Source organism: Bactrocera neohumeralis, chromosome 3 (assembly GCF_024586455.1).
Source record: "Bactrocera neohumeralis isolate Rockhampton chromosome 3, APGP_CSIRO_Bneo_wtdbg2-racon-allhic-juicebox.fasta_v2, whole genome shotgun sequence".
NCBI lineage: Eukaryota > Metazoa > Arthropoda > Insecta > Diptera > Tephritidae > Bactrocera > Bactrocera neohumeralis.
In genome coordinates this window covers 36,770,495-36,875,395 of record NC_065920.1, presented here as the reverse complement: position 1 = coordinate 36,875,395, position 104,901 = coordinate 36,770,495, and the positions used below count along the sequence as shown (strand labels likewise).

Below are 104,901 nucleotides of genomic sequence, written 5' to 3'. Positions count from 1 at the left end.
ACCATGACCACGCCTACATCCCATATAACACGATTTTAAACTCTATTTGGTTTTTTCACTTTCCAGTACACAAATCAAAAAGCAATTGATAAAACGGGCTATAACTTGCACTTATAATTCCTTTAAAGCCACCTTATGCCTAAAAATTGCCCAAATCCAACCTAAACTCTTCAAGCCCCTAGGTACCAATAATGGGGACCCCAGTACCTATAGTTGACTTTTGACCGAAAATATCGTGCAATGTGTGAGGTATACAATTGAAATTCAGACAGAAATCTTTCCTGACAATAGTGTTTCTGTGTATCAAAAATGGGCTGAATCGGATAAATACTTTCCTGAGCCCCTATATACAAAAAATTTTGAACTTCCAGATGACTTTATGCAGCATATATCGGCCAATATTTGAGTGAAAATTACAGAACAAGTTTTATTCATAACAGTATATCGTTGTGCCTAAAATAGATACAATTGGGCGAAAACTTGACCTATCTCCCATATACTTACATAATTATTTTTTTCGAACATCCAGCTGACCTTGCTTCATATGATTGGTGATTGTATATGAGGTACCTTACTAAAGCACATGTATTTTTTTAGTATGTGGTATGATAATTGTTAATAGATAAAATCAGGAAAATAACATAAAATGATTTTCGTTTTTCTGACAAATCTTATGCCGAATTTGTCGATCAGTGTATGAGTTATATAGAGTATATGTATATATCTTCTTCTTCTTAATTGGCGTAGACACCGCTTACGCGATTATAGCCGAGTTAACAACAGCGCGCCAGTCGTTTCTCCTTTTCGCTACGTGGCGCCAATTGGATATTCCAAGCGTAGCCAGGTCCTTCTCCACTTGGTCCTTCCAACGGAGTGGAGGTCTTCCTCTTCCTCTGCTTCCCCCGGCGGGTACAGCGTCGAATACTTTCAGAGCTGGAGTGTTTTCGTCCATTCGGACAACATGACCTAGCCAGCGTAGCCGCTGTCTTTTAATTCGCTGAACTATGTCAATGTCGTCGTATATCTCGTACAGCTCATCGTTCCATCGAATGCGATATTCGCCGTGGCCAACGCGCAAAGGACCATAAATCTTTCGCAGAACTTTTCTCTCGAAAACTCGCAACGTCGACTCATCAGTTGTTGACAACGTCCAAGCCTCTGCACCATATAGCAGGACGGGAATTATGAGCGACTTATAGAGTTTGGCTTTTGTTCGTCGAGAGAGGACTTTACTTTTCAATTGCCTACTCAGTCCGAAGTAGCACCTGTTGGCAAGAGTTATCCTGCGTTGGATTTCTAGGCTGACATTGTTGGTGGTGTTTACGCTGGTTCCAAGATAGACCAAATTATCTACGACTTCAAAGTTATGACTGTCAACAGTGACGTGAGAGCCAAGTCGCGAGTGCGACGACTGTTTGTTTGATGACAGGAGATATTTCGTCTTGCCCTCGTTCACTGCCAGACCCATTTTCTGTGCTTACTTGTCCAGCCTGGAGAAAGCAGAACTAACGGCGCGGGTGTTGAGGCCGATGATATCAATATCGTCGGCATACGCCAGCAGCTGTACACTCTTATAGAAGATGGTACCTTCTCTGTTTAGTTCTGCAGCTCGTACTATTTTCTCCAGAACCAGGTTGAAGAAGTCGCACGATAGGGAGTCGCCTTGTCTGAAACCTCGTTTGGTATCGAACGGCTCGGAGAGGTCCTTCCCGATCCTGACGGAGCTTTTCGTGTTGCTCAACGTCAGTTTAAACAGCCGTATTAGTTTTGCGGGGATACCAAATTCAGACATCGCGGCATAAAGGCAGGATGGGGTCATGTGTAGAAGTTCACGCAAGTGAGGAAAGTTCACGCAAGTGAGGAAAGTTCTCTGATCGCCATTCACTTGGGAGTGGCCAGAAACGATTCTTTTACATATGACTCAAGCATTTCACGACTTCCGGTCTTTGACCAAGTATCCTCTGGGTAGCCTAAGAACATCCGTTCGAAGGTGAGCTAAAGTGAGAAGGCGAAACACCCCTGCATAGGGTTGTGCGCTGGGTTTGGGACCCGCCACGTAAAAAGCTGACCCCAATGAAAAACCAACAGCAGCCTCGGATATGTATATATGTATGTACAAAATTGGTTAGATTCCGATCTTCTGTTAGGTTGCACTCGAACCTAGCGGTTTCTTACTTGGAACAAATTTGTTTGGTACGATTTTGAAAATCCCCATGTATAAATCAATTCAAACTTTCAGTCAAAACTATTTTTTCAGATTATATCGAAATTTATAAATTTAGAGAGAACAAGATTTAACAGTTAATGAGAAGACAAAAACATCTCGTTTGAACATTTATTTATTGACTTTATTAAAGTCAGTTTAAAATCCTTTAATCCTCCAATATTTGGAACTTAGAAGTAAACTTTTCGAGCTTTGTAGGCATCGAATACATACATAGATATTAGTCTGAAATCCAACTTAATGGCTACTTCTTGTTTCATTCCAGTGTGGCTGAAAATTTCATGAATACGATAATATTTTGACAGCAATACAATTTACTAAAAAGTTTGCATAGCATTCTGAAAACATTTATGACTCTGAAGGCGCTAAAGTAGATGGAAGTTTTCTGAAAAAGGGGAGCAAGCAAATAGCTGCACTGTTTTTTTCTGCAGACATTCAAAAGGAATGTTGGTACCACTAAACTTTTAGAGACTCCGCCAATCGATGCAATATTTCACACAGAGTTGAATATGCAGATGAAGGATTTCGACGTAAGTGACCATTCGTAAAGATACTCGAGGAATTTAAAGACCTGAATCTCGATCAAAAAACAGTAAAAAACCGAGTTATGGTATGATGTAATTGAAACTCAAGGTCAACCCGTCACAACTCGTGCTCGGGCGTGTGCCGCCCACCGAATAGCAACTGGACTAGTCCGCAAAACAGTCCGCCATTGACGATGATGTGATGATTACCGTGCGATCAATAAAATCAACATTCCTGCGAGAAAAGTAGTTTTCAGAAATAAACTTCTTCAACCACATCATAATACAAAAAGGTATTCGCCCGCTATCAAAAAAGTGGAACCTATTAAGTTATTATTAAAATCACAGGACCTGCAGAAGCCATCGAATGCAAAAAAGTCAAGTTGTTTTGCAAAAACTAATTAACGGAAGCAAACGCAACCATAAAACTCGTATCGAATGGACAGATGATGCAATCAACGCTTTTGAATATTGTAAACGAAATATGACCGATGCTGCAACCTTGACAAAAATACGGAAGTTCGAACAAGCAAATAACTGCAGCAATATTGCGACACTGTTGCTTTTCTGCAGATACTCAACTAATACTTACTACTTATATACTACTGCGTCAAATATGATGCCTACTACGGTAGGCAAAATAGTGTAAGACTTTTTTATTTAGATTTCGCACTAAAATCCCTTTCGTGGAAATATTTTTTTCTATGTTGGTATGACTGTCAGTAATATCTGAGACAAATTTCACATCAAAATAAACATTGATGTTTAGTATACGCTTGTCTTTCTAAAGTACATAAAGTGCATTCGGGGATTTTTACGGTAAGTGAAATTATTTAGAAGAAGTATCATTAAATTTTGTGTGCGGAATCCAATTTCTGAACGCTGAAACGAACAAGTGTTTTTGATTGGTATAAATTATTCAAAGAGTGTCGAGAACAACATCAACTGATGATCAACACGTCAATAAAATAAAGGAATTGGCTTGAGAATCGACCATTAACGATCAAAGATCTTACTGGCATCGGGAGTATAGGAATGAGTGAAAATCATTTTGATATTATATAGTATTATTACTGGCGATGTTTATTGATGAAATAATGGACAAAACACTTTATTGGAACATTATTAAAGAAAATTTAAAAATGCGCTTCAAAGCTTAGAATTGAGAACATTTTTTAATTGTTCGATTGTGAGTATTTTACAACACTCGTCATATCTTGAAAACCTCAATTTAGTCAGAGAAACGTTTACAAGTTAAACATAACGCTAAGCATACATCATATTACAATATATTTATTTCGCCTATATCGAAATTTAACGGTGTTCATAAGAAATACTTACTTGTTATATTTCGGGATTATAGAAAAAAACAAATTTCAATCATCGAATCGCTATCACCACTTTTCAAAGCACTTTGACAATTTAATTGAGGTATCCTCAAAATATGCCTTCTGAACGCAGCAACCGTCACATCAGGTGTCGAAAAACGTTGACGTCTTACTCATAAAATCTATGTTTGAGTGCTCAAAAATTCAGTTGTTTCAGTCGATGTGCGAGAGACAGGATTGTCGTCGTGAAGAATGATCCGTCTTCGGCGGTTGCTTTTCCCCGATTTCTTGGAAGACGGTTTTTTTTTGGAAATGTAGTAAACAATGGTAACACTACTCATTTGAAAATTTATATTTTCAGACATAAAAATACGCGAAGTAGAAATATTCTTTATTAATGCTCTCACAGACGAGTTAGATATCCTATAAAACAAAAATAAGGCAAACATATTAAAGTTATATTTAACGTAAATAACATTTTAGCTAGCAGTTGGTTTTGGAGTAGTAAATTAATGTGTAACTTGGCAAAACATTAAATTTCGGTGCGTCAGCAAAAAAAAATCAAATGAGAAAATAACGGGCACCCTAATCTACGCGTATAGTGTTGTAAAGAAAATAATAACACGATGGTGACAACAAAAAAAAGCAACTTTGGAAATACCGACACACTAACTAAGTGCCTAACTATAATATGCATACGCTGCCGTATGTTACTGTCAAAAAATTAACGAAAAGCCTGTCAAATGCATAGGGAACGGAGAGTAGACTTTTGAATGACTACAATGTTCTTACATGCAGAAGAGAAAAGTGTCAATAAACAATTTATGTTTTGATTTTATATTTCGTTTGATTATGAATAGAAAATTTAAATATTTACAAACAATTAAAATGCTTACTTCTGTTTTGGACTGAATATGCACATTAACAAACATTAGAGAAATTAAAAAAAAAAAAAGAGTTCGGTCATATTCATTGAGGGAAATAAACAGAAAGAGGAAGGATGGTTTTTTTGTACGATTCCTAGAAATTCCTTTTCTCGTTTGTCGTACAAACATTTATTTCGATTAAATTTTATATAAATATGGCTATGTTCGTAAATGCATCATGACTTGCAGCATAAGCAACAGTAGCAACACTGCAAGTTTGACGTTTGATACTTCTTATACAATTTTTGACAATTTGCAGATACATTTGTTTGCATTTTTGAGCGCGTATAGTACTAAAATGGAAATTTTGCTGAATCTAACACTAGATGAAATTTGTGAGCAAAGAAATGATAGATTTTCTTTAAATTTAAGAAAAAGAAGGGTATTGAAGTCAAAAAGAAAAATTTGTAGGTACAAATGTTTGTCTTTAAAAAGAAAAATACCTAAAAACAAATCATTTATTAAAACAATAAAGTCGTTTCCCGAGGACATATTCAACCGTACTCTCAGCAATAACTGCGTCTCCGCATTACTGAGATTTTCACTAAAAATTTAAAAATAATAATTTATACAATTATTATTAACATAATTTAACTAAATTCCAATACAAAAATTAAAATAAAACCGTTTTGCACTTTTCGTCAGACATCGTAGTTAAATGCAGTAAACAATTTTTTGTTAGAAATTATGTATGACAGTTGATAGATTAATTATTTTTATAATTTAATACAGCAGCCTTACATTTCGCGCTACTAAATTTAAAATAACCGAAATGAAACAGCCTCTGATATACAGTATTGGACAAAACTAAAGCATCCCCTACTGTCTTTTTTTTTATGTCTAAATTTTTGAAAAATATAACAATACCAGTTGGACAATTATTATACTTATGTAACAATTATGCACACTTTTAATTCATAAAAAATACAACATAAGTTAGATATTTTTTCGAGATACAAAATTTTAAACAAAAAACTTTTCAAAAGTATAAATCTGAGTGGACAAAATTAAAGCACCCCCTAATATTTATTATAAAAAATAGTACCACGCTAGTGTCAAAGTACGTTATTCGTTGAAGACGTTAACAATAAACCGATTCAAATATTGTTGAGACATTTTGTAAAGAGATTTTTGCCGTCGTCACTGTTCAGTTGCGATTTAGAATCAAAATTTAAATTTTTAAAAATTTTAAGAATCAAAATTGGCGGAAAATACTTATTCAACCGACTTTACAAATAAAATAATAAGTGGTTGGCAAGTTTATCTCAACATAAAATTAGTTAAAAATATTCGGTGAATAGGTCAGTGGTGCCTCCGATTAATAAATTTAAGCAAACTGGCAATGTACTTTCTCGGCACAGCTGAGGAAGACAGCAAAAAACTACATAAGGAGACGATTCATTGATCAAAAAGATTACCCAAATTTATCCCACAGTCTTTTCCAATTAAATATAGAAGCACTTTTGTTTACTAATTAATGCACGAACAATTAGAAGACGAGCTGTTGAGGGCTTCAGCAAAAAATGTAAAAGCCAAACTCATATTTGAGACAGCTCATCTCGATTGGAACATTCAGAAATTGTATACCATTTTATTCTCAGACGAATATTAAAAAATCGAATGGCATAAGATGGCTGAAAAGGCCGAAAGGACAAGGACTCAAACCTAAGTATTATATTGCGACCATTAAATATGGCGGTGTTAATGTTATGGTCTGGAGCTCTTTCCCTGGGCACGGGACTGGAGCTATTCATATAATGGAATAAGGGACCGGTTTGTTTACACCGATATTTTAACAAACGGGAGGCTACCGTATGCTGAAAAGGATATGCCACTATAACAGAGGTTCCAGTAGGACAGTGATCCTAAGCATAACTCTAGGCATTGAAAAACTTGGTTGCGAAGTTACAGAGTTGATGTTTTAGATTTGCAGGTGTAATCACTCGATGTTAAATCCATCGAGAACTTATGAGAGATCATTAATTCGAAAATAAATAGAGAAAATTGTAAAACCAAGGATCAACTTTAAGAACCTGAAAAAATTGCTTGGAATGGCAGACCATATGATATATTCTAATACATAAAATTCTCTTGTCACGGTGTACGTTATTGAACTCCTCTGAAACCGCTCGACCAATTTTCGTGAATCTTAGCGTGCATATCGGCTAGGGTGGAGAATCGGACAACATCTATTTTTCATCCTCCTAAATGTTAAGGGAAATTGGAAAATTCCCAAAAAGTAACATTTTTCCATACAAATTTTTTTTTTTCAATTTTTGTTTGTTTTGTTTTTCAATATTTTTATTAGTCAACTATTTGAATCATTCAATTTCGGTCGCATGCTTTTTTTATTCAGGCTATTCAAAAGAAAAATTATTGAAAATTATTCAGTGAAAACGTTATTTTTCACATAAAGTGATCAATTACAGATTAAATTTCTTACGAAGCCACGAAGAGGTCGCTCTAATATCGGTCGGCGTTCCGTTTGCCATCAACGTATTGCAGCCCAAGACACATGAACGACTACTCCCAGGATTCGATGACATACATGTGGAATTATGGAACGCGGTCAATCAGCAAGCGATCGTCACGATGTCACAGCACGACTTTTCAAACAGCAGCGATGTTTGATGGACTTTATCTTGAAGCAACATATGGTACATACATATATATGGTGCTGTTAGATGCTGGATGTATTCTGTTGAGTAGCAAAGAAAAGTTACCCGCACGCACACATTCTTCTTTGGATGGTGGTTACACCAGATCAAACTGATGAACTCATTTATGCGGAAATTCCTGATGCAGAGAAAGATATGTACAGTATTATACCAAATGGTGAAAACCAATATGGTTCATCTACCTTGCGGACACCACAATCCCACTTCGGGTTGTATTTCTGACAATAAATGCACGAAACACTCTCCAAGTGCTTTTCTTTCGGAAACTCAAACTTGAAATGATTGATATCCACTGTATAGGCGTGGCTCACCAGACGACAATGGCAGAACATTCAGCATTCAATTTAGAAGAATGAATATTGAAGTTGACAACACATGGATCGTATCATATTCGCCATTATTGTGTAATTCACATTCAAAACTCATATCAATGTTGAGTATAGCAGTTTGGTGTAATCGATAAAATACGTTTGTAATTACGTCACCAAAGGAAGCAACATGGCGGTTATTGGTCTTGAACGATACGGTCGATACGTGAACTGCAATAAAGCGCTTTGTAGGATATTTACTTTTGCAATTCACGAACGTTTTCCGACTGTTGTGCGTCTCGCAGTTAATTTGGAGAACGGTTAAAGAGCGTGTTTCTACCCAGAGAATATAGTGCAGCCAGTGAAACACCGCCAGCAACAAAATTAACATTTACGAGTTTTTGCTCAACTTTCGTCAGTGATCCGTTTGCGAGAACATTGGTCTATTCGAAAATGCCTTTATATTAGACATGGAATGCATCGTCAAAGAAATGGTTACTCAGAAAGCGACGTCAATCAGAAGATGGACATCCAGGTGTGTTATCAACTAATGCATTAGGACAAATTTACACAATCCACCCGATAAACGACGATTGTTTCTACCTTAGGTTGCTATTGATTGATGTACGCGGTTCAACTTTATTTGAGTCATTGCGTACTGTGAATGGTACGGTGTGTGCAAATTTTGGAGAAGTGAGCCAGCAATTACAATTTCTGGAACATGTTACATCACTGGAATGAAAATGAAGTACGCACACTTTTCGCTATAAACATTTAGACAAATCAGCCTTCAAATCCGCGTCTAAAAATTGGAAATGGATCAATTCCGGTGGTTCGATATCAATTCCATCTGTCGTTTATCAATTCACGAAAGATGAACTCATCACGAATGTTCGGACATAGGCCAAATTATCGTAAGTACGATTCCTTAAGTGCACGCGCAATGTTAGCTGCCAAAAATACCGATGTTGTTGACTTAAACTGAAAGGTTTAAAGTCAAATTCCGGGAGACTTGCGCTCATACAAATCGATCGATCGTCTTGACAATGAGACGAAGCCGCGAATTATCAAGTGGAATTTCTAAGTGCTTTGGAGAGGCTTGGTATGACACCGCATTATTTGCGTCTCAAAGTTGGATCTGTCGTTATTATGTTTCGCAATCTTCAAGCACCGAAACTGTGTAATGCAACCCGACTGATTGTAACGTAGCATCTTATAGAATGGGGCAGAATGCTTGACTCTACGAATTCCTCTGAGCTCCAACGATTTGCCATTTCAATTCAAGCCTTTTCAGTTTTCAAAGAGTTCTACAATTTTCCATATCAGTTCCAACGCATTCCGTTTCAAGTGAAAATTGCATTTGAGATGAGAATCAATAGGACACAAGGATAGTCGCTAGAAGTGTGTGGCATAAATTTGGAAATGCCACGTATATCCGTGGCGTGCTCACGAGTTGGAAAACCATCTGCTCTGTAGATTTACGCACCGAAACCAAAAAATATTGTTTATCAAGCTTCGTTAAAATTGAAAATATTTGGAATAATCGAAAATAAAAGATTTTCAACACAATATAAATTCAACTTTCTTTTCATTTCAAAACACATAATTTCAGGCAGGACAACGGCTGCCGGGTCAGCTAGTAGTAAATAATTTAATTTCTTCTATGCCTAAAATATGAGTTTTAGTCACACAAAATAAAGGATTTGCTATGTTTTTTTGATTTTCAGATATTACTTTCAAACCGAAGAGAGGGGTGCTTTAGTTTTGTTCAGTTAATTTTTAAACCATAAATGTTTTTGTTGTTTTAACTTATTTAATATTGAAAACTGAAAATGAAGTTATATTTTAATAAAAATTAATAGGCAATCCATTGAAAAACGTCAAAATGTAACATTTATTTATTTTTATTGGCTGAGTTCGAGCTGAACCATAGTAGGGGTGCTTTAGTTTTGTCCAATACTGTATGTAAATGTGTTGCCTCTTCGAAATTTTCATAGGAATAAAAACTGATCTGTCACACTGCTGAAGTGACAGTTCAGTACATGCAATAATTAGCATTCACATTTGTATGTCACATATTGTATTCTATAAGCGAAATGGAGTCTTCACAGGCAATAAGTACAGCAATACAGTTAGTATACCATAAACAAAAACAGGCAATAAGTACAGCAATACAGTTAGTATACCATAAAATTTCGCCTGTCGAGATATCCCGTTGTGGAAATGGGTAATATCATTGCTTAAAGGAATACTGATACAACTGCTGACATAGTCTCAAAAATTAGCACACAGACATTTTGTTTTGTTATCAAAATTCATTTATTTCGTCTTGTACTTTCTGTTTTTTATATAAACAAAATATTATATATAAATTCATGTAATAGAAGTAAAAATTATAAACTGCTAAAATAATTTGCAGGAGAGGAAAAATCAATTAAGTTCAAAGTAAATGAAACTCTTACGAATGAAGCGCGTAATAAAACGTTCAATAATCAAGGAATCTTGCATGTTCAATGTGTCCTCTCTTAATCCCAATTTTCTTCTTCTTCCAATGGACCAGGACCAGCCGAAGTGATGAAATTGTCATCGGACTGAAAAAAAAGAATTATATTACAGCATCTACATACACTTATACATATGTACATATTTAACGCAAATGTGTACGCGTATGTATATTTCTCGAAGAAAATCAAATAATATCTTCAGAGTATAAACAAAAAAAAGGATAAACAACCAAATTCTAAATACTTCGTCTAACTTGAATGAAATCTTGAGTTAGATCACTGAATTGTTAAATAAAAGCCCCTATTTAACCCAGCAGTGGTTGCACGGGTTACATATATAAACTAGAGGACCCGTGCACGCTTCATTGTGGCTGATACATGGATAATACTACTACTAAGGAGGCTGCTATATATATTTCTGGCCTAGGCAACACTAAGTGCCAGGTGCAATTTGACATTTCCATTGGAAAGTTTGACATTTTTTAGCATAACATCACTCAGAACGTTTTGTCATTTAATCGTGAATTGTTTTATTTACAGGGAATTAAAAAATTCATCTCGGCCAAAAAATGGAATTAACTCGTGAACATTTTCGTGCGATCATTTTTCACAACTTTCGACGTGGATTATCACGACAAGAGTGCAAGATGAACTAAAATCTTTGTATGGCTATGAAGCCATCCTATAGCACTGTGAAAAACTGGTACAACGAATTCAATCGTGGCCGACGCTCGCTCAAAGACGAATTCCGTGAAGGTCGTCCAAAAACAGCCGTTGTGCCAGAAAACATCGATGCCGTACGTGAACTGATAATGCAAGACCGTCATGTAACATACCTTCAGATATAGGCATGCCTATGCATTTCTCCCACCAGCATACATTCGATACTCGTATTGCATGAACACTTGGCCGTAAAAAAGGTTTGTTCTCGTTGGATCCCGCACAATTTGACAATCGCTCAAAAAAAGGCTCGTGTGGATTGGTGTAAAGAAATGTTGAAACAAGTAAGGAGGGGCTAAGTTCGGGTGTCACCGAACATTTTATACTCTCGCATGGTAAAGTGATAATCGAGATTTCATAATACGTCATTTACATATTTTTCAAATACCGTATTTTTGTAAAGTTTTATTCCGCTATCATCATTGGTTCCTAATGTTTATACTCGTATTATACAGAGAAGGCATCAGATGGAATTCAAAATAGCTTTATATTGGAAGAAGGCGTGGTTGCGAACCGATTTCACCCATATTTCGTACATGTCATCAGGGTGTTAAGAAAATATTATATACCGAATTTCATTGAAATCGGTCTAGTAGCTTCTGAGATATGGTTCTTGGTCCATAAGTGGGCGGCGCCACGCCCATTTTCAATTTTTAAAAAAAGCCTGGGTGCAGCTTCCTTCTGCCACTTCTTCCGTAAAATTTAGTGTTTCTGACGTTTTTTGTTAGTCGGTTATCGCACTTTTAGTGATTTTGAACATAACCTTTGTATGGGAGGTGGGCGTGGTTATTATCCGATTTCTTCCATTTTTGAACTGTACATGGAAATGCCTGAAGGAAACGACTCTGTAGACTTTGGTTGACATAGCTATAGTAGTTTCCGAGATATGTACAAAAAACTTAGTAGGGGGCGGGGCCACGCCCACTTTTCCAAAACAATTGCGTCCAAATATGCCCCTCCCTAATGCGATCCTTTGTGCCAAATTTCACTTTAATATCTTTATTTATGGCTTAGTTATGACACTTTATAGGTTTTCGGTTTCCGCCATTTTGTGGGCGTGGCAGTGGGCCGATTTTGCCCATCTTCGAACTTAACCTTCTTATGGAGCCAAGGAATACGTGTACCAAGTTTCATCATGATATCTCAATTTTTACTCAAGTTACAGCTTGCACGGACGGACAGACGGACGGACAGACAGACATCCGGATTTCGACTCTACTCGTCGCCCTGATCACTTTGGTATATATAACCCTATATCTGACTCTTTTAGTTTTAGGACTTACAAACAACCGTTATGTGAACAAAACTATAATACTCTCGTTAGCAACATTGTTGCGAGAGTATAAAAATACGATCGCGGTGCTTCAAAAGACGTTTATAAGATCGTCACAGGTGACGAACCATGGATCTATCTGTATGAGCCCGAAACAAAACAGCAATCGACCGTGTAGGTCTTCCAACACGAGCCAAATCCAACGAAAGTTGTTCGTGGAAGAAGCACTTCGAAGCAAATGGTCGCCTGTTTCTTCGGCAAAACTGGTCATGTGGCGACTGTTCCGCTTGAGCAACGAAGGCCGGTCAATTCTGAGTGGTACACCACCATTTGTTTGCCTGAAGTCTTCGGAGAAATTCGAAAAACGAACAAGAGAAGACGAATCATTGTGCACCATGACAATGCGAGCTCTCACACATCGGCCCAAACCAGCGCCTTTTTGACCGGCCAAAACGTCGAATTGATGGGTCATCCGCCGTACAGCCCTGACTTGGCACCCAATGACTTCTTTTTATTCCCACACATCAAGAAAAGAATGCGTGGTCAACGATTTTCGTCGCCAGAAGATGCTGTTGAAGCATTCAAAAACCATGTTTTGGAAGTGTCTCAATCGGAGTGGGAAAAAGTGCTTCGAAAATTGGTTTGAGCGCATGCAAAAGTGTATAAATCTTGATGGAGAATATTTTGAAAAACAATAAAACCATTTTCGTTGATAAATATTCCTATTTTCATTATTAGGCCAGAAATATACATATATAGCAGCCCTCGTACCATCTATGTATGTATATGATTTCTATTAATTGGATTATAACTATTAGTTATTGCGATATAGCATTTCGTGTGTTATAAAAGCATTGCTTTTTGGGGGGAAAATACTGTTGAATTTGGGCTGTGCACAGGGGAAATCCACCAGAGGCGAAAGCTCTATGAAAAGTGGTTGCCTCGCAAGTTCATAATCCAACAAAAACAGTTTGAGTGCTCTTTAATCGTAATAAAACAGAATTTTTGCGTCGTTGAGTGACAATAGATACATAGCTCCATCATTTCCCACTGGAGTCCAATCGACAGTGAACCGGTTCTCAAGTGTGGAAAGACGAAAAAGTCGGCTGGAAAGGTAATAACATCAGTCTTTTGGAATGCACGTCAACGACTGATTACTGAGCCAGATATAATCTATTTCACTGCGTATTTGGTTGCAGTTTTTTTATACAATTCCAAATACTTAGCAATTGTATTGTTTTTGAGGAAGAACCCTTTAAAAATTGTACGCATATACATATTCAAATGATTCCTACAAACATTAACCCTGGTCGAGACCAATGGTGCTTGGCTGGGCCAAGTGGTGTTTACATACATTTGTATGGAAATATGTGTTGTATTTACGCTCATACATATATGTACAATATAGATACATTTTTGAAATTTCTTACCTCTCGATTTGGTTGAAATCAAATTGACTGCCTTGTTCACGCTTGGCGTGACAATAGCGTTCACAAAAAATGTAACATTTTGAGAAAAATTACATTTCTTCTTAACCTTTTAAAACGCTCTAGCGGTTAAAGTATTTGACCTAGATAAACATACAAACCAATTTGGACATGTAACGAACATGGAAACAGATAAATCAACCGTGCGAAGTGATAGAAACATACCAAAGTTCATATATTTTCATACAAAATATACATATCTAGCCAAGCACCATTGGTGCACTAAGGTGTAATATTATAATATCCTTTTTTCGTCCTTTTCGATACGATATCCTTGAATTTTTTTTCTGAATTCTATAGACAATAAAATTCTAGGATGCTACCTGGAAGCGCAAGTCGTTTGCTACACTCTAAATATATTTAAATAACATTTAAAAACAAAATATGCCTGGCCAGACCCGAGGGTCTAGATGAGGGATAATTTTGAACAAATGCCTATGATTTTAAATATAATTTTTGTATTTATGAATTGTATTAAATTTTGACATAAAGAGATGAAAGGCATCCTACTATGTCCTTACCCTGGTTCTAAACTACCTCCCCACCAATTTTCAACCAAATCGGTTCAGCCGTTCTTGAGTTATAAATAGTGTAACTAACTTTCTTTTATATATGTACAGTGTCGGACAAAACATATTGGACTCATACTTACGAATTACATTATCGTTCCCTATTCTCGCAATTATCATTTTAAATATAGACAAATCACTCATATATGAAGAATAACTATTTATTTTATGAAAACATACAAAACCGTAGAAATTATTTGACTCCATGCCATTTTATACGAAAAAAATTAAACATATTCAATATTCAGTGCGACAAAACATATTGGAATAATTATTGTTATTTAATATTTTGTAGCATAACCATTATTTTTAATTACTTCTCTGAATCTATTTGGCATAGAAGCTATTAGATTGTTAATAACTTCTTGTGGAGTGCTTAACCAGGCTTGTTTTGCAACTTCGAAGAATTTGTTTATATCTCCATTCACTCCTTCTCTGTCTATCCTTCTATTTATTATCTCCCAAAGATTCTCAATGGGATTGAGATCCGGCGATTGAGCTGGCCACTTTAGGACATTAATATTTTGAGCTACGGTCCAATTTCCCACTAGTTTCTACGTGTGCTTTGGGTCTTTGTCGTGTTGAAACGACCATGAAAGTGGCATATTCCAATCGGCATGGGGAAGCATCACGTTCTCAAGGATATCCTTGTACATGAATCGATCCATAATACCATTGATTCGCTGAAGAGGTCCAATACCAAACCCGGAAAAACATCCCCATACCATAATGCCACCTCCTCCATGCTTAACCGTGCCTTGGCAGTATCGGGGATCCAGCCTCTTATTTTTTGGTCGGCGAACTCTTCTCATTCCGTTTGAATATTTCATATTAAATTTTGATTCATCTGAGAAAAGTATTGTTTTCCATCGTTTCACTGACCATTTTATGTGTTCCCGAGCAAATTGTAATCGTTTTATTCGATTTTTTTTGATATAAAAGGTTTTTTAGCTGCCCTATAACTTGTCAGCCCACCTGCACACGCTCTTCTTTGTACTGTACGGCTGCTAACTTTCAAATTTAAAGCCTTAAACCACACTCGCTGCCGACTTATCAGGAAACTTTTTTAGTTCTCTAAGTATTCTAGAATCGTCATATCGTGTTGTAGCTTTGGGTCGTCCTCCACGATTGGAAGTTTTCACAGATCCACTGTCCCTAAATTTCTTTGTAATAAAGCTCACTGTTGATTTATTCACATCAAATTTGTTACAAATGTTTTTTTGTGATAATCCATTCTTGTAGTCTTTAATAATTAATTGTTTTAATTGAATTGAATGTTATATCCAGCCATGGCCACTTTTTGTTATTAATTTCTTCGAAGAAAGTAAAATTTTTATCGCGTCACAACCTTTTATGTGAAGATACTTGGTGCAACTAAAATGATGTTGAATTTTTATGTCGTTGTTTAATTTGCGCAAAGAATGCAAAATCGTCAGAAAATAACGGGATTTTCGACAGTTATCACGAAAAACTGCGACTAGTCCAATATGTTTTGTCGCGGTGAATATTGGGTACTTGTAATTTTTTTCGTATAAAATTAAAAATATTAAAAAAATTTACAAGGTTTTTCATGGTTTCACTAAATAAACAATATCCCTTTATATTTAAGTACTTTTTTTTATATCTAAAATTGTAATTTGGAGTATACGTCAAGTTTTAAGCAATAATAGCCATCAGTCCAATATGTTTTGTCCGACACTGTATATATATGTAGATATAATGAGAAAATAGACGAGTTTTTGTTAATAATTTTAGTGAAATGAAATATATTAATTTTGTAACTAGAACTGTGTATGCTGCACAATTCGGCAGAACTTTAAACAAGCACTTTTGTCATTCTTATTGAGGTGTTTAAAAAACATGCGTTCTGAACGCATCAACTGCATCTCTTCACGAGCCGAAAAACGATGACCTCTTAGTTTATTTCTTCCGCACGGGAATAAAAAGAAGTCATTCGGTGCTAAGTCAGGACTATATTATAGGTCGATGTTTTGCACACTCAAAATTGCAGTTGTTTCAGTCGATGTGCTTGAAACTGCTTCGTACGCGAACAACTTTTGTTGTTTAGCTCATCTAGAAACACCCATGAAGCCAATTAATGTAACTTTTGGGTTCATACACGTTAATCCACGATTAACCACTTATCACGATGTCATAAACGTGTTTCGAAGCATCACTATTGTATTTTTTTTTACATTTCTTTCGAACAATCCATACAAGCGCTTCCACCTCGATTTCCAAGAATTGAAGGCGTCACAGAAGGCATTTTCCGGAAGAGCCTTGAGAGCCGAGGTACGTGCTGCTTGGATCACCTCTGTCATCCCAGAATGCTTGCCTTTCATCTGCTTTTTCAGGCAAGGAAACAAAAAAAAGTCCGGGGGGCCACATCTGGGCTGTAGGGTGGCTGCGACTGCGGAAGCGTTGGGATGTCGGCTTTGGTTAAGTAGCTGTTCACAAGAAAGGCGGTGTGAGCCGAGGCTTTGTCGTGGTGAAACTTCCAATCGGCAGCGATGTCTTATCGGACCTGATTCACTCTACGTTTAGAGTCAATGGAAATGGATGACGAATTTATTTTTTTTCCCGATAACGACCCCAAGCATAAAGCTATCGTGCCCATATATCACTTTCAAAATAATTTCTAGCTGATTATTAAATTTCTAGAATACTAGATGTTTAGGTTAACGTATAACTTTTCTAGCTGCTATATAGGAAATATGAATTTGTATATTTGTTTTAATCTTACTAGCAATTAGTTGTATGTGCCTACAGTGTCGGACAAAACATATTGGACTCATACCACAGAATTACATTATCATCTCCTATTCTCGCAATTATCATTTTAAATATAAGCAAATCAGTCAGATTTGAAGAATAACTACTTGGTTTATGAAAACATACAAAACCGTATAAATTATTTGATTAAACATATTCAATACTTGTGGAATTCTTAATCATGGTTGTTTTGCAGCTTCGAACAATTTGTTTTTATCTCCATTCACTCCTTCTCTGTCTAACCTTCTATTTGTTATATACCAAAAGTTCTCAATAGAATTGAGATCCGGCGATTGAGCTTGCCACTTTAGGACATTAATATTTTGAGCTACGAACCGATTTGGCACTGGTTTCGACGTATGCTTTAGGTCCTTGTTGTATTGAAGCGACCAAGAAAGTTGCATATTCCACACTGCATGGGGAAGCATCACGTTCTCAAGGATATTCTTGGATATGAATCGAACTTCTTATTTTCTTCTCATTCCGTCTGAATATTTCAAAATAAATTTTGATTTATCAGATAAAAGTATTATTTTCCATTGTTTCACCAGTTGATGTGTTCCCGAGCAAATTGTAACGGCTTTAGTCCTTTTTTTATATAGAAGGCCTTTATATTTAAGTAATTTTTTTATAGCCTAAATTGTAATCTGGAGTATACGACACGTTTTTAGCAGCGTTTAAAAAACTGCGGCAAGTTTCAGATCATATGATCTTGCTTCTGCTACTGCTTCTGAAAAAATCAGAAGTCGCATGCTTTGACTGGCGCAAAAATCAAACAGCTACGAAAATCAGAAATCAGCATAAGTCGCCGTTATTCGTTTATCTGCTTTCTGCTTTGCTGTAGCTTTCGATCGTATACATAAGTTGCCGCAGCAGCTATCGACAATTTTCGACAGTCGTCGGCAGTCACAGTCGCGAAAAGTAATGCATTCGACTTTTTGCTACTTTTGATTTTTGTCACTGTTGCTTTCGATCACCAGCGTAAGTCGAAAAAAGCAAGAAGCGTCCGATTCGTGGAAGTCGGCCGTTGCGACCGTTTTTGATTAGCTACGACTTTAAAGAAATGTTTGGCAATTACTTATTAAATTAGGATTAAATTTTAACAAATTTTATTATAATGGGCGTGACAAGCAAGCATAAATTCCAAATCCACGCATTTAACCATGTCTTCATGCCCATGAGCAGCTCCCCGAGAGTTTTCAGACTGGTATTTGCAATAATTCAGTGTGCAGAGATAAACCTCCAGCGTAACTATCGGTATGCTATGATCAGCGAGAGTCAAGCAGTACTCAAAACGATCTTGTCATATAGACATTGCTGGTAATGAAAAGGCGGATGAACTTCCCCGATCTGCAGTGGCTATCACAGCAGGCATAAGATCTACCTATATAATAATTTCATAGTCGATTGTGTTGATTCAAGGAACTGGATTGCGAAGCAATCTGTAGAGACAGAAATAAAGCCTCGGGAGTCCAAACAGAGAGCACACACAACGATTTTTGAATTTACTTTTAAAGGGGCAGGGCCCATATGAGCCTTTGTGGTAGAAGAGAGAGCACAAAGGACCATTGGTGACAGTTCATACCTCCATCACTACTTATTTAATAATAATATTTCCTAAAATTAGTGTAGATTAAATTAAACATACCTGCTGCACATTTTTTCGTACGTCGCGACCACCGAATTTGCTTTGTGTATTACTAAATCCACCACCGCCCCCACCCGAGCATGATCGAAGAAATTGGGGCACTTCTTGTGAGGCGCCTTCCAGTATTTTCACCAAATCGCTTGCTATGGCCGTGTCCTGATCTGGATCAAAGAAGCTAGTAGCGCGTCCGTTATTACCGACGCGACCTGTGCGCCCGATACGATGAACATATTCATCGACGGAATTCGGAAGATCGTAGTTGATGACATGTTTAACATTTTTTATATCTAACGCAAAAAATGCAACTTGTAACAGCCGGAAACAAAATCGGATAATCAAAGCTTGCATACTTACCGAGACCACGAGCGGCGACTGAAGTCGCTATTAGGACCTTCATTTTCCCGGACTTGAAGTCAGCTAAAGCCATTTCTCGTTGACGCTGCAATCTGTCGCCATGAATTGAAGTCGTAGGAAACTCAGTTTCGGAAAGTAAAGAAGCTAGAAAATCTGCACCGCGCTTTGTCTCAACAAAGACAATGGTTCCATCGCTGCTTTCACTCAGTAATTCCTAATCAAATGAATAATCGTAGTTCATTTTACAAAATGTCTGTACAAATACAAACAGTAATACAATTTACCATTAGTTTGGAACGTTTTTGAAACTTTTTAACTTCAAAAATCTCTTGTGTAACATCAGAGCATGCCCCACCTACCACACCAATGGTGATGAATATATAGTTTGATAAATAAGCACCAGCTAAACGTTGTATTTCCTCAGGGAATGTTGCAGAAAACATTAAATTCTGACGTTCATCCATGGGGCGCATTGTCGGATGATTCATAAGGGTATTAACATTGTCTTTAAAACCCATATCCATCATACGATCGGCTTCGTCCAGCACAACGTAGCGTGTCTCTTCAAATGTAATAAAACCCTTTTCGACAAAGTCTAACAAACGACCAGGAGTGCATATCAAGATATGGCAGCCTTTGGCAATGTTTTCGCCTTGATATTTGCTTGAGGTGCCACCATAGACTATGCTGATTTTCAAATAAGAACCTAATGCAAACTTTCGAGCTTCGGAAAAAATCTGGATCGCCAATTCACGAGTTGGAGAAACAATAACCGCCTGCGGTTTTCCGATTGACAAATCACAACTCTCTCCTAAGATACCATTAATGATAGGAAGCAAAAATGCAGCCTGTGATTAGAAATAAAAAAAATATATGTGAAAACCAATAATAGTAAATATATTGTAGACATGCAGTCTTGAAGAGTGCTATTTCTGCACACTTTAAAAACAAATTATTCAAATCAGTTTTTAGTTTTATCGAATAAGTGCATGGCAATAATTTCCTACGTTAGTTAATGTCTGTCTTGACTTCCACAACTTATAACAGTAATGCTAAATAGTTCCATAAATTTTGTTAAAAGTGATCCTAATTTTCTGAAATAAAAAAAATCTGCAAAGTTTCTGCACCACTTAACAACATGCATGCTGGAAGAGCTATCATGAGAAAAAGCACCTAATCCTTTAAAATATCCCGAGATATAATGGCTGAAATAAATAAGAAATTTGGGTTCAGCGCATCTAGTAGACGAAAGAATTGAAAAAAAAACTATTTCTGTCCAAAAGAAACACAAGAACACGGCTGAACTTTGGTAATGAATATTTAATTTGGACAATGATCCAAAACACGCATATAATAATTGGCTCACTACTCACGGTTCCACTAAGTATGTGTCACATTAGTGTATAATTTGCCACGACAATGTCAAGCATTTTCGAAAAATTGTAAAGACAGAACAAAGTATTAAAGTTGTGAGTGCTGGAAAGCTATAACACTTACAGGGTTTGTCCGGAAAGTAATAGGACTGATTTTCTTCTGACTGGATTCAGTAGTGCGCGTTCCTAGCTAACGAACAAGCAGTTTCTGTGAGTGTTACAAGCCGAAAATGCAGCGTTCGTTAGAGCAGAGGTACGCGACTAAATTCTGTGTGAAACTCGGTAAATCTGCGACAGAGACGATTGGTACGATCAAGCAGGCTTACCCAGATGCTGCTATAGCAAGAAGTGCTGTGTTTCGGTGGCACCAGGCCTTTTTGAAGGACCGGGAAGATGTTGCCGATGAAGACCGTGCTGGGAGACCTGCGACTTCGACAAACACCGACAATCTGACTCGTGAGCGCAAAGTTTTGAACTCAGGCCGTTGACTAAATATTCGTTTAATCGCCCAGATGTTAAATTTATCAAAATGTGTGGTTCATGACATTGTGGCGGAGCACTTGAAAATGGTGTGCGCGAAGATGGTCCCAAAAAAAGCTCACTGACGACCAAAAATTGCGGCAAGTGGGAGTGTGCCAAGAAAATTTTAACATGTGTAAAAGTGACCGCCAATTTTTGAATAACGTAATCACTGGTGACGAGTTATGTAAATCGCATTGGCAGCGCTCCATCGACACAGAAGGAGCCTATTTTGAAAATTTTTAAAGAATTGTAACGATTGGTTCAATATATTTTTTTTTTTAAATCGACCCAGTGTTATTACTTTCCTGACAAACCCTAAAACAAATCTAATAAATTTTCTTAACTATTGAAAAAACTATTTTAATTGTTTGTACATAACTTACGCATTCCTCATTTTTATCTATTTCAATAATAAACATAGTTTTATTACATGCTCAAAGACTACTATTTCTCTGACCATGACTGCATATGCAAATTGTACAATTCCATTTACACTCACCGTTTTTCCCGATCCTGTTTGGGCACATGCCATTAAATCTCGACCATCCATTACTACCGGTATAGCGGTTTTCTGAATAGGCGTCGGTATAGTATAACCCGACTTTCGCACGTTATTCATGATTATGTCTCGCAAGCCTGCATTTTCAAACGTCAGTAAAGGTGGTGGAGCGTTTTCGCCCGAAACCTAAGCAGAGAAGAAAATGTTCAAATGTCATTAATACAAGTATATTTAGTGCTCAAAGAAATTAGTTGCTTACCCTAACTGGAATGTTGTCATATTTGGAGAAATTTATTCCCGATGAAATTCCACTATTAAATATTTCATCTTCATTGTCGGTGGGTTCCGGAGGTATGTAGAACTCTCGTTGTTTCTGCTCGCCTTCATTCTCTCCCTTATTATTGTTGAAACCAGTATCGTTGTAATCTCTATCGCCATTGAAACCATTACGATCGCCACCAAAACCATTTCGTCCACGGCCGCCACGTCCACCGAAACCACGACCGCCGCGACCACCACGAAAACCGCCACCAACGCGATTTCCATTTTCTTTAAACACGAGTGTTAGGTATTTTTAAATATAAAATAAAACTAAGGTCCTAAGGACAATAAATAAAAAAAAAATCGATTCTAAAAAGCTTGTTGGCTTTAAGTATATGTATTATCGAACTAAAACTTTGCTCCGAAGTTAGAATAACCAACATTGAAATTCAGCAATTATATTATCAGACGTACAGAAAAAAACCACCGTTTTCTTATAGGCAAATTGATTGAGTCAACAGTTACCAAATCTTGGTTCTTTATAAGTACAATGCTTATTGTTCGTGAGTGGCAAGGGTCATTTGCGAAAGTGTTGCCTTTTGCTTTTCATTCGAAAAAATGCTCAGGCTCGTCAAAAGATTGTAGAAACTTATGGTGAACGTTGTATTAGTCAAGGAACGTGTCGAGAATAGTTCACAAATGGCTAATATAACATGGAAGGCAAGGAACGTGCGCACCCGTAAAAAGCTTGATCGGTTCGGCGTAGAGGACTATGAACTCTTGCAACCAGTCGAAACCATTACAGGAGTCCTCTATCGGACACAACTATTAGGTTTGAGTCTGCAATACTCGGAAAAACTCGACAAGACAACGCTCGGCTACATGTTGCCAAGGTCGTGAAAACATATAATACCTGGAAACTTTGACGCATAACCTGGCCGAATAGCACTTTCGTTCTTAAGAAGAAGCCAAAAATTGGATCGCGTCAAAAGAAAAAAAATTCAGAAGTAGTCACAAATATGGGAAAAAATTGTGGCTAGCGATGGAAAATATTCCGAATCATATATAATGTACACATTCATTTAGTACATATATATTAACAGACTTCAACATAGTTAAATAAAATAAATAAGGCAAAATTTTAATAGTGGACGCATATTATTGAACGCATATTCAACTCTACTTGCGACACAGATACGTGTATACTGCGATATTTCATTAGTTTCTAAGTGATGAAGTTATATATTGTTATAAACTAACAAACCAATTAATTTAAACTTTTGATATTAAGAACGATATAACAATAGCGGAAAAGGAAATTATGTTGTCAATAATACGAAGCTATTAATCCTAAAATACCCATACAGATGCTGCAATGGGACCCATTTTATCCAACTGCAGCAAAAATACAACGACCTAAAGAGTCAACAGTTCAAAAAGTTCGGATGAACATTTTATATTCGGAAATCGCATATTGATACCAAAAATGCTTTCATTTATTGACCTAATATTGATTGTTTAATTGTACGAATATGAGTCAGCAGCGATATCTAAGATCGATTAGACTCATAAGAGATCAAGTTAAAGCTAGTGGATTCACTTAAGATAAAATATAACCCAGACCGATGGTTTTAAACTACGCACGTACACCGCATGGATAAAGAGATCTACAAACACATTTTTATATTCGTGTGAATTTGGATATTACCACTCAAATAGATTGTCTGGCGATTTTTATCTATTGCGTCAATGGACTCATGGTGCGTTCCCCCAAAGAGGATTTTTCAGCTTCGCAGACAGAAAGACACATCAACGAAACATTCTCCTAGCCGTAATTCCATTGAAAACACAAGCACGCAAGCAAACTCGTTGTTCATTTTTGTCGTAAACAATCAGTTGACAGGGCAGCAGTTCGGGACATATTTGATCTTAAGTGTACATATTCAACATTGATAGACACACGCACAATTACTGATGTGTCTATTATATTTAGGTATTTACTTCTACGGTTGCGCATCATTCATCATTAAAAAAAAATACTGACTAAACGTAAAAAGTGCGCACTATGAGCGTAAAGTTAAATTAATTCCACCCAATGCCCATGCTCCTTTATTCGTATAATCCCGGCAGATTCGAGTTCTATTAAAAAATTGAATGCAACCGCAGCAAGGCTTCTGTTTTTCAATAAACGACTCTTCATCACATTAAACGACACATTGCGAATAATCTCTTGCAATAGATTCATTTTGAGCTGCAAGCGTGCTATGTCAGCTTTTAGAAGGGTCTCCACGTCGTAGGCATAATATGCGGGCAGTAATACAGTTGATGTATTTTTTTCACTATTTCGATTGCAAGCTTTTAACACACTCTGCCATTCAACTAGGTTATCCATGATAGTCGAAATCGACTCGATGTGCTCATATACAAATTGTTCGTAAGATGGCTGCTCTACAACTGTAAGTTGTGTTTCGTGTACATTATTCAAATTGCGGATATGTGTGACGTCCGCCGTCGATTCTAGTGGCACTGGTAACTGACTGGGCAATGGCGATAAAGCCTGAAGTACTTCAGTAATATTGGTTTGATAACTCACATGAAAATCACATGCTCGTGTTAATTTTAAGTTCTGCGGGGCTCGGCGCTTATGGCATCTTTTGCGTTTTTTTGGTAAAATTCCAAATTTATTATATTGTAGATCCACTTGCCGTTCACGTAGTACTTCCAACCAATTCCGGGGTTCATTTAAAGTGTCTAACTCCTCAGGTATTTGGACAAGTACAAATGATCCTGATGGCAAATTTTTTCTTTCAACAACCTTTTGGTGTTGTGATGATTGAATTATAGTCGTTTGTTCAACTGATTCAAAAGCCTTAGTGACCCCAATCGCAGATGTTTGCACATCTTGATTTACTACCGAGACTATACCAGCTTCTGTGCTTTGTATATTACCACCACTGATGAGGAGTTCGGTGCTGCCCTCATTTGCATGACTTTGAAAATGCGGTAATTCCCTCCCTTCCAAAGCTATACCGTCTAAGGGACGTAACGGCGTCGAAGAGATATCGCTGTTGCGAACAGTCCTCCTTATCAATGTTCGTCGGAATTCTTCTTCTCGTATTGATGGTAAAGTTCCAGTTCTAGATGTTGATGGTTCTGTGCGTTGGGCCAATAAAGGGCCTGAAATAAGCTTAATTTTTTTAACACTTTTTAACTGATCCTCATCCGAGCGTGATAATATTCCTGCGGAGGTTGTTGTCGGATACGGGGTGAGAAACGTAATGTCTGTCGATGATTCAGGCAAAATGTCACTCTGTTCCTGTTCACTGACGTAATTTGCAAAAATTATAAAAAAAAAAAAATGCATACATTAAATCCAAAAAACTGAAATATACGTTACAAGCATGATACATGATTGCAAGTGAAGTGAATGCTAGTTTTGCACAGCTTGATTAATAAAGGAGAAATTTATACAACTGAAGTAAGGCATATTATCAAAACAACTAGTGTAGTAACCGTAATGGTGGCCATTTAAGGGAAGAAATTGTTCTAACTAGAATATGTCTCGGTAAACTGAGTGAAGGAAGAGAGATAATTCTCCCGGGAACAATAGATCTTTGATAAGAATAGAGCTTTGTTGAGTCAGAAAGTGACTATATAATGGAGGATGTGGTGGTGTAGAAGTTCACGCAAGTGAGGAAAATTCTCTGATCGCCATTCACTTGGGAGTGGCCAGAAACGATTCTTTTACATATGGCTCAAGCAGCTCACGACTTCCGGTCTTTGACCAAGTATCCTCTGGGTAGCCTAAGAACATCCGTTTGAAGGAAAGCTAAAGTGAGAAGGCGAAACATCCCCTATATAGGGTTGTGTGTGACCCCCCTTTTGATGACGACCAAGGCAAACAAAATAAGGACTACTGCACCTGGAATGTCCGGTCCCTTAATTGGGAAGGTGCCGCTGCCCAGCTGGTTGATGTCCTCGTGAAAATAAAGGCTGACATCACCGCCGTCCAAGAAATGCGATGGACGGGACAAGGACTGAGACGAGTAGGTCCTTGTGATATTTACTACAGTGACCATATAAAGGAGCGCAAGTTTGGTGTGGGATTCGTGGTGGGAGAGAGACTCCATCGCCAAGTACTATCATTCACTCCGGTGAATGAACGTCTAGCACAATCCGCATCAAAGCGAGGTTCTTCAACATATCGCTGATTTGCGCCCACGCCCCGACGAAAGAGAAGGACGATGTGATCAAGGATGCCTTCTATGAGCGCTTGGAGCACACCTATGAGCGCTGCAACCGCCACGATGTCAAAATCATGCTTGGCGGCTTTAACGCCAGGGTGGGCAAAGAAGCTATCTTTGGCACTACGGTCGGTAAATTCAGCCTCCACGAGAAAACATCCCCAAATGGGTTGAGGCTGATCGACTTCGCCGGGGCCCGAAATATGGTTATCTGTAGTACTAGGTTCCAGCATAAGAAGATTCATCAAGCCACCTGGCTGTCTCCGGATCGAAAAATCACCAACCAGATCGATCATGTTGTGATAGACGGAAGACACGTCTTCAGTGTTTTAGATGTGCGCGCGCTCCGAGGTCCTAACATCGACTTGGACCACTATCTTGTTGCAGCCAAGATTCGCACCCGCCTCTGTGTAGCATAAAACGCACGCCAACAAACACAAGGAAGGTTCGACGTCGAGAAGCTGCAATTACAACAGATAGCCGAACGATTTTCTACTCGACTGGCACTCCTGCTCTCTGAGAGCACTCGGTATAAGGGAATGTTGGGACGGCATTTCAAACTCCTTACGTACAGCTGCAATCGAAAACATTGGTTTTCGAAAAATGCAAAAGAACAGCTGGTACGACGAGGGGTGCCGTGTCGCAGCGGAGAGAAAACAGACTGTCTACCTCGCAACATTACATGGGGTAGATACCGAGAGTTGAAGAGGGAAGCGAGACGCATTTGCAGACAGAAAAAGAAAGAGGTGAGTATGAAGAGCTTGATAAGCTGGCCGACAGGGGTAATGCTCGAAAATTCTACGAAAAGATGTGGCGGCTAACTAAAGGTTTGAAGACGGAGCATACTCTTGTAGAACCCTCAAAAGTGATCTAGTGACCGATGCCCAGAGCATACTTAAATTATGGAAGGAACACTTCTTCAGCCTGCTGAATGGCAGTGAACACACAATGCCAGGAGAAGGCGAACCCGATTCCCCAATCGATGACGATGGAGCAGACGTTCCATTGCCCGACCATGAAGAAGTTCGAACAGCAATTACCCGTCTGAAGAACAAACAAAGCAGCGGGGGCCGATGGATTACCGGCCGAGCTATTCAAACACGGCGGCGAAGAAGTAATAAGGAGCATGCATCAGCTACTTTGCAAAATATGGTCGGACGAAAGCATGCCCAACGATTGGAATTTAAGTGTGCTCTGCCCAATCCACACACAGGGAGACCCCACAATCTGCGCCAACTACCGTGGGATAAGCCTCCTCAACATCGCATATAAGGTTCTATCGAGCGTATTGTGTGAAAGATTAAAGCCCACCGTCAACAACCTGATTGGTTCTATCAGTGTGGCTTTAGACCTGGAAAATTAACAACCGACCAGATTTTTGCCAAATCTTGGAAAAGACCCTTGAAAGGAGAATCGACACACACCACCTCTTCGTCGATTTCAAAGCTGCTTTCGACAGCACGAAAAGGAGCTGCCTTTATGCCGCGATGTCTGAATTTGGTATCCCCGCAAAACTAATACAGTTGTGTAAACTGACGTTGAGCAGAACTTAATCGAGCAGGTACAATCTTTTATAAGAGTGTACAGCTGCTGGCGTACGCCGATGTTATTGATATCATCGACCTCAACACCCGCGCCGTCAGTTCTGCTTTCTCCAGACTGGACAAAGAAGCAAAGCAAATGAGTCTGGTAGTGAACGAGGGCAAGACGAAATATCTCCTGTCATCAAACAAACAGTCGTCGCACTCGCGACTTGGCTCCCACATCACTGTTGACAGTCATAACTTTGAAGTTGTTGATAGTTTCGTATATTTGGGAACCATCGTAAACACCACCAACAATGTCAGTCTGGAAATCCAACGCAGGATAACTCTTGCCAACAGGTGCTACTTCTGACTGAGTAGGCAATTGAGAAGCAAAGTCCTCTCTCGACGAACAAAAACCAAACTCTATAAGTCACTCATAATTCCCATTCTGCTATATGGTGCAGAGGCTTGGACGTTGTCGACGGTGCGAGTTTTCGAGAGAAAAGTTCTGCGAAAGATTTATGGTCCTTTGGGCGTTGGCCACGGCGAATATCGCATTTGATGGAACGATGAGCTGTACGAGATATGCGACGACATTGACATAGTTCAGCGAATTAAAAGACAGCGGCTACGCTGGCTAAGTCATGTTGTCCGAATGGACGAAAACACTCCAGCTCTGAAAGTATTCGACGCAGTACCCGCCGGAGGAAGCAGAGGAAGAGGAAGACCTCCACTCCGTTGGAAGGATCAGGTGGAGAAGGACCGGGCTACGCTTGGAATATCCAATTGGCGCCACGTAGCGAAAAGAAGAAACGACTGGCGGCGTGTAGTTAACTCGGCTATAATCGTGTAAGCGGTGTCTACGCCAATTAAGAAGAAGATTATATAATCAAATACCATTGAAACTTTATTCACCGTGAAACCATAGCTAAAACCCATTAATCATGCTATGTGCAATCAATAATATTGATTAATATTTTAATTATTGTATGTTTGTACCCGCTAGTTTCTGTGTATTGTGGCAACAAATCTGAAATCTCCTCCGGTGTATTGAATTGCTCATTCAGAACTTGCATTGATAGGCCGCCCGAGTGTGATCGCACCAATTGTATTGGAGGTAAACCCGAAATCGATGACGCCGTCACATGTTGGCGTGCAACATTGATGCTTGTCGATGGTCCAGCACAACCCTCTTCTAGTTGCGAATGATCTTCAGAAAATGGCACAATTTGATGCATACCCGGCAATGCGGCGTTTGCCCATATGTCTTCCAATGAAAAGAAATTATACGTCATTTTACGCATAATATTAATGAGTGTATGGTCTTTCGGAACAATTTTTAAACAATTTCGCATCGATAAAGGTTTTCTTAATGCATATTCCCGCTCCGTTATATGTGCCCGAATCTTATTTGGAATAATGTCAAGTCTTGCAATTCCAGCACCTAAATTATTATAGTTAACGCTACAATTAGTTTTTCTACGTTTAAAAGGGGTCATAGAAGTAGTCGACATTGGGGTCTCTTGATCCTGTGAGATAGATATTACATCTTTGAATAAGTCTGGTAAATCGGATAACTTAGATTGATTTATTGTTGCTAAATCGATGTTTTTGGACAATTGCATTTTGTAGTGTGCTTTTCTTTTTTCGTCCATCAAATGTGACATGTCTACATTTTCATTTGGTGTAGTGTCAACTATAACATTTTCAATCACATTTGAATTTTCTTGATCAATATCAAATTTTTCTTGTTGTGTTTCGTGATTATCGCCATCCCTTACCACCATCTCCTCTGTGGATGCATTATCTGAAGAAGTATTATTCGTAATCATTTCTGTAGACAAGCATACTTTATACGCTTCCAACAAATATTTAACAATGCAATAGAGTTCATCAATATTGTTTGTCGCTTGTATACGGCCGGGCACTTCGGGTAAGAATTCTTGAATAGTAGCTCTCATAAAGTTATTGGGCACAAAATTATGTGCTGTCGATTGGAATTCAGACGGTTGGGCTAGAAAATATCGGTACGAATCAACGCGTTGTATAAAACGATGTAAAAAAAGCGTATAACGAAATAAGATAACTCAATTCTTTCTTTGTATATGCGAAATGTGTAGCATAAAAACTAAAAAATTGTTCGGTCAATGAAACTTAATAATTACTGAGTCGCTAAAATAATATGATGGCAAATTTCTAACCTCACTTTAATCTAGAGTGTCGAACAAAACATAATGGATGGATAATGATGACTAAGGATTCTAAAAACATCTCGTATACTTCAAATTACAATTTTGGATATAAAAAAATTACTTTTACATTAAGATTAATTAAGAAATTATTTATTTAGTGAAATAATAAAAATTATTCACTTCGACGAAACATATTCGACTGGTCTTAGTTTATAGCGATAGGCGACGAAAATCCCGTTTGTTTATGACGATGTTCATTTTATAATTTTACAAAAAGTTATGTCGCGGTTAAAATTCTACTTATTTCAATGAATCTAAAACATAGGGGCATGACTGGAAACAAATATTTCGTTTCATTAAAAAATAGTAATTATTATTAAAAGCCAAAAGAAATGGTGCATCTCAAAATGACATTTTAACAAGTTTTACGTCAATAAATTAACATCTTCATTATAATAAAATTTGAGAAAAGTGTATCTCTGAGAACTCATTAACACGACCTCAACATGGCATGATTCAAAAAGTTAGATACATAACTAAAAAAGTTTCCAGATAATTCGTTTTCAGCGTGGTTCAGGAATTAAATATGCAAGTTTGATGCCGTACTGAAGAGCGACTAAGACGATTATAATTTACTCGGGAGCTCATCAAGTAGCAATACTATTCTCTGATGAATCAAAATTTAATTTAAAGTTTTCAGGCGAAATGATAAAAGTTCACCGACCAAAAACACCAAATTTTCGACTTCTGCGTAGGAATCGAAGTGCTGCTCAGCCAATGCGTGTTCCATCGATGAAAACAAATAGTAATCGGAAAGGACCAAGGCATGTGGGTAGCAGCTCCAGCCTGCCTACTTTGATTGTACCCTGAACCGATTTCGCTTTTTATGCAGGTGCATTGTAACAAAATTATTTTGCCGTGTCGTCTAGCCGATTCTGGTCTTTTTCGATCAATGCATGCTTCAAATTGAGCACTTGTTGTCTATAGCGATGTTGGGGTAGCGGCAGAATTATACCGAGTTTACAGTTCTTGACCGGAAAAAAATCCGGGTCCGTTCTGGTTAGGAATGTCGTGCAACTATTCCAATCGGTTGGTTTGTGCAGTCGATGTTGATGGTTGTCCCGGATCTGCCCATGAATTTTTTCGCTTAGTATTTTTAAAATGAATATTGGTTGCAGTTCGGCGTCTTTTAACTTTTTTGGTGGTCTTCTTTCTACGTTCTTCATTTCTCACATCAAAATCATTATTTCTAAATTGTCTGATTCAATGCGGTTCTACAGCACTTGTCTTTAAATGGAAACAAAAAATTAATGCTTTCCGCAAATATCACTTTTCGGTACAAAATTTGTTATTGCATAGTTTTGACAGATGTCATTTTTATCTTAAAATTTTAAATAACAATCGTTATTCGAGTATGCTGGAGCAAAACCAAAACGCTTTTGATATTTTTCTGATTGTACAAGCATGCTGGTGTAGAGTATTGTGCATTTACCGCATTTAATTAGAATTTTCAAAAAGTGAACATCGCAGATACATATGAATTCAGAGGAAAAACTATTTTGTCTCCGTCCATAACGACCGTTTTCATATACAATTTGTAAAAAAAATGAATATTGCTCCAACTTGCTGGTGTAGTGTATGTTTCAAGCTTGTTGGCGCAATCAGGTGATTATTAAAATACACACGTTCTTACGGACACAGTTATGTAGTTGTGCAGCTGTCTCAAGCTGCCGTTTATATTGCGAGATTTGATAACTCACAACTCTGTCGTAAAGTTTGTAATATTTGATGTTATACGTACTCAGAACGTTTTGATTTGATTCGAGTTTTTGTCGATGAACCTCTATCAAGGGCCAGTGTTTTTTATGGTATGATAAATTCGACCGAGGTCGTCGATCACTCCGAGACGAATTTCGTGAAGGTCGTCCAAACTCAGTAGTTGTCCCGATAACTATTCATACTGTTCACAAACCAATATTGGTTCAAGCGCATGCAAACATGTACAGATATTAATTGAGAATATTTTGAAAAAAAAAAAAAAAAAAATTTTCGATATTTAAAATGTGTTTTTGTTCTCTAATCCCGAAATATAAAGGACAATTAAGTACAAGGACCAAAATGGAACCATTTGCTTTTAATTGCATGCCCCTTCGTTGGACTTTTATGCATAATAATATAACGATTTTAAGCACACAGCGAAGTTCACAAGGGATGGCTTAAGAAAAAATAAATATTTTGGATTGCCCAGTGCAAAGCCTTACCTTAATCCAATAGAAAACTTATGGAACGATGTCAAACCCAAAATTTCACAAATTTTGAGGATTTATGGGAAGATATTAAGGAAGCTTGAAAAGTGTGCACATGAAACGGCGAATTGATCTTGTAGAAAGGCTGACTTCGAAAACTTGCTACTGCAAAGTATTGACACAGTAAGACTACAATATTTACACATCATCGGTATACAATGTTAAACAAGATTGCAAAATTATGCGTTGTATAATTTTATCTAGTTCTAACTTATCTCGAAGAGGATATGAAATTCCGATGGAAGTACCAACAAGATAATTACAAGGTATATGTCGAAAGGAGCTAAGCTAAGGACTGGTTTCGTTGCAATTATATTAACATAATGGATTGGTCAATATGGTTCTCGGACCTTAATCTAATTGAAAACTTCTGGATGGATATGATAGAAAATGTAAAAGGATGACAAACCAAAGAATATTCAAGAAATCAAAGTCAACTGGAAGTTCGCATTTATGATATAGTAGGGTTAAGGGAAGCATTGAACAGATTTTACACATTATTGACACAAGTTATAATCCGACTTCGACCATTTTGAGGCATAATATTAAACACATTTAGGGTTATGCAGTTTTATTGTGAAAACTTCACTGATGTTTGATTTGTATAGTTTCTTATAAATAAAGTAAGTTGTCATCCGATTTCGCTCATTTTCGAAGTGTACAACAATTTCGTTGAAATTTAATTAGATCCAGAAATACAGTATTTCTCCTTAAGGTGATATTTGCCACGTCGTTCATTGCCCAATTTTTACAACTTTTACCATAGAATTCCTCCATACCATTTTGGTTGTGAAATCTAATTTAAATTTAACACATTTACTCTGTGAAATATTGCACTTTTACTGGTTTTCAACATAACCGTTATATGGTGGGGAGTGGTTATTATCTGATTTTGCCCATTTGTATGAAGATGTGACAAAAAAAGACATTCCCTCAGCAAGTTTTGTTTATTTAGTTTCTGCGGTTTGAAAGATACATACTATGTGTAGATTAAACCAGTTAGGGGCGCCCACTTCTTCTGCACCAAATTAAAAAACTGCATTTCTTTTTTAATGTTTGGCAAAAAAAAAATTTAAATAAAAAAACTTTTGCAGTAATTGTTTTCAAGGATTTCTATGTTTGTTTTGGTTGTTCATATTATTTCGAAAACGTCTGTATGTATGTATACACTGGTGGCAGAAATATTTAATAGGCACCAACCCATTGGCTTATTTCAAAGCCCAAAAAACACCAACAGTGGTTTGTATCACTCGTCAGTACTCTATCTTTATTTCAGCTATCTCGTTGTATTATACCTAGAATGTCGGCGTTTCAGCTAAAAATTGGTAAAAAACTTCCAACGACTTAAAAATAGAATTCGATTTCCAACTACAAATTGTACAGTTCGGGAAGAAGAAGATACAGTAAACCCAATATACAGCAATGGTTTGAATTTGCAGAACTTGTAATTGCATCATTAAATTTCGTTTTCAACTCATTAAAATTTTTAAATGGATTTTCCTGGGATTAACGTATCAATATAATATAATGTTTAATTGAAACGGGTTAAGGTTTTGTCTTTTTTTCCTCTAGTTTCGGTTTTTTTATGTCATGAAGGGTATTAAATATCATATTTTTGAAGTAGTCCACGATATTGCCTATTACCTTAATACTTTTATTTTTTTTATATCAATTTCGTTCAAAAGGATTACAATGCTTTTTTTGTTTTCAAAGGCTGGTAATCAGACATTAAAAAAGCAGCTTCAAATTCGTTATTTTTTCCAATGAATTTTATTTGTATGAAAATATTCAAAATAAAATCTTAATCCCTTGGATTCTTATACCGACAAAAACGACCACCTTTATTCATAAATAAAATGTTCACTGTATTGAATAGTTTATTATATGAATAATAGTATAAAATCCATACCACAGCAACGCGTGACCGGACTCTAATATATACACACCTGCTCAAAATAATAGTTACACTATAAAACTTAGTACTCTCAATAGTTTAAAAAACTTTTTATGGGCTTTTTGACACAAGTTATGCTGTAAGTTTAATTAAGATAATATGCCATTGCCCTTTCTAAGAGAATGAAGCATGTGAATCCCCGAGATAATGCGTATTTCAGTTTTGCGTGAATGCTCAGAAAAAAAACTTGCTCAATATAATAGTTACACCAAAATGAACTTAGCTTTTTGTGAAAACAAAGTTAATTTTATCCAGGTTTTCAAGTTTTTTTATCTGGATTGGTAAGTTTTCTTTCATTAAAGCTCAAAATGCTGAAGATAAATTAAATTATTTTTTAATCAAATGGGTCTGAAGGCACATTGCACTGTTGAAGTAGCCCGGCTGGTTTCAAACCTCAGAAAGCAAGGAAAATCGCTTCGGGAAACTGGGAAATTAATGGAAAGGTCTCTTAATTTTGTTAAAAATGCTTTAGAGCGAAAATCTTGTAGAGAGACTCGTGGAAGGCCACAAAAAACGAGTACAGTTGTTGATCGCCACATTGTAACTATTTGTAAAAAGGACCCATTCAAGTCGTCGAAGGTGATAGCAGCAGAAATTAGAAATGTAGTAAGTGCTCAAACCGCTCGCAAGCGTTTGCAAAAGACCAAGCTACCAGGACAAATAGCCAGAATTGTTCCATTAATGCGATCAAAAAATTTAGATATGGGGTGAAATTTTGCAAGAAATCATTCAGATTGGTCAGGACCTGAGGGAATAAAAAAGTGGAGAAACATCTTATGGAGCGGTGAAACGAAAATAAATTTTTTTGGAAACAACTGTGAGAGAATTGTGTGTCGTCCAAAAGGAAAGGAGTTTCACGTTCGATTCATAAAAAAACTGTGAAGCACGGAGGTGGAAACGTCATGGTGTGGGGATGTTTTTCTTGGTATGGAGTAGGTCTTATATACCCAACAACTAACAAAATGACAGCGTTGGAGTACAAGGAAATATTTGAAAATGTCATGATACCCTATGCTGAAGAAAACTTACCATTACGTTGGGTATATCAGCAAGATAATGACCCAAAACATACCTCCAAACTGGTTAAAAAATATTTTGAGGACAATAATGTTAACGTTTTGAAGTGACCAAGCCAATCCCTGGACTTAAATCCAATAGAAAACCTATAGGGAGAACTAAAAACAAATTTGGCGAGACAATCTTTCTCTAACAAAGACCAATTATGGAAGTGCATACAAAAAACTTGGTATGAGATACCTAAAGAAACCTGTCAGGCTTTAATCAGTAGTATGCCCAAACGAATAAATAAAGTAATCCAAAATAATGGTGGATATACTGGCTATTAACTAAGTAATGTTAAATATACAAAGAAACTGTTTTATCATAATTTGTTTTTCCAAAATAATTGTCTTATTAAAAGTGTACCTATTATTTTGAGCAAGTTTATTTTAGCTATGAAATGTTTTTGGATCTACATTTCTTTGTTTTGATATTTTTTTTAATGAAGTTTATTTAATTTAGCTTGTAAATATTTGAAAAATATTAGTACGATTTCGTTTTTCCTAAAAATTTAAATAAAACTTTTTACTGATGAGCTTTACTTGAAAACGTATTGTGTAACTATTATTTTGAGCAGATGTGTATATAGAAAGGATCAGGATGACGAGACGAGCTAAAATCTGTGTAACAATTTGTCTATCCGTCCGTGCAAGCTATAACTTGAGTAAAAATTGAGATATTTTGATGAAACTTGGCATGCGCGTTCCTTAGTAAAAAAAAAATACGAATTCGTAGGTGGGCGTAATCAGACCACTGCCACGCCCACAGAACGCCATTAACCGAAAACTTAAAAAGTACCATAACTAAGTATTAAATTATGATACAAAAGGGTAGTTTGGCACAGAGGATTGCAGTAGCAGGGGGCACCTGTGGGGAAAAATATTTTCCGACAGTGTAAAAGTCGGAGATTAATCCCGCTCACTCCCTATATAACGGTACTGTTAAAACTACTAAAGGCGCAATAAATCAACAACTAAATACACCATATATGTTAAGTTTTACCTCCGATATGGTATGAATTGGGCACCACTTTTTGGTGAAATCACATATCTCGGGATCCGACCGACCGATTTCGACTAAATTTAGTACGTGCATTTTTCTCATATTATCATGCCACAGTGTGAAAATGGGCGAAATTGGGCCACACCCATGCCTACTCCCCATATAAAACAATTTTAAATTTCATTTGACTCTTTTACCATCCAGTTCACAAATCAAGAAGTATTCCTTTCATGTATCCCACCTTACGACTAAAAGACCCCAATATCTATTTTGGCCGATAATATAGGTAAATGTGTGCGAGACATACAATGAAAATCGACAGACTTGCTCCATAATTGTTAATTGTATGTGAGCAGGGAACATTTTTTTAGAAGGTGGCATGATAATATAATTTCCTAACAAATCTTATGCTGAATATCTCGGTCAATGTATGAGTTATATGTATATAGTATATGTATGTACAACTGTGTTCGAAATAATAGCAGTGGCTTGAAGAGCACCTGCATTGATCAGTCGAAAAATTGCGCAACATATTGTGGTCCGATGAAAGAAAAATTGTTTTATTTGGTTCCCGAGGACGCCGATAGTATGTACGAAAGCCAACAAATTCTTCATTTGATCCTAAATATGTTTCACGGACGGTAAAACATGAAGGTGCTAAAATCAATGTTTGGATGTGCTTCACTTACTATGGTACAGGTCCGTTAGTTTGGGGTCGAATATGCTACCACATGCTGAATGGAAAATGTCATTGAAATGGGTCTATCAACAAGATAACGGCCCCAAACATACCAGCAGGTTGGCAACCAATTGGTTTGCTCTAAATGGAGTTGAGATTATGGGTTGGCCGGCTCAGTCACCGGACCTTAATTAAATTGAGAATCTTTGGGAAGAGGTCAAAGAAGCTGTAGGGAAAGAGAATACGTCAAATACGAAGCAATTATGGAGTGCTGTGAAGAAGGCGTGGAAGGCCATTCCTCTCGAGAAATGCAAGCGTTTGGTGGACTTCATGCTTAGGAGATGCGCAGCTGAGTTATCCAACAACGGTCATTCGACGAAATACTAATTGTTTAAACTATTTTATATTATTATAATGAATTAATTGATTTTTGATGTAAATTGCTCAATACTGCTATTATTAATCACAGCTGAAATTTTCATTTACAAACTTTTTTATTTATTTAAAGAAGAACTTTATCTTATTCTTTAAAGAAACCATATTTCTTTTAAGCCTGAATATAAGCGAATTAAATACAATAATAATAACCCATAATAAAAATCAATTACACGATTTTTTTTCATCATTTAAATTCTGTGTTATGTCACTGCTATTATTTCGAACACAGTTGAATATATATAAAAATTGCTTGGATTCCGATCCTCTGGTTGACGTTTTACATATTAAGGGATTTTCCTGGCATTGATACTTGCAAGTTGCACCCAGTTGCGGTTGCACCCGATTTTAGACCTTTCTTACTTGTTTGTACAAAAGTACACAAATGACGTAAAAAAAACGGGTACCGCCCTGAATGTTCAAAAATTTAGATGGCGGCAGTAGAGTATTGTTCCAACAGAATAAAGTATAAAAAAAGAAAATTATTGCCTCAACTCCGAAATTTTCGCCCGTGGGTCGTACGATTTACTTTTGTATCGTCGTATTTCAACGTCTCTTAGCTTTAATTCTTATGGCACCCAATTTGCTTGCCTTTGAATTTATCTAGTTGCTTTTAAACGTTTTGCAATGGCTTGAGTGACTCCTGAAGGTTTTGCGAGCTTTTCGTATTTTTCTACGAACTTTTTTCTTTTACAACTCACTTGCAGTTAAACAGTCAGGCGAAGCAGACGTCGTTTACGCCGTTCCCACGCAAACTGGTCTACGTAACCGGAACGTACCCGGTTCAGAATACAACACTACTAAGCATTTTTAAACTTTTCAAATTTAAAGTAATTTATTTATTTCTCCAAATATTTTCTGCAGATTCATCCTCAACAACAACGACATCCTCTAGCTGACTTTAAACTTTTTGTATTCGCGTGTGATATTTTAATGAAAATAAATGGACATCTTAAACAGAATAAGGTCATAGATCTATATTAAATCAGATACATCTCATTAGAGTTATGTATTCTGATTTTAATATACAGCTATGGACAGAGATTTAGCACTTGCATTCATAATTAGAAATATTAATGTTATTTTTATAAGAGCGGTATTTCCATAAATTTGTTATTAGGAGATCAATACTGCTTCTCACCCCTCTTTAAATGCGTAGGAAAATAACCGTTATCATTTTCAATTAGATGTTTATAATATGTTCTTGTTAAATTTCGTCATAAATTCATTGGACAATGATTTAGCGCACTTATAGTTTTCGGTCAATAATTTGGTGTGCTTTAACAAGTAACCGCTCTCAGTTGTGATGATGTATTTAATAGATAATTTTATTAAAAATTTTATTTAAATGCCAAAAGGAAAATACTCTTAATTAGAAAAAAAAATTATTTGGGACCTTTACAAACACGGTACAAACCAAGTAAAAATTTCTAATATAGTAAGTAATAATAGAGAGGTTACTACGTAGCTGTGAAGCGGTGATTAATAATAAAAGTTATTTTACAAAGTATTAACCACGGTGAATTTAATATCAACGAATATCAAGCCTTGTACATATGTCTTTTAAAGTGCGCTAAATACTTATCATTTTGACTTAAGAATGTAAATTGAACTAAGTATTTTGAATTATTTTAGTTTTTAGTAAAATAATAAAAAGCTTTTCTGTAATATAACGGGTTTACTTTCTTTAAATGTAACGTTATTAAGTATTGTATTTCACAAAAAGAAAGTGCGCTGAATCTCTATCAACAGCTGTAAATATTGCGGACATCAAACAATAGATAATAGCGAAACTAACCGGCCTACGTTATTATGATACCAAAGATTGTAACCCAGTTCGGTTTCATCGAAAAATAAATTATGAAATTTTGACGCAAAAAATTTTAATTTACAGTTTTACCAACATCTGAAAGTATTTTCCCAGCATTGATTCTTCCAATTCGCGAGGGTATAAAATGTTCGGCTACGCCCGAACTTACCCTTCCTTACATATTTCCGATAACTTTATTCCAATCCTATCGTGGAGCTAAACACTGCTTACTAAATCGTAAACGCGATACTTCGTCGTCCAAAACCAAAAAAGTATGGGCAAATTGCTCGGCAATGCCACTAGCTTGGAAGTGTTCTGAACAGCAAATTTACAAATCCGAAGCTAAGCTACCAAGTTACTTAACCAAGAAATTTTGAAAATGGCGTCGCTAAGAATTTGCAACTAGCCTCGGCATGAACTCAGAAGGGTGGACTCGCCCCCCGCCTGGACCATAACGGTGACAGGTGAAAGGAGACGGGGCCAATTCTGGTCCAATACACTAACCGTGCGTTGCAACCCGCTGTCGCAGCAACGGAAGGCTAGCAGCTTACTTCCCGCGTCAGCCAGCAAATTACTGAGAGGAAATAGAGTGTGACGTCAGCCACTGAGCAGATCTGCTAATTAAACACTAGCGATTCAATGTTCAATGTGCCAATGTTCACAAACAGAAGACACACACCTCCAATAGTTTGAAATATTATAATAATTTTATATAAGCGGTTACCGAAAATGCTCCTAAGAATTATACAACAAAAGTTTACACTAACTAAACAAGCAAGCGATGTTTCGGCAAAAAGCATTCATATTTGTAGAGCGACTAGTATGTGGTGAAAGCACAAATTTTTGAAAGCTCTCAACCTCTCTCATATTCCCACAAAATGTTAAGCAAGCTTCTTAGTGCTTTCCTAAGCAAAACCTTCAATAAGGTAAATGTGTGTGTTTATTATTGTACTCTTGCAACCAGTTGCTACAGAGTATTATAGTTTTTTCCGCCTAACGGTTGTATATATCACCTAAAACTAAACGAGATAGATATAGGGCTATAAATACATATACATATAACAGATCAGGATGACGAGAAGAGTTGAAATCCGGTTAACTGTTTGTCTGTCCGTCCGTACGTGCAAGATATTTCGATAAAACTTGGTATGTGGGTTGTTTATTACAAAAAAAAAAAATCGAGTTCGTAGATGGGCGTAATCGGACCACTGCCACGCCCACAAATCGTCATTAACCGAAAATCTATAAGATTCATAACTATGCACTCAATTGTACGTTGTCACATCCGTCGTAAAATTGAAAAACAAGAAATAAAAGGAAATTGTTAAAGCTTTACAAAGAAATATGTATAAGCATATTTTTTAAAACTTTATCAATGTTTTTATAAAGTGAAGTTTTATTTTATGATTTTATACCGTGTGACGGTTTAAAAAATATCTACTATGAGCAAAAATAGTAAGACTTCGTTCATAATTGTAAAATTCTTAATTTATTCTTCAAAAGCTAACGCGCCCCCCCTCAATACACTTGTGCCAACGTTTTTTCCAAACCTCGAAACAGTTGAAGTAAATTTTCGGAATAGCTTTCTTTCTTTTTCTTAGCAGCCATCTATCAGTTATGTTGTATGTATCACCCAAATCTAATCGAGATAGATATAGGTTTATATATATGTATGTAAGTATATATAAATGACCAGGATGTCGAGAAAAGTTGAAATCTGGGTGACTGTGTGTCTGTCCGTCCGCCCGTGCAAGCTGTAACTTGAGTTAAAATTGAGATATCTTAATGATACTTGTTATGCGGGTTTCTCAGTACAAAAAAAAATTACGTGTTCGTAATCAAACCACTGTCACCGCCCACAAATCGTCATTAACCTAAAACCTATAAAGTGCTATAACTAAGCATTAAATAAAGATATAAAATTGTATTTTGGTACAGGCGATCGATCGCAGTAACAAGGGGTACCTGTGGTCAAAAACAAATTTACTGCACAGTATCTATAATTGACTGAGCCATATACCTAAGGCCATATACCTAAGGCTCAGTCAATTATAGATACTGTAGGTAGGAGCTCTTATATTATTTGCGCTCAGCAAATTTTCAAATTTTTTTTTTTTAACAGGTAATATTCGAACTTCCAGGTGACTTTATTCTGGCTATATCGGCCAATATTTACAGAACATACTCATAACAGTATATCTCTCTGCCTATAATAAATACAATTGGACGAAAAGTATTACCACGATTTTGAAACACCTGGCTGACTTCGATCCATATGTTTGAAGATTGTATGTAGAGGTACCTTAATGAAAATCAGGAAATATTTTGAAATATATGGTATGAAAATTGTTAATGTCGAAGTTGTCGGTCAGGGTATGAGTATATTTATATATAACATTGCTTAGATTCCGATTATCTAGTTGATGTTTTGCATCTTAAGGTATTTCCCTCGCGATGATTCTTACAAGTTTCACCCGAACTTAGCCCTTTCCTACTTGTTTTAATTCAAAATTTTGCCAGCACCTGAAGTAATTTCGCTGGCTTTGATTCCTGCAAGTTACATGAGTATACAACATTCGGTGGCCCTTGAGCAACTTAGTTATGAATATTACATTAGGCTAAACTCCTAATTATGCTGAATCGAGTACTTATACTACTACTAAACATACAGTGTCGGACAAAACATATTAGACTGATGGCTATGAATGCTAAAAACATGTGGTAATGGATATCAAAAAAATACTTAAATATAAAGGCACAATGAAAATCCATATAATTTTTAATAGTTTACATTTTACACGAAACAAATTACAAGTAACAAATATTCACCGCGACAGAACATATTGGACTAGTCCGAGTTTTTCGTGATAAGGGTCGAAAATCCCGTAATTTTCTCACCATTTTGCATTTTCTCCGCATTTCGAACAACGTCATATAAAATCAGCATAATTTTAGTTTATCCAAATTTTTTTATATAAAAAGTTGTGACGCGATTAAAATTTTACTTATTTCGAAGAAATTAATAACAAAAAGTGACGATGACTGGAAACAAAAATTCAATTCTGTTAAAACAATTAATTAGTAAAGGCTACATATATGAATGAATTATCACAAAAAGACATTTGTAACAAATTTGATGTTGATGTTTACAACTTTTTAATATGAATACAGATACGCATTCACATAGAAACGAATGTAAAGTGCCCTGGTGCATACGTAAGTTATAAAATATATTATTAATTCGTAATTATACATTCTTATTTATTTCGTTCAATATAGAACAGTGGTGCGCACGCCTCAATATTACTACATTTTACGTTTGCGCTGCACAAACATTGCTATAGATTTTCGTACGTACCTAGCGTACGTGTTCAGCTGCTTTCGTGTGTGTGTGATATTTTTCGCAGTAGCAGAATTATCAGTCAAACACGAGTGTTTGGATTTTTATTGCGTTGAGCGCCACTGATATAGAACGATGAAAGATTACCAACTGCCTCGGATGAGAGACGCCCCTTCTGATGACAACCGAAACCATTGGTTTTCGGAAAGTGCAAACGAACAGCTGGTACGACGAAGAGTGCCGTGTCGCAGCGGAGAGAAAACAGACTGCCTACCTCGCAACGTTACGATCGACCACAACACGTGCGGGATGGGATAGATACCGAGAGTTGAAGAGGGAAGCGAGACGCATTTGCAGACAGAAAAGGAAAGAGGCCGAAATGCGTGAGTACGAAGAGCTTGATAAGCTGGCCGACAGGGGTAATACTCTTGTAGAACCCTCAAAGGTGATCTAGTCACCGATGCCCAGAGCATACTTAAATTATGGAGGGAACACTTCTCCAGCCTGCTGAATGGCAGTGAACGCACAACGCCAGGAGAAGGCGAACCCGATTCCTCAATCGATGACGATGGAGCAGACGTTCCATTGCCCGACCATGAAGAAGTTCGAATAGCAATTACCCGTCTGAAGAACAACAAAGCGGCGGGGGCCGATGGATTACCGGCCGAGCTATTCAAACACGGCGGCGAAGAACTGATAAGGAGCATTCATCAGCTTCTATGTAAAATATGGTCGGACGAAAGCATGCCCAACGATTGGAATTTAAGTCTGCTCTGTCCAATCTTTAAAAAAGGAGACCCCACAGTCTGCGCCAACTACCGTGGGATAAGCCTCCTCAACATCGCATATAAGGTTCTATCGAGCGTATTGTGTGAAAGATTAAAGCCCACAGTCAACAAATTGATTGGACCTTATCAGTGTGGCTTTAGACCTGGCAAATCAACAACCGACCATATATTCACCATGCACCAAATCTTGGAAAAGACCCGTGAAAGGAGATTCGACACACACCACCTTCGTCGATTTCAAAGCTGCTTTCGACAGCACGAAAAGGAGCTGCCTTTATGTCGCGATGGCTGAATTTGGTATCCCTGCAAAACTAATACGGCTGTGCAAACTGACGTTGAGCAACACCAAAAGCTCTGTCAGGATCGGGAAGGACTTCTCCGAACCGTTCGATACCAAACGAGGTTTCAGATGAGGCGACTCCCTATAATACGAATTCTTCAATCAGGTACAATCTTTTGTAAGAGTTTACTGCTGCTGGCGTATGCCGATGATATTGATATCATCGGCCTCAACACCCGCGCCGTTAGTTCTGCTTTCTCCAGGCTGGACAAGGAAGCACAGAAAATGGGTCTGGCAGTGAACGAGGGCAAGACGAAATATCTCCTGTCATCAAACAAACAGTTGTCGCACTCGCGACTTGGCTCTCATGTCACTGTTGAGAGTCATAACTTTGAAGTTGCAGATAATTTCGTCTATTTAGGAACTGAGTAGGCAATTGAAAAGTAAAGTCCTCTCTCGACGAACAAAAGCCAAACTCTATAAGTCGCTCATAATTCCCGTCCTGCTATATGGTGCAGAGGCTTGGACGATGACAGCAACCGATGGGTCGACGTTACGAGTTTTCGAGAAAAAGGTTCTGCGAAAGATTTATGGTCCTTTGCGCATTGGCCACGGCGAATATCACATTCGATGGAACGATGAGCTGTACGAGATATACGACGACATTGACAGCTAGGAAAGTATTCGACGCAGTACCCGCCGGGGGAAGCAGAGGAAGACCTCCACTCCTTTGGAAGGACCAAGTGGAGAAGGACTTCGCTTGGAATATCCAATTGGCGCCACGTAGCGAAAAGAAGAAACGACTGACGCGCTGTTGTTAACTCGGCTATAATCGCGTAAGCGGTGTCTACGCCAATTAAGAAGAAGAAGAATATAGAAATAATAGGTTTAATAAGATAAGTTATATCTCCAACATTGGACACTCAAAACCGAGCCTAGCGCAAGGTTGACGAAAGCGAGAAATCAGCTTCAAAACTGTGTGCGTACACTTTCATATGAAATACCAGCTTCGTAGCGTTTTTTTGGTGCTTTCTCGCGTGTTGCATAGTTCATTAATATAATCAAAGCCAAATTTGTTACGCCCAAAACCTTCATTAATTAATTATATTTCTTGTTTAACACGTTCTACCCGGCACATTTTATCTATGTTTCTATACATTTGTTTTAGAAAGAACTACATATATAAAAATAATTTTTATTTATATTGAAAACGCTTACAAAAAATATAAATTTACAACCCTCCTATCTGTTTTATTTTTTTGTAGTATGGTTTTTAAATTAAAAGTATAAATATCGATTACACTAGAGCAGGAACCGATTATAACGAGTGGAATGTAAGTTTTCAAGTAGTTTTCAGCGAAAACTGTGTTTTCGTTTGACAGATTTTACATGGACGAAAACACAAGTTTTTCCCACGAAAACATGTTTTCGTTGTCGGTCCGCTTTAAAACAGCTACAGCCATGGACATATAAATATCACAAATCCGAATATCATGACTTCTATTTTCCTTAATCGTAAATTAGCTGAACAATCAAAATGTGGTATGCATCTACTGCACTTGTTTCCGTTATGAAGCTCATTTTGCTGCTCAGAAATACCGTTTTTTTTAATTTTGTGTAAAGTTTTCGCGTGTTTTTAATTTAATTTTGAGAATAAATAATTATTTCGCCGATATTTCATTAACATAGGAACATTGCACACAAAAAGAAGAGCGCTTATGTGCGATATGAGCAAAGAAAAGGAAAAGCTTCGCCGAAATTGCTGAAATAATGCATTGCTCTAAAAAAGTTATATAATGCTCTTTATGAAACAAAAATAGGCTCATCTTGTGGCAACATCAAGATACCAAGAAAACTAAGACCACGTAAAACCCATAGTGTTGACAAAACTACAGTTCTTTTGGATTTTACATTAGCAATTCCTACGACAGCCGGTTCTACGCACCGGAATTGACTTGGATTTCATCCGACCAAAAGCTGTTTTTTCGGCGATCTAACCGCGTTTGGATCGGTGAGTACTAATTTGTGTTTGTCGTCATTGGAGCAATGCCTTGCAGCAGGGTTGCTCCGTATCCTCCTGACTCGTGCTGGCATTGAGTCCAACCAGGGCCCGGAGGAATTTTTCTGCTGCGTATGCGCAAAAAGGCTCCATCCAAACTCCACCTCGGTCAGGTGTAATACATGCAATGGATGGAGCCATCTTAAGACCTGCTCAGGCCTTAAGACTCACACTATAGGCGATTGGAAGTGGACCACGAGTTACGTGGCCCCATGTTGCCTACGTAATACTGCGACACTAGCCTCTACGGCTGTGCAATCTGCCCATAGTTTGCGCTCTGCACCGCCACTCACCCCGAGTAGCCAACAGAAGACCACCACGGTCCCCAGGCGTTGAAACAGGCGACATAGCTCCCACTCTGACTTGTCCGAACAATGATGGAATCGTTTACGAACGTAAATTGGATCGCAGCCTCTTATCACCCGATAACTCTGCTTTCGCCATCAGTGAAGACACTTGAGGCCTTGCAACTCCCGATATTCTTCCGCAAAGTGCACAGCACAACCACAGCACTTAATTTCATAAACTATCTGGCCTCAACCAAAAACCACCTTGTGAGAGGACGATCCTGGTTGCGATGAACTTGTCAAAAGCCTTTGACACAGTCAATCACACAACGCAACTTGAGGACATTGAACAATCCATGCTCCTTTCAGGATTGAAGAGGTGGACCATGAACTACCTGAACGGTCGTCAGTCATCCGTACTATTTCGAGGTGAAACATATTAACTGAGAAGAACTAAACAGGGGGTTGTCCTCTCCCCGCTACTGTTTAACTTCTACATCTCGAAACTCCCGCAACCACCAAAGGGGGGTTTCCATAACCTCATATGCAAATGATTGCAAGATATTGACGTCGGGCAATGGAATCGATGGCATGTGTTCGAAGGTAAACAGCTACCTCTCAGACCTTTCTCGTTTCCTAACTGCACGGAACCTCACACTTTCCTCCACCAAATCCACAGCGACCATTTTTATGAACTTGACGAAGAAGTATAGACTTGAACTTAACATTACAGTCGATGGCGTGAAAATTCCGACTGTTAAAAACCCTAAGAGTTTAGGTGTTACCTTTGATAGTCTATGCTCCTTCTCTCCCCATACGACCGTGATTATCGCCAAGGTGCAGAGCCGCAACAAAATCCTCAAGTCGCTATCCGGCAGCACATGGGGAAAAGACAAAGAAACGTTGTTGGCAACATACAAGGCAATCGGCCGGCCGGTCCTTGACTACGCAGCACCAATATGGTCGCCTGGATGCAGTGGTACGCAGATGAGGAAACTCCAGACCTGCCAAAATACTGCACTCCGGACCACGACGGGATGCCTTTTGATGTCTCCCATCGAACACCTTCATAGTGAGACGCTTATGCTCCCAGTAAAGGAACATAATGAACTCCTCTCCAAGCAGTTCATGCTGTGATGTTTTCGTAGAAATTACCCTTGCAGCTATCTTCTTGGAGCGGAACCGCCTCCTAGGAGCATCAAGAGGTCTTTCCTTGACTACGTCGACGACGTCGTACAGTACGCCGACCGAACTTCGGACGCAACTGACTTTCGACAGGTACTGACCGCCATTGACAGTGGAGCCATCAGCACCTTCACCAACTCCCTTCCCCTGAATAGCGTTCTTGGAGTCAAACCACCACCCAACGCAGACTAAGAGCCCGAGTTGCCGCGAGAAACGCGAGTGACCCTAGCGTAATTTCGTTCTAGATATTGTAGCAGGTTAAACTCCTACTTATCCAGAATAGACCCTGACATACCCAATGTATGTCCTGCATGCAACGAGTCTCCGCATTACACTGACCACCTCTTTGCATGCCCTACAAACCCCTCTCATCTAACACCCTCCTCCCTTTGGTCCGACCCCGTCGAAACAGCACGTTTCCTGGGCCTCCCGTTTGATGAAGTCGACAACGCAAATAACCCTTACCATCCTAACGGGGATTAACAACCGTTAAAACAACAACAAAACCATAGTATGGAAGAACAAAGCCGACCCTTTTAGGAAGACTCAACTTTTTGGACGAATTAGCATGAAGAAACCACTCCTTTCAAAACGCCACATCAAAATTCGACTGGCATTTACAAAGGCCCACTGAGACAAACGTGCGCAATTTTGGAGGAACGTGCTTTGGAGCGACAAAATCAAGATAAATATGATGGGTCTAGATGGAAAAACATTTGTACGTCGTCCACAAGGAACTCTAGGTATACCAAAAAAAAGAACCAGCGGTAGGATTAGCATGACGTGGAGTGTGTTTTCATGACATGGCGTCAATCCAATTGATCAAATTAATGGTAAAATGGACCGGTATCAGTATTTGGATATACTGAAAAATAAAATGGAGCCATTTGTATTTGAATCCAAGCCCATAATCTGTACATTTATACAAGACAAAGACCCAAAGTACTGAAAGGGTATCCTTAGAATGTGCAAATCTCAGATGAATATGAATAGTATTCTCAAAAGCTTTGTTCCACTATTAATGTGGTATACTATAAGTATGAAGGTATTACATTGACTGAAAAAGGCGTTACATTCCATTTGTCAACAAAATGTAACATTCATCAAAGATAACCGAAACCAAGATATTTATATTGGTTGTTTGGCGCCGCCGAAATGATTTATTTTCTTGGGTCAGTTATTGATGCCTAAGGTTTTCTAATAAATAATTGATTTAAGGCCATGCATGCTGTTCATGATTATATATACGGTTCTACTACATAATTATATAAAAAATGTCTTTAAACTACTGATAAATATATCACAGTATTTTCATGTTGGTTATTGTACCTTAAAACAATATCAAGTGACAATATTAATTTAAGTCGACCAACTACACTGTTTCTGCTTTAAATCGATAGTATATAATTTTCACATTGTTCACTGTCAGTACACTATACTATATAAAAAAAAGATCAACTCACCATTCTCTTCATTATCTTCAAAGTTACGACGACCACCGCCATAACTACAACCATTCCTGTCATCTCGTCCACCACGACCTTATATTATTAACAAAATGTAGTTAGAATTTCTGTATTTTTATGTATAAAAATTAATTATTTTACCTCGTCCGCCTCCTCTACCACGTCTGCTACCAAAACCTTTATTCCCGCCGTCTGTGTTTTGAAGCTCCGTATAGTCAGTTCCGCCATTATCTACATACTCATCATCGCCATTTTCTTTATATTGGGAGCATCCATTACCAAAACCACGACCATCATCCTGCTTTCAAAAGATACAGTTTAATGTATTTTAAACTCTAAAAAATGAGTAGCTTACTTCATCACCCCAATCTGACATTTTCTGCGAATTATCTGTAAATGAATTTAAAACTTGATTAGATTTCTGACGTATATCATTTTTTAAACTGCGAATTTCCCGATAACGTCGCATTTTGTCTTTGCGATGCTATTGTAATAAGAACCCGCATTTTTAAGCCGCCAAATTGACCATTTCTTTTTCTTTAATTTGTAAACAAAAGCCAAAAGCTACTCTACCTACTATGACGAAACGTCATGATTGGAACATATGAGCATACAGTAGTGGGCACAAATGCTGCACCAATCCGGGTATTTATCATAGCAAATATTTAAAAGTGATACACCTTATTAAAAATTACTAAATAGACCTATGTATGTATGTACATATGTATGTACGTAAGTGTGATTATACCAATGTCAATGTTCATGTCCACGCCTATAACTCGTATCGAACACAAAATTTCTAAATTGTTCTGTAGCGACTATTTTATTATTTATTTATATCACCTTCTGTTCCGAAGATTATCAACTTTTTTTATAAGTTAGTAAAGAAACATACTGCAAAATCTATTTCGCTAATTTTAAATGTTAATTTTTCTGGCTGATATATTGACAATAAAAAATAACTTTATACAACTTGAACTATAAAACTAATGCTATCTATATCATTACATAACGATTTTTTATTATACAAGGAAATACTATATTATATTTATGTCTTATTTTACTAACTTACAATTGAATGGTTCACTTTTTAGACTTCACCTAAGCGTAAAAAATCTGCTGGCTTTCTAAAGAGACGACGCTACAAATCAAACGGTACATCGAATGTTCGAATAGCGGTTCTTGAAAAAAGCGTCGGCGACATCTATTTCTTATATTTTTATGTTAGAATTTACCTTCCGCTGCTAACATCTGACCATTTAACAGACTTTGTACTTGTCAAATATTCCAGCACTCTTCTTCTTTCTTTATGTATACCATGCTTTTTCAATGCTGGGCATGTGTTCTTAGTCTTGAATATCGTGTAGCAGAAAGCAGAAATTAAGGTTAGTTCAAATTTGTAAGAAATTGGCAAAGAAAAAGCAAGAGGCAAGTATACAAATATTTCACAAAAACGCCAATTATGGATGGCTCTGGAAATAATCGTTATGAACTTTTGTTCATGGACGATGATATTAGTGACCCATTAGATAATGCTGCGAGCAAGTCGAAAAAGCAGGTTAAGACTGCTGGTGGCAGTGGGGGTAGTGCACCCTCCACAAAGTCATCGAATAAACAAAATGTCGACGGTCCTACAAGAGCACAATCGAATAAAAAACCCAACCAAGCTGAAAAAGAGAATAAGCCATCAGCCTTGAACAAAAATGAACTGAATAAGAAGTCACCGACTGGTAATGCTGTGGATAGAACTAGCAAGCAAGGTGGGTCAGCTACTAACACCAATCGCAAACGGACTGGTCCCACTACCGATGGTGGTCAAGGTGGTCAACAGCAACAAGGCACGAGAAACTTAAATTTTAGGCAGCAAAACGATGAATCTCGTGAACAACGTAATAACCGTCGAAATGCTCGAGAAAATGGATACAATGGGAATTTTGGAAATCAGATTGACGGATCATCACAGCAGCAACCACGACAATTTCGGGATCGCGATAATCGGGGACCACCACGCAACCGCAATTTCGAAGGTGGCAATCGTGGGGGAAAACGTGAATTCGATCGCCAATCGGGATCTGATAAAACTGGTAAGTGTAAAAATATCATACTCCCTTATAAATATATTTCCGAACATATGAATTTATACATTTATATGTATGTATATTAGTGTGAAAGCATGTGTGGAAATGTGACATTAAATATACATACATATGTTCACATACAAGCGCAATGGGATAAGCAATGGCAAAACGTGCTAAATGTCAATGTTTTTACGAAGTAGGTTATGAAGATTCTTAAACATATAAAAAGTACATTTATCCGCCATCTTTATTTTTCCCAAAAACTGTTAATATTAATAATATTTGATATTACAAAACGGAGACAACAGAACATTAGAAAATAAATATTATTTGCAGGTGTAAAAGCAATTGACAAACGTGACGGTGCTGGCGCTCATAATTGGGGATCTGTCAAGGAAGCTATTGATGACGTCAATAAGAGCGATGTCGAGGGTGGCAATGTTACTGATAAGGCTGAAGAATCTGGTAACGAACAAGCTGACCAAACGCCGGTCGAAGAAGAAACCAAAGAATTAACGCTAGATGAATGGAAGGCGCAAAAACAACAACGAGTCAAACCAACTTTCAACATTCGTAAAGCTGGAGAAGGTAAGTGAAAAACTAAGCGACTGTTAACTGAACTCCAAAAATGGGAAATCAATTTTATGAACACTTTAGGTGAAGACACAACTCAATGGAAGAAAATGGTAGTTTTAAATAATAATAAGAAAAAGGAGAATGAAAGTGAAGAGGAACTTGAATACGATCCTGCCATGTACCCTCAGCGAGTTGGACGTCAACAACGTGTACTTGACATCCAATTTAATTTCAATGACGGCCGCCGAGGTGCTGGTTTTGGTGGGCGTGGGCGTGGCCGTGGACCTCGTCCAGGAGGTAACGCTCCTAATCCCAATGCCAACACCACAACCAATTTCAATGCTACCGAACGACCACCAATTGGTGGTGGACGTGGCGTTAATGCAGGCAGAGGCGGAAAGCGTAACTTTGGCGGTTTTAGACAACAAAATGTTGCTCCAAAAGTCAACGACGAACGTCAATTCCCAACTTTGGCTTAAAAGTTCTGCATTTTTGTGGCGTAGACGCAATATCAAAAACAAAAAAGAACAACTATTAAAACATAATGAAATTAAAGAAGCAAATAAAATATGAGGATCAAGAATTAAAATAAGTTTGAAGCTTCATCAAATTTAATAAACATATAGTGAAGAAAAGAAACAGAAACTGCTGACAAATATTTAAAATCCAGTTCAATGAATTATCACAAGCTACATATTACACTTCTGTTTTCAGTAACATTCTATTGAATTGATACATTCAAATATATACATATATATATATATTGTCCTATAATACTAAGGAAAAGACCAAAACAAAAATAAATAAACCGCCCAATAACAACAGCGTCAAAGCGTACGAACAAGCAAAAAGAGAAGCAATTGATTTCAGGTCAAAACGTTTAAACCAATAACTTCAAGAGCCACACTAGCATAGCCAATGCAACAGCACTTGTCGTATATATAAAGTCTAGTAGTCCCACTGCTAAGTAATGTGTATATTTTTGTTGTTTGATTAAATTAATTTTTTTTTTACAAAATGATAGCGAAAGTTGAGGAAACATTCACTTTCCATTATTTTTAAAACTATTTCCAGTTTTGCAAAATTGTAGCAGTTAAAATTATAATAATATGAAATAACAAAAGCAACCCCCGAACTGCGTTAAGAAGTTCGTATAAGCAAAATTATTTGATGTCATCACATGAATAAAATCCATGAAGTGAAGCAAATAAACTATCATCTCATTATCACCCTCATGCAAAGCAAATATCATTTTATTGTAACTTTCTTAATTGTATTAACAATAATAATTTAAAGGAAAATAAAAGTTCACACTATATTAAAAAATAACAAGCAAACTTAATAAACTACAAGATTATAGGTATGCCATGTTGATTAATAATTGTTTCTTTTAAGTAAAAAGTTACAAAATATTAGAGAAAATACATTTTCAATATAGTTGGTGCATGATACACAAAACAGGTTTTAATTGCATTCTGTAACTTAAAAAAATCACCCAAGTGAAAATTGCTTATAATTAGAAATTGTATGAAAATACATACATAAGGTATAAAAATTTTTGAAATGTATTTTGACCCAAAGAAGTTCGAAAACTCGTTTAAATAAAAACTTATTTGATAAAACTAATGAAAGTAGCATTTTTCTTCACCCCTAAAGGAGCATCAGTAATAAATTATATTAAAGGCTAAATTCCTGATTGAGTATAACAAAAGTACATCCTTAGTGCGTTTTTTGAAATTCGTATTTCTTTTAAAACAAAAGCTAGAAATTAAACTTCAAATTATTGTGTACCATTTACATACATACATATGTACATATGTATATGCAAACATTAAAAAATACGTAGTCGGGCTGCTCCCAAATGCATCAGACACAATAACAAGTGAATAAAACGGCACCATATATTAAAACATAAAGGATTTTTTCGGAATAAGTTTAAAGTTGATATAAAAGGAAACTTCGGAGACCCTATAAAGTCTACAGTATTGGACAAAACTAAAGCATTTTGGTTTTTTAAGCCCAAATGACGGTAAAACATTTGACGAATAGATCAGTGGTGTTGCGGTTAGCACTGAAATTTTAACTGTTATTTGCTATTATTTATTCTCAGACTAATCAAATTTTATATAAATATTGGAATGGTATAAGGCGTGTAAGAAGGCCGAAAGGGAAAAAATTCAATCCTATGTATTGTGACCATAAACTATAGCGGTGGTAATTTTATGGTTTAGGGCTGTTTCTCTGGAATAATGGATTGGTTTGTTTACACCAACATTTAAAAAAAGAAACATGATAGTACCGTGTGCTGGCGGAAATTCATCTAAAATGGTAGTTCCAGCAGAACAATAATCATAAGTATACCTCTAGCAAAACTTGGTAGCGAAGAAACAGAGTTAATGCTTTAGACTGGCCGGCGCAATCACCCGATCTTAACCCTATTTAGAACTTATGATGGAATTGTAATAAAAAATACTACTTTTTATTAAAAATGAATAAGCAATTGAACGTCAAAATTTGACTCTTATTTCCCATAATTTTTTTTTTTTAAATTAAAATCGAACAAACCAAAGTCGATGGTGCTTTAGTTTTGTACAATACCGTCCATGTATAGCTGAGTCGATTTAGCAATGTCGGTCAGTATATACGCAACTATGTAGTACCCCAAATTTTGAGATGTCGGACTAAAATTTTTCACACGTTCTTTTCTTCTCAAGTAGCTGCTTAGGTATCAGTAAGAATTGTCAATATCTTAGCATTATAGCATATAATTACATACTATGCAAACTGACCGATTAAAATCAAAATAAATTTATTTTTAAAAGATTTTTTTTTTATACTTTGCAACATTTTGCCATAGAAGTTTTGTTCACCTAACGATTGCTTATGTCACCTAACTAAACTAAAATTCCGATAGATATAAAGGTATAATATACACATATGTACATACATATACCAAAACTAATCGTGATAATTAAAGAGTTACAATATTTATATACTCATTTACATAATTAATCAGGATGGCAAGTTTGAATCCGAATATCTGTATGTCCGTTCGCCCGTGCAAGCTGTAACTTGAGCAAAAATTGAGATGATATCGTGAAATTTGGTATGTATAGTTCAGCATCATTTGCAATGCACGGCGCGCCCTATATTTTATTATTTTCAAATTACAAATCGAATACAATTATTTATTCTCAAACTGAGGACCGGTCCACGCTTTACTGCGGCTGACACATACATAGTTAATACTACTACTACCATCTATATGATTTCTATTAGTTAGATTATATCTATTAGTTAGTGAGAAAGCATTGTTTTTTTCTGGGAAAATTCTGTTGAATTTAGGCTCAGCACCAGGGAAATCAGCCGATGAAACGATATTTGAGGCGAAATGAGCACCGTGGACAATGACGCACAAAAGGTTTTAGCTAATGAGCGCGACACCTTACGCCATGCCGATCCCGGGGATACCCGAATAAGGGATCTTAATTTGGAGATTCGGCGTATGGTAAATCAACTTAAGCGGACGAAAGGGATAGAGCACCTGAAGTCCTGCAACCTCTCCAACGGTGCGAGTAAGCTTTGGTCTAACCCGAAGAGACACGACGACCGAGTTGAGGTTCAATTCAATGGTCATGCCTCTTCGGACCCGAAGAAGTGCGCGAGCTATTTTAGCCGGCAGTTTACACTGCACCCTTCGGTAGACAAAGAAATGTGTTAACCGACGGCTGCGCAAAATGGCAAACGACTGCGCGCCATTTACTTTCACCGATGAGGAGGTTCAGAGTGTCATCAACAAAGCAAAATCCATTGGCCCTGATGGAATTAACATGCTAATGCTAAAGCATCTAGGCTCGACGGGAGTAGGCTATCTCACCAAGGTCTTCAATCTGTCGCTGACCACTCTTCAAATACCCGATGTGTGGAAAGTCGGAAGAGTGGTCCCACTACTAAAACCTGGGAAACCCGCTAACAAAAGAAAATCTTATCGACCGATAACTCTCCTCTCTCCAGTAGTGAAGACACTTGAGGCCTTGGTGAAATATCTAAACTGAGAAGAATTAAAAAGGGGGTTCCGCAGGGTGGTGTCCTCTCCCCGCTACTGTTTAATTTTTACATCTCGAAACTCCCGCAGCCACCAGAGGGAGTTTCCATAACCTCGTACGCAGATGATTGCACGATATTGACGTCGGGCAATGGAATCAATGGCATGTGTTCGAAGGTAAACAGCTACCTCTCAGACCTTTCTCGTTTCCTCACTGCACGGAACCTCACACTTTCCCCCACCAAATCCACAGCGACCATTTTTACGAACTGGACGAAGGAGTATAGACTTGAACTTAATAATGCAGTCGATGGCGTGAAAATTCCGACCGTAATTAATTCTAAGATTTTAGGTGTAAACTTCGATAGTCTATGCTCCTTCACTCCCCATACGACCGGATTATTGCCAAGGTACAGAGCCGCAAAAAAATTCTCAAGTCGCTAGCCGGCAGCACATGGGGAAAAGACAAAGAAACGATGTTGGCAACATACAAGGCAATCGGCCGGCCGGTCCTCAACTACGCAATCAGGTCCTCAAAAGGTCCTTCCTTGACTACGTTGACGACGTCGTACAGTACGCCGACCGGACTTCGGACGCAACTGACTTTCGACAAGTACTGACCGCCATTCACAGTGGAGCCATTAACACCTTCACCAACTCCCTTCCCGTGAATGGCGTTCTTGGAGTCAAGCCACCACCCATCACAGACGAAGAGCTCGAGTTGCCGCGAGAAACGCGAGTGACCCTAGCGCAGCTTCGTTCTGGATATTGTAGCAGGTTAAACTCCTACCTATCCAGAATTGACCTAGACATACCCAATGTATGTCCTGCATGCAACGAGTCTCCGCATCACACTGGCCACCTCTTTGCATGCCCTACCAACCCCACTCATCTAACACCCTTTTCCCTTTGGTCCGACCCCGTCGAAACAGCACGTTTCCTGGGACTCCCGTCAGATGACGTCGATGACAATTCAGATAACCCTTACCATCCTAACGGGGACTGATAACCGTTAAAACAACAACACGCACAAAAGAGGCGAAAGCTCTGTGCAAAGTGGGTGCCGCGCTGAAGTGTTATCTTTACTCGTAATAAAATCGAATTTTTGCGTAGATGTGTAACAATAGAAACAATTGTATGCATACTCTTCATCGTTTCCGTTTAAATATTCCTCGCTAGAGAGATCCGATAATAAACTCGTCCCATCGCTGCTAAATTCAAAGTGCTATTGGGAAATCGCGGTTTCCGACGCGCTATTTATAGCCACGCTCTCGTCGCCACGGCCGGCCAGTACCGCGCAACCGCTACGTCTTGCAATTTTTAAATCTGTGACCCTCGGGTCTGGCCAGGCATATTTTGTTTTTAAATGATATTTAAATATATTTAGAGTGTAGCAAACGACTTGCGCTTCCAGGTAGCTTCCTAGAATTTTATTGTCTATAGAATTCAGAAAAAACAAGGATATCGTATCGAAAAGGACGAAAAAAGGATGTTATAATATTATACCTTAGTGCACCAATGGTGCTTGGCTAGATATGTATATTTTGTATGAAAATATATGAACTTTGGTATGTTTCTATCACTTCGCACGGTTGATTTATCTGTTTCCATGTTCGTTACATGTCCAAATTGGTTTGTATGTTTATCTAGGTCAAATACTTTAGCCGCTAGAGCGTTTTAAAAGGTTAAGAAAAAATGTAATTTTTCTCAAAATGTTACATTTTTTGTGAACGCTATTGCCACGCCAAGCGTGAACAAGGCAGTCAATTTGATTTCAACCAAATCGAGAGGTAAAAAATTTCAAAAATGTGTCTGTGTATAATGTACATATGTATATGAGCGTAAATACAACACGTATTTCCATACAAATGTATGTAAACACCACTTGGCCTAGCCACGCACCATTGGTCTCGACTAAGTGTATCAGGCAGAAAGTTATTGTGGGATATCCATAATAGACATATACCATTATTTTGACAAATCTCGTAGGGTTCAGCCTGCGTTTGCAATGTAATCGGAAAAATTTTAACTGTTTACGACATCACATCAGAATCCTTAAAAAAAAAACAGTATTTCTCCACTATTTATTGGATGTTATTCTACAAGGTCTGTCGCAAAAGAAACAGGACTGTTAAAAAAAACAACAAAAAATTAATATTTTTCAAAAGTTATATTTTTTTATTCAAAGTAGTTTCCTTGTGCTTCGATACAGCGTTTAGCCCGGTCAATTAGCATTTCAAATGAGTGTTTAAGGTCATTTTTCGGAATGCTCTTGAGAATATCGATCGTCGCCTTTTGGATAGCTGAAATGTCCTGAAACCAGTGTCCTTTCATGGGCAAATAAAGTTTTCCAAATAGGTAAAAATCACAGGGTGCCAGATCAGGTGAGTAGGGTGTGTGATTAATGGTTAATATGGAGTTTTTTGTCAAAAATCGATGACAAGCGTCGACCGATGACACGGCGCATTATCGTCCAACAGGCGCCAGGACCCTGCCTCACGAATATTGGGGTCGAGCCCGACGAATGCGTGACAAAAGACGCTTCATAAGTCAGGAAGTCCTCCTGATTAAAAAATATATGGGGTTATAGGTACCGCAAAAGCTTAGTTTACGAGATATTCGACCTTAAAGTTCAAAAATTCGCAAAATTCGAACATTTCAAGAAGCTATTTCACCACGTTAAACCCACTTTATTCACATTTTTCTCTTCAAATTAATTAAATTACACTATAATCTTTTAAATAAATCCACATTTTACACTTTTAGCAGGTTTTTTATTTAAAAAATCTTTATTTTAAAAATTACATTTTACACTCGTTTGAACCTCATTTGTTTACCAAAAATTACGAAGAAATGGAGCGCTGCCAAGTGATAAAAAGGCAATTCGCTGAAATTCCTCTTTTTCGCAAAAATTCCTCTATTCATGCATATGGATATTTTCTTTTTTAAATTTATCAAGCAAATAAGTAATATTATATACATGTATTAGTAACATCATATCATCAAATCGCTGACAGAAATAATAATTTAAATTTATCAATTTTATAACGAAAACTTATATTTTGTTTGAATATGAATGCATAATAATTAAAGAATATAACCACTTTCACCACTTTATAACAAAAAGTCAATATATTTTTTTATTTTTAACGCAGAAAGGAGTACTACGCGAAAGTACTTCAGTCACCCCGGGTATTCGCTCGGCCAAAGTTATTTTTTTAGAGCGCGGCCGAAGGCCGCCATCGCAGAAAGGAGTACTACACGATATTACTTCAGTCACCCCGGGTATTGGCTCGGCCAGAGTTATTTTTTTAGAACACGGCCGAAGGCCGCCAACGCAGAAAGGAGTATAGTACGCGATAGTACTTCAGTCACCTCGGGTATTCGCTCGGCCAGAGTTATTTTTTTAGAGCGCGGCCGAAGGCCGCCAACGCATAAAGGAGTACTACGCGATAGTACTTCAGTCACCCCGGGTATTCGCTCGGCCAGGGTTATTTTTTTAAAGCGCGGCCAAAGGCCGCCAACGCAGAAAGGAGTAGAAAGTATTTTTTTATAGTTAATATAGAAAAAAGAATCACGCGATAAAACAAACAAAGAAAAATTGTTAAAAATCCTACATATTTACTGTTTAAGATGTGGCAAGGCTCGTTTTCCTCATAATTGTAAACAATCTAACCTTTTCAACGATGAGTGAGCTAAGTGATTTTTAAATTAATAAATTTAGGTAAAATATACCAAAATAAAAGTGAAATGTGAACGTATTTCAATGTTTAGAGTGTATATTTAAATATTCAGAGTGAAAAACGTGAAAAAATTTAGTGAAACATAGAGAATTACCATGTGTTATTAGTGCAAATTTTTGAACATTTAATCGTGAATATTTTAAAAAATAAAAGTTATTTTTATATTATTTTTTGATATATCTTCTCTGGACAAGCTCCCCTATCCGCACATACCCTATTTATACGGAAATTCGGTTTTTTTACCCCTCCGCCAAAGTAATCGGAATCGTGCCTGAATATTTTAAAAAAAAAAAGTTATTTTTATATTATTTTTGGATATTTCTTCTCTGGAGAAGCTCCCCTATCCGCACATACCCTATTTATACGGAAATTCACAAAGTAATCGGAATAGTGCCAATATTTTAAAAAAGAAAAGTATTTTTATATTATTTTTGGATATTTCGGAAATCCGCACATTTTATACGGAAATACCTCTCCGCCAAAGTAATCGGAATCGTGCCTCCCTTTCTAACGAAATCCGTTTTTTTACCCAACCGCTAAATTTAAAATTAGAATTAGATTCGATGAGAAATATAATTTTTGTAGACTAGACCTTAATTCCTTATGGTTGTAAAAGAACCGACAATTAGGAAGTACTTTAATACCGTTTCCACGACGGTCACGTCTAGGGAACCGAAACGAGCCCGAATTATGTCGGCCAAGAACTTGTCAGAAGTCTGCCGCAACAACAACAAGTACTTGAATATTAATATATGCAAAAAATGTTATTTGGAAATCAAACATCTTTAAAAATGTCAAGAATCTGGGTGTTATTTTTTTAATTGTCGTGCTTTCGTTCAGCAAACCCACTATTAATCTAATTTTAAGATAGGAACTGTTACTTCACGAATAAAACACCAATGAGTAACCTTATTAGAATTACTTTTTACTCACCAGGAAATATATCAATTCAATTATTAAAAATCTTGAATCAATTTAAAAGAATTATACACTTTTCGAATAAGTACTGATAATTTCTTCACTACGACTTCAACGGTTAAACATAAAATGGACAAATGTTCGAAATACATTTTCTTAAAAAAGCTTCTAAACATGCTTTTCGCACATATTGTCCACGGTTGCCATTCCTTCAAATATTTACATGATACCTATTAATTGTAATCTTATTTATTTTGAAAAGGTCATATTTTGATCAACCGTCAAATCTATTTAAGAGCTATTCGTCATCATTTCGAACATAAAACAATAAACGAGTGATTTAATGGAAATGTGGAGTTATTTTAAATGAATGTATGGGAACGTAACAATTGATACTTAAAAACGTTATGGAGGGCATACGCACAACAGTTAGTTGGTTGATTGAGTTGGGCTAGAAATTGCGCTTGCCGCTACATACGACACAACTTTTAATACAATTTTGAGGCCAACTTCGTTTTGAATATTCACTTCGCTGCTTAAACATGAGTTCGGAAGTTGTTGCTTTACTTATTAGATATGACGCGCTCTCTTCGACAGCCGAAATCTTTTGAAATCGCACGACCAACCCAAACACAATCCAACTAACACAACCAGCTTGACAAAATATCAAAAAATTTTGATTTTCATCAAATCAGTTGGTGCCCCATATACATAACAATCAGTTGTACAATTTGATGAAATTGGTACAATAATTGGTGCGTGTATGCCTTCCATTAAAAACACATTTGCAAAATCTTTATTTACTCATATTTTATCTACCATGGTATCAGTAATTTCGAATTGTAAGGATGCCACACGTTTCATTAATTAGTTTGAAAAATTAAAGTTTCGATTGCATTCATCCGCTGTACAGCCAGAGAATGTGTACATTCTCTGGTACAGCGTCGGGTTAATTCATGGGATTGTTATACATACGACACATAGATGGCGGTAAGCGACAAGCAGTATCTACAGAGAACGTTTATCATAGAGAAGGCAGAGAACGTTTATAACAGAGATCGTATATTTATAGCAGAGAACGTTTATAAAAGCGCTATTACACGAGGCAACTTTTGTTGCGGCATCTCTTGGTTTATAGGCGAGGGGGCGACGAGGAGAGGAGAATCGCGCCGAGTTTCCAGTGTTCAGCCAGAGAACATAAAAACATAGAGAAGGTGCAAATTGAATTCTGTATGACGGTTCGATTGCGCGGCTAACAGAGCTGATAGAATCAGATCAAGGAATAGCCGTGCTCTGGCTATTTTGCAGAATTGAGCACGTGCGGTGGCAGAAATATACTTATTTGCATACATTGCGATTCCCAAGTTGAAAGAAAAATTTAAGCATGAAAATATCACAATGCTGTTGTTGGGAGCATCATAAGGTGCATGCATACATACATATATTTATGTCTTCATATTCTTGGGCATGTGAGACAGAGAACACAATAAAAAATGTCTTTATGTTCTCTGTGTGAGAGATGTATTTTGTACACATTTTTCGCTGTCAAAATGGAATAAAATATAAACGAAAAGCAAAACGAAATTCTTCGTTGAGAGTGTATTTCTGTCTCTTCATATTCCATGCTTCGGCATACATATATGCCTTGTTATCATATGCCGTAAATACATATATTTCTGTCTCTTCATTTTTTCGGTTAGAATATGTGAGAGAATTGTAAAAAATGTTAAAATGCGAGGCGAATTCCGACCTACAATGTTAACAAATGCGGCGAATTCCTCCATCTGAATCTATCAAATGTTCGCTGTCGAACCTGCACCTTTCCTATACTTTTAAGTTCTCTGTATATGCCATGCCATCATATGCCGAAAATACATACATATATTTCTTTCTCTAATATTCTTTGTTGAATATGTGGAGAACTGTTAAAAATGTTAAAATTGCGAGGCGAATTCCGACCTACAATGTTAACAAATGCGGCGAATTCCTTGATCTGAATCTATCAAATGTTCGCAGTCGAACCTGCACCTTCTCTATACTTTTAAGTTCTCTGGCTGGCGTATGCCGATGATATTGATATTATCGGTCTCAACACCCGCGCCGTTAGTTCTGCTTTCTCCAGGCTGGACAAGGAAGCACAGAAAATGGCAGTGAACGAAGGCAAGACGAAATATCTCCTGTCATCAAACAAACAGTCGTCGCACTCGCGACTTGGCTCCCACGTCACTGTTGACAGTCATAACTTTGAAGTTGTAGATAATTTCGTATATCTTGGAACTAGTATTAACACCACCAACAATGTCAGCCTGGAAATCCTCTTGCCAACAGGTGCTACTTCGGACTGAGTAGGGAATTGAAAAGTAAAGTCCTCTCTCGACGAACAAAAGCCAAACTCTATAAGTCGCTCATAATTCCCGTCCTGCTATATGGTGCAGAGGCTTGGGCGATGACAACAACCGATGAGTCGACGTTACGAGTTTTTGAGAGAAAAATTCTGCGAAAGATTTATGGTCCTTTGCGCATTGGCCACGGCGAATATCGCATTCGATGGAACGATGAGCTGTACGAGATATATGACGACATTGACATAGTTCAGCGAATTAAAAGACAGCGGCTACGCTGGCTAGGTCATGTTGTCCGGATGGACGAAAACACTCCAGCTCTGAAAGTATTCGATGCAGTACCCGCCGGGGGAAGCAGAGAAAAAGGAAAACCTCCACTCCGTTGGAAGGACCAAGTGGAGAAGGACCTGGCTTCGCTTGAAATATCCAATTGGCGCCACGTAGCGAAAAGAAGAAACGACTGGTGCGCTGTTGTTAACTCGGCTAAAATCGCGTAAGCGGTGTCTATGTCAATTAAGAAGAAGAGGAAGAGGACTTTGAAAAAAAAAGTACTTTTACTTTAGCAAAGAAATGGTTGTAAAATAAAAAGTTAGAGGTGAAAAAAATGCTCGTTAGTACTGACGAGAACTATAAGTGTGTAGAACAGCTTGTTAAAATTTGCGGACCGACCAGAAAAACAATGTTTTGAGAAAAACGCGTTTAAAGTTCAGCAACTCCGAGGCGCTATAGGAAACTTGTTATTACTCCTGAAATATTTTGAATTTCCGTCTAAAATTTCTCAGTATATTCTCATGACATTGTACTTTCAAATTAAGCAAAAAAAAATTTTTCGATTTTTTGAACTCAAGTTACCAGACTTCTACCTTAAATCACTTTGTGTCAATAAGTGGGATTCTTTCGAACATGAGTCGCTTTATTCAGATAATTCTTCGTGTTGACTTAGAATAAGTTCCAGAGTAGATTGAATTAGGGTCTTTCGAACAGGGAGTTTGACACTACGTAGGATGGGTCTGTTGAACGAAGACAAGTTTGGATACTGGGTAGTGTGTTAAGATTTATGTTAGTTGTGTCACGCACGCTACACAACATTTATGTTGAACCCAAGAATATTCTTCATTCCTTACACGAAATCCAAAATAGTGTAAATAGCACTTTTAGATTAATGACGTGGAATTACGCCACTGTGATTTAAAAAAACAAATGCTCCACTCACCTAACAAAAACTGTTGGAGTCGTTAGAAACATTCGTGACATTTTTATTATGTTATAAAAGTAAATATCATGTAAGTTAGCCGAATGAAATAGTATACAGTCGTATAAATGAAGTTATTTAAAACAAGGAAAGGGATAAGTTCGGGTGTAACTGAACACTTTATACTCTTGCAACTCACACGAATCAAAGCCAGGGAAATACCTTAAGATGTAAAACGTCAACCAGAGGATCGGAAACCAAGCAATTTTATATATACCTAGACTGTATATAGTACATATAACTCATTTATGACCGAAATATTCACCATAAGGTTTATTTGAAAAAGGAAAATAATTATATTTAGTACATTGGATTTGGGGTAGTATCGACTCGATTTTATCCATTAACTACTCGTACTATCATGCCACATACTAAAAAAATGTTCCTTTAATTTAATGAAAATTAAAGTACCTCATATTCAAATTCCAATCACATGGAGCAAAATCAGTCGGATGTTCGAAAATCCTGCTAATAGTTATATGGGGCTATGTCAAGTTTTCGCCCACTTGTATCTATTTTGGGCACAAAGGTACACTGTTATGAGTAAAATATGTTCTATAATTTTCATTGAGATAACTCAAATATTGACCCGGATATATATCCAGAATAAAGACACTTGGAAGTTCGAAAATCTTTATATTAGGTATTTTTTGATACACAGATTTACTATTGACAGGAAAGTTTTCTGTCTGAATTTCAAATGTACATCTCCTACATAGACTGATATTTTCGGTCAAAAGTCAACTATAGATACTGGGGTCCACATATTCGGTGCTTGGGTGAGATTTCACGAAAAGGTGGGCGGTGACACTGATCGTCCAATTTCACACCAGCTCCAATAAAGCCCTTTCATACCATCCCCCCGTCCCAAATTATAGTTTAATATCTTAATTTTGTGTTTAGTTATAACACTTTATAGGTTTTCGGTTAATGGCGTTTTGTGAGCGTGGCAGTGGTCCGATTACGCCCATTTACGAACTCGTATTTTTTTTTGTACTACGAAACCCGCATACGAAGTTTTATCAATATATAGTATCTCAATTTTTACTCAAGTTACAGCTTGCACGGACGGACAGACAGATAGTCACTAGGATTTCAACTCTTCTCGTAATCCTGATCATTTATATGTATATATATTATATAACTCTATATCTGTGTCGTTTAGTTTCAGGCGATATATACAACCGTTATTTACTAAGCAAGAGTATATAAAACATGAATATGAGGTCGGGAATGAATGTGTTGCTGTCACAAAAAACTGCCCGTGATTGAGTCAAAATTATTATTGTACATATATTGTTAATAATGTTTTTATCCAACATCAACAAAAATCATCACAAAGTTCGTGTCACAAAGTTTTAACACCGATTTTGTCGCACATTATGATTAAATTATCATTATATTTTCACTAACTTACATATGTTGCAGGACATTCACAATGCCAGGCGTCCAATATTCTTATATATAATGGCAGCCTGTCATATTAATTTTTAAAAATTAATAATAATAAAATATGAGAGTAATTAAAGTACTGACTGTCAAATGAAATATAAAATTACTGTCAATGTTTATTAATCTGAAAGATATACATATATTTTTGTTAATTTTCAGAGACATATTAAGAGGTTAAGTAATAACATAAAAACAATAAAAAGTTTTACTTTCTAATAGTGCTTTGTATCCAACTAACGAAAGCATCTACACGGGTGTAAACACCGGGGAAACCTTCTTGTCCACACGGTGTGGGACCAAATGAAACTACACCCACCAAAAAGTATGCTTCCCTTCCATTAACAGATTGAGCAAACATTAGAGGTCCACCAGAGTCACCGCGACACGTGTCAATACTTTTCTCACCGCCCGCACACATTTGACTGTTGCCTAACTCGATTCTAGTGTAACGACGGTATTTTGCTTTACACCTTTCCAGATTTTCACCTCTCACCAACGCTTTTAATTTCTTTTGACTACTATTGGATGTTTCTGTTGCACCCCAACCAGCAATGTCCATAGTAACGCCTTCATAATTACTTGTTGAAGAGCTTGGCAAGCAAATAGGACTAGTGAAAGCATTGAAATTGACTTTTTCTTGAAGACGAAGTAAGGCTATATCATATGTTTGGGTTCTAACATCGTACAGTGGATGGCATATTTCTTCCTCAATATTTATATTGATATGTGGACTTGAACAAAGTTTATTGCCCTTGCTATCAAATTGGCAATCGAGTTGTGTTTCTAAGTCCCATTCACCCAAACGAACTCCAGTTAGGCGCCAATGTGCAGGGAGTACACGCTTACTAACACAATGTCCTGCCGTTAAAACGTAGCGGTCGTTAATCAGACTAGCACCGCAATGAAGACCTTCGCCACCGTTTCCTGCAAAAAGAAATAAACTAAATTAATTATGACAAGAAAACATTTTACACTCTTGCAACATGCAAGAATCAAAGTCCGAGAAATTCCTTCAGGTGCTGGCAAAATTATATCTATTTTTGGCAATAACGCATCCTATTAACATGCCACACACCCACTAATCACCCACCAATCATCATCACCAATCTACCATACGAGATATGTTCCAAAGTAAATAGGATTTTAAAAAGGCAAACATAACAAATGGTTTTTCGGCAAAAAAAAAAAAAATTTATTTTATTCAAAATAATAGGTTGTCAAAAAAGTCTTGAGGTATTTTCGCTAGTTGGCGCTGAAAGCGCGTAGTTCTAGTTTTATTCGTCGCATTGGGTCATGCTATATCTTTTTGGAAAGCTCATTTCACGCGCTAAGACGTGTTTGATTGATTGTCCGTTCTTTTAAGTCGTTCGTGAGTTATAGCGTCGCAAACATGGAGCAAAATAAAGAGAAAATACGGCATATTGTACAGTACTAAATGCATCTCAAGCCGCCAATAAAATTTGTGCAGTTTATGGATCCGATACAGTTTCCATTTCCACCGCACAACGATGGTTTCAACGTTTTCGTTCTGGTGTAGAGGTGGTCGAAGATGCGCCACGCTCCGGAAGGCCTGTCGTCGAAAATTGCGATAAAATCGCTGAATTGGTCGAAAGAGACCGGCATAGTAGCAGCCGTAGCATCGGTCAAGAGCTGGGCATGAGTCATCAAAAATTCATTTTAATTTCAATAAAAAAAAAAAATCAATAAAAATACCGAAAGACTTTTTTGACAACCCATTAGTTTCCTTCTACTTCAATACAGCTTTTTGTAAGGTCCAAAAGCATGTCGAACGAGTGTTTTAGCTCGTTGGCTGGTATGGCCGCCAGTATGCCGGTGCAAGCCTTTTGAATGGCCTCTTCGTCTGCAAAACGCTTTCCTTTCATGGGCAAATGAATTTTTCCGTAAAGGAAGAAGTCGCACGGTGCCATATCAGGTGAAAACGGGGAGTGGAATGGTTAAAATGTGATTTTTGGTCAAATAATCGGTCACAAGCGTCGAATCGAATGTTGGATTCTGAGCAATTTTTGGTGGTCAGCCAATTTGTGCGGAACAAACCGTGCATACACCTTTCTTAAACCCAAATGTTCGGTCAAAATGCGATAAATCGATGTTTTGGAGATGTTCAATTCCATTTCCATGAATTTCAATGATGATTTCGGCTGATTTTTGATGAGTTTACGCACAGTTTCGATGGAATTTCCGGTGATCACGGATTTTGATTGGCCCACATGTTGATCGTCATTTATGTCCTCACGACCATCTTGAAAACGATGAAACCACTCGCGCACTCTGCTACGGGATAGGAAATCATCGCCATAAACTTGTTACATCAATTGAAACGTTTCGGTAAAAGTTTTACCATTTTTAAAACAAAATTTAATGTTGGCTCCTTGTTCGAAGCTCATTTTCGCACTTTAGGCTAGGTGGCTTACTTTAGGCAGACTATTCGAGTAAAGTTTTATCCAGATACATTCATTATTGCTAAACCTGCATACCAGAAAGTGAAAGCTTCACATGAAATCTAAAGTTATGCTATATGAGAAGTCGACGAGGTTGTGGCCCGACTGCGCTCATTATCGTAATGTAGCGTTGGATCGTCAGGATATATGTATACCGAATTTGGTTCAAAGTGGTCGTGCAGATCAGGCAGCAGATATGGGTTTTCGCCAAAATGTGGACACTGTCACGCCTATCGACAAAATTTCACAACAGCTCTAACAAAATCGTTATATGGGAAGTTGATTTAGTCATAATCTGATTTCACTCATTTTCAGAAGGTGGCTTAAGAGATATGTATGTACATTCAATTTATTAGAGGGTGGGGCTACGGTCATCTACGAACTCGTCTTTACTTTTTTGTCAATAAAAGTAGGTAAAGTGGTTCACAACTTTTTCGTGTCCTATAGTATTGAAAAAAATAGATGTTTTTAATAAAAACTTGTCTTTAAGAGAGTTTTTAAGGAACAATCAAAGATAAATCATTTTCAATCCAAGATAAAAAGAATTACAATATATTATGTAATGAACAGAATGTAGTAAAGTGACCAAGAAAATTCGTGTGATTCCAAAGATAATGTTTATATTTATAAGCTTATGAAAGTAGGATACTAAGGAAGATTAAAAGAAGTAAGCAAGTGATTTTTTTTATAATTTCACAAGTTGGGAAATATTTCCAGGTAATACCAATATTTTATAGAGTTTTAATTCTAATTCTTCCTGGCAAACTTCATCTACCTTGTTCAGGATATAAAATGGTTGCGTAAGAATTCATAATTAATTTTTTAATGGAAGCGTGAGTGGATTACGCTCATATTTGGCTTCTTATTTACTTATAGTACACGTTTTAAACTTAGTTAGTTTCTACGTTTAACTTCATGTCCGAAATAAAATCAACTTAATTAATTCAAATGAGATATGTGGGGTATAAACTTAACAAAAGATTACAAATTTATTATATAATTTATCCAAATTTGACACCGGCTCCGATAAAGCCATTCTGAACCACTCTGACAGTAAATATTAGGTTGTCAAATATTTCCCTTCCGCTTTTTTGCTCTTTATTCAATCCTTTATAAAAAGTGTTAGAGTGATCGGATTTAGTTCAAATATGCGCCGTTTCGTTCGATAATCTGTTTCCATCTAGACGGCAACTTCAGAATACCCCCCTCGTAGATGCCCCCTCCTTATTTGCGAAGAACTCGGACAGCCACTTTTCACAAGCCTCTTTTGAATTCAACTTTACACTAACAAGGGCGTTCGCCATGGACAGAACAGGTGGTAATCACTTGGCGTTATGTCCGGGCTATATGGTGGATGCGATAAAACGTCCCATCCGAGCTCCCGTAGCTTCTGACGAGTCATTAACGAAGTGTGTGGTCTGGCGTTGTCCTGTTGGAACATTACACCCTTCCTGTTGGCCAATTCTGGACGCTTCTGGTTAATCGCCTGCTTCAAGCGGTCCAGTTGTTCGCAGTAGATGGTAGAATTAAGCGTCTGGCCATATGGGAGCAGCTCATGGTGGATGATTCCCTTCCAATCCCACCTAACACATAGCAAAACCTTCCTGGCCGAGTGTCGAGTTTGTTCCGTTTCAGTAGCATATCGCAGGCGTTGATTCAGTCCAGAAGGGTTTTTTGCGTCAAATCATGCGGCACCAAAACATCAAGCTTTTTTGTGTATCCAACCTTCTGCAGATGGTTTAAAATGGTTTGGTGACTAACTTCCATCTTCTGGGCGATGTCACGAGATGCCACATGCCGATCTAACTAGATGTTTTCCATGAAAAAACTTTAAAATAGTGCGAATTTCGGCGTTAGTGAACTCCATTTACACGTCTATAACTGTTGAACGCAATATCCAAACTAATCATGCATAGCGTCGTTTTGTAGGTTATGTCAAGACCTTTCAAAGATGTATACTATTGCCATATACGAGCTCTGTAGCGCTTTATACAATTGTACATAGCCGCGAAATTGAAAAAAGGCGGAAGGGAACTTAATAAAACGTTTACTTCTTATGTATCTATTTACTTCGTGATTTATTGCACTGTTAGTAGCTTTCGACATAACTATTATATTGATGACGAACGTGGTTACCATCCAATTTCACCCATTTTAACACTGTAATAGGAGGTGTTAGAAAAAGCAAGTTTGGTTAAATTAGCTTTAGAAGTTTTTAAGATACGTTCAGTAAACTTAAGGGAGTGCGGAACTTTTTATTAGATTTTAAACTGTAGATGGCCTTCCATAACTCAATACTCTGCAACAATGAATTCTCTTAACATCACAGTGACCTAATTCCGGGCATCCTTCTTAGGATGCTAAAGAATACGTGAACAACGTTTTATCAAGATTTCGCAATTTTTACGGAAGTTATCGCTTGCTCGGACAATCAATTGCGGTAGAACCACATTGCGTGAGAATAAAAATACCCAGCAATAAGTGCATTAGCCGAAACAGTCCTTGGTAAATAGGGAAATTAAGGGATAATTCTACGCCAATCTGATTTTCGTGATCGAATAGCTCGAAGCAAAATGTTTAATTTTTATGATGATTTCAAAAAGCTAAAATTCTAAAATATAAACAAAAAAAAATCTGATTAAATTCGATGAAAGTTGTATGCATTTTTATACTCTCGCAACGTGCTGCTACAGATCTATATGTTCGTTAGCCCATCTCTGCAAGCGATAACTTGAGTAAAAAATAAGAAATCTTGGTTAAGCTACATACCTGTTTCTTGGTACTATAAGAAGGTAGGTATTGCAGATGAACGGATTCGAGCCATTGCCGCGATCACAAAAAATTGAATAAAAAATTTATAAGTGCTAACTAATATAAAACTGTATTTCGGTACAGTAATGTATGTAAGGTACATATGTAATTAGAAGGAGTATTGGCAGTTTAATTTTTTTTAACTGACACCGGTTATCTTTAGGCGAAATCCTTTATACCATATACAGTTCGCAAATTAAGTCACCAATTTTGGTGAATAACATTATTTATGTTATGTAGTGAAAATGGTCGAAATCTGACCGAATGATATCTAAAGGTTTTCAAACATCAATTAACGAAGTTGATCTTATGCAAATACCTCACATGTATATCGGTCAATATGTGACTTATATTAATCAAATTCAGAGAGTTGTCTTTCTAATAATAGTGGATTCTTTTTTTTAAATATTACAATTAAGCGATGCAAATGAATTAATTTAATTTTTTGCCAAACTTTATATCCTAATGTATAGATTTATGATCCTATAGCTGATGTGGTCTCCTATAGTCAATATATTTTTACTTCATTGTCTACAAAATCCCAAAAATCTTATTTTTAATCCCAACATACATTAATCCAAAATTTTGTAATAGAAATTCGGAAGCATAAATGCACGTAAGTCATTGGATGATCTATAATACCATCCAATAAAATACCAATTGTAATCAATTCACAGCTTCACCGAATAATGACTTTTACATTTGAATGTAAGTTTGAATTTTTACCTTAGATTGGCAGAACTAGCAAAAGTATAATGTTGATTTTGGTGCATAAAATTTGGAATCGGTAAAACTAGTGACTATATCTGCAGAACGGAAAGCTGAAATTAATAACCTCATATTGAAACAGTTAACCATTCTAATGAAGTATTCTTTATTTATACTTGAAACAAATTATCATAATAAATTTTATACTAAATGTTCTTACCTTTAGCGTATATAAGTAAAGCTGTCCATGGAAATTCATCAATATCTGTCGCAGTTCCACCAAAAATCCGTCCTGTTAACGGAATTTTTCCACAGTTCGGTGGCAAAGGTAATTCTCCACGATTATTGGTCGGAGGATCGGGGCAGCATACCTAAACATAGATAAATATTCATATATGTATACATATACGTATTAGTAATATTAAATGGTACATAGCACTACTATGATTAATATAGCATATTTGCTTTAATTGGATTGACTTTTTCGTTATATAACCTGTAATATTTCTGTGGTGCAAAGTATGATTTTTACCTTATAATGAATGATGATATGATTTTTAGTAAACCCCTACCTTTAAAAGAAACATGTACATATTTGCAAATTTGACAGCTATGGTTTATTAGATTATGAGATATAGCATTTTGAGTTAAGAAACTTGTGTTAGTTCACAAAAAATGGATCACAAGAATTTTCGTGTTAAAGCCAAGGTTTGGATTGATCAACATTATTTGGACTTTGCACCTGGAAAATCAACCGTTGAAAAGTTGTTTGCTAACTTTGAACGAGTCGAACTGTCCGACGAGGATGATGAAGGCAGTAGACGCACTAAAGAGGCCGTTACCGACGAAAACATCAAAGAAGTCCCCTAAATAATTTCGGATGCTCGTAAAGTGAAGTTGTTCGAGAGAACTGAGACTCTAAAGATACCGAAGGAACGTATTGGATAAATTGTGAGTGAATATTCAGGAATCCAATAAAAACAACAAAATTTTTCTGATTGTGAGGAATGTTTGAAACTCTTTAATCGTAATAAACCGAATTTTTGCGTCGATATGTGACAATGGATGAAACACGATTCCATCATTTCACATCGGAGTCCAATCGACAAGTCAGCAGAGTGAACTGCACCAACCCCAAAGCGTGAAAGACGAAAAAGTCGGCTCGCAAGTTTGTGACATCAGTATTTTGAAATATACTTGTAATACTCATCAACTAACTTCAAAAGGGAAACACCGTTAACATTACATTGCGTTATTTGAGCGTTTGAAGGATAAAATCGCCAAAAACGCCCCTAGTTTAAGAAGAAGAAAGTGCAATTTCATCAAGACAATACACTGTGTTATAAATTAAAGATTACGATGTCAAAATTGGGTTTCGATATGCTTTCACATCCACCGCAATTTAGCAATACCGAAGAGGTATGTGGAAAACTGAGGCTTAGGGCAAATGTATTATAAAAATGGTATTGAAAAAATTGTTGATCGCTATAATCGTTTTATCGCCTTTGAAGATAACTACCTTGAATAGTAAATCAAATTTTACCATAGAAATAAGCTCTTATTTATATCTATTAATGAAAATAAATTTTGCTGCACCCCTATTTTTGGCATTGTTTTAATAATGTAGGATGGTTTTATTTATTGTAATATATAATTTAAGGGTTGAGATGAGGATAATCCTTTTACCTGGCGATTGCCTTGTCCACACACGCTTTTGGTCAAGAAGTTTCTCTCACTTGCCGATAAATCGTCTTTGACTAATGGTAATAATGAACTACATTCTAAGATAGATTTGCAACGTCCTTTTTTGCCATTCGGAGTTTCGCATTCATCTGTGAAAAATATATAGCTTTTATAAAAACAATAGTGCTGTTGCTAATTTTCTTCTATGCGCAGTAGTAATTATATTTTTTGATATTTTTGTGCAAATCATGAAGATCCTTTACATACTTTTGACTTTTTTCTGTTCTCGATAATTTGCGATTTTCTCAAATAAATGTACTTTTGCCTTCTCAAAATAATAGCAGCGCTCATTTGAAATAAGCGTAAAAAGAAAAATAAATAGACGAAATTATCTATAACTTCGAAGTTATGACTGTCAACAGTGACGTGGGTGCCTAGTCGCACCGGCGCGGTTGTTAAGGCCAATGATGTCAATATCATCAGCATACGCCAGCAGCTGTACACTCCTATAGAAGATTGTACCTTCTCGGTTTAGTTCTGCAGCTTGAATTATTTTCTCCAGAAGAAGGTTGAAGAAGTCACACAAAAGAGAGTCGCCATGTCTGAAACCTCGTTTCGTATTGAACGGATCGGAGAGGTCCTTCCCGATCCTGACGGAGCTTTGAGTTTTGCAGGGATACCAAATTCAGACATCGCGGCATAAAGGCAGCTCCTTTTCGTGCTGTCAAAGCCAGCTTTGAAATCGACGATTCTCGATTCACGGATTTTTTCCAAGATTTAGCGCATGGGGAATATCTGGTCAGTCTAAGAAAATTTATTTTTATTCAAATACATAAAAGCCTAGCAGAACAGATTATGTTTGCAAAACTAAACACTCAATAGTCACCATTCAGAAAAATTGCACAGTATATTGCTGTCAGATGTATTTAAAAATATTTTGTTTGTTGAAAAATGTTCTCGGTTCGGTTATGTCAAAATTACGCAAAAACCATGCTGCCCTATGCTAGCGATGAAATGTATTGATTTGGTTCTTATGACAAGATATTTATCCAAGCAAACTGGCAAATAAATGGTTCGCTGATAATGCCAGAAGAGTGCTTGAATAGTCCGTCCAGTCTCCCGATTGAAAATTGATGTGCAGATATGGAAGAGGACGTCGCTAAAAAGGCTCTCACAAATATTAGGGAGACGATAAAAGCAGCTTGTAACTCAATTCGCCCACACTGATGCCAAAAATTTGGAAATGGAAAATTCGTTTTTCCCTTTTTTTTGCTAGTTTTTTCTAGGGCACTCCTATTTTTTTGAAAAAGCTATTTTTATTATAATTTCAATATTATCTTTTTAAGAATATATGTACATATGTATGTACATATATAACATAAATTTGTGGTTTTTTGTTTATACTTATTCATTACTAATTACGTAAGATAGAAACAATAGATATATACATACATACATATATATACTATATCCGTATAATAGTAATTCTTATAATTTTGCAAATTTTAAAGCACACTTACAAATAAAAACATGTAAATCCAGATATGTAAAAAAGAAATTTAATAATTAAGGAAGGATTAATTTCGGGTGTAACCGAACATTTTATACTCTTGCAACTTGCAAGAATCAAAGTTTGACAAATTTCTTCAGAAAAATATGGGAGTTGGGGGTAGTATTGGCCCGGTTTTATTTTTTTTTGCCAGTAAGACTTTCTAAAAAAAATGTACCCTGAGTTTCATTAAGGTACCTCACATACAATCATCAATCATATGGAAAAAAGTTAGCCAGCTGTTGGAAAATTCCGGGCATAAAGTCATCCGGAAGTTTGAAAATCCTTATATTAGGTTTACGGGGATTCGGGGAAGTATTGACCCGATTCAAACAATTTTTAATACACAGAGATACTATTATCAGAGGACTTTCAATGAATTTTAATTGTTTATCCCATATATTGATCGATATTTTCGGTCAAAAGTCAGCTATAGATACAGTTTTTGGTCTTAACGTGGCATACTTTAAATAAATTATTATTGTGAAGTTTTATTTTGTTATATGAATTTCTTCTTGATTTGTATACTAAAAATTGAAAGAATCAAGTTTATTTAAAATTGTGCTATATAAGAAGTAAGCGTGGATGTAATCCGATTTCGATACGTGAGGTATCATCTAAAAACTATTATATAGTACTTTGTAGATGATACATGATATGGTATATTGTATATGTATAACCCTATATCTACCTCGCTTAATTTTAGATGATACGTGAGGTATCATCTAAAAACTAGTATACTTTGTAGAAACATGTTGCAATAGTATAAACATAAGTAACAAAAGACTAAGCTCGGATGTAACCGAACATTTTATACTCTGTAAGTCAGCTATAAAGCGATACTGTACATAAATATTGCCAGGTTTTGACTCAATGGCACACTATTATAAGGAAATGATTCTTTCTCAAACACTTTAACATACCTCAGAGTTTTATCGTTATTTTCGGTAAAATGTTAGTTATATACAGTGGTGATCTGAAAAGCTATGTTCTATTTTCAACTATTTTTGAACGTGAGATGGCATTCCTCAGAGGCACTATTTACTCTAGATTTTATTACTTCAACTTTATTGGTCCTTGATTTTTAATCTGTGAACTGAAATAACAAACGAATGTAGAGGTAATGTTGTGCACTCAATTTGGTACAAATTGGTCCTAAGTTATGGCTCTTCACTTAAAGGTGCGCAGTGACACGCCCGTTGTCAAATTTTCATACCGAATCTCTTAAAATTTTTCTGTGACCCGGGGGTAAAATTTATTGTCTCTGACGATTTTATTCTTGACTTATCGATCTTTTAGTAGTTTTCATCCTAATGTTACACGGACAGAGGGAGTGGTTATCGTCTGATTTAACATATTTTCACAGCACATGAAGAAGCCAAAGGGACTCCTTTTTAATAACTATGGTTGAAATAGCTTCAGAGGTTTGTAAGAGGGCGGGCACCTTGGTTATACTTGCAGTTTTAGCTTTAAGTATACAAGTATATTTTCGCTTATCGCCCTTTGGTGAGCTTTCACCCATGTTCAATATCTAACTTCGTATGGTGTTTGGAACAAGTGTGTCAGGGTTCATCAGGATATCTCAAATTTTACTTCTTGATTTGTACACTGGAATGTTAAAGAATCAAAAGGAATTTAAAACTGTGTTATAGGGGAAGTAGGCGTGGTTGTATTCCGATTTAGCCAATTTTCGCACTGTGACATAAGAATATGAGTAGAATATCACGTAAAAAATTTAGTCGAAATCAGTTTGGTCGCGTATTTAGTTATTGATTTATTGGTCGGAGGTCTTATAGTATTTGGTTGTTGTAGTTTTAGTAGTTATCTGTAGCAAACGATTGCAAGAATATAAAAATAGAAATCGAACTGTGTGCGGAACTAAACAACCCGCCACTGCTTATACGTACATAGTATATATAGAATAAAACTGTCGTTCTGTGAATGAAATGTGCATGTTGGTAAAATTAGTGAATGTACTATGTAGTTTCCTAACAATGGTTTCGGATGCTAAAAGCTAATTGGATCGTTTCAGTAGTTTCGCTAGACCACACATATTGGGCATTTCATAAATCTTATTAAAATTGGGTGGCAATATTTCTTTGAAAATAATTCAGCTTAATACCATAGGTAGATGAAATCAGTCGTTCCGCTAGTCGCCATATATCCATTAAAGTGACTTTTGCTCCTCTGAATACGATATTTTAATATTTAAGTTAAGTTATATATTGTACATATGTATGTATTATATTTTATTCCTAAGGTTCGGTGTATGTATTTTTTGTGTTTATTTTTACCTGATCCTCCACCTATTGACTTATGACAGCAAACCTGAAAGTAAAAGTAAATGAAAACAGATATACTTGTAGTAATATTTAATGCACTTTTGCAGTTTTCTTAAAAAAGCTTAAATCGAACTCAAACATACATATATGTATCTATGTACTCGTATGTGAATATAAAGTTTTATAAATATATGTATAGTATATCATATGAAAATAAATTCATAAAGATGCGTGACCGTCTCTGTGGCTGTAAACCATTGAACGTTTTATTGTCTGACACTTGTCTGATATGAGAACTATGCCATGACACAATTTTGAATACCAGTGTGGGCACACAGACAAGAAGTATCACATCTGGCAGCACTGTTTGTCAGTTATTCTATTATTTCTTTCTCTTTATATTCTTCCTGGAAAGTTACAGTTTCAACCGAATTCTTAGTTTTTAGTTTTTAAGAAGCGTCACTTCTTGTACAGACGCCAACAAGTGTAGAAGTGTTGAATAGCTTATTAAATAAACGTTTTGTTAATTGATGTGGTGTTTTATTCCGCCACATACCCGAACCCTACTGTTTAACAACACACGTTAAATGGACCAACAGCAAAATTGTACCCAGTGGTGCCCACGTTCGCAAGACGAGAACTTCACCGAGGAATTTTTGGAAGCAAACACGCCTTCCCAGCTCCCACCACTGCAAACTACGCACATCGACCGATTTGAACGAATCGAACTACCGCCGTTTTGGAACCAGCAGGTTCAATTGTGGTTTGCTGCCGTTGAAGCACAGATACAGCTAGCTGCCACTGGTGAAGAAAACAATACTAATCTCGCGCGAACAGCAGATCGCCTCATGGAAGTTCAGCGAGGACATGGAGATCCCGGTATAATGGCTGTGACCCACAAATTCGCTGCTAGTAGTGACATAAAAAAGCAACTTGACGAGTTTTCAAGGTAAGTCGAAAAGCTGGCTCAGAGGCTCGACAAATCATCATTCAACGGAAGCAGTCGCAGTAACAGTACGTCAAGCGCATCACGGGACAATGCTACAAGCACACCATGTTTTTATCATCGGAGATTTGGTCAATGTATCAAAAAGTGCGCACGGCCCTGCACGTTTCAGGGAAACACAAACGGCCCCCAGTAGATACGGCGGATGCTGGTGGCAACATACCTTTTCGACTGCAAGCTACAAACGGTAGCAAAATCGAAACCTACGGAGATAAGGCACTCACCCTCAACATAGGGCTACGGCGTCCGATTCATTGGATATTCTGTATAGCTAACGTACCATATCGAATTGTCGGTGCAGATCTCATCCATAAATTTGGATTAGTTGTGGACCTCAAACGTGGTCGCTTGGTAGACCCTAACTTAGACTCGCACAGTGTAGGCCGCTATGCAAGCGCCCCCCTTAACAGCGGTCACGGCTATAACCGAGAGCAACAAATTTACGGCTATCGGGAACTATTGGGAAACCTTTCGAACCGCACCGCCATCAAGCACTCCGTTAAACATTTCATCCCTACCACCGGGCCAACGTGCATGTAACGTGTTCGACCGTTATGTCCTGAACGCCTCAAAGTGGCCAAGAAGGAGTTTGAGCTCCTAATCGGTTTGGGTCATGCCAGACCGTCAAATAGCCCCTGGGCTGGTCCCTTACACATGACCAAGAAGAAAAATGGAGACTGGCGACCATGAGGAGACTACCGTAGACTCAACGAAAGAACTATTCTTGACCAGTACCCAATCTCGGTTCTTCATGATTATGCCACAATATTAGCAGGAAAGGTACGTATTTTATACAATCGATCTCAGACGTGCGTTTCATCATATTTTGGTGGCCGAGGAAGACATACCAAAAACCGCCATAATAACCCCGTTCGGGTTATTCGAGTTCATCAGTATGCCATTCGGGCTCCGCAACGCGGCACAGTCCTTTTAGTGTTTTATCAACGAAGCACTCAAGGGCTTCGATTGCGTATATGCTTACATCGACGACCTGCTGATAGCATCATCCAGTGAACAACAACACATACAACACCTCTGGTTAGTGTTCCAGCAGCTTAGCCAATACGGCCTGTGCATTAATGCGGAAAAATGTGTTTTGGGTGCTTCCGAAGTCGATTTCTTGGGATATCGAATTTCGAAACTCGGTTCCGCACCACTTCCATGCCGAGTCCAGGCGCTACGGGATTTCCCAAAACCTGAAACAATTTTTAAGCTAAGAAGATTTATCGGCGCAATAAACTTTTACCGACGACACATCAGTAATGCTGCCGCTGCCCAGGCAGCCCTCAACGAGTTCTTAAAAGACTCAAAGAAAAACGATCGCAGACCAGTACCTTGGACAACAGAATCAGAACAAGCTTTCATCTACATCAAGAAACAACTAGCAGCCGCAACTCTCCTAGCTCATCCATCACCAGCCGCCGAGCTTCGGATTACGTGTGACGTCTCTTGTACTGCGCTGGGAGCAGTGCTAGCAGAACATAAAAACGTTTGGAGGCCACTTGGATTCTTCTCGAAAAAGTTGTCACCCACACAGATTGACTACAGCACATATGATAGAGAATTGACGGCTATATACGAAGCCATCAAGTACTTTAGACACTGGGTTGAAGGTCGTGAGTTTGCTGTCAGCACAGATCCCAAGCCATTGACTTTCGCGTTCCATCAACAATCGGATAAATCCTCACCTCGCCAGATCAGATAGCTAGGACTCATCAGCCAATTCACGACTGACATTGAATACGTCTCCGGTTCAGACAACAACGTCGTTGACACCTTTTCACGCGTTGAAACTAAGCATCTACCCGCAGTTATTGACAACGATGAGCTGTCCCGAAGAGCTGCAGCAACTTCTTCCACACAACGAAACATCATTAAGGTTCCAAACGCTTACCTTTGATCCCAACGGGCAGACGATTTATTGTGACGTTTCAATAAATAACATCAGACCATTCGTGCCAGCACCGCTACGTCGAAAACTTTACATAACTTCGCACATCTCAGAGGCAGAGTGACAGTGAAACTCATCGCTCAGAGATACGTGTGGCCATCAATGAACAAAGATGTTACGCAATGGGCTCGATAATGTGTCCCATGTCAACATTCCAAAATAGGTCGTCATGTAGACGCAGCACCCGCCGCATTCCCTATTCCGGACGAGAGATTCGACTATGTCCATTTAGTCCTAGTCGGACCTTTGTCGGTAGCGGTACCCATTAAAGGCATAACGGCAAGCACGATTGCAAACACATTCTACTCCCATTGGATCGCCCGCTACGGATGCCCCAAGCTGCTCACTACCGATCAAGGTACCCAATTCGAAAGTGCGCTTTTTACAGCTCTAGCACGGTTAGTCTTCGGCAAGCGTATTCGCACCACGGCATATCACCCAGCAGCCAACGGTCTGGTAGAAAGGTGGCACCGCATGCTCAAAGCCGCCATCATGTGTCATCAAATCTCTCAGTGGACTCAGGTTCTACCAACAGTATTATTGGGATTGAGAACTTGCTACAAGGAAGACTTAAAGTCATCACCCGCAGAATATCTATAATGGGAACACTCCGGGTTCCTGGCGAATTTTTTTCAGATGGAGATCCACCGGGAGACTCCCAATTTTTCCTTGAATGTTTTCGCTCATATTGAGGAAAATCAGACCAGTTCTTTCAACCCACCATTGCCGTCAAAAAACGTTCTGTTTCAAAGAACTGTCAACATGCACACACGCATTCCTGAGGATCGAGGCAACTAAACGGCCACTTGACCAGCCATATTCAGACCCACACAAAGTGATTAAAAGACTTGATGAACGTGTTTTTGCCATCGAGGTTAACGGCAAGGTTATAAATCTAAGCATCGAGCGTCTAAAATCAGGCCATTTGGCCAAGGACGAAGTGTTCGAAAGTACGCCACATAGCCGTATTCTCACCGAGCCAATGACTTCGCCAAGTACATCAACCATCCTACCTATGTATTCACCAAAGTACTTGAAACATTTGCACCCCCGCTAGGATCTGATAGTGGGGGGAGGTACTGTGGGCACACAGACAAGAAGTATCACATCTGGCAGCACTGTTTGTCAGTTATTCTATTATTTCTTTCGTTTTATATTCTTCCTGGAAAGTTACAGTTTCAACTGAATTCTTAGTTTTTAGTTTTTACACCATGTAAAGTTTAGCAAAGTATTTTTTCCGACACATACCATATGTAAGCTTTGACACGAGTCAAAAAGTTTATAATATTGAAAATGATATCAATGTTTATAAGTAGGCATATTTATATTTTGGATGGTCTCATCAAAAAAATTCCTTTGATATTCTTATATGCCAACGTTTGTTTATCGACCTACATATGTACATATATTCGGGACAAAATTTGCATTTTTTGAATTTGTCAATAGTTTTTATACGGGTCTAAATGAATAAAAATGTTTGTACTCACCAGAATATTTTTACCAAGTGAACCACATCTGCTCTGCCTTAAAAATATTATATCATTATCTTCTAAATTTGGCTTAACGGCCATGTTATATAGTTCAGTGCATTTATTTATTAGCATACATTCGCCGGATTTACCGTTTGGCGTTTGGCAAGCTCCATAACCCGTTTCTGTTTAAATGATAAATCAATTTAAAAAATTCATATGTAGATGGATTTACCTTTGTAATTAATATATATATATGTACATATATATTGTATATACTATGTATACCCATCAAAAATTAAATTTATGTGGACTGCTAAAAGATCTCGATCCTTTTGTGTTATGTACATATGTCAAGATGCCAAAACTAAATAAAATCGAAACAATCGTATTCCTAGCCTATATACCTAATATACATATGTATGTAATAATTTCAAACTTCCGGTTGCCTTTATAACGTAGATGTACATATATCGGCTAATACTATGTAGGAATACTGGTATATAAATACTATAACTTAAGTGAGTAAGTGTCGAGTGTGTTCGAGTAGTCCTTTGTCTTATTGTTAATTGAACATTATGTAAAGAAAGTGTACACTCGAAATTTTCAAAAATTCGACGAATAGCGAGCACAGGTGGACGATTATAACGACCTTGAAATGGTAAAAGTGCACAAAAAATTGCAATTGGAGAACTATTATTTCGATAATAAAATTTAAAAATTTGTAAACGTTGTTCTTGCGTATATCTTTCCATGATGAAATTGTAAGCATTACTGAATAGAATGAAAAAAATTAAATTGTATGACATAATAAAAACTGCTGAAATGACACTTAAGAATCATAACATCCTTATTGACTTTGGACAGGATATGTCAGTCAGTGTGTGAGTTATGTTTATCAAATTTCATCAAATTTCGTCCTCGAACATACTTGAATAATGAACATAATCGAACATACTTGTTAATATACAAGGTACGTTCCAAAGTAAACAGGACTTAAAAAAAAAAACAAAACAAATGGTTTTTTCGGCAAAATAAATTTATTTTTTTTTTCAAAATAGTCTCCTGCTTCAATACAGCTTTTGTACGGTCTAAAATCATGTCGAACGAGTGTTTTAGCTCGTTGGCCGGTATGGCCGCCAGTATGCCGGTGAATGGCCTCTACGTCTGCATAACGCTTTCCTTTCATGAGCAAATGCATTTTTCCGAAAAGGAAGAAGTTGCACAGTGCCATATCAGGTGAATACGGGAAGTGGTTAATGGTTAAAATGTGATTTTTGGTCAAATAATGGGTCACAAGCGTTGAATCGAATGTTGGATTCTGAGCAATTTTTGGTCGTCAGTCAATTTGTTTTGGAGATGTTCTATTCCATTTCCATGAATTTCAATGACGATTTCGGCTGATTTTTTATGAGTTTACGCATAGTTTCGATGGAATTTCCGGTGATCATTTATGTCCTCGCGACCACTTTGAAAACGTTGAAACCACTCGTGCACTCTGCTACGGGATGGGCAATGTTCGCCATAAACTTGTTTCATCAATTGAAACGTTTGGTAAAAGTTTTACCAATTTTAAAACAAAATTGAATGTTGGCTCTTTGTTCGAAGCTCATTTTCGCACCGATAACGCAAACATACTGACACTTTAAACGCAATAATTTCACTTCCAATATATGAAATATCATGAAATTCTCACTGAACAATCGATAAAGAGAGCAGATTCTAACGCACTAGTCGACATACATATACATAGATGGCGCCACCAGGGGTCGCTAGATTCAAAAAGTCCTGTTTACTATGGAACGCACCTTGTACGTAATCCGTAAAGACTTATCCTAAACCCAATATACCCCATATAGTTGTTTCCTATTTTTCCGACCAAATGGACATTTTTTCTAAACATAAGCAGTTAAGTGGTGAATACGTATAAGTAAACTTGCTGTAGTCCTTTCCGATCTTCTGGGTGAAGTGTTGTCCCTATACCGCATATATTATTTTTATATACATTCATACCACATATGTACATATTTATCTCGGGCACGAAGCCCGAAGCTTATGGGTCTATGACCTATCATGAAGACTAGTAAGATAACAAATATGATTGTAATTCATTCACAGTTTCGTAGAATAATGAGTGTTGAATCCTTACGCAAATTTGTATACTCTTGCAAATAACGGTTGTTTGTATCACTGAAAACTATTAGGGATAGATGTGATGTTATGTATATACATATAAATAATCAGGATACCGAGACTAGTTGAACTTCGAGTCAGTCCGTCTGTGCAAGCGATGACTTGAGTAAAAATAAATATAAGTATATTGTTGAAATTCGGTACACACTTTCCTTGGCACCCCAGCAGAGTTGGTATTGCCAAAGAGCCACGCCCACAAAAAGGCATTAGTGGAAAACCTATAAAGGACCATAACTAAGCTCCACATTTAGATACAAGGTTGTTATTTAGTACAAAAAATTGCTTTAGGGGAATGCATAGCTGAAAAAAATTGAATTGGTTATGGCAGCGCCATCTTATAAGTTTAATGTACATATCTCTCAAGCCATTCAAACGCCTTCTAAAAATGAGTGAATTCGGATTATAATATATCGCCACCTCCCTAAAAGTGCGATAAATCTATAAATAAATGCACCATAGATATAAAGTCTTACGCCCCCGAGCTTTATCCGGTGTTAATTTCGGACTCCCATCTGGATTTTTAACGGAAATTTTAGAGCCCGTAAGTGACAAACATGGGGAACGGTTCCACCAAGACATTTCAGCTATGGAGAACCGGTACCAAGGCAAGTGAGTGCCAGTTTGCTTGCCGATTACTGATGGACATTGTTAAGGGATACTCCAAAAACAAAATATCGCCGAACAACATCGACCGTAACATTTTAAGGTACTCTTTGGTTAATAAAATAATTTTATATAATTTAACAATAATATATACAGTGGGAAATTTAAATTTTAAGTGTGATTAAATCGGCTGTTAATAGCAGCCATTTCTATTTACAACAGGATAACGACCCATAACACACAACTTATCTTGTACATGAATGGTTGTTATGGAAATAAAAATAACTCCATAGGTCCCGCAATCACTAGACATTAATCCTATTCAAAATATCTGGAACTTTTTGGAAAACCGTATTCCGTAATAGCAACAAAATGTAGGCCAAAAACCGTTAAAAGTATTGTAATTACTTTTGATTTATATAAACAATCCTAAGTGTAACTAAACTTTTTTGATATAAATTATGCTCATTTTAAGCTTTAGCTTTAATTTTTTTTATTTGTGTAAAAAAAAATATTTTGATATGCTATATTTAATGTTAGATATACATATCTTGAAATGGATAGAAAAAAAAACCACAAAATTTATCCATTTTGAAAGAAATAAATATGTCGGAATTTAATAGAACTAGGTGTATGTAAACTTTATTGGTCGACTGTATGTCGCTGTTTTTTTTTTTAACAAAAATATTCATAGCAAAAAACAACAACAAATCTGTAGCTATTTTCTGCCCTTGTGGCGATTTTTACATAATAAACATTTTGTTCTGTTCATTTCACAAAAAACAAGAGGATTTTTGTTTACCAGTGTAATTTGTTTAATAATAAATGTACACGTTTCAACGCTCATCTCGCAGCTTTGAAATCGACGAAGAGGTGGTGTGTGTCGATCTTTTTTTCACGGGTTTTTTCAAGATTTGGCGCCTGGTGAATAGCCACATTGATAAGGTACATCCAGTTTGTTGATTTTGGGCTTTAATCACAATACACTCGATAGAACCTTATATGCGATGTTGAGGAGGCTTATCAGTTCTTCGTCGCCGTATCTGAATACCTCGGCCGGCAATCCATCGTCCCCATCAGCTTTGTTGTTCTTCAGACGGGTAATTGCTATTCGAACTTCTTTGGGGAATCGGGTTCACCATCTTCTGGTGTTATGCTTTCACTGCCATTCAGCAGGCCGAAGACCCCTCCATAATTTTAGTATGTTATTTCAACAGATCACCCCTGGGAGATGTCCAAGAGTATGATCCGGTCTTGAAACCTTCTGTTAGTCGCCGCATCATTTCGTAGAATTTTCAAGCATTTTCTTTGTCGGCCAGCTTGTCAAGCTCTTCGGCCTCTTCTTTTTTTTTGTCTGGAAATGCGTCTCGCTACCCTCTTCAACTCTCCGCATCTATCCCATTCCGCACATGTTGTGGTCGATGGTAACGTTACGAGGGAGGCAGCCTATTTTTATTCACTAGGACATGGCACTCCTCATCGTACCAGCTGTCCTTTAACATCTTCCGAAAAGCAATGGTTTCGTTTGCTGCTGTACGTAAGAGGTTCCTTATACCGAGTTGGTGATGAGTGCTCTCAGAGAACAGGAGTGGAAGTCGAGTAGAAAATCGTTCGTCTGTCTGTTGGGTTTCCAACTTTTTGACGTCGAACCTTCCTTGTGTTTGTTGACGTGCGTTTTTTGCTGCACAGAGAAAGGTGCGTATCTTGGTCCGAGTCGATGTTAGGACCTCGGAGCGTACGCACGTCTGAAAAGCGGGAGACGTGTCTTCCTCTATCACTACACGATCGATCTGGTTCAACAGATAACCATATTTTGGACGAAGTCGATCAGCCTCAACCCATTTGGAGATGTTTCATCATTGAGGCTGAATTTACCGACCGTTTTGCCAAAGATACCTTTTGACATCGTGGGGGGGCAGCTCACATAGGTGCGCTCCAAGCGCTCATAGCAGGTATCTTTGGCCGCAACGTCCTTCTCTTCCGTCGGGGCGTGGGCACAAATCAGCGATATGTTGAAGAACTTCGCTTTGGTGCGGATTGTGGCTAGGCGTCTATCCAGGACTCAGTGACGGAGTCTCTATCCCTCTCAACACGAATCCCACACCGAATTTGCCCTCCTTTATATAGACAGTGTAGTAAATGCCACAAGGACTTACTCGTCTCTGTCCTTGTCCCGTCCATCACACTTTTTAGACGGCGGTGATGTCAGCCTTTACTCTTACGAGGAGATTAACCAGCTGGGTAACGGAGCACTTACCTTACTTGCGTGAACTTCTACAAATGACCCCATCGAAATTATCTCTTCACTGAAGTGTTTTCTCAATAAATCCACTGATTGATGCTATGCGTGGGAAGTGGCACCCTCTTGTCGACGAAAGCGCGAGCTTCAATTTCAGGCATCCAATAGTCCGTTATCATAGCGCGATTAGGCTGCTATTCAAGAAAGTACCTCTACTTGGATCACCCGTTTTGTAAAAAAATTAAAAAAATTTTTAAATCGAAATAATTTTGAAGACTAAATTAAGTTTTTTAAATACTAAACTACTTCATTACAACTCTGATACAAAATATTATTAATTGCTTACACGTAAATTACCAGTTTAACATATTGCTTTTTAGGTGTAATGTTTTAAACTGTTTCAAAGTTAAAAGAACATAAACCATTTTGAACCAACTTTGTTACCAAACACAAGATTCCAAGTTGTCGTAAGCTTGTATGTTGCAAGTGTATAAGAAAATATTACTGTGCTCAAATTGAAAGGTGAATTTTGTCCATTTCATCTCCTTCAAAGTAATCCTTTTCCGCTGCAATACACTTACGCCAACGAATTTTCCAGTCATCATAGCACTTGGAAAAATCCTCCGTCGTGATGGTCATCAGAGCCTTCTTCGATTCAGCTTTTATATCCTCAATTGAGTCAAAACGGTGTCCTCGGAGTGGTCATAAGAATTTGCTGAATAGCCAGAAGTTACACGAAGGTAAATCAGGCGAATGCGGTGGTTGCGGCACGAGATTAGTTGAAAATGTGGCGAAATGATAACGAATAACCAATGCGGTAAGAGATGGAGCATTATCGCACTTCTTTGTTCAATAAATTCAGACATAGTAAAAATCGAATTCACTTTTAGAGTCTCACAAAACGACGCGAATCTCAAATACTAATGAATATTTTGACGTGAAATTTAGCAAATATGTCACTAACAGTACTACCAACTTTCAGAAAAAAAATAAGGCGATAAAAACTGTCAAACAGAGATGAACTAAAAATAAAATAGAAGTTGGTATTTCTTATATTCGTGAAAGAGTTAATCTTGAAAATAATCAAATATCTTCTTCTTCTTATTTAACCTAATATCAGTGAATCAAAAAGTAAGTGTAATCCGGATGCTCTAAAAGGAGGGCATTTGTGCTTTGCAAAATCAAAATCGCATTATTAAATATCTTTTCAAAAAGTAGTTATGAGGAGTCAGATCTGGTGATCTGGATGGTCACTAGTGTTACTATCAGTCATTAATGATACTATCAGATATGAAGTAAGGGAAACAATTAAGGAAGGACTAAGTTTGATTGTACAGCTGAACATTTTATGCTCTTGCAATTTTCTAGGATTAAAACCAGGGAAATACTATTGGAAAAACTTTACTCGACAAATTTATGAATGGATCACAAACAATTATATTTGGTAAATTATAACTTATATATTAAAATCAATCTAATTAACACAAATCTCTATATTCATAAAACACCATATATTAGTGCTGTGTTAAGGACCGATACCAAAGATACGAAATTTAAGAGATTGGTGATAAGAGTGAAGAGTAATTGCAGAGAAAAGGTGAGTCATAAGCCCATTTATTCGCTGGCTTCAAAATGTATGGCCCGCTTTCGGCTGACTTCGAAAACGTACTACTGGAAAATGCGATGCGGTATTTATACATCGTCGGTATGCAATGTTAAAATCAAATTGGTTCATTATAATTTTTTTTCCTGCTTCATCGAAAATGGAAGTACAAATATTTATTTGCAGAACGTTACACTTTGTACATACTTATGTATGTATGCATTGCAATTGACGTTTTCCAAGTCAGTTTTATAAATCACTCATGTCAAATCACAGAAACTAATGGAATTTCGTCGAAATTGGAAATAAATTTGATAACTGAGATTATTACTTCGAGAATTCTAAGAAAGTTTAAATACATTATATGGAAATGCAAATCAAAGAAATGGCAAATAGCGATAATTTCCCCATACAAAGCAAACAAAATACCGAAATATACACTTGTTTGGCCTAGGTAAACCTGTATGTATATACATATGTATGTACAAATAAATAAATACTAGTCACCCGAAATTTGTAGCTTAAACAAGTAAGGAAAGGCTAAGTACGGGTGTAACCGAATATTTTACACTCTCTCAATTAACAAAGATCAAAGATGGGACATGCTGCCATTACAAAAATACTCTCCCTGAATTTCTATACTAATCATTACAGATTGATTGATATCTTAGGTAAAAAAATGAACCTTATGCACTGTGGTCCATATATTTGGTGTCTCGGTCCTTAAAAAGTTATTGTCCGCTTTCATAATTTTTCTAGGCTAATAAATATATTATAAATTTTTAGTTTTCACATTTTCATACACAATACACAAAAAATAATTAAAGAAAACATTCTTTAATAACCGTATACAACAATATTCGACAGGGGTGTATATAGTATATAATTGTAGTCATAAACAAACTCACATATTACTAATGTCAGTGAATGCCTTCTGTTTATTATAGGTCAAATACATACAATTTTGTGATAAGACATTGCTACTGTGAGAGTTGTTTATACAATACACAATTCTTACCTATAGAAACTGCACCGTAAACACTAAAAGTTAAACCAACTAGAACTGCGATATTTCTTAAGGAGTACATTTTTTAAAAATCCAATAATTATTACGTATATGTATATGGTTTTATTTTTAAAGGAAAAGAACAATATTGGGAGCACTGTATTTCAAAACCGACGTCTATCGGCGGTTTGTAATTGTAAACTGATTGATGTCACTTCAAGTAAATATGAATTAAATCAACTTGATCATAATAATATGAATCTTTCAATTTGTATGTGGCTGTAAAGAATATACATACATATGTATTAGATCGGGTCGATTTTTATACTCTCGCAAAATGTTGCTACAGAGTACAATAGCTTTTTTCAGTAAACGGTTGTTTGTTTCATCTAAATCGACTTGAGGTTATACAGAAATGATCAGAATGATGAGACAATTTTAAATCTACGTGATTGTCTGTCTGTCCGTCCATAACAAAGGCCATAACTAAGCTCCACAATAAGGTACAAAAATGTTATGTAGTTCAACGAATTGCGATAAGTTTGTAAGGACACGTCCTCCTGGTGGAAGTCATAGCGTCCGTAAATATAATTTGAAAGCAAACGTAAAAACGAAGAAGAAATATGACAAACGCAGAATTATAAGCTTTTAAAAAAAATTGTTTGGCTCTTTTTTGTTATTATTCTGTGAATATGTGTTGGCACCGCTCCAACAAACGGCACATAACTTTCGTAATTTATCAGATTTCAACCCGAAATATTGAGAGCGTGATCGTAAAACTTGAATATGCAAAAAAAAAAATTAAGAACGTTTTTTTTGGTCTCACGATTTAGAAACATCCTTAAGGGGCACACCTAGTGTGACAGCGTAAAAAAAGACATTTTTTGGGATAAAAAAAAACTGGTCAATCAATCGTTTTAAAATTTTTAGGGTATATTTATACATGTTTTAAGAGTAAACTGAAAAATTTTTGAAAGAAAATATTAAATATTTTTGAAATGACAAGCGATCTCCGGCGACGCCAAAAAAAAGGTCCTCCACTGCTGCCATGATTGCAGCCTTCTCTGTTGATAAAACCTAAAAAAAATGCTCGTTAAACTAAAATATATTGTCTGTATGATGACCCTCGGGCTAATAAAAAAATCAAAAATTGACAAAATGGCGGCATGTTGAAAAAAGAGTTAAATTTCACCCAAAATTATGGTCGTTTTTGGAGTGCCAAAATTCGATTTTTGATTAGATCAAAAAACTGGAAGGTCATCGTATGGAGAACTATATAGAGAAGATGTGAAAAAAATTGATAGCGATCGGATCATTTGTCTGCGAGTAGTCACTCCAGCAAATTCGAAAAATGCTGTTTCGAGGAAAACGCGTTTAAAGATAAAGTGATTGTTTTCTAATTGCCGAGCGGCTACTCTTTTAAATGGCTGTAACTCAAAAACTGTTTCAGATATCGATTTGAAATTTTAGTATGTTATTTTTAAAGGTATAACCTATCGAAATATGAAAAAATCGATGTTTTGAAAATTTCACATTAGGTGTGCCCCTTAAACTGTGTTATATCTAATAGTATACGTTCCATTAATTTTGCTAAGTATCTTACATATATTATATAGAGCCAACTGGACGTTTGAAAATCTGGACTGGACGTTTGAAAATCTCATATTAGCTATATGGGGGACAGGGGTAGTATAGAACCGATTTTACCAATTTTATCAATCTTTTGGATTACCACATATTATTCATAGAATAAGATGCTCTCTGAGTTTCATTAAGGTACCTCACAAACCACATGTTTGAAAGCCCTGATATTAGTTATATGGTGGTTAGAGCAAACTTTCATCCGATTTTATCGATTCTATTTACAAAAAAAAACACACTCTTTCACACTGTATCATAAGGTTGGCAAAATTTGTTTGAAATGGGTAAAGAAGGTCTCGAGAAATTGATTTTCACCATGATATTGGCAGCGCCACGCCCATTGTCTAATTTTGATATCAGCTCCTACAAGTATAAACCTTTTATACTAAAAAAGTGTTTATATAAAATTCTATAAAGTAAGGTCTCAGAAATCTTAATTTTTGGGAGAAATAAATAAATATATATTTGAACCTAATAATGTTCATATAAATATACATATGTATGTATATGTATATTGAAACAAAATAAATAATTAAGCTTTAAGGCAGAATTGCACTTTGCAAAAGTAGAAGGACATGTGCAAATATACAAACATATGTGATGTAATGATACAAGAAAAAAAATACAAAATTAATTTTTTCATATCTTTCACACGAATTTTATCCACATTTTCTTCTTCCCAGTTTCGAATTTTTAAACGTTATTTTAAAAATTTAAGCTCTATGAACGTCCGTTGAACATTATTGCGTTAAGTTTTTTCAGAAAATGTTAATAAAGACCCCACTAAACGATTAAAAACTGATTTCTGATTGATGGATAAATAAAGCGAACAGATAAATCAGCCAATGCGAATGGCAAAGAAGAATACGTAGAGAAATGGAAAAAGTTAGGCCTGGCAGCCCTCATATTAACTCCATTCAGAATTCACCTCGATCAAAATATTTTCCGTTCATATTTATAGGCTTCACCTTTGTAGAAACATATCTATATAAAAAATATAATTTTAGGTTTCTTACTTTATTTTCATATACTCCCAGTGTGAAAGTTTGCGATCTATAGAACCATTGGTAGAAAATTACAGCAGTCCTCCAATCATTGTTACCAACAGTTTGTTCATGTTATTTTATAAAAGCAGAGTAAAAACACTGCGTTTTATCGTTTGATTGATAATTATATTATATAAAATAATACATGTTTTAAATTACAAAAAATACAGTAAATTTCGAAAACGCAAAGGTAAGTTCCACCAAATTTCGTTAAAAAAAAATTTATAGCACAGGATAAAAATCAAAAACGGCACGCTTTCCTTTTCCTGATACAGAATGACGTAAATTATTTTTTCCTTAATGTTTGTGGTTTTATCTTTCGTTTCCGATTGGTGTGAATTTCTTGTATATTTTATAATTTTTAAAGGCAGTACACTGTTTCTTCTTTTTCAAACATAATTGCATTAGAATAGCTAACAATTCTGAAAGCAGGTTATAAGAAAAAAAATTAATGAAATACCATATATCTTTGTATATAAAAACTACTTGTCATGTTGTTTGTCCGCGAAGGACTCCTAAAGTATTGAGTCGATTTTAGCAAATTTTAGCAAACTGAGTCCAGTTTGAAGTAACTTAGAAGATAGGATAGTCAAAATAATTCATACATAAAAAATACAGAGAAAGCTGCATTAAATGGAAGCTCTATTAAATCCATTAAGCGGGCATATCCATTTACATATTGACCGGTCCCACAATTTGTTGATATTTATTAAGTACAATCTAACACTAATTACTGGACAGAAAGGCTGGTTCGTCAGTGTCTGTCTATGGGAGATATCACTGTATATATTTCTAAACATACGCATGTATTCAAAATCCCTAAAAATATATAATACAGTTGAGCTTCCACAACTCAAACTTCTATAACTCGAAGTTCTCCATAACTCGAACTCTTGAATTAGCAATAGAAGTCAAATTGCATACAAATTTCGTGCCATAACTCGAAGTTTTTTTGTAGTTTATGGCGATTTGAGTTAGAAAAGTTCAACTGTAATTATAATTTTCTGTAAAATGCCAAACCTTAGGGGCCATTTTCTCAATGTCTGTTTAGCAGCCATTTTCAGTTAAGTTCTGGTACTCTTAACCAAGATTCCTTCTTTCGGTAAAGAACCTTTTTTTAAATAGAACCGACAGATGTTGTTAACCTAACTGAGAAAACAGCTTTAAGTTCGTTATTTTTTCCAAAGACATTTATTTGTATGAATATACATATTCAAAATTAAACCTCAAGTACAGTCCCCTGTATTTTCATATACCGTCAAAATCGGTTTCGCCTTTATTCGTAAATGAAATTTTCACTGTATTGAATAGTTTTTTATATGAATAATAGTATAAAATGTATACCACAGCAACGCGTGGCCGGATGCACTAGTAGTAAATAAAAATAAAACAAACAACAAAAATGGGTATAAATTTTAAATTATTTGTATTATTTTTTAGTATATAAATACATACTACTGTGATCAAATTGACTTACTTCGTGTGTTTTTCGAATTGGTAAATTTTTTTCTGTAAGTTGAACAGTTGATTAGAAGTAGTACTGTTAGTGACTTCTATGCTAAATTTCACGTCAAAATATTCATTAGTATTTGAGATACGCGTCGTTTTGTGTGACTTTAAAAGTGAAGAAGTGCGATAATGCTCCATCTCGTACTGCATTCGTTATTCGTGATCATTTCGACATATTTCCAACTAATATCGTCTCGCAACCACCGCGTTCGCCTGATTTACCTTCATGTAACTTCTAGCTATTCAGCAAATTCTTATGACCACTCTGAGAACACCGTTTTGACTCTATTGAGGATATAACAGCTGAATCGAAGAAAGCTCTGATGGCCATCACGACGGAGGATTTTTCCAAGTGATATGATGACTGGAAAATTCGTTGGCGTAAGTGTATTGCAGCGGAAAGGGATTACTTTGAAGGAGATGAAATGGACAAAATTCACCTTTCAATTTGAGCACAGCACTAGTAGTAGTGTTTGCAAAGATACAATCGTGGCAACGCAAACCTTACCACTCAAAATTTTCAAGTATTGCATAGTGGTACTTTTTGCGGTATAGAAATTTTTTATTTAGAAATAATTTAATGACATGTTATTAATAAAAAATATTAAAAATTAAAAATAAAACACATTCAGCTATAGATAAATCAATTGAAAGATGGTGAGCTTTATAAAATGAGCTCGAAATGTAAGAGACTGGCATGCGATGAAAAAATTATATTTTTTATGTTTTTAATTAAATTTAATTTACACTATAATTGAAATTAATATTTTATTTTATTTTTTTTTATTGAAACACGAAGTTTAGTCTGTGTATCACTTTAAAAACAATAAAATCGGCCGCTTTTTTATAATCACAGAAAAGCTAATTTGTGTTTAACTCATTAAACGTAATAAATTAAAAACTATAATTATAATTGGATAATATAATTTAGTTTACTTATGCTTACTAAAAAGAAATACTGTTGTGATGTCGTAAATAATTAAATAATTAATTTTTTTGAGCTTACATTAAAAACGCACACTGAACCCTACGAAATTTATCAAAATTGTACACATTGAAAAGGTCTACAGAAAACTCTGCGATGGTATATGTCTATCTCTTATGGATATCCCACAATAACATTTTTTGTAATTTAATTTTTCGACAAATAAAGGCTAATTTTCGAAGCGATTTTAACCAATGCAGCATTAATCCTTATCCAATTAAATACCTTAAATACATTGTTGATTTAATATATACATACATATGTATATATATATGGTATATGATTTAAGTGATTATTTTCGAACTGTTACTTCCTCAAAAATAATACAATTGCTAAATATTCGTAATATGTAGTAGAAAAGAACTGAAACCAAGTACGCAGTGTAGTAGATTATAACTGGCTCAGTATTCAGTCGATGAATATTATACCAAGTGCATCCCAAAATACTGCTGCCATAACCTTGTCAGCCGACTTTCCACGCTTGAGAACCGGTTCATCATGTGCAGTCCACTAGAATGACTGTCGATTGGACTCCAGTGTGGAATGATGGAGTTATGTTTCTATTGTCACATACCGACGCAAAAATTCTGTTTTATTATTAAAGAGATTTATGAGCACTCAAACACTCCTCAGAATCAGCAATTTCTTGTTTTTGTTAGATTATGAACTTGCGAGGCACCCACTTTGAACAGAGCTTTCGCCTCTTTAGGGCGTCATTGTCCTCGGTGCTTATTTCGCCTCTTACCAAATTAGCAAATCTATTTTCAACGTTGGACTTTCTTGGTGCAAAGCCCAAATTCAACAGTATTTTCCCCCAAAAAACAATGCTCATATTATACGAAATGCTTTAGGTAAAATAACACAAGTTGCTCCTCAAAAATGCTGCATCTCATTAACGAATAGTTATAATCTAACTTAATAGAAATCATATATGTATGTAGATGGTAGTACTAGTATTATACATGTGCCAGCCATAGTAAGCGAGGACCGGACCTCTAGTTTGAGAATAAATGAAATGAACGTTGGATAGATGTTAAATGTATAATAAATTTTCTAAAAACGTGTCTTGAAAAAATTTTATTAATTTTAAGTAGAAAATGTTTAAATATATTTCTTTTGCATTCCTCATTTCTTACTTGGTTCTATATATTTCATATTAAAGATATCCTTGTAAGTAATTACTGTTACTTAGGTAAACAAAATTTCTAAATTTTTCCAAAGGCACTGATCAATGAAACGATATATGTACAGATATTTAAAGGGCATTTCGATTTATTACTAATTCTCTTTTAAAACGCGCTTGAAATTTTCACTCTCTTATGTGACAAACCGACTAAAAGTTGAGCAGCACAACGATAATAATAAAAGCGCCTAAAAGTATGGAACGTAAAAGCATTAACTTTCATGTCGTCATAACAAACCGTGAATTTATCATATTGGCCATCTTATTAATTCGTACTAACTTATGTACATAATATACTCACTTATTTCATTACTCTATTTTTAGCCTTTGAAAATGATAAAAAAGAAAGAAATTAATAGTTGGTTGAAAGCAATTAGAAACGAAAGATAAAACAACAAACATTAAGGATAAAATAAAAAACAAAACGATTTTTCTCGATTTCTGGCGAAACTACGAATCCTGTAGAATAAGGTTATATGCCAATATTGAAGGTTTTGAAAAGATCCATAACTTGTGTATACAAACTTTTTTCACATAACCTCATTATACAGTGTAGGTACATACATATGTGATGACAAAAAAAATTACATACATAAACACAAAAATTTTGTTTTTCGAATTTTTCACATAAATTTTGAAGTTATGCCTAGAATGTGTATGTACAAAAGTTGTAGATCTGTCCATTGCCATAAAACTGTTCTCTGTCGAATGTATTTTGAAATATAAATAAGAAAAGTGAAATAACGATTTGTTCCAAAATCCTTCAATTTTTTTGAAAAACAGCTTCGCGTTAACGTCTTTGAAACAATGCTTTCCGACTACCAGAATGTCATGAAACGTATTTTTACTGGCGAAGAGTCTTGGATCTATGCTTACGAATCGGAAACAGACGATCAACCGGTTGAATATCGTGGTAAAGGTAAGCCGAAGCCGAAAAAACACGTCAAAGCAGGTCAAAAATCAAGGTTATGTTGACAAAAATAAAGGTTAAGTTTTCTTCTATTATCGAAGTATAATGCACTCCAAATTTCTTCCGACCGGATTACTATTTGAGTGTTACGGGTCGTTTGCGCGAAGCTATTCGTAAAAAGAGGTTGGAGTTATGAGCCCACAACTATTGGTTTTTGCACCACAATAATGCACAGTCGCATACTACATTAATTCTTCGTGAGTTTTTCGCCAAATTTCCAACCAATATTGTGACGCAACCACCGTATTCACCTGATATTTAGCTTCTGGCACTCAGCAAACTCAATCCAAACTCTATTGTTGATGGTATGTGAGGTAATTTAACTCAGAGAGCATCTGTTTCTGACAAAAATATGTAGTTATGCCAAAAATTCTTAAAAACGAATAACCACTACTCCTATCTTCCATATACCTAATAAAGGTTTTCAAACTTCCGCTTGGCTTTATATCGTATATATGGTCAATATCATTAATTCCGATCTTCTGATAGACGTTGTGCACATGAATTTAATATATCAAATTTAATCTTCGTTTAAGTTTGTCTGAAATATCTCATTTGAGGATCATTTTAATATAATTTTCGCTGACGGGAAGTAAAATATAGATACTAAATTAAATGACCTAAATTGTTATAAAGTTATGCCAACACCTACATATATTTCGCCAGCAAGAGTATAAAATGTTCGGTTACATTCCAACTTAGCCCTTCCTTACTTATTATTATTATATACCCTGGTCAATTTGCTTTATGTCCGAGATATTTATATTACATAATTAATACAAAAACAAGTAAGAAAGCGCTATGTTCGGGTGCAGCCGCACATTTTATACTCTTGTAACTTGGAGGAATCAAAGCCAGGGAAATACTATACGATGTAAAATTTTATATATGCCTATACTATACACCTTTCAGTTTGATCATAGTAGTATGTACTATTTATTTATTTATTTATTTAAACGAGAAATAATTATAAATAATCGTTCCACTTATAGATATAAAGCACAGGCTGCCAGGGCCTTCAGCTCATGTTATAAAAACTTAGTCTATTATATTCTCATTTGTGATCGATTTATATAACGTAAATTTAGATACAATAAAAAGATAAATTTCAAAGCAAAAGTAAATGGGTGCATGTTCGTAACTAAACTAAATATTTAATTTGCAAAGCGAAATATATTCAGATATGATTTCTATGTTACTGTCATCAGTCCGTTCTAGATATAAAGAAGGTTTTTTGTTAGGAAAAACATTAGCCCTGATTCGTTGAAGTGCCGGGCAGGTATCGAGGAGGTGTATAACTGTGACATCATTTGATCCGCAGAACACGCAATTTGGTTTATTTACGCCATTTAAGATGTGAGCATGTGTAGCAGTTGTGTGTCCTATTCGAAGTTTTATAAATGTCCTTATATTTTTACAAGTCGTTTTTCCTGGGTATAAAGGCTTTGTTCCCGCAGGATTAAATTTTTTGTTGTAGTGGTGATCGTGATTACTCCATTCTCTTGAAATGAAATCCAAGTTCATTTACGTATGTTTCAACAAGTCTGCGCATGTCTTTATCGGTGAAATAGTCAAAGAAGTGGAGTGGTTGTTTGGAAGCTTTTTTAGCTTTTTTATCGGCAATTTCGTTGCCATGAATTCCGATATGGCTAGGCACCCACATTATTTTTATTGGTATTATTGGTATTAAATATAGCTTCAATTGCAGATCTACTGTCGGTACATATAACGCATTTATTTCCCATTCGGGAAGCAAATTGTACTGCCTCAAATATTGCGGATGCTTCGGCAGTAAATACCGAGCAGTAGGATGGCAAGGAACCGACCATAATAGAAGCACCTAGCTGGTTTGTCACAGCAAACGTTGTGCTGGTGTCTGACTTGGATCCGTCCGTATAATACAAGTTCCAATCATTATTTAAGGACTCTAATACCGCATTAAACATTTGTTTGTATTCATTACTGCTGGTAGAATATTTTGGGTACTTAAGTAGGATGTTGATGAGTGATGAATTTGGAAGCGCACTTGGAGGATACTCTGAAGTTTTAAGAAGTGATGAAGTGGTTACGATGTTTAGCTGTTGAACTAGACTTAAGCAACGCATAATAGTAGACGGCTTACGACTAGTCTTAAGATTTCGTATAGAACAATTGATTTGCGAAAAAATTAATTCATTTCTGCAGTGAAGTAGCCTCGGTATAAGCATCATGGTGTTACGCATGGTCGGGTAGTTTATATGTGGTAATCCAGCTTCAGATAGAATTGCCTTAATTGGTGACGTTGGGAAGGCGCGAATGCTTCTTCTTCAAGAGCTTAATGTTTGTATTAGCGCAATGTCCGTAAATACAAAGTCCGAAGTCAATTTTAGATAATATTAAAGCTTTTGTTATATTGACAAGAGTATTTGTATGTACTAAGCAGTATTTAGAAGATAAGAATTTAATTATATTCAATCTAGAAAAAAGACTTACTCTAACATATTTACAATGCTCTTTGAAAGTTAATTTGATGTCGAATATAAGTCCTAAGATTCTTAATTTATTAGCACGTGGGAGATCAACGTTTGAAAAGGATATATTAGGAATAGAGCACTTTTGTTTCCGACATATGTGAAAAGTTTAACATTTGCTAGGCGATATATTACCGCCTGAAATTTTGGACCAATTACTTATTTTATTCAATATATTTAAAAATATATGTTTAACTTGGTTTAGATCTTGAGTTTGAGAGAATATTAAAACATCATCGGCATAGATGCAGTGTTTGACAGCTCCACTAGAACTTATAATTGTACTTATTTCATTGAACGCAATGGTAAATAACGCAACAGAAAGAGGTGATCCCTGTGGTATACCATTAAACAGATCGTGTAGGCCGGATTTATGCTTATTGGCAATAACAAAATATTTTCGGTGGATCAAAAACGATTTTATTATATTATATAGTTTTTCGCCAACATTCCATTTTTTAAGTTCCCTGAGTACCATGTGAGGTGCAATACTGTCAAATGCTTTTTCAAAGTCTAAACTTAGCACAGAAACGTGATTTCGGTTTGACAAAGCCGTAGAGGCATAGTGTTCGAAAAATAACAGAGCGTCAGTTACTCCTAAACCTTTTTGGAAGCCAAATTGTTGGGGTTTTATAAAAGCGTTTGCTTTGGCAAACCACATAACTCTTACAGATATTATTTTCTCTAGAATTTTGGACATGCAGGGAAGTAAGGATATGGGTCTATAATTCTCTATTTGCGAAGTAGGTTTATTGGGCTTGGGGATGGGAACAATGGAAGCTGTCTTCCACTCCTGTGGATAGACTCCCTCGTTGAGGATTTTATTGTAAAGAGAAATTATACGTATTTTAAGGGATCGAGGGAGATTTTTAAGGATGGGATAGGAAATTTTGTCCAATCCTGGAGTTTTACCAGTCATCGATGCAATTGTTACATCGAATTCACTTAATGTGATGGGAGCATCTGCTTGGACGGCTCTGGGTGAGGGAAATGGGTTATCGTAGTTTTCAGAGATTGTTTGGCTTTTTAAGGTGTAGAAATCATTGTGAAAATTCTGACTGTTGGAATTATCTGACCATGTGTCCGCAAACTTCTGAGCAATGTCTTGAGGGTTATAAATAGGACCTTGGGCTGAATGTACAAATGGTATGCTGGATCGTTGTGAGGAGCCTGTAAGAATTTTAATGTCTGACCAAATTTTTTTTGTGCTCGAAAATGGGTTGATATTGGCGGTGAGTGTTTCTAAAGCTTTTCGTTTGGCAGATTTTAATTTTTTTCTAAACACCGCGTTCGCTTTTTTATAGCTTATGAAATTATTGTCAGTTCTGGAATGTTTGTATTTGGACCATAATGTTTGTTTATTGTTCCTTAAAATTGTTAGGAGATTTGACCAATATGGCAATTTAGCATGGAAATGCTTGGTACTTGACTGGGGTATCGCGTAATGTGCTGCTGATCGGATGATGGTTTTAATAGCAGCAGCTTCAGCGTTTATGTTTTTTGCCAGGAGTTTGTTGTCCGAAAATATAACAGAAAGACGATGAAATTTTGCCCAATCTGCCTTCTCCGTTAAGAACTTTGATGTGGGTCTTACTTTATACCAATTAGGGATGGAAATGGAGGTTATAATCGGAAAATGGTCACTATTATGGAGGTCTTGAAGTGTATTGGAGGAAAGTTTGGGTGCAATTGGTGTGGAGGCAAGGGTGATGTCGGAATGGGTAAACGTTTTATGAGTGGAGAAGTGAGTGGGTGATCCATCGTTAAGGACGACTAGGTTGTGAGAAAGTATTACATCCTCAATGATTTCTCCTCTTTTATTACTAGTAGGAGAACCCCACAGCGGACTGCAAGCATTAAAATCTCCTAACAAAACAATTGGGGCAGAAACAGTGTTGATGATATTACTAAGGTCCCTATTAGTAAAGTTCTGATGAGGCGGGATGTAGCAATTGACAATAGTGATTTTGAAGCCTATGTCAATTTCCAACGCCAAGCAGGAAATGCCAGAAGTGACCGGGATGAGTTTATGGTTGATGGCGTTTTTAACGAGAATTGCAATGCCTTGCTTACAGGAAGTGTTTTGACTGCTATTAGAAAAGTAACTTGTGTAGTTTTTAGGAGAATACGCTATCTTATTAGCGGGGAGATGCGTCTCTTGTAAAGCAACGATTTCAGGAGAAAATTCATTAATTAAAATATTTAAATCCGGGTAATTATTAAATAGTCCGTTTATATTCCATTGTAATATTTTAATCATATTTCATTTGCATTTGGAAGTCTGTAGGGAGGTAGGATAAGGGGGGAAAAATGGAAGCGGGAGTATCAGAAGAGGTAAGTTGGGAAATAAAATTTGAGATAGTTGTTGTTGTTGTTGAGTCATCGACTGGAAAAGTGGTTTGACTGGTATTTATATTGTTTGTTTGACTTGTGTTGCTTTCTTTTGCTTCGTCATTCGTAGTATGTACTATATATAACTTATACTACTTATACTACACCGACATATTCGGCAAACGAATTTTTAGAAAAACCAAAATCATTATAAATAGTATTGTAGCATAGGGGTTAAAGAATATTCTGTAATTTTCATTGAGATAAGATGTATTCAGCATAATGACAGCTGGAAAATCAAAAATCACATAATCGGTACCTACAGTCTTAAACAGTTTTTTTTTTGGATTTGGAAAATTTTTGGTTTTTATTACTGCAAAATTTTACCCCGTTATATTAATTACTTCTTGATTTGTGTACTGGAAAGTAAAAGAGTCAAATGGAATTTTAAATTATGTTATATGGGAAGTAGGCGTGGTTGTAGTCCTATGATAAAGGAATGTGATAAGAATTCTATAAACTAAATTTATGCGAAATAGGGTCGGGTCCCTAGATATGGGATTTCACAAAAAGTGGGCGGTGCCACTCCCCTTGTTCAAATTTCACACCGGCTCTCATAAAGCCCTCTCATACCATCCCGGATGTAAAATTTAATGCCTTTGGCGTATTATTGATTTATTGCGATATTAGTAATTTTTAACAGTACCGTTATATGGGGAGTGAGTGGAGTTGTCCCCTGATTTCATACATTTTCACACTGTCGGTACAAGTTCTTATAAGATTGGCATTCAGCACATTTGGTTGTTGTAGCTTAAGTTATTTAGGAGATATGTACATATATTAAACTTTTTAAAGTGCGGGGCCGCACCCACTTTTTCAAAAAAATTCTCTCACTGGTGCCCCTTGCTACAGTGATCCTCTGTACAGCTTTATATCTTAACTTAGTGCTTAGTTATGGAACTTTATATGTTTTCGGTTAATGGCGATTTGTGGGCGCGGCAGTGGTCTGATTACGCCCATCTACGAACTCGAATTTTTTTTGTACTTAGGAACCTGATTACCAAGTTTCATCAAAATATCGGACGGACGGACATATATAGTCATCCGGATTTCAACTTTTCTCGTCATCCTGATCATTTATACAGTCATGGACAGAGAAATAGCACACTTTGAGAATGTAATAAAAGACGTGTATTTTCGATATAAACAGAAAACAAATTTTATTTTTTCAGTAGCATTACATAAAGTAAGAAATAAGTGAGTTATTTGCAAAAAATTAAAAAGTTTTATTCAATAGTTTTTAAAAAAAAATGGTTAAGTTTCCCATAATATTTTGTTGTGTACCCACAATTTTTTAAAATTGTTTTGCATCCTCCGGGCGTGCTCTCCACTAATATCTGACACCTCGTTTATGTACACAAATTGGTCCATTCTACCATCTATCCTTACCAATGGTCCAATACTGTACCAGGAAAACGCTCCCCAGACCATTACGCTACCTCCGCCGTGCTTAACAGTTTTTGTAGTGTATCTGGAGTTATACGACTGACACCTGGGACGATGGGGAAATGGTGTTCCATCCTATCCGATACGGTTCACCTTAGTTTCATCGCTCCACAGAACCCTTTTCCAAAATTTGACGTCCTTTTCTAAATGTTCTTTAGCAAAGTCCAGCCGTGCTCTTATGTTTTTTTTTGCCAGGTGTGGTTGTTTCCGACTTACTCGTCCAAACTAACAGATCATCATATAGACGTCCTCGCACAAATTTACTGGATACGTTAAGCCCACATTCGTTGTTTATTTCTGCCATAATCTCTCGGGATGATTTAAAAGGATCACCCTTGCTTTTTCTACTGATGGCTGTATCGACAAGTTCCGTTGTTTTACACCCAGGAGCTTTTTGGATTTTTTTATTTTTGAGCAAATTTGGATCCCTTTTAACAAAATTATGGCGTTGTATACCATTTTCCTCGAACAACTCAAAATTTCGGCAATCTGAGTTGGACTTTTGCCATTTTGTAAAATATGTATTATTATCCTTTTTTCCAGAGTACTATGCATATTTCTGCCCATTTTGAAAATATGTTAATTTTTTTATACTTTCGCAAAAAAGTTGCTAAGGAGAGTATTATAGTTTTGTTCACATAACGGTTGTTTGTAAGTCCTAAAACTAAAAGAGTCGGATATAGGGTTATGTATACCAAAGTGATCAGGGTGACGAGTAGAGTTGAAATCCGGATGTCTGTCTGCCCGTCCGTCCGTGCAAGCTGTAACTTGAGTAAAAATTGAGATATCATGATGAAACATGTATCATGGTACACGTATTTCTTGGCTCCATAAGAAGGTTAAGTTCGAAGATGGGCAAAATCGGCCCACTGCCACGCCCACAAAATGGCGAAAACCGAAAACCTATAAAGTGTCATAACTAAGCTATAAACAAAGATATTAAAGTGAAATTTGGCACAAATCGCATTAGGGAGGGGCATATTTGGACGTAATTTTTTTGGAAAAGTGGGCGTGCCCCCGCCCCCTGCTAAGTTTTTTGTACATATCTCGGAAACTACTATAGCTATGTCAACCAAACTATATAGAGTCGTTTCCTTCAGGCATTTCCATATACAGTTCAAAAATCAAAGAAATCGGATAATAACTACGCCCACCTCCCATACAAAGGTTATGTTGAAAATCACTAAAAGTGCGTTAACCGACTAATAAAAAACGTCAGAAACACTAAATTTTACGGAAGAAATGGCAGAAGGAAGCTGCACCCAGGCTTTTTTTTAAATTGAATATTGGCGTGGCGTCGCCCACTTATGGACCAAAACCATATCTCAGGAACAACTAATCTAATTAATTTTACAGCAAAATAAAAAAATATGTAAATGACGGATAATGAAATCTCGATTATCACTTTATCATGCGAGAGTATAAAATGTTCGGTGACACCCGAACTTAGCCCTTCCTTACTTGTTTACAGTTATAGTTATAACAGCGTATTACTTTGCACAATTGCTAATTAATAATGAGTATTTTTACAAATAACTAAAAGTGTGCAGCAGCCTCACCAGCAGAGCCGTAGGCATTCCTTAAATGCGTACTTCAGTTTTCTCGACAACAAAAATAACGCTTGGCAATAAAAATCAGCTGAAATAGAAATTAAGCAAAGGACGCAGACGCCAGAAGTAGCAGTAAACAGCAATCGGGCAACAACAAATGCGCTGACAGCAATTATGCAAGCACCCGGACAGCGAAGGAAAACAGAATGCAAGGTGAGAATGTACCAAGGACTATCTGTTCAGGCTGGTATTGATCGCTCTTCATAAACGTAAAAAGTAAATCGAGTCCAATTAAATCAGGATTCAATACCAAACATTTTCAACCAGGCACGCCAAATGTTAAAAAGGCAGAAATTCTTAACGACAACAGATTTGCCTTACTGTGGAAAGAGCCTAACGATGATGGAAAGGGTACTGCCGCAGTCGCGAATGCCAAATCCAATTTATTTGCGTGAGCGTAGCTCAAATGCGCTTGTCTCCAAACTAAGCTATATATTAAGCACAAACAATTTTCAAATTGTGCCCTTGAAAAAAGGTAACATAGATGAAACAAAAATTCAAACATACACAGAAAAAAGTTTCATGGAGAATTACTACTCTTATCAACTGAAGAGCTCTAAAGGCCTAGTAGTTTTTATTAGAGGTATAGAGTCATCGGTAGACTCTAACGATGTTAAAGAAGCATTGGAAGAATGTGGTTTTAGTATTAAATCAGTTGTAAATATTTTTAACAGAAATAAAGTCCCACAACCAAAGTTCAAAATAGAATTGATGCCAAGCTCTAACCAACTAAAAAAAATAAAACAAACCCGATTTACAACTGAAAATATCTGCTCCATCGCAAAACACCGTTGAGGAAACAAATAATATAAATGGTCGAGTACAATGCACAAACTGCCAAGATTATGGACACATGAAAACATATTGCACCCTACGCAGTGTCTGAGCGGTGTGTGGTGATCTACATCCTACATCAAAATATACTCTAAACAGGTAAGGAAGAGCTAAGTTCGGGTGTCACCGAACATTTTATACTCTCGCATGATAAAGTGATAATCGAGATTTCATTATCCTTCATTTACATATTTTTTTATTTTGCTGTAAAATTAATTAGATTAGA

General features: G+C 36.6%; 4 protein-coding genes across 12 annotated transcripts; 2 read left to right on the top strand and 2 right to left on the bottom strand.

Annotated features, from left to right (window-relative positions):
- Positions 1–10,283: 10,283 nt before the first annotated feature.
- Positions 10,284–60,059, bottom strand: LOC126753433 (ATP-dependent RNA helicase vasa). Of its 9 annotated transcripts, XM_050464898.1 has the most exons (9): positions 48,938–49,125; positions 48,724–48,883; positions 48,580–48,657; positions 21,969–22,258; positions 21,710–21,895; positions 19,600–20,163; positions 19,316–19,529; positions 18,962–19,248; positions 10,284–10,579 (listed from the first exon to the last, which is right to left on the bottom strand). In XM_050464898.1, the coding sequence occupies exons 1-9, from the start codon at positions 49,049–49,051 to the stop codon at positions 10,514–10,516; spliced, it is 1,959 nt and encodes a 652-aa protein (XP_050320855.1). In that variant the 5' UTR covers positions 49,052–49,125; the 3' UTR covers positions 10,284–10,513. The 9 variants fall into 9 exon arrangements, with proteins under 9 accessions (XP_050320855.1, XP_050320851.1, XP_050320854.1 ...); XM_050464894.1 differs by lacking the exons at positions 10,284–10,579; positions 18,962–19,248; positions 19,316–19,529; ... (1 more) ...; positions 21,710–21,895; positions 21,969–22,258 and adding exons at positions 22,265–25,293; positions 28,740–29,754; positions 59,958–60,059 and having other exon boundaries at positions 48,938–48,972; XM_050464897.1 differs by lacking the exons at positions 10,284–10,579; positions 18,962–19,248; positions 19,316–19,529; ... (1 more) ...; positions 21,710–21,895; positions 21,969–22,258 and adding exons at positions 22,265–25,293; positions 28,740–29,754; positions 59,958–60,059 and having other exon boundaries at positions 48,724–48,880; positions 48,938–48,972.
- Positions 46,134–47,068, top strand: LOC126753481 (uncharacterized). The gene has a single exon (XM_050464996.1). It carries the CDS (start codon positions 46,523–46,525, stop codon positions 47,066–47,068), a length of 546 nt encoding a protein of 181 aa, XP_050320953.1. The 5' UTR covers positions 46,134–46,522.
- On the top strand, positions 49,901–52,867 carry LOC126753454 (plasminogen activator inhibitor 1 RNA-binding protein). Its single transcript, XM_050464944.1, has 3 exons — positions 49,901–50,666; positions 50,997–51,248; positions 51,318–52,867. The coding sequence occupies exons 1-3, from the start codon at positions 50,045–50,047 to the stop codon at positions 51,713–51,715; spliced, it is 1,272 nt and encodes a 423-aa protein (XP_050320901.1). The 5' UTR covers positions 49,901–50,044; the 3' UTR covers positions 51,716–52,867.
- Positions 60,060–65,079: 5,020 nt separating the features above from the next.
- On the bottom strand, positions 65,080–88,751 carry LOC126753453 (serine protease easter-like). Its single transcript, XM_050464942.1, has 6 exons — positions 88,563–88,751; positions 80,925–81,091; positions 76,493–76,526; positions 72,653–72,798; positions 71,187–71,337; positions 65,080–65,912 (listed from the first exon to the last, which is right to left on the bottom strand). Exons 1-6 carry the CDS (start codon positions 88,630–88,632, stop codon positions 65,194–65,196), a joined length of 1,287 nt encoding a protein of 428 aa, XP_050320899.1. The 5' UTR covers positions 88,633–88,751; the 3' UTR covers positions 65,080–65,193.
- Between the last annotated feature and the right edge of the window lie 16,150 nt (positions 88,752–104,901).

Bases quoted from the DNA above. Each gene is read 5' to 3' on its own strand.
- LOC126753481 (XM_050464996.1), top strand. From the start codon at position 46,523: ATGTGTTCGAAGGTAAACAGCTACCTCTCAGACCTTTCTCGTTTCCTA.
- LOC126753433 (XM_050464889.1), bottom strand. From the start codon at position 49,051: ATGCGACGTTATCGGGAAATTCGCAGTTTAAAAAATGATATACGTCAG. The intron at 48,884-48,937 runs GTAAGCTACTCA...ATCTTTTGAAAG, and splicing joins TGTCAGATTGGGGTGATGAA to CAGGATGATGGTCGTGGTTT. The intron at 25,294-28,739 runs GTACAAACATAC...AAATTACGTCAG, and splicing joins CAATACACAGAAACTAGCGG to TGAACAGGAACAGAGTGACA.
- LOC126753454 (XM_050464944.1), top strand. From the start codon at position 50,045: ATGGATGGCTCTGGAAATAATCGTTATGAACTTTTGTTCATGGACGAT. The intron at 50,667-50,996 runs GTAAGTGTAAAA...TATTATTTGCAG, and splicing joins ATCGGGATCTGATAAAACTG to GTGTAAAAGCAATTGACAAA. The intron at 51,249-51,317 runs GTAAGTGAAAAA...TGAACACTTTAG, and splicing joins CATTCGTAAAGCTGGAGAAG to GTGAAGACACAACTCAATGG.
- LOC126753453 (XM_050464942.1), bottom strand. From the start codon at position 88,632: ATGTACTCCTTAAGAAATATCGCAGTTCTAGTTGGTTTAACTTTTAGT. The intron at 76,527-80,924 runs GTGAGTACAAAC...TTTTACTTTCAG, and splicing joins CACTTGGTAAAAATATTCTG to GTTTGCTGTCATAAGTCAAT. The intron at 65,913-71,186 runs GTAAGAACATTT...TTCTTTTTGCAG, and splicing joins TTTACTTATATACGCTAAAG to GAAACGGTGGCGAAGGTCTT.